Source organism: Grus americana, chromosome 1, assembly GCF_028858705.1.
Source record: "Grus americana isolate bGruAme1 chromosome 1, bGruAme1.mat, whole genome shotgun sequence".
NCBI classification, from domain to species: domain Eukaryota; kingdom Metazoa; phylum Chordata; class Aves; order Gruiformes; family Gruidae; genus Grus; species Grus americana.
Genome location: NC_072852.1, coordinates 200,075,904 through 200,206,107, shown reverse-complemented (window position 1 = coordinate 200,206,107; position 130,204 = coordinate 200,075,904). Strand labels below are relative to the sequence as shown.

Sequence of the window (130,204 nt, the reverse complement as noted above, 5' to 3'; positions counted from 1 at the left end):
TCTCCAATCAGTATCTGAGAAGTCCCAGAATATTTCTTTGATGTTCTAAAAAGAGCTGGTATGGCACACTGTCTGTCATATGCTGACCCCTTCTGATCACTCAGTGTGCACAGACTGCTACTGAGTAATTAGCCATTCCCAAAGGTGCAAGACAGTTTCTCTTGCATGCGTAGTGGTTGTCATTCTCCTTGACTTTATCATTTCTTTTGATTTGCGGAAGATACTACACTATGTCTGTAGCAATGGCTGTCATTTTTACCACTCCCAGTGGTAAGTTTCCCAGGAATAACTGCTCTGGTTCACACTTTCGTATATTCTAAACTGTAATTTTAAGCAAATAAAGATGAAATAAGTTGTTCACTTAAGGAAGTCCTTTTTCTCATTACAATATCATATACCACATATGTTAGCCACTACTAGCACACTTTTGGTTTCATGTTGTATCTTTTTGTTTCCACAGGATTCAGTTTGTGCCATACACAACAGATGAGCTGCTTCTAGTTGTGTATCTGGGTAGTCTCACCTGCCATCACTGATGGCAAATGTGACAAGTCCATTACTTTTCATCTTTGTATCTTTATCAGCAAGTGTCCAAAAACATTTGTTTCTCTAATTGGACATTTGCCATTCCAGGTATTCCTTTTTCCAATTACAAATCAGGGTAGGAGGTCCAAGTCACATCCCTCCTAGCTTCCCTCCCAGTCTCACATTAGCACCCCTGCTGAGGTGCACTCTTTCTATCATGTGGTGGATAAAATAGGACACCTAGATCCAGCTACCACTCAACATAGGAGCTGTCTCCAACCCTGAAAACTAAAATTTGTAGATGTTACCTGTAGGTGAAGTAACTTGCTTTCCATATCAATACTGGTGATATTTTTCCAGCTCTCAGAACTTATCAATGCAAACATGGTTGTGTTCTACAGAGGTAAGAGGTTTAGAGTTAAAAATGTAAAAGCTTTCAGTATCATCTTAAGACACTTAAAAATACTGCTTATCTTGTCTCCAGAGAAGGATGACAAGTTATATGCAAATATGTACTATGATATGAAAGATCATTTCAGATTACAAAAATTTAATGATAGCTGGAAACTTTGGTCTGCTGAGACCTACTCAATTTTTCTCTACTGTATAATGTTTCATTTAGCTGTTCTGTCCCAGTGTTAGGTAATGGAGCTGCTGCAATGACTAAAGCTCCCAGAAACAAACCTAAACAAGTATATACTCAAAATGTCTAAAGATAGCTTTTCATTGATGGAATTAATCTTTATCAGTGGCACTGCCACAGTCCACAGTGGAACTTCTACATTATTGGGTTTTTTTAAACCCTTTATTCTGTTCGCTCTAAGACCATACTCAGCTGCAAAATATATTTTGGAGCTGAGAGGTGGTGTTTCTCACTTGAGCGTCTGAGAAATCCAAGTAGCATCAACACGTTAAGGATTACATCCTGCTGTGTCCTGCAGTCAGATTGTGCTGGGAGTCGCTTTCTGGGCTAATAGCTCTGTAGCTGATCACAGCAAGTCTTGACAAGCGGACGAGCAAGAAGCTTTGCCCCCTGTATTTAAAGGAGATCTACCCCATACATTTCACATGCACTGGAATTCTTTGCTGTTCGTTGCATTTTGGTTGTAATCATGCTCCTGAGTTTTGCTCTTGAGTCCTTACTGGTATTTTTGAGATCTGCTTTCCGGTCCTGTGTTGTTTCCCCTCCCACTCCAGTAACGACACTTGTTTTTGACCAGATCGCCCCAGCCCCCTGCATACACTAGAGCTTTCCTGATCCTTTTTAGCTTCGTCAGTGGACATACTCTTGACTGACTACTTAATTTGGTAAATTCTTTGATGGTTCTGGCTTCCTGAGTTCAGCATCTTCTCCGTTTACAATGCAAACCTGTGGGTTTTGCTGTGGGTTTTTTTGCATGGCCTACTGCTTGTTGAGAAATAGTAGGTGCAAATACTCTCAGCTATTAATACATGTATGCTTTTAAGTGTTTTAATTTCAAAATGCTACTTATAATCACTTTCAGTATCCATTGGCTTGGGCTAGACTCATCTAGGAATAATGCTTGTCAACAGCTAATAAGAAAATACATACAGTATTTTAGGCAAAAAGTGTTGATCTCAAGACAGTATTATTAACCTTGCATATAAAATGAGAACTCTCCAAGTGCTTAACTTTTGTTTCTTTCTCTATAATGCAAAATATTCTGGATTAGCTTTGCTCTATATTCAAGCAATATTGCATTCCTGTGTTTAAAAGTCCTGTGCTATGCAGAAAAATTCATCATGATTTTTTCTAAAAGGTTAGCTAATTCTGTTTTTCTCTTGAGTCTTTTTTTAAATGATGAACATAGTGGAATATTCCTCAATCACTTACTATCAAGTAGTACATGATTCCTTCATTTCATAGCAAAGAAGCGTAATCATGGTCCCCTGGGCCAATGCCAAACGTACAAGACAACCACTACCTCAGCTGGTATATACCTGGGAATGTTCAATACACCAGCTTCTAAGTGACAACTAGAAAGTGAGAACGCTAAAACAGGAAAATGCTGCAGCATCTCTATATTTTTTTTATTTACATGATTCACATTTAGTCTGAAATTTAAAAGTCATCAATGCCCAGGAAACACCTGCTTTAGTGTTCCCTCTAGAACTGAGGGAATTGAGAGAGGTAGGAATTCTGTGAAGCTTCTGAACCCTCCTCTGAGTCAGTGAAAGAATGAAAATTAAAACACTTCTGACTTTTACTCCATATGCTGAGAAATGTTTGCTACAAAAGTGCACACCTTACAATATACAGATGAAGGTTTTGCTTCTAATTTCATTTGTGCCATCCAAATTCCTGTTTACCTCACTGCTTCTACTTCTAGTAAAATAGTTTCAATTTTAATTTTGAAAGCATCATATTGGATTTATACATTTGTTGTGATGATGATATTCCTGGCAGTGACAGACTTGATATAGAACTGCAACAAATTCTGAATGCACCCATTAATACACGCAAAAATGTTTGAATCAGATTATTTTCTCTAGCAAATATAGAAGTTGACAACAATGTAATTACTAATTTAAAATATCTATCCAAGTTTGCATCAAGGTAAATGTGAAGAAAATTAAGCCCCTTGCTGTTTGTTGCTCGAGGAAAATCAGAATTAAAAAATACAACACAATTCAGGAAAAATAATTGGTCAGCTATTATTAGCTGTTCTTTGTAAATAAACCACAATTTTTTCCCGTTATGCTTATCTTAGAATTTAATCACCCTTGAAAAGATCTGTTACCAAAATGAGTAATTGCTACAAACAACAGAAGCGACAACAAACAACAAAAAGCTGTTTAGCAGAAAATACAATACCTCTGTTTAGTTTCAGTGTCTTTCCCAACAACTTTGGATGTTGATTTGTTTCCTCCAGAAGAAAACCTGATAATAAAGTCAGTTATTTCTTGATACAATCCCACTTATTTCCAAAGAAATAAAAAGATATATAATCTGAGGAATATACAAACAATTTTATCTTTCTTCTGTAGCAGAAGAACAAGAAAGTGATGGTAACTCCTCTCTAGCAGTTCTACATTCTGAGTTCCTTTCTCTCCAGTTCCTTGATGTGCCATCTACTTATGTACAATCACATCTAAATAAACAGTAACATGAGACTCATCAGTCTTCTGACAAACTGATTAGACCGCATGTAGTTTAAGTGTCACAGGACATTTTTCCATTTTTCTTCCTAATTCTTGATTCTAGTTAAATCTAATCTTCCTAATTCTTGATTCGAGTTAAAGTTAAAATCTGGGCCCTATCCAGGTAGTTTATCCAGGATGGCTTCTCTGATCAGAATGCCCGGAAGGGCTGTTGTGTCCCCTCTCCTGACTGATTCTAGAATAGACCCTTGGCTGCCTAATCAATATAGAACAAAAGACTTTCTCAGAATTAATTCCCACGTGAGTTAGAATATAACTTTTAGGGAAAAAAAAAAAGTAACTGTGATTAAAACATTTGTAGTGATGAAGAATTCATACCAAAGCTTGGTAAGTAGTTCCAGTGCAGCCTGTGCCTTTTTTTTTTTTTTTACTATTATGTCTGACTTCAACATCTAGGCAATAAACAAGGAGCTCTAGTACTACCAAATATAAGTTTCCCATGGGAGATATCTTAAATAAAGTTAGCATTTGCACAAAGCTTAAGTCACCTGAGCTTCTCAGTGCAATGTTGTCTCTCACTACAGATTGGCTGTGCTCTCTTCAGACATCCAAAAGTTGGGCATCAAGACTACCCTAAACACTCAATGGTGAGACAAAAGTATGTGCAGAAATACCATTCCATCTACAGAGTAGTGCAGTTTTGTGAGACAAAAACCACATCATAAGTCCATTTTTTTTCACTTAGTTATTCTCCATAATTTTCTCATTTGTTTTGTCTATTTTTTCATGTTTTGGACCATCTGCTTCAGTACTGGTCCACAACTTCTCCAAGTACAGTTGTAATAGAACTTCCCTACAACCTCTTAATATTTTGTTCTTTATACATTTAAGGATTATAATGATCCTCTTGCCTACAATACAGTGCTGAAGGATCATTTTCATTGTGACCCAGTTAGCACTGGCCAGGTGTATTGGGTTTGCGTGGCAAGGTTTTGGTAGTGGGGGGGCTACAGGGATGGCTTCTGTGAGAAGCTGCTAGAAGCTTCCCCTGTGTCTGACAAAGCCAATGCCAGCTGGTGCCAAGATGGACCTGCCACTGGCCAAGGCCAAGCCCAGCAGCGACGGTGGTAGCACCTCTGGGGTAAAAGAGTTAAGAAGAAAAAAAAAAAATGTAGTGGCAGCTTTTCAGCCAGAGTGAGAAGATGTGAGAAACTCTGCAGACACCAAGGTCAGTGCAGAAGGAGGGGGAAGAGGTGCTCCAGGTGCCGGAGCAGAGATTTCCCCTGAAGCCTGTGGAGAAGACCATGGTGAGGCAGGCTGTCCCCCTGCAGCCCACAGAGGAAGGATGAGGGGGTGTAGAGATTCCACCTGCAGCCCATGGAGGACCCCACGCCAGAGCAGGTGGAGGCACCTGAAGGAGGCTGTGACCCCATGGGAAGCCCATGCTGGAGCAGGCTCCTGGCAGGACCTGTGGACCTGTGAAGAGGGGAGCCCACGCCAGAGCAGGTTTGCTGGCAGGACTTGTGACCCCATGGGGGACCCACGCTGGAGCGGTCTGTTCCTGAAGGTCTGCATCCCGTGGAAGGGACCTATGCTGGAGCACTTCGTGAAGGACTGTAGCCCATGGGAAGGACTCACGTTGGAGAAGTTTGTGGAGGACTGTCTCCCATGAGAGGGACCCCACGCTGGAGCAGAAGAGTGTGAGGAGTCCTGCCCCTGAGGAGGAAGGAGCAGCAGAGACACCGTGTGATGAACTGACCACAACCCCCATTCCCTGTCTCCCTGTGCTGCCGGGGGGAGGAGGGAGAGAATTTGGGAGTGCAGTTAAGCCCAGGAAGAAGGGAGGGGTGGGAGGAGGTGTTTTAAGGTTTGGTTTTATTTCTCATTGCTCTGCTCTGTTTTGCTTGATAATAAATTAGATGATTTTTTTTTTTAAGTTGAGTCTGTTTTGTCTGTGATGGTAATTGGTGAATAAGCTCTCCCTGTCCTTATCTCGAACCATGAGCCTTTCTTTATACTTTTTCTCCCCTGTACAGTTAAAGAGATGGACAGTGATAGAGCAGCTTTGGTGAGCACCTGGCCTCCAGCCAGGGTCAACCCACCACACCAGGACAGAGCACCTGGACTCTTAAAGATGGTAAAATTTTTTCCTAACTGATGAGCTTGCATGCAAAAATATTAAAATGCTTATTTCTTCCTTACACTCTCTTGCTAAATGATTATATCATAGAATCCTAGAATGGTTTGGGTTGGAAGGGACCCTAAAGACCATCTAGTTCCAACCCCCCTGCCATGGGCAGGGACACCCTCCACTAGACCAGGTTGCCCAAAGCCGCATCCAACCTGGCCTTGAACACTGCCAGGGAGGGGGCACCCACACCTTCTCTGGGCAATCCACCACTTCTCTTGGCAAAATCATTCTGAGTGATATGTCCTTACGGATTAACTGTATTCATGAACTGGATTATAGTCAGAAAACAAGGAAGACCCCCAATTACATTTTATAAATGTCTTACTGGATCACACTGTGTTATGTGCTGCTCCTGCATACAGTGGGAAATGACTTCTCATCTCTTACTTTTGGGTCCCTGCAGAAGTTAAAGCAAGAGTTTCTCTAAATTATGCCATCATAAGTTTTGCTGCTATTATCAGTGACCCATCAGGTATTGTGTAAGAAAGCTCTGATCCTCATTTCTTTCCCATTTACATGATTACATGAATTCCCACTGATTCCTTAGTCATCTGCTGATGGAGAGCTCTTCATAACGGGGATTTTCCACTAATTATCTCCAGCCATTTTAAACTGTGTGTTGAAAAGTGACTTTGCAGAGCAACATTTCCAGCCTAGGATCTTTCCTCACAGCTGTCTTCACAGTTTTACTTCTGTTCCATACTTTTACTTCTGTTTTACCAACATAACTAGAAGTAGAGTCAAATGCTCTATTTTTTTCAATCAGTAAAATGTATCTGTTGACACTTTCCCATTAAATTAAAGGTCTATAAACTGCGGAAAGTTAAAATTTATGGCATTTGGCTTTGTTGTAAAGGGATTTATAATAAAGTATATTTTAAGTTCAGATTAAGCTTGCTCCTGTAGGTTATTTGGTTGTAAGCTCCCTCTCTCACATGTTACATCAAAGGCCTACCTCTTCCTTGTCTAGCGGTTAACTGGTATCTCACTTCGTTATGAGTAGAGAAACAAGCTGCCTGCCTCAGTGGGTCATCTGTTCTCTAGCAGAACAATGACTTTGGGCTGGTTGGGATTGTTTTGATAATATCATCAATGTTAGCTATCTTGAAATCCTGAATCTTTAAAACATGACACATGGGTCACTACATTATCCAAAAGCCATGAGACAGAGCCCATAGAAATCCATAAATATCTCCTGTTCCAAAAGAAACCTCAAAACCTATGTATTTAACAACTATGATCCATGGTAACATATGCAACCTGTTGTCTCCCACCTCTCTCCTTCCTGATTTCTATCCACTAACCTACATTTGGAAAAGTTATAAGCTGGAGGCTGAGAGAATATTTGCTGTCTTCTGCTGTTCTCTAGACATCGACCATTGGCCACTGTGAGAGATGGGATCGTGGGCTAAACAGACCTTTGGTTTGACTGCTTTTATGTTTCTATGTTCCTGTAAGCCTGAAAATTCTCTGTTTGCACAAATTAGCTTGTGCTTGACAAATTCTTAGATTCCATCCATACTGTTACACTCCAGTCTGAGGTCCAAACTCTGTAATCGTTCCTGAACAGCTTGGTATAATGCCAAGAACTGAGAGCAGGGAAGCGGTGCTGGAATATGGAAATGTGAGAAGATATGCTTGAGGGGACTGAATGATTACTGAGATAAGGAAAGGATGGGAGTTGGAACAAGGTTTCAACAAGATAGGGGACTAGGACATAAGCCTCAGATGTGCCAGGATGTGCATCTTCAGACTGGAAGATAGGATGTATGTGAGAAAATGGAAGACAGGCATAGGCTGCAGGCAGGTAGTGATGGAGAAGAGAAGGGAATGCATGGTGTTTTTGAATGCAGTTTAGGACCCAGGATTCCTGAGTTAGCTGGTAAAGAGACAACATAAAATATTAGTTTATCTCCCCATAATGACTGAGCTGCACAGGATTCATAGATGATAGCTTTCTCCTGCTTTTATTTGCTATTAGTTCATGTCACCAGCATTTGTTCTATAAACTCCTGAGTTTTGAACTTTTTGAATGAGCCCCAGGGATGTAAATTTGCTTCAACAAGACAGAATTTCTGATGGTTGTTCTTCTAGATTACCTTTTAGGAAGTTACCTCCCAGAAGTAATTTGGCGAGTGTTAAGATTACAGAGACCAAAATATTCAAGAGCATTTGAACTCAAGCTGCTTGTGAAAACTTAATTCAAACTCCTGGAATATATGTACTATGATCCAGTCTTTTATTTATGAGATCACACACTTTTTTTACCACAGGCCAATCTGTTCCTTCAGTACAGAGGATACCTAGCGTTAAAAGTATGAAGTCATGAAGTAGCCTGTTGTTTGTATGACCCTTTCCTCATCTAGTACAAAAGCTACGCAGTGCAGTGACTGAGGCAGAAGGTTTCAAGAAAAAAGAATTAGTTGTGCGTTTTGGACAGAAGAGTATCTCCTGAACAAATGGATTCTCTCCTTGTCTCATTTCAATGAATCCCACGTGAAGCTGAAACTCATTTAATTCAGATTTGGGATAGGCAATGAGAGATACGTATTTGTCGATTCCTAGGTACCTGGCCTCATGTTCTGGAGACTTCTCAACTGCAAGCGAAGTTGATGTGATTGCCAAATGAAATGTAAAAATAAGTGCTATATCCTTGACAAACATAGCCATCCAAAACAGGCAAACAAAATAACACCTTTTTTTGACACTAATATAATTGTATCTTAGTTCTCTGTGTATAAGATGGGGATAAATGGACTAATGTTTGTGAAGCTGTCATCTGCCAGTGCTAGGTGTCAAAAGAATCATAGAATCATAGAATATCCTGAGTTGGAAGAGACCCACAATGATCATCGAGTTCAACTCCAGGGCAACCTAAAAGTTAAACTATGTATCTAAGAGTGTTCTCCAAACTCTTCTTGAACACGGACAGGCTTGGGGCCATAAGCATTTCTCTAGGGAGCTTGTTGCAGTGCTTGACCACCCTCTCAGTGAAGAACTCTTTCCTAATATCCAGTCTGAACTTACCCTGGCGCAGCTTTAAGCCATTCCCTTACATGCCATCACCAGACACCAGAGATCAGCACCTCCCTCTCCACTCCTCTCATGAGGAAGTTGTAGACAGCAATGAGGTCACCCTTCGGTCTCCTCTAAGCTAAACAAACATAGTATCCTCAGCTGCTCCTTACAGTCCTTTCACCATCTTCCTTGCCCTCCTTTGGACACATGCTAATGTTTGTATATCCTTCTTATGTTGTGGAGCCACACAGTGCTCAGGGTGAGGCCACACCAGTGTTGAGTATAGTGGGACAATCACTTCTTTGACCAGTTAGCTATACTGTGCCTAATGCACCCCAGGATACGGCTGGCTCTTTGGCTGCCAGGGCACAATTACAGACTCATATTGAGCTTACCATCCACCAAACCCCCCAGATCCCTCTCTGCAGGGCTGTGCTTGCGCTCCAGGCTCTTGTTCTCTAGTATATGCATGCATCCAGGATTATACTATCCCAAGGAAAATTATTCAGAGCATGGAATGCTGTTTCTTAAAAAAAGTATAAACTGAATACCCTAACATGGGGATAAAACAAAATGTTGAAGGGTATTCATGTCATTCACCTTGTATGCTGAATGAGACAGAGGTGATATGAAAAAGGAGTATTAGTGCAATTTGAGAGTATGACATAATGCATACACTTATCTGTGCATTGCCAATTAATAATTAGTTCAAGGGGTGGAATGCATAGGAGCAGGTCTGAAGGTGGGATCACAGGGTGGGAATTTTTGAGTCTGACTCAGCATAAGCTGACAGAATGGGAGGAGGAGCTGCCTGTTGAGCTGAACATTGGCAGCAAGACTCAAGGATAGGAGACAGCAGCTCCAGGGAGTGCAGAGTATGGGAGGCATTTCTCAAAAGCCATGTCATGAATTGGCTGTCATTTTCACAGTTGGCTTTTTAGAACTGAACAGAAGTTGCATGGGCATGTAGGGAATGTTGCATTTCCTAACCTGTACGCATTTGACTTTGAAAACTTAATATTGTTTCAATTACTTTTTCATGTATAACGTATTTATTTATAATGGAGAGCACAAGAATGGTTTAGAGCAAAATGAAGAAATGATAGTGAAAGAAAACGATAGTTGTAGAGTAAGAGCAAAAGATTGAAGGGAAGGTACCTTAAGAGACACTAGAAAGTTAAAAGGGAATGGTTGACCATTGGAGGACCACAGAAGTAAAGAGAAGACCACAATACATTCAGAATTGAGAGTGGGGATGCACCAGTGAGGGGACTGTGGATCAAGCACTGGTTAATGCAACAAAGAAGGAAGAAAAAAATTGAGTATGTGGAAAAGAGGCTGCAATAGAATGACATGTTTAAAGAACAAGAATTTTAGTTTTCTGGACACAAGTGAAACTCTCATTTTGCAGTCATTCTAAAAGAAGAAATTATAAGGTCAGTAAGGAGTCTTATGAGAGTCTCTTCACAGAATCTTGTCTTCGTGGAAAGTAGGGTTGGTTCTTTCCCATTTGCGAGGCTCTGTGTGGCGCATATTTTGAGCCTCATGGCAAGGGAGAGACTGTGCTGTTTAGCATACTCTCCCATCCACCTTATAGTTCAACAAAGCCCTAGTGGAAAGATCCAGCAGTAAATTTGACTGTGTCCTGCCCTAACTCATTTTTCTAAATGGCCTTTTAGCATGTAAACCAGCAATGCATTAATCCAATCTGAAGATGCTGATGACCATGGCACAGTCCGCATCCAACAGGAAAGGACAAGTTGCCTAAAAAGGCAACTTTGTTCACTGCTAGAACAGGCTGAGACACTTCGAATGAAACTGAAGAAAAATGGCTTTGCTTTGAAAATGAAAAGGTTTGCAAAAAATTACCCTTTTTCCCCAGTTTTTGTCTATGAAGTATGTGTCAAAATATTGTCAAAACTATCATCACAGTGATTTGCAGTAAGAGAATCTTATTATGATTTTTAATAATTTAATTTTTAAATTAAATTTCCTACAAGCAATTTCTTAAAGAATGTTTTAAAAACTGGACAATTTTAAGCCTTATGAAATAGAATTCACTTTGCAATTTCATATTTTGCAGGTTTTTTCTCTCAGCCAGCTCTAAACAATGCTAATAACAAATCAAAAACTACATTGTGGATCTTACTAAGATAAAGCAGAAGCCAGATCACCAGTCAAAAACTACTCATTCCTTTTCATATATGTAGCATCACCTGGACTTATGCAGGCTAGCAGTGCGGTGTCACAAGTGAGATATACATTGTTGTCCTGTTATCTGGCACTATCACTCATCTGATTGCATATACAGTGAGATCAACATGTTGGTCCAACTGAAAATTGTCCAGTTTTTAGCCACATGAATGCTCATGTCAGCATAGAAAGGTGACAGAAATGTATAGCCAGTCATTGAGGAGAGGACAGGACCGCTACTTTTGGCAGCAGCTTTACCGTGCAGCAACTTGCTGGCGGTGAAACCACACGCTAAACCTCACGGAGTCTGATCTTATTTGAGCTCCTCAAAAATAAAGGAATACCATATGCCAGATTTAATGGAAAGAGAGAGAGCTGAAGGTTCCTGTATACCAAAGCCCTTTCTTTCAATACTGTTCTTACAGACCCCACAGGAGGAGATCTTCAACCTGTAAGTAAACGATCTTGTTTAGGAGACTAGAAAAGGTTTGATTTACCAAATCCAGTACTTGATTAATATTTGTGATCAAATAGTTTTTGAGATATACTAATGAAAGCCTACAAAGAAATTGGATTTAGAAAGAATAAGGAATTTTCTATACATATATAAATATATCCATAGATGCCACTCCAAAGGTAGGTTATGGTAAGATGAGAAGCTGGATTCATGCAACAACTCCCTCCTGCTGAAATGGAGTAATTCCATTGTTCTTCAGGCTGCATGCTCTTCTGTGCTGTCTTTGTAGGGGCTCCAGTACCTGTATGATACATAAGTCACTTCAACTCACTAAGATGGCAAAAAGCTATTCACTTTTTTTTCCAACCCTTTAACTGGTTTAGTAGGTTGGAGAACAAATGTTATTAATGGTGGCAGGGCCCCAAATATAGCTGAATGTCATAGCTGACAGTGTTTCTCAGCAAAATGTCACTAAACCAACATGAAATGATGCTATTTTAGACTTGGACTTACAGTTTGAGGACAGTATGGAAAAGCTAGTTGTAGAAAATTATCCTGAAGTTGATTTGGTGTAAATTGCACAGAAAGAAAAAAAAAAGCAGGTCTGTATCTAAACCTCTTGATTTCATAAGGCACATTTTGGTAAACTAAGGGACCTAGTTAATCAAGTCAACTGAACTGAGAAGGTCAGGAGTTTGAAATGGAAATTATTTGCTGTTTCTTCAAGGGACAGGTGCTAACATAGTGCATAAAAAGGATAATTGAGAATAAGTAGAGCGCTTTCAGGGAAAGAGGGACTGACTAACAAAAAAGCTTTGCTACACATCAAGAAGCACAGAGATAAGATGGTATTTTCCAGAGCAGAATGAGGGAAATGGCAGCAGGTAGTACCAAAAAGGAGAGTGTCAAATTGGAGAGTATCTGCTAGTAGGTTTCTTCAGGAGTTATTCTTGGGATTGATCTTATTGTTTGGCAAAGAACAGAAAATAAGCTTATTGCATTGGCTAGTTTCACAAAACAAGGCAGCATCATCAACACAGCTGCAGTGGGATGTCATATGGAAAAACAAGGAATGACCTTGATGATTGAACTAATGGAAACAAAACAAATTGCTATAATACAAAATGCAAGGTCATGCACTTGGAAGCTAATAAAAATTTTGCTGTTAATGGAGAACTTTCCCAGCAAAGAAGTGGTGTAGAAAAGAACATAGGTACTACTAGAATAGATGGTGGTTATCTAATGTAGTTGTGCAAAAAGGCAACTGCACACCCAAGACTGCGGTATTTCATGGGGATATGGAAGTATTAATGTACTGTACAAGGTAGTAATTCAATTTAAAACGGAATATTATGGGAATTTGAACCCACATTCAAGACAGATGAGTTCAGACTGGGACAGGTGGCAATAAAGGCTAGTAGAATGACCAGTGGAATGAAGATCTGTTGAGCAAGAAGAGACTAAAAGATCTTTGTTTAGTCTAGCAAAAGGAAGGCTGAGAGGGAATATGATTACTGTCTATAAATACATCAGGGGTAAACACCAGGGAGGGAGAAGAGCTATTTAAGCCAAAGGACGAATACTGGCACAAAAGCAAATGGATTCTTGACTAAATTTATTTTGAAAATTAGAAGAAGGTTTCTAACCACCAAAACAATGAAGTTCTGGAACAGATTTGCAACAGGAGTAGGGGGTAAACATATCAAACTACCATTAAGATGGAGCTTGAAAAAGTTTCTGGAAGGGATTATATGACAGTTTCCTGTAATAGCAAGAAACTGGACTCAGTGACCTAGGGAGTCTCTTCCACTCTTAAGGTCCTATATTCTGTTTTGCATTGTCATTTCTTCTCCATAAAGACAAGAGATTTATCCAACTAAAACTCGCAAATGTTTAAAAACTAATGAAAAATTTGCAAGTAAAAATTATGTTGATTACTGTAAACTCACTGCAAGTGATTTCAGAATAACATTTTACTGGGTATTATATTGTTAGTCTTTACTGTATTGGAATGGTTGCCCAGTTTAGAACATAAGTTATTCTTTACTTTTTTAAAACTGAAATATGGGATGTGGCATGAGGTCATTTGAAGACATATTATATCATGCAATGAATAGTAATCTTATAGGATAGTGTATATTGTCTCATTTGACCTTTTAAAATATCACTTTTGGCTATATAAGCTGCAAATTAAACAGGTGAATGCAATTTATTTATAGATACATATTGATTTGTTTATAAATATTATGAAAAGTATATGTAGTTCAAGAACCATAATGAAAACCACAGGTAATGTTTTGTAGAAAGCAATTTTTAATTTTTTTTTTTATACTATGGGTTCTGTTATGTACAGTACAAATATATACACACATATGGTATCTTTTCATTAAGAGCTTTAGTCTACAAAGAAGAGCTGCAATGCCTAATGAAACTCAAAAATCAGAACACCAATTGAGGGAATATTATATAATAAAAACAAAATTATCAAAGTGTTACTAATCATAGGTGTTTTAAAATTCTACTTTTTTTGTTTGGTTTTGTTTTTTAAATCTTTTTCCTTCCACTACTATTTCTTGAAGTTGTGTTGGGCAACCAACTAGTAGACCAGAATTCCATTATGCCATGACCATGAAAACACGACAGGTTCCATCAACCAGTACAGTTTGTCCACGTCTTTCTTCTTTGTGATGGCCAAGGGGGATTGAGACTAAATAGACAAAGTGAGATTAAGGACAGAAAAAAGAAGTATCAGCAGAAATGGTAAGAGATGAAAGTAGAGAAAAGAGTAAGATCAAGAGGATAAATAGAACTGTGTAAGGCAGAGATTACGAGTCTGTGGGGTGGGGCAGTATAGAAACCAAAAATGACATGAAATAAATTTTGGGGTCACATACTTTACAAAGGATGACACTCCATTTTCACTTCCACAGGTTGTGGAAACACAACAGACGTTTCTATAAACATGTTTTATCTGCATTCCAGACACAATTTTTTTCGAAGCCAATCTTCAAATCAGTTGTAATAAACTGTGTTCTAAAGAGTTTCATGAACCTCTACTTTCCAAGTGTAACATATATAAAGTAGTGAAAGACATCTTGTTCAAGTATTTCCTCTTCACTCCTCAGAACTCTGTTCTAGACACTGGACAATTCGATTGATATAAACCTAAACAGTGTTCAGGCTGAAGAAGTCCTTCAGTCAAAGGAATATGTTTCCTTCTAATTCTGGAACAAATGCCACTGTTCTTTATCATAGACAAATATAGCAGGAGGTGGCTTTAAACTATGTTCATTCTGTTCCTACGATATACTGTGCATCACTTGAAGATTGGCTTGGTAGTGTTCTCAAGATTCCTGCTCAAACATAAACTCTTTAAATATACCAGATTACTCCTTCTCAGTTCAAATCCAGTTGACTGCTTTTTGAGACAATTCTACTCCATGACGGATAGAAGGATGTCACTTTTCTTGTAAGTCATTGAGCATACTGTTGGTTCAGCTTTGTTGAATTTATCTACTGCCAGCCAATATATTTGGCATTTTTTAGTGAAGTTGCTGACATCAGGCCTGTCCATGAAAGCAGTGGTGTGGAGCCTATAAATATATCCATTTCAGATCTCTGGTCTTCATGAAGATATTTTACTGCTTTGTGTTTGAGCTAATGCTAACTCTTTCAAACCATATAAATAATTACTCAATCATCTGGATTATTCTTAAAATTCTTCTTAAAAATAATCTGAATTATACATGGTTTTATAGATTAAGAGGAATTTACACAGGTGTCTGAACATTCTCCTCCTTTCTCCTGATGTCAGTTGAAAAAATAATGGAAAAATCATGGTGTAATTCATTATTTTTGTCTACATTTGAACGTACAAATTAAAAAACAGGGCTACATGTCTACAGGGTGACGAGGGTTCTCTGGAGTTATAGACTTTTATATATAAATACATTTCAGTACAGTTCCAAAATTACAAGCAAAACTATTAAAATTTCTGTTTGAAATGAAAACGATAATGAAAATGGTCTATTGCTACATTGCTGCATAAAAGTCCTAGGTAACACTGTTAGGTAATGTCTATTGCTAGGGCAGTGGTAAGAGGAAGGTGCTCTTTAGTTACTTTTTTAATGACAATTAAGACTGATAGGTTTCATGTAATGTGTTCTAAATTAGAAAACCACTAGTTTTCTACCATCCATCTCTAGATGCATCAAAGCTCTCAAAAACAGATGCCTAAATCCTCTTGAATTTCTTTCTGAGCTTCATAAGAACTTAAATGTTTACAGATAAGCACTGCTGCAGAACAAAAGTCTTCTTCCTGAGATGTGCAACTGGAAAGGTTGGAAAATATGTAGCGTAGAGGATGACTTAACGTGGTTTTGACTTTTACCAACTTAGAAGATAGTCAAGGCTAATAATGGAAATGATCAGGAGCCAGCTGACCTGATGGAGCATTAAGAGATTCAACACTGAAATTTCAACATCTGTCTGGTTACTATGAACATAATTAGCTGGATGGTGTGATGCTAGAGAACAAAGTTTATGAATTTACAGGGCAACTTTGAGGAGACCTTCAAAACAGGTGGTGATTCCTCTCCATGGCACTTTCTCCCTGGGCAGTTGAGCTGTTTGGCCATCAGCTCACCTCTTTCTTTCAGGCATGAGCAATGGTGGTGCAAACTGCCACCAGCCCTGAGGTAACTCTCTCCCCTCACACCAAGTAGCCCTTCCAAGCTTCATCTGATGGCTAGGATGGTGCGAAAAAAACCCACATTAATTCCCATCAACAACATACAGTGTTGGAGAAGCTTTTGGCTTGAGTTGTTGACTGAAGCCTGTGTCTCCGGGTGGGACCATTAGGAAGAAATTAGATGTATTGTTATGACAATAGAAGATAGAAAATTTCTGGTCTCTCTCACACATGAAAATTATTAACCAAACACATCGAGGGTGGTGGCGGAGGAAGGAGCCAGCCCTTAAGTGACTTCTGCCGCCCTAGAGCAAGGCTGCTCCGCGGGCTCCCCAGGCTGATCCCGCGGGAGGCGCCCAGCTCCGGGCTGGAAATGGCGCCAGCGGCTTGAACCCGGCTCCTTGCGCATGCAAGAGGCTCTCTCCAGGGGACACTGCTCCGCGTGGTTGACACGAATTGATACCGGCTAGAGGAGGCAGGGCGGCTATTTGCTCGCTCTCCCTCTTCTGGGCAGAGGAGGATGAGTAAATGGGGCAGAGCGGGACCAGCGCGCAAGACGAAAGGCTGAGCTCGCCAGGTCCTCGAAGGAGCGGACGTGAGTGCCATGGCCAGCGCGGGGGGAAGGAGCCGCGCAAGGGAAGTGCGCATCCTCCATTTTGGCGGAGGGCGGGCGGAGAGCTTGGCTCCTGGCGCCTGGCCGCCGTCGCCGCCCGGAGCACTCTTCCCCGCCCCGCGGCACTGCCGGGGGCACCCGGCTCCTCTTCCCGCAGGGAGACGGGCAGAGGCGCTTCAAATGGACACCCCGCTGCGCCTCACGTTGGTTCGAATTGGTTCCAAGCTCCCCGCAGCAGCTTCCGACAAAATGGAGGACGCCACCACTGCTACCACCACCACCACCACCAGCTCCTCCAGGAGCCATGTCGGCGGCTGACATGGCGCCCTCCCCCGCAGCGGGTGGGGACAGGAGGGTGTCCTATGGCGAGGGCGGCGAGGAGGCGCTGCTCCGCTGGGTAGGCTGTGGGGCTGTGGGCGAGGCGCCCTCCCTGGGATGCGTGCCTTCTCTCCCTTTCCCCTGTGGGAGCGCTTCCATTATCCACGCTCTGTCCCTCATGGAAATAGCCCCAGGTTCATGGCCCTGCTGAGGGAAGGAGCGGGGTGGGACCTCTGGGAGTGCCACGGCGGAGCCCTGCCAGCCCTGTCGCTCGGCGGTGGGGGGCGGAGAGGGAGAGGTGCGCCCGCTCCCCACGGCCGGGGCTGTGGCGCCCACAGGGACCGAACGCAAGGCTGGGATGGGCAGCGCAACCTCCCCGCCGGCGGAGCGCGGCCGGCCCGGCAGCAGCGCAAACTTCTGCAAGTTGCTGCTGTCAAAGAGCTGCGCGGGGACCGCGAGCGCAGCCCTCGGACGCGGGTAACGAGCCGGTGGGCAACGATCCGGGTTCCTCAAACCTGATGGATCAAAGTGGGAAGAACCCCAGGCATGGCCAGGAGGAAGATTGGCAGTTTATAGGGTCAACCGGCTGCGGGCGGCTCTGATGGATGGGCGGTCCACCCACTCCGCTAGCCCAGCGCGAGAGCCCGCCCTCTGGGGGAGCCAATGGCGGGGCAGGGAGGCGGATCTCCCGCGAGCTCGCTTGGCCCGGTTCCTCCTCCCCTTCGTTAGCAGCTGCGCTTCGCCCGGGACTGGACCGAGTTAGAGTTGAGACGCCGGAGGAGTAGCGCAGAGTGCGTGCGTCCCCCGCGGGGGGGGTCCGTGCCTGCGAGCGCTGGGGAGCCGGGTAAGGTGGGGGTGCGGTGTGCTGCGCCTCAGGGGTGGGCTGGCGGGCGGTTGGCGGCGTGGAACTGCCCCCAGGGCGGGGATGGGAGAGCAGCCGCCGTGCCTCCGAGCTACCCGGGCTAAGTACCCCACGGTGTCGTCGCTGCTGCGCCGCCAGCTCTCGCGGCGGCGGAGGGGGCGCGGGCAGCACCGGGGGCAGCCCCACGGGTAACCATCGCGGCCCGAAGGTGGGCGACGGGGGTAAATGGGGGGCGCCCGGGGGCATCCGTGAAGGGGGGCAGGGGCATTTGGGGGAAGGGCCGGGTCTGTTTTAGCGCCTCCTATTTTAACTCCCTCCCTTCCCCGCCGGGCCCTTGGCTGTTGTTCTGCCCCGGTGCCTCCCCCACCCACCTCCCTCGCCGCCCCCCCCCGCGGGTGCCTCCCTCCCCTGCCCGGCGCGGCGCGGATCCTGCCGCCGTCGCTGCTCCCCTCCCGTATTGTTTGGCTGGGTCTCTCTAATGGCGGACAGGAGGCGGCAGTGCTGCTGGCCGACTGCAGGGGGGCAAACCCGAGACCGGGGGCAACTGCCGCCGGAGCGTGCGGGGGGCCGAGGCGCTCGCCAGGCGCTGAGGCGCAGCCGCTGAGGGCCCTGCGACCCCCCGGGGCGCCGGTTCAGGGCTGCTTAGGCAAGTTAGCAGGTAATATTTGCTCCCCGGCGTGGGTGCCACCACTGCCTGCCCCCATGCACTCGTGCGGAGAAGCCCCCGGTGCAACTGAGCGCGGGGCTGGCCCCTTGCCTCCCCCGCCTTCAGCGGGGGCAGGTGGCGTGGAGGACTACCCCACCGCCCCCGGGGAGGGCAAATTTATTTATTTATTTATTTATTTATTTATTTATTTAAAGGGTTGGGATTAAAGGGAAGTGGTGGGTGATGCAGGCGGTACCTGCCCTGGCCAGGCAAAGGAAACGCTGCTTGGGGGCGCTGCCTGCTCTTGGCTGCCCCATGTTAACCCCATGTCTTTCCCTTAGGCTCCAGCCCAGTTTGGTGCAGCCTTGGCAGAGACCAACAAGGAGAGGGAGCTCCATTGTGAGTGCTATTTATGTTATCTATTTCTGCCTCTGCTAGACCTGCTTAGGGAGGGCTTGACCCACCCCCCCATATTCTCCGGGGGCAGGGGTAGAAGGAGGGGCCTCCAGGGTTGGGTGGGGAAATTCCTGGGTCCAGCAGCTGCTGCCCTGGGGCGAAGCCCCAGTAATGGCTGTGAGGCGGCTCCTCCTCGGGGTGGGCGCTGCTGCTGCAGACATCGCTCCTGCAATACCAACTCCGGCAAGCAGACGACGGGCTGCTGCCGCTGCTCACGTTACCCGGCTCAGGAGGGAGGGGGAGGGCATATTTCGGGTGCCCTCTAGAGTTTTAGAGCGTGTATTAAAACCCTTGAACAAGATACCTTTAGCCACCTTTAATTTTTTTTCCCCCTTTCTCCAATCCTGTGTCCTGTATATCTTGAAGCTAAGAAGAGGAATGAGAGGTTTAAAATAACCCAGCAATTTGCGGAGCATACTCCAGTGTCTCTCCTTTGTGCGTTCAGACTGGTTCTTTATGCCCGCAGATTTGCTTGGGTGATTTTGTTGGGCGCCTTTGGCAGTTTGTGTGCCTTGGCGGGGCTTTAAGCCGTCTGCTTTGCCCCTTCCCCAAAAAGCTGGAGGTCACTGGGAAAACCCACAGCTTCTTAATAGTGAGCGTTTTCGGTGTTTCATCTGTGTGGGATTTTCAAAGCAGATTTTGATCTGTTGGGTGTTAGGTCGGCTAAGGAGAGGCTGATTACCGATCTCTGTAGGATTGGGGTGTAATTTGACTCTGGTTTGCGCCCCTCTTCGTAATATTTTTTTTTTCCCCTGCACGGGAGATTCTGAAATCGCAAAGTAGTGTAGCAAAGGATAAAGTAAGGCGGTGTGCACATGGGGAGAGGTTTTAGAAGCTGTTGAGTTTGGCTGCGTCCGCCGTCCACGGGCTGTCGCCGGTAGAGGCCGCCGCGAAAAACGCAGCCGGCCCCGGCAGGTCTGGTGGGTAACGTGCAGCCAGAGAACAAAACAAAAAGGCAGCGCCTGTCTTGCGCTCTGGGTTCTTCACTTGGGTACAGCAGGGATTCAGGTGTTGTAGTCTTTCCCCACCACTTGTATTTTCAAATATTTTGTTTTCCTTTTTTTCCTCCCTTGCCATTCTATGTAGTAGATTTTCCAGATTTGCATAGCTTGCAACTTTCTTTGTCACTTTTTGGTGGCTTACATATACAAAGAATAAGTGATTCTCTGCAAAACCTCACTGCTTAGGAGGAGGGCATCAGATTTGGATTTATTCTGAGCTTCTAAAATTACCAACCTCATGAAAACTTGAGAGTTTGTATGGCCTGTTATCATTAATAAAGTGGTCTGTTCTAAACCTTGACTTACTACTGTAATTTTTAAATTTTAATTGTAATTTTTTAACTATTGCTGCATCTTGCATGTAAGGCTACCACCTAATTTTATTGCTGATTCATTATACATTCCAGTCTAACATCTATTCTGCTTTTTCTGATGCTTCATGTTTAAAAAAGTTACTTCTAAGAGTGATCAAGGCAAATAACGCTGTGGAAGGAGGGAGGCTGTTGTGTTGGAAGGGAGTGAAAAAGGATGTTGTGTACTGGAGCTGGTTTGAAAAAATTTTTGCAGCTTTGTGTGGCTGCTTATGAAAAGATGAGAATACTGCCAAGAACAGCTGTATAGCTAAGTATCAGTAAACCTCAATAAGCAGTTGCCAGCTGGTTTGTGAATTACACTAGCATCTTGCACAAAAGCATCCTACTAGATGGCACGTTGTTCTTCTCCAGCTGTGGTGGTGGTACAGCCTTTTCTCTAGCACGTGACTGGAGGTAAAAAGTGTATCTTATGGCACATGATAGGCCGTGCTGTTGTGTGAGGGAATGTGTTCGGTGCTTACTGCTGCAAGATCATCAGCTCTGGGAGCCAAACTCCTCAGCCACAATCTGTGAAATGGAGGTGATGATGGGACATTATTAGGTAGTTAAAATAAATAACTTGTTTTAATAGAAGACTGTCTGAATTAGAATATCTAATAAATTTGCTTTATATTGTTATTAATCCTCTTTGACCCCAAATACATGATTGCATTCTATTGTTACTTACCCTGGAATAATATGCTAAGAGTGATTTGCATCAGCAAGAATGTACAAAAGCCAGTGGAAAAAGTGAAAGGAAGTTTCTTTGTCTTCTGCAGAGCTCATTCAAGTGTATGGAGGGATGTGGGACCAAAACTGGTACAACCCCTTTCAAATTTTTGCTGGTTTTCTTCCCTTTTTGTCCAGCAGCATCACGAACAGTCTTGCATTGTTATAGTAGCTTTCATTTTGGTTTCGAGGACTAAATACAGAATAACTGAAGTTCTGTCCTCTTGTGTCAGAGTTTGCAACCAGTTGATATACTCTGCAACAAAAGCAGAATGAGGAATTCTGTGAAGAATTTATATCAAGTATTGTTACTAATGGAAAATCCACTGTTCATGGAGAACTCTTTTTTTCCAGAAGATGTGTACATCACAAATAACTAAGCTCAACATAGCTGTGGAAGGGGATTGAAATTTGAAGTTCAGAAGAGTTTAAAAGACTAGTAAGCTGTCCCTTCTGAGAAATGTGAGATAATACTTGCCTCATAAGGTTCTTAGAGCCCTGTATGCTACAGGACTTTTGTTGTCTGCTGAAATTGTTGAGTTTAACTCAACAGTTGAAAGCACTTTTGCAACTTCTTTTTAACTTTAACTTCATTTCAGTGATTTAATCTTACTAGGTGAATGTTCCAGGAGGATAACTGGGTTTCTGAGAGATTAGAGTTCAGGGGAAACTTCAGCTTTTCTTCCATACTTGTAGCCTGTGCTACATGCTGCTGGCAAATAAGGCTGGCAGTACGTGCTAACTCGGTATATGAATGATCTTCTCAATTTAGATACTAGTATTAAAATTCTTCATTTTGGACCAAGATTTGTAAGTTTGTCAGATGGTGTTTTGTATTTGTAAGAGAAATCTTAGGTAGAAGGGAGCAGTGTGAGACTTCTGGAATGCAGTTGTGTGGTATGTCCTCTTCAGTTAACATTTTGAGTAACTGATTTTATATCATAGTTTTCCAGCTGCACAATGGCTTCCAACTCCTGTTTGTTGCCCATACATTGGTGTAGATGCACTTCACTTGGGTTATTGATACTGCTACCTTTTTGGGGGGAGAAGCCCTAATTCTTATGTGACTGTTCTTAGCTGCTTCTGTGGTTTCTAATACATCAACAAGCCTTGTATCTTTGCTGTGTGGATCTCCAACTCTTACCCCCACCAAGATGGCTAAGGAGCATTCATTGCTGCTCTGGTTGGCTTGGCTGAATATGAGCCAGCAGTGTGCCCAGGTGGCCAAGAAGGCCAACAGCATCCTGGCTTGTATCAGAAATAGTGTGGCCAGCAGGACTAGGGAAGTGATTGTCCCTTTGTCCTTGGCACTGGTGAGGCTGCACCTCGAGTACTGTGTTCAGTTTTGGGCCCCTCACTACAAGAAAGACATTGAAGTGCTGGAGTGTGTCCAAAGAAGGGCAGTGAAGCTGGTGACATGTCTAGAGCACAAGTCTTATGAGGAGCGGCTGAGGGAACTGGGGTTGTTTCTTCTGTAGAAAAGGAGGCTGAGGGGAGACCTTATCGTGCTCTGCAACTACCTGAAAGGAGGTTGTAGTTGGGTGTTGGTCTCTTCTCCCAAGTAGCAAGCAATAGGACAAGAGGAAACAGCCTCAAATTGCACCAGAGGAGGTTTAGGTTGGATGTTAGGAAAACTTATTTCACTGAAAGGGTTGTCAAGCACTGGACCAGGCTGCCTAGGGAAGTGGTTGAGTCACCATCCCTGGAGGTATTTAAAAGGTGTGTAGATGTGGTGCTTAGGGACATGGTTTAGTGGTGGCCTTGGCAGTGCTAGATTTATGGTTGGACTTGATAATCTTAAAGGTCTTTTCCAACCTAAATGATTCTATGATTTCAACTCCACTTACTCATACAGAGATTGTTTTGGCAATTTAAGGCTTTTGTCTTCTGTCGCTTCCAGAAGTTATCCATTTTAAAGACAAAAACCATATTCATTCTATGAAACTCTTTGCCACTAGAGTTCAATAGGATTCACACACACAAAAAATATGATCACGTCTGTATGGATGAGAACAGCAGCAGTTGCATTAGATGAGATCAACAGCTGTCCTTTATGGACAGGTTAGATCGTTACTGTCTGCTGAGGGATTCTCATGCCTTCACCTGAAGTATCTCGTGGATTGGACATGTCAATAATGAAAGTTGTTTTCTTACTCCAGTTTGCTATCAGAACAACATTATTTCAATCCATGGTTATAATACGGAGGACAAATTCAGATTTTACTAGTCCAACATAATTAAAATTAACAGATAATTCAGTTTTGTGGTCAGTGGAGAATCTCCAGTGACATGATTGCTACCAGTGTATTTTTTGAACTGCTCTGTGTTCAGGGGGTATTTACACTTTGTAAGTTTGTTCTAATGCTTAAGCACTCCATCCTTCTCCTGTGCTTCCCAAGCTTTTTGGAGCTGCCTTCACCATTACTTCTTTCTCTGCCCTTTCCACCATCAGCCACCAGAGAATAATCTGATGGGGGGAGTGGCAGGGATTCATCACTGAGGCAGGGGCACAGAAGCAAGTGTTCAGTGCTCTGAACAGACTAGCTGCAGTAATGGTTTGAAATGTACTCGGGCATTACCAGTGCTGTCCCCAACCATACTGAGCGTCAGTAACACAAGAGGATTGTGGAGGGTTTTTTGTTTGCTTTAAGTTTGTCTGAGATGAGAGTATTTAATCATACATTGCTGTTGTACAGAAATGATAGTTTTAGATCTTTAAAATACTTAACACTTAATATGTTACTGCTTTACCTAAAATAAATGAATTAGGCACTCTGTACTTAACGGTACATTAAGGTTCATAAACCTTTTTCCTTAACTCTTACAGGACTATCAGAATCCTTCAGTTTGTATCACTGTAACTTCTAAAAGCCATAATACCTAAATTTGTCTACCTAGTCCATCAAGGCATAGTCCCTACTCACTAGTTTTAATAGTGACACATGATAAGATGATGTCATCTTGATTCAACCTTTTGCCCAGTTTAATAGATTGTGCAAAGTAGCAATGTACACTTGGTCACACACTCTGTTAACTGATAGGACAATGACTGCATAGATAGTTGCACCATAGATTACCAATCTAACTCTTGGAGGGCTAGCAAAGAAAGCAGATCATTAGGAGAGGACAGTGGTATTATGGAAGAGTTCATATTGGTTTCCACATGCAGTTTCCTCAATTCTTCTGTTGTGAAAGATGGCATTGGAAGAAGATGATAAAATCAGGCATAATCCATAGAATAACTATATGCGTAATTTTCTAATTTAGGCCTGTTATGGCTCATAGTCACTTTTAGAAACATGGACCTGTTTATTTTCCTTCTGCAGACTTTTGTTGGAAGCATGTGTGTTTCTTGTGTTCCTTGTGTTCCTCGTGATGCATCTTTTTTCTATTTTCTTTCTTTTCTCCTTGAAAGTTTAACCTTGGTGAAAACCTGACTTCTTTCTGGAGCTCCTGTTCTTTAGATCCCTGTAAGACCTCTCTAGTTTGGCATTTACCCCAATACTACATCAGATTTTTCTAAAAGTTATTTTGTTAATCTCATTCATAACCTCAGCTATCATCTCTGTATGGATGACCTTCAAGTCTCTCTCTCTTCTGGGCTTGCTGCCTTCTATACCAGCTAAATTTCAGCGTGTGCTTCTGACTTCTCTTTGTGGATGTCTGACCTTTAGCTCAGGCTACTATCGTAAAGGCAATCCTTCCTTCCCAAAATGAAAACTGTCATCACTTGTGAACAGCATTGTCATGAGATCTTTTTGGTTTAAGCCAGTGATCTAGCCCTTTTTTAGACACAGTACACAGTACTCTTCTAACAGACTGCAGATTTCCTTGTAGTAAGCTGTCTTAATTGTTAATAAACAATTAAGTGTTTGTTATTTAGTTGTGTTAATCACATGACTAAATCTCATACTTGCCTTTGATCTCTGTATCTTGTGGTAGCAGGGGTTTTTTTACGGTTGTGGTAAAAATGATCCTGCTCTGTTGATGTGGATTCAGAATCCTGAACAATAGTGCTTTCCTTGTCTTCTGCTTTGACTATCTGGTCTTTTTGCATCTTATATTTTCTGGTTGTAAAATTAACAGGTTACTTGCCTTAAATTTGAAGTTGGGGTTTAGCTGTGAAGGGTATTATGTATCTTTTGCTGTCGTTAATGAGATTTTAAGTGCTGTTTAGAAAGGGACATCATGGGCAGTTGTTCTCCTGTGATGCTCCTCTTGTTTGGAGAAGTTCCCTGTGTGTGCCCTTTTAAAGCAGTTGCAACCTGGTAATGCAAAAGAAGCTAACTTTAGGAAACGAAGCCTACTAAAAGCAAAACCACCACCTTTCCTGTCACCCTGGGACTCAAACAAACTATCCTTGGAACAAGAGCTAATTCTAACCGTTGTTTATGGTGGTGCTGTTTCCTTGTATTCTCCTTTTTGTGTCTCTCCATCTGTTGTCCCTTATGTTTAGGTTGTTTGCTCTTTGAACAGTCTTATTCTGTGTTTGTACAGTGGCTAGCATAATGTGGTCCGTCACTTTGGCTCCCAGGAGCGTGTAGTAAGAGTTGCAATATATGGGTGTGGTATCAGTGTCTTTTTTCCTTTTTTTTTTCTTTTTTTCCCTGTGTGTAGAAAGGGGAAGATGACCTAGTGTTCTGTTATAGCTGAAACAATTTCATCATTTTGTTTGAGCAAGAATTGATGATTAATATATCAACCTATATACGTTTAAGAATTCTTACTAAGCTGGAAGAATTTGCCAGGCATCTTTGGAATTAATAGCTAGTATTTCTGTGTGCATGGGTTTTGGGGGGGTTTTGTTTTGCTTGTGATGGTGGTTGTGTTATTTTTGAAAAATGTTCATTCAGAAGGTGAGATTTTGTTCTGGTAGATGATGCCTCATTAAAGAAGCCAAGTGGTATCTAGAAAGGCTGGGAAGAACTCTGTAATACATATAATAATTTAAAAAAAAAAAATTGCAATTTAGAAGTGACAGAAAATGGGAGAGCGCAAGAGAAGTTGGTTGTTTGGTTTTTACCAGGCAGAAATGTTGGATGTGTCTTGGAATTGTTGCCATTGTCACTGTGTTTGGCCATCATTATGTATACTTCTATCCAAAGAATTAACAAATAGAAATACTGAGATAGTCTGACTAATACTGTGTATAGTACAGCAATTATCATCTGAACTAAGTCCAGCATTTTTTAATAATTACAAAGAATTGGACAGTTTGGAGAAGACCTACAAGAATGATTTAAGAAGGCATGGAAAACATGCTTTCTATTAACAGACTTTAGAAACTCAGTCTATTCCTCAGTTAATAGATTAGGGTGTGACTTAGTTCTGGTCTAGGAGACACTATGTTTTTTCCACCCTCCCTGAATGTTAAAGGCTTAATTTCTGAGTGTTGATTATTGCCTAAGCAATAGAAATTCATGCAGGGAACAGTGTGTAGCCTTTCAGCAGGTAGGATAACGAAGAGTTGGGTTAACTAAGAGTTGGAATAACTTATTGAGGTGTCACTTTCTTCTTTTCAGGCAAAAGTTTAAAGAGGATTTGAAAAGCTCCCCACCAGCAAAGTTAAATAGAGTTGGTTTTGTTTGGGTTTTTTGGTGAGGTTTGTTTTTGTTGGTGGTTTGGTTTTGGGGTTTGTTTTTTTTTTTGTTTGGTTTTTTTTTTTTTTTAGGCTTGGAATAGACTTTGCCCTGCAGGTCTTTATTCTAGTTGCAGATTTGGACTTGAAAGACAAAATATTGGCTTAGAACAAATGCTATATAGTGTATTTTTCATGGGGTTATGTTCTAATAAGCATATATGATTGGTTGCGTGACTGTTTAAACCAGCCTAACTTAGGCTTGCTGTTGTTCTTTCTTCTTTGTACCAAGACTGGCTTTTTCTGTTTCTTTTGTTGGGAGTCAGTTTAGCTCCATGAATCATCACAATGAATTTTTTTGGGGGGGGGGGGGGGGGAAGCTGTGTAGGTGTTGGGTGTTTGCTCTATTTTTTGTATCTCAGCTTTCTACCACATTAGCTCCCATGGTGGACTGGCTGCTAGGACCCATAAACAGCTAGGGAGAAAGATTTGTGCTGGAGGAAGTGGGAGAGAAGAGAGAGAATTCAGAACCACAGTAGTCCCGTCCTAGACCGGGTGTGGTTTATTGTTATGGAACTGCAGCCTTAGCAAACACAATATGCATCTTGTTGTTTAAAAATAAAGCTACCTTTTGCTTTCTAAATCTAGTTCGATAAACTGGAGTCTTGATGGCATAGTGTAACTTGCAGCCAGCCAGCAGGTGCAGCTGTGAAAACCTATCATACTTGCCTCGCTGACTGCATTCATTCTTCTCTTGGATCTCGTTTCCCATCAACCTTACCTCGGCATAGAACTTGAACTATTTTGTGGTTATTTCTTCTTTTCTTCCCCTTCCTTTTTTATCTCATTTTGTTTATGATGGTAATATTTTCTTCCTTTGTTATACTGTAGCTTCATTGGCTGTTTACTTGGTCATACATAGACTATGTGGGCTTCCCTCCTATGTGTAGCATAGTATTAAATGTACCCTCTTAAATTCAGTTTTCATTATTCTGAATTACCAGATGCATTGAATGCTTATCACTGCAGGTAAATTGTGTTGAAGAAGCGTCCATACTGGGCCAAAAATACTAGGTTGTTTAGCTGATAGTCGAGTATTTCTCAGAAATGAAAAAATCTGGTTGAGACTACTAGCTGATGTTAGTTATTGTTAAAGACAAGGAAAATGGTCTATCTACAAACTTCCTGTTCATTTACGAACTATGGCATGGCAGTTTTTCTTCTTTCTAAGTACGTACAAAAGTAAAAAGAAAAATTTTAAAAGCATTAGTGAAAAAGATTTGTGAGCAGACACTGAGAAACTGGGTGTGCCATGAGGCATGGCAGTTACCAGTTATCCATGCTGGGTTACCTGTTTCAGGGGCTGTATTTATACAAATGTAGACTGCATGCTAGTTTAACATAAAAATTGAAAAAACCCCAAACAAACAAGAGGAAGCACTAATGAAGAATGACATTAAAAGTTCTTGTTGACAGGAAGTATTGGAATAGTACAGGCCGGATACTGATAGAACAGAAAGCAGCTTCAGGTAGTCCTGATAGACAGCAAGTTGAACATGAATAATGCTTATTTGCAGGGATGAATGCAAGCAGCATTCTGGGCTGAATTAAGCAAGACTGTGGCCAGCAGTTCCAGGGAACTGATTGTTTCCCACTGTTTGATACTTGGGAGATCGCATCTACAGTGTTCAGTCCATTTTTGGGTAGAGCCTGTTACAATAAAGATGCTGATGTACTGGAGTGATCCCAGTGGAGGGCCGCTAGCTTAGAGGGCTGGAGCATGTAACAAAGAAGGAAAGGTGAGAGGGGTGGATGTGTTTAGTCTAAAGAGAAGGCTGGAAGAACATGTTACTGCTGTCTTCAACTAATTAATGGGAAAGTATAGAGAAGATGAAGTCACGGTCTTGTCAGAGATCCACGTTGATAGATTGGCAGGTAATGGGCATAAGTTGCAACAAGGGAAATTCTGAATAGCTAAGATAAACACTGGAAGAGGGTGTCCAGAGAGGCTGGGAAATCTGTATCATTATAAATATTCAAAGCTCTGTTGGGTATGACCCTAACAACCTGACTTAACTTCAAAGATGGATCTCCTTTCTAATTTGTCACTGCTCTGAGCTGGGGTGGATTCGATAAGATGATATCCAGAGGTCCCTTCCAACACCAGCAGTTCTGTTAAACTTGCAGTGTTTAAGCTAAGTCTGATATCATTTAGTGACCAGGAAGATGCTCTCCATTGATGTCATATACACTGCTTTACTCTAAGTTAATGTCCTGGTTTTCGCAGGGATAGAGTTCAGCTTTTCATACTGGCCTGCCAAGGAGAAAGCAGGGGCGCCCAAGAAGCTGCAAGGGGACACAGCCAGGACAGCTGACCCAAACTGGCCAACAGGATATTGTATACTATATGATGTCATGCTCTGCATATAATTGGGGGTTGGCCAGAAGGCAGGGCAGCTGAAGAACTAGCTGAGCAACAGCTTCAGATGGTGAGAAATTGTGTTGTGCATCACTTGTATATTCTTTTATCATTCTTATTCTCTTCCTTTTCTGTCCTATTAAACTGTTTTATTTCAGCCCACGAGTTTGACCTTTTTTTTTTCTTTTTTTATCTTTCTTCCCCATCCCACTGGGAGAAGTGTATGAGTGAATGGCTGCGTGTTGGTTTTGGGTTTTTTTAGCTGCTGATCAGGTTAAACCATGACAGTTAATTTGAACACTTTTTTTTTTCCCTCCTGTAACACAAAAATAAGAATTTGTGCTGTTTGGGTAAAATTATCAATAAAATGTAAATGTATGAAATACTGTTTAAAAACTACCTTAAATGCACTGACTTTAAAAAGTGTATTTTACAGGGAAGGTTAACTTAACAGAATCAGCATTACTGTAGTTAGTAAATTGGTCTGTTTCTGAACATGTAGTTCTACAGGATGCGTTAGATCTAGTAGATCTCATCCTCTTGCACTTGAGATTTCTCTTCTTTCCTGTCTCTGGTTGTTTTCTCAGATTTGATAGGTTTATACATGATTGGCTGTACCCCCAATTTCATGTAACTTTACAAATTTGAAAGATTGCATGCTACTTGTGTTTTTTAGGTGTTTACAGATTAATATAGTCCCTATAATCATGATACAGTTGTATCAAAAGTATAGTCAATGCAACTATACCTCTTATGAAAGAGAGAGTATTTGCTTAGTTACAGAACCTTTTCTCATTATCTATATTAAATTTGTAGCACTTGCTGTAATACATCTGTTAACAGTGTACTTCCAACCCTGCTTCCTAGAACCTGTAATAATGAAATGTTGTTTTAAAGGGATTATACATTTTGTGTATTATTATCTCAATTTAATTTCTTGAATGCTAGCAAAAACTAGGGACTTCATAGATTTGAATTCTCAATTAGTCTTCATTGGTCCCTGTGGAGAAAGAGTAAGGCATGTTTTTGAAATGTGTGCTGTGACCCACTGACATTTATCAGTGGCCTGTATTCCATTGTCCAGTCCAGACTTGTAAATAATTTTACTATTCTCAGGTCTGTTTCTGATCTAGCCATTCAGTATGCATTTTTTTCCTACTAAGTGTTACATTTTTTGAAATTAAGATACATCAAATGACAACTTGGCCTCTCTGCATGCTGTACTAAGGCCACTTTCTACTAATTATTTTTAGTTTTCAGTAGTTTACTTGCCCTTTTCCTCTTTTCATATCTGTAGCATAGTGTTTGTCTGCTGTTACTGTACTGCTCCCTTTCCACTTAGGTCATCTTTCAAGTCTGTTGCTGTGGTCTAGTGTTACCTACTTTCCTGGAAATAGATATGCATTTGGTTATAAGTAATAGATAAGCATTTAGATATAACTTGTTCTGTGGGTGCTTTGGTTCTTTGCCTTGTTTCACCTTTCTATACCATTTATAATAAAGGATATCCTTAAGCAGCATCTTGCTGCTTTAGTAGTAGAGAGGTAGAATTTACTGTCTGCTGCATTACACATAATGGCTGTTAAGGCTAGAGGTGATGCTGTGTTCTTGCTGATCAGCACATTTTCATGATTAAACAGCCATGAAATACATTGAAAGTGTGTGTATAAGGGGAGGGGGATACATGTCATTATGCCTGCCCTAAAACTTACACATAGTTAGTCAACACTATGATTTCTATTTGCCATGAATTGCTCTGCCAAGTGCTGCTTATTCCCTATGAGTACTCTTGAAAATGATAGGGGCTTGGTGTGGATATGCTTGCATTCAAGATTGACCCTGAATTTTGATTCTGTTCATGTATACGGGGGAATAATTCTTAACACTAGTTGAGTAGGAATACCCAAGGAAGAGGCTGTGATAAGTAAAGTTACTCAGATGTTCCTGGAAACATCAGTTGAAAACCAGATGTCAGCATTCACATGTAATGCTGATGGTTGCAGTGCAGTTAAGATGCTCAGGAGATACAGAAGTTTGCATGTTTTCAGTAAGTTTTAGTTTGTGTGTAAATATTTTGTTTTTTGAATAAAACCAAAACTTACTGACTCAACTGCTTCAAATATTTCTTTCACTATCTACATCTTGCCTTTTTACTGTTCTTAGTCACTGTCTTTGCTGGATTACAGGTCTTTGTATGCATATGCTTTTCTCCTAAATTTCCTGAAATCTGTGTGACAAAGACATTTTGGGTGTAACATAATGACTTTTAGTAAGCTGATTTCTTTGATCCATACAACTGCTTTGAAAATCTGGGGAGAGAATGAAATTTGAAGCAGCTCCAAACTTATGGGAAAATAAATTCTGAGTAGTATTTCTAGGCTGAAGTAATGAGATCTCAGGCTTTTCTAATGGTGGTACTCAGACAATGGATAGATTAGATTTTGTGAACCTAAACTTAGTATCCTGTTCCTGAAAGATCTTACTTGTGTTCTGAAAAACAGCAATATGAATACATTGATGGGTTAATGTTAAATGTTATTCAGATTCTTGGTTAATATTTATAATTAACGTGTATAATATTTTAAGAAAGACCCTTGTTTTACTTTGTTGTGAATACTTGCACTTGAATTAAGCCTGAAGTATGCAAGTATTTGTTGAACTTACTAGCATGATTTGTGTGTGAAGCTGGTAGACTGATGAAATAGTTGTGTCATTATGGCCTTAATGTAGTATGTTAGGTTTGCTTAAAGTCTTAAAGTTTCAGATACCCTACTGATTGTGACCAGTGGATATACATGGGTTTTAATATTCAGTCTGTTGCTGCTTGCTCCGTTGTCAGTTAGCATGTGCATTTTGGAGTGTTTTATACAGTATTTGCTGTCAGGGTAGTGCACTTCAGTCTGTGGCTGTCGGCTTGTCACTACTATCCTATGTGCTAAAACGATCTCTACACTGAACTCTGAAGTTGTGGCACCAACTGTGTTGCGTTCAGGCACAGCTGTTAGTGTTGTTGCACAGAGATTTTTGTTTTGGGGAACTGATCTGGCTGGAAGAGACTCCAGCGGGAAAGTCTCTGTCAGCTGGATCAACTTTTGTCTGGTTTTGTGTGTGGTTGCAGAAATAGCTCTACCACATGATAGCATAACAAAATGAGTCTGTGGACCTAATAACTAGGTGGCCCTTCAGAAGTGTTAAAACTTTTGTTAAAGTTTTGTTAAACCATTTGAACTGGTTGCATTTCTGGCCTCTGTAGCCTTCTACAGCAGTGAATCTCACAAATAAGAGGAAAAGAAAATGTGTTCCTGCACAATAGATTATTAAAGCTACTTAATTCTTTCACTGGGCACCTTTTTGTTTGTGTGTTTTAAGACACTGGGCATAGCTCTCTATTTATCTTTGTTGTGGTTCACTCCTTCCTTCTGCACCCCCCTGGTGGGATGGGGAGGAGAATAGGAAGAAAAAGGTAAAACTCCTGGGTTGGGATAAGGACAGTGTACTGGGACAGCAAAGGAAGAGGAAAATAACGACAACAGTACTAATAAAAGAATATAGGAAGTGGGTGATACACAATATAATTTGCTCACCACCTGGACCCTGATGCCCAGTCCATCCCAGAGCATCTACCCCTCCTCCCTAGCCAGCCCCCTTTATATACTGAGCATGATGTCATATGGTATGGAATATTCCTTTGGCTTGTTTTGATTAACCATCCTGGCTGTGTCCCCTCCCAGTTTCTTGTGAAAATTAACTCTATCCCAGCCGAAAAACAGGACAAACTTCTATGTATTTTTTTTTTCTTGCAGATTTATCATCTTCCTTAAGTTGTCTTTCTCTTCCAACAAGAAGACTTTTCCTTTAATATAAATTATTCATGTAACTCATCTGGTTTTTCCTGTCTCTGAAAAGGGGCTGACCTGAACATCTTGTGATTAAAAAAAATGTAGTTCTTCAACATCTTGCTTATGTAGTGACAAATGTGTTCTGTATTGTTCTTGATTCTTCTTTTATATTGTTTTTCCTCTTTGGTCGTTGATGATCAAGTAGCTTTGATTTGAAAGAGTGAAAGAGTTGCAACTTGGATCTTAGAGTTCCACTTTAGAGGAATTGCTATGTACGTATTACTCTCTTCTACCTGTTCATTACCTCGCGTTTATTGCTAGTGATTTTGCCTACCGTACTGTCTGAGCATTCAGCACTGCGATATCCTTCTGTAGTTTTTTATAACCAGTTTCTGTTTTCAGCTGCTGTGAATGGTTTTGTATGATTAGGAGACCGTCACTTTGGTAGTCACTGTCTCTTAAGGTTGATTTGTGTGTTAACCTGTGTAACTTTATTTTGGAACACTTGTGGTAACTTCTCTTTATTGTGATAACAGCAAACAACACATGATATTTTTCTCTTTAAATAATTACAAATCCCTCAGAGAACGCTTTATCAAATCTTTATTATAGATAATTTCCACTGCAGTCTTCAGTGACGAATGTGTTTGAATGCCTTTTGGAAATCTTAAGTGCAGGGTTGGTCAACAAGTATGTGAACGCTTGAAAAGATCTCTCCGCTAGTCCTGTGAGGCATTACCCTTTCTTTGCAAAATCCGTGTTAATTTGCTCCCCATGTATTATTCTTTTATGTTTATTCAGCTGTAGTTTCTATCATTGTGTTTGGTGATGGAAATAGGACTATAGTCTGTAGTTATCTGCGTAATTGTTATCACCTTCTGCTTAAGTTACTGGTTTCAGGTACTGAAATATAAAATTGCTGGCTGTCTTTAGAAATCTTAAGTGAATGCCATTTGGCCCTAGTGATTTGTGCTAAAATCCTCTTCTATTAGCACTTTGATACAACATTTTTCCTCTGACTTGACCCCTAGAAAGACAGCTTAGATGTGGTCTTCCCTAATCTTTACTAAACATCAATGCAAAGAGTTTATGCTAGTTTCTGCTGTGGTTCAGGCTTCTTGGGTACTCTTTTTCTTTAGAAAAAATTTACTGTTTGTAGAATTGGCAAGAATTGGCATTTTAGACAAATCTTTGCTCTGACGTAGCTCAGTAGCCTGTCTTGAACCATGCCTAGCAAAAGGTAAAGAATAGGGCAAATGTATATGAAACTTCCCCCTAGTGCAATTCCAGCATCTTCGTAGCTCAGAGACTTCCTGATGGTAGTCTTTATGGGTTTTTTGGGGTCTTTTTAGATTGGTTGTATACTTAATATGGTGAGTTTTTAAATAGTCTTCATGTTCTCAAGAAGCTTTTTGTTCTAGCTGCTCCATTTAGTTTCCCTTTAACTGGGTTCCTCACACTTATGATTTTCTCCTTTTTCATGTCAAATATTGCAAATATTGCAAATAATGAATTTTTTAACTTTTTTTTTTATTCCCCTGAGAGTTTAGATATGCTTTTTCTGGAGTGCTGTCGATAATTACATCTTGAACTATGTTGCACGGCTCAGAATTAGATCAGGAGCTGTTTTTCCTTCTGTTAGTGTTCTAGTTGGTTGCAGTTGGCTATGTTGTAAGAATTTGTCTCCCTCATTCAGTGGCGCATTGTGGGTTTTTTGTGTGGTGGGTTTATTTTGTTTTGGTTTTTGTCTGCCCTCTTCCCCTAGTCTGCACATCAGTAGTTGAAGTTGTCAGTAATTACTTTGCAGAGTCTCTTGTTCCCCTTATCTCACACGTGCTGTCACTGTTGAGTGGAAGTGATTCATAGTATACCATTAATGCATTGTGTCTTCTAGTTTGGATATGGAATTTAAATGCAGCACAGTACCTGTTGAGGTAAATTATTTAGTTAGGGTATTGTGCTTTCCTAGCAGAAAGTAGTATTCCTTCACTGGGACAAATCAATCACTTTCTTCTTGTTCCTATGTTTGTACCATAGTATAATACTGTCTCCTGAATTTTGTTCATCCATTGACTTTGAAGATATCTCAGTTACATATTCTCTCAAAAGCAGTCTTTCAAGTTTTCCTTTTTTATTTTGTAGGCTTCTAGGCTTTATATGGAAGCACTTGCACAGGCTGGTCTAACTTCAGGTGTCTGTTTCAAGTGCCCTGTGTTGGTGGAACTGTAGTTTTGGCTGGGTTTCAGTGACTTCTTTTTGATTTTTATGACTTTGCTTCAAGTGTACTGTGACTGTGCTCTTCTGTCACCTTCATCCCAGGTGTTATTAATGACACTTAGTAATGGCTTTTAAATTCCAGTTTCTGCTTTTGTTAAAGTGTAGTTGATTATTTTTTTTTTTTTTGGTAGACACATACCCCACCTCGATTTCTTCAATTCATGATAAATTTACAATTCTATTTTATCATTCAACAATGGAGTTAAGACTTGGCCCATGGAGTGTTACCTAGCTGGCTGTAGTATTTTGCCATCCTTCAAGAGAAGGGCCTGCATTTTGCCTTTTATTTCTTCCAGCAATTAAGCCTTGAATGTAGCTATGGGATTGTAATTTATTTCAGCATGAATACTTTTACATGAGTGATGTACCCTAATTTAAAAGGAATACATAAAAAGCCTGGTTCAAGAAGGGCTGTTGGATATTGGTAGTGGCTCTGTTTCCATCCAGCTCTAATTTTGGTGCCTGTGCACTACCACAAAGCCTTGAGCTCATTCTGCAGCAGTATCGAACATATGTTTTCTGCAGACTAGGTCTCACCAGTTTGTGTTTTGTTGGGTTTGTTTAAAGTCTCAAGAATTCATCCAGTAATCAGCCTACTCAATCTTACAGGTTTCTAGCAATTGTATTGCTATTGTTAAGCATCTTTCACTGTTATCAGTTGTGAGGTGTGAGGTTTTTCCTAGTTTCCTGTTCTAAACATATTCTCTTCACTCTGTAGATAATTCATTTTTTGGTAGTTCATAATTTAGAAATACTGTCTGTGACATTGCCTATGTAGTTTTTGTGTTTCTCCTTGGTACTAGCATTTTTAGAAAACAAGCTACCTAATTTTGCAATTTCTAGGGCAGAAAAAAAATCTGATTTTTGAGGGTAGTTTTGTTGCTGAATCTTGCAGAGGTAGGAGCTGATACTTGTGAGGAAATATATGCAGATTTTGCTTATGACCATGCACTAACAGTTAATCACGTAAGTTTTTATTTTTGTCAGACTTAATAATACAGGTCATTAAAACCTTTTTAAGAGCCTTTGTGGAAAAAATAAATATATTTAGGCAAAAAGATAGATGTTTTGGGTCTTGCCTTTGCTACATATTATGTGCATGTACTGTAATACAGCCCAAGTCTGTCTTTCTACTAAGGATCTGTAAAAATAGGAATAGCAAGGGTTTGAGTCAGGCCTGAGGTATAGTCTTGGCATATTCTCATTTCTTCTTTACTCCCATCTGTTCAGGTATATTTAAAACTTTATTAAAAGCTTTATGTGCTTGTGATGCTTTTGTCCTTGTAGAGAAAGAACATACATGGAATAAACCTGGGAAACTTTAAGAATCAGTGAACTGAATTAATTCTTTTCAGCAAAAGCTGAGATGTAGGGGAATCTAACTTTGAATTATTCAGCCCTAGAGGAAAAAATAAGATAGGTAAAAGAGAATATTGGATTAAATTAATCTTCAGTGTAACTGACTGATTTCTAGGGAGGTACAAGCCAACTGCATTGATAATTTTTTGTTGTTGTAAGAAAACCTCTTTCATTCCAATTGAATGTTACCTTTATTGTGGTTCAAATGCTATTACGTAATGGCATTTGGCTGTAGGGCTAACATATGAAGGAATTGAAAGGTGGTCGCCTCTCTTCTAGGATTAATCTGGTTCACAGCTATGCTGTTTGGTCCCGCTTCCCTCCCCCTGATCCCACTCAGTTAATGGACAAGAGGGCTTGAATAATGTTGTAAATGTGTAGAAGAATATTTGAGCTTTATCCCTCTGGGCCTCTTTACTGTCTGGGGATTTTAAGGGCTGTCCTCAAACAGTAGATAACTACACAAGTTGATACTCTCTATTTTTAAAAATGCTGCCAAGTCTGGGAAACCTAACGACTGTTATAAAACCTGAAGAATAAATACAGGCTTGAACTTTGAACATTTTCAGTCTCCTGTGAATGATCACATGTGTTAATATAAGCTATGGATATCTGAACCTGTGCTAAGTATCACTTAAATGTATATTCATATATACAATTTGAAAATTATTAGCAATGTAAGGTTTATATTGTATTGTAAGACTGATTTATAATGTACATTACATAGTTTTCCTTTTGTTATATCTTAATTTTAACATAGTATATTCTGCTACAAGCATCAAGGTTGACATGATAAGCAAAGAAATATAACTGCTAAGGTTTCTTTTTGCACTAAGGTTTCTTTTCTCGAAAGCTCAGTTTACTTGAACCATTTAGTTCCTTAATATTCTATTACAGATATACTTCTTAATTCTAGTGTTTGATTACTTAATTGCAGTTATGTCTGTCTGTGTCTTACCAAACTTTGTATTTTTTCCATCTATCTATAAAGCGTCAAACAAGATTCTGGAAATGTGATGTGACAGAGTGGAAAATCTAGAAAAGTACTGTTGCTGCTTTACTCATGGCAATGATTGCATAGACTGACACTCTCTCTAACATTGTAGGATGATAGTGCTGAAAGTCAGGTTTGAATTTAAACTGCAAATTTAGAAGGAAGTCAATGGAATGAATATAGTTGGTAGAAGAGGTTTGAGATGAAGAAACTGTTCTGGGTATTTAATGTTTGGTTTAATCCTGTTTCAGAACACGCTGCTTTTGTGGAGGGCAGCAAGTTGATACAAGAAGAGCAGGTTCCCCACAGGAAAGAAAATAAAAGCTCTTGGAGCAACTTATTAAGGTAAACAGATTGCAGTGGATTTCTGGATGGGTAAGTATTGATGAGCAGGATATTTCTATTTCCTCTATTTACCTTCCTTTATAAAGGATTTATAAAAAAGCACAGAAAGCTACTTCTAGCCTTTCACAAAAGCTCAGTGATGTCACACATTAGTATATACTCTAAGAGATACCCAAAATATCATGTAATTCTGACTGTATTCTTGTGTATATCGAGATCGATTTAACTTACTGGGTTTTAGTGCAGGTGTTTTTTAGAGAGACCTTAGGTCCTTTAGCACTGATTATATACCAGTTTGGAATTACAGAGACAGAAATTGTATATCCAGGTTGCCTTTTATATTTTTTTTTTTTAATTCATGGTAGAACTGACAATTATAAACAACATATTCCCCAAACTGAGCAATTACTAAAAGCAAACAGAAACCCCCAGGCAAAGTAGCTTTTGGGAAGGTGCCTGGAGAAGCATCGCTTGCTGTTAAGAGATGAAGTTGTTGAAAGCTGCAGTGGCACGTGAGGTAGTTAAGTCAGGACCTCAAATGAGCTGCCTCTGGTAATGGCTAGAAGTAAGAGGTTGCTGTGCACCTTCCACTGCTCAATAATGTATCTGTTCTTGTCATCTGCAGCAGTTCCATATCTTGCTCGCTTGCTTGCTTCTGTGTTCCAGTTATATTGGGGCTGCCTAAGGAGCTTTGGCAATGTGGGGTTGGGGGAAAATCAGTCAAATTTTCAAAGTTGTTAAGCAAAATGATGTTGCTTTTTTTTTTGCGCGCTAGGCAGTTGGAGATGCGCTTCAGCCTTTTATGGTATAAATGTATTGATATAAAAGCTCTGTAACATTTCTAAGAGGAATGAAATTTAACAGGAATTCACATTTTCTTTCTGTGTGTCTAAGTTTTCATCTTGCTTTGCAGTCTAGCAAAAGCAGTGTTACAGGATCACTGTGTGCATACGTGGGTGGGAAAGGGACTGAGAAATCAGGATCATGTAATAAATACCATCAAAAATTCTGTTTTGTATGTATGGCTAAACATAATGATGTGTAGCTATTGTGTGGGAAATAGCAGTATTTTTTTGCTAGTATAGGATTAGAAAGTAAATGAATGTTAAAACGTTCAAAGAGTGGCATAGAGAAACTTTGTTTTTTCTTTACATGATCTCAGGAAGAAAAAGTAAAAGCTGGAACTATTAATTCTGTAGTTATTTTTAAGAACTCTTATCGGAAAGTTATATCTTACTCTGAAGTTGGGTGGTTTTTTTCTTGCTTTATGTTTTCCTTTAAACAGCAGATCTGGAATGGACACAAGTCCTCTGGGAGGATTAGAACTGTCTGAACATAGTCCTGGTCTACTCAGGAATACCACCATGGCAGCAGGTCTTGCAAACGTAGGAAATACGTTTGGAGGTCCACCAAGTTCTTTAGTTTCTAGACCTAATAAATTCCAAAACTCACCTATAGAAGATGATGATGACGTAGTTTTTATCGAACCTGTACAACCTCCACAAAATTCTACGTCACTGATAGCAGATCAAAGGAACACTGCATTTACATCATCAAAAAATGAAGATCTTCAAGGGAATGATTGCAAAATGCTTCCTCCTCCAAAAGACTTAAATTCTCAAAAGGGGAGTATAAGTGAAACTATTATTATTGATGATGAAGAAGACATTGAAACAAATCAAGGACAAGAGAAGAATGCTTCCAGTTTTAATGAACGAAGACTTCCAGAGTGTAAAAATAGAACCAACAATATGGAATTCTCAGCTTCCGGTTTTTCAAGAAGTAAGGTAAATTCAGGAATAGGTAATAGTTGTATAACCACAGAACCAGACTCTGAAATTCAGATTGCTAATGTTACTACATTAGAAACAGGTTCTATGAGCTCTGTGAGTGATGGTCATTTAGAAAATGCTGAAGGGCGTGACATGAACTTAATGATTACACATGTAACATCACTGCAGAATGCCAACTTGGGAGATGTATCTAATGGACTACAGTCAAGTAATTTTGGTGTTAATATGCAAACATACACCCCATCTTTGACTCAACAGACTAAGCCTGGTGTAGGACCTTTCAATCCTGGTAGAATGAGTGTGGCTGGAGATGTATTTCAAAATGGAGAATCTGTGACTCATCATAATCCTGGTAAGTTGCAATTCTGAACGCTTCCTTAAAAGCTGAAAATAAATAATAGAATGTTTGATTAAAATATTTTTGGCAGTGTCACTACTTAGTTTTTTAGTTCAATTTGTGTGGAAGATCTTGCTTCCCTTCATCCTCATCACAGCCTTATCTGTGACTCTAGAAGAAAATATGTTCAATGACATTAATGTGTTAGGTAGGTACACTACCCCAGTTTAGCAGTTGGTGATACCTTCAGATGTTCTGAGACACAAGTATTTGTATCTAAAGCAAAGCTTTTTTTATGAGTTAAGTGTACCTCTTTAATTGACACAAAGGTTAGGGTATCTATGTAACTTTGTACCTTTTTGTGGAGTTCTATGACTAATATAATGCAGCAAAGTTATTTAAGTATTATTTTACTGATCTGTTGTCTTGCCATCTGAATATAATTTGACATGCAAAAACCTGAATTTGAAAGTCTGATCTTAAGTTGTAAGTAGCTAGCTTTCATAATTCATTGCATATCGAGCAATTCTTGGTATTGACAATGCTTAACAAAATGGGGGCCAAGTTGTGGACTCACATATTCCTGCAGTAAGTTATACACACTTTAGAATTGCTGTTTAGTTGCCTGTGATAATACATATTTATGTAGTACGACACTTAATTTGTTTGAACTGGCTGGTTTTGTTCTATATTGCTGTGTAAATAGCAGTACATTGTCTCCTGATTTAGCAAGTAAACAGGTATTGCTAAAAGCCAAATGGAGCAGCCATGAATGGAATTGCTATTCTACAGAATTTAAGTTTTCACATAAGACATTTAAAATGTTCCAAGTTCAACATATACTGGTACTCTGCTGCTCTGTTAGGCTAGAAGTAGAAGAAAAAGTCAAATTACTACTTTTGCTGTAGGTTTAACTTCAGACAAGTTAGGGCCATTTCAAAAGGAAAATTTAAAACTGTTAGAATCTAGGTGCAGTAGACCCTTGTTGATGCGCTATTTCTTAACTTTCTCATATGCTGATTAAAACATGGATTTTTTTTAACCTATTTTTCAACAAACATTTAAATAGCACACTGCTTCAATTTGGTTGTATTACTACCAAATGTATTTTTGCACAAGTATTAATACCTTTCATATTGTATTATGGAAATGGCAATATGAAGCTTAGCTTCGTAAGTTGGATGTTAGGTTGTGGGGTTTTTGTGTTAATCATGAAACTGATTTCAAAATTTGACTTCTGAAGTTGAAAGCTGGGAAGTTTTTATAGTCTGGATGTCTCAATGAATAATTTAGAAATTCAGATACTAATCTTTTAAAACCAATATTCCCACTACTGCTAGTTGATCCCTTAACACAATAATCATATACCTTGTTTATCACAGATGGTCAAGTAGTTGTAGATGAGAACTTAAAGGTTTTCCTTAAAATAGTGCCTTCGTTTTTCTGGGGAAAGCACATCTTAAGAAAATCAGTATGTACTTTCCCTTAAACTACTGAACTTTTATTTTTTGGTGTGATTAGCAGACACACACCAGAATTTTGCTGGTATGAAGTCTGATAGGCTGAGATCATAGCAGCATTGAAATAGATTGAGTTCAGAGGAAGTTTACAGGTGGATGAGAGACACGTATTTCATCGTCGTGAGGATTTTTTTATGGCTGTGGTCTTTGTATGTGAAAAATAAAGAGCAGTAGGTTCAAAAGGAAGCAGAAAGGGCTGCCACAGGTAAAAGGCAAGGAGAAAAATACCAAATGAGAGGAATTAGAGAAATGACCAAGAACGTGAGAATAAGAAACAAGAGGAGGAAAGAGGGTAGACAGCTATAGTGGAAATGGCTTTTACACAAGAGAAAAACTGAAACACAATAGGTGCAGATCATTTACAGGTTACTGTACTTACAAAGATGTAAGGGAAAGATTTTCAAGATAGAAGTTTCAATTTTGTTCTTTTTCTCTGGAAGCTACCTCCTTTTCTTCTAGAAAATCTTGTTGGTAGAAGTTAACCCTGCCTGTTAGAAGCTTTGATAATATGACAGGAAGCATTTGTTCTTAAATGTTTAATGTATTCTACACAATTCCAGTCTAAGATTGCTAAGGATAGATTATTCTTTTCTGGATCAGTGGTGTTCCATCTGTTCTGATTTCCAGATTTCGAAAATATTTCCAATGGAGGTGGAGACTCCTGCTTAGTTAATTTAAGCATAGTGATGATAAGAATGCTTTGATTTATATAATTTGAAGATCATGGATGGAAAAGTGCTGCTTATTGTTCAGAAATAGGATGCAGGAAGTTGTATAGCAAACTTTGTTTTCAGATACCACAACTTTCTTTAGGGATATGCTAGCTAGCATTTGTTGAATGTCAAAACTTTGCTTAAGGACTTAGTACATCAACTTACAGAGCAGTTTTGCAAATTTTGGAACTAGTCCGTTACCTAAAGACATTCTAGCTTGCATCTTGGAAAAGATGTATTTTTCATATTTGCTTCTTATATAGAGGATTTGAAGCCTTGAAGATGGAAACACGTATTGTTTCCTGATGCTTCTTTTTTTTTCCTTAGTGACAAAAGAATCAGGATGTGTAACATCTATATGTTGTTAGAAAAACAGTAGATCAAAATTGTTGATAGCAAGGCTCTGGCAACTACATTATATGTATTTGTATCAGAAATAGTGTGGCCAGCAGGACTAGGGAAGTGATTGTGCCCCTGTACTCGGTACTGGTGAGGCTGCACCTCAAATACTGTGTTCAGTTTTGGGCCCCTCACTACAAGACTCAAGTTGCACCAGGGAGGTTTAGATGGATGTTAGGAAAACTTCCTTCACTGAAAGGATTGTCAAGGGTTGGCACAGGCTGCCCAGGGAAGTGGTTGAGTCACCATCCCTGGAGGTATTTAAAAGATATGTAGATGTGGTGCTTAGGGATGTGGCTTAGTGATGGACTTGGCAATGTTAGGTTTATTGTTGGACTTAATAATCTTAAAGGTCTTGTACAACCTAAATGATTCTTTGGAAGATTTCTGCTGGATCAGTATTAGTCTATCCTCCTTGGCTAAGTGCACCCACTATATGGGAAGCAGTAGGTGCATAACAGAGAAACTTCTGTCCAACACATTAATTCAGAACCTAATGTCCTCAGTAAGCATTGGCGTACATTTGATAGAATGGTTTGGGTTGGAAGGGACCTTTAAAGATCACCTAGTCCAAGCCCCCTGCTATGGGCAGGGACACCCTCCACTAGACCAGGTTGCCCAAAGCCCCATCCAGCCTGGCCTTGAACACTTCCAGGGGAGGGGGCATCCACAGCTTCTCTGGGCAACCTGTTCTAGTGCCTCACCACCTTCATTGTACGAAACCTTACTCCTTATGTCCAGTCTGAATCTAACCTCAGGTGGGGTGTCACCAGAATGGAGTGGAGGAAGAGAATCACCTTCCTTGACCTGCTCACCACGCTTCTTTTAATGAAGCCCAGGATACAGTTGGCTTTCTGGGCTTCAAGCACACATTGCCAGCTCATGCCCAATTTTTCATCTACCAATATCCCCAAGTCCTTCTCCTCAGGGCTGCTCTCAATCCATTCATCCCCCAGTTTGTATTGATATTCAGGATTGCCCTCACCTGGGTGGAAGACCTTGCACTTGGCCTTGTTGAGCTTCATGAGGGTCACGTGGGCCCATTCCTGAAGCCTATCAAGGTCCTGCTGGATGGCATTGCTTCCCTCTAGCTTATCAACTGCACCACTCATCCTGGTGTTATCTGTAAACTTGCTGAGGGTGCACTTAATCCCACTGTTGCTGGTGAAGATACTGAAGAGTATCAGTCCCAGTACAGTCCCTTTAGGGACACGGCTTGTTACTGGTTTCCACTTGGACATTGAGCCATTAACTGTAATCCTTTGGACGCAACCATCTAGCCAATTCCTTATCCATCAAATCCATGTCTCCAATTAAGCAGCAAGAATGTTGTGGGGGACCATATCAAAGGTCTTTGAGAAGTCCAGGTAGATGAGCTTCAGGTGCTTTTGGACTGGAACTTAGATTTTGTTTCTCTGAATGGAATCTAGTTTTTGTGCATCAAATCTGCTCTAAAAACAGAACCAACACCTAGTAAATTGACAGTGCAGTTCAGAATGGCCTGATGTGAACCAGGTCACTAGTGCAGATGTAGCTGAATATGTTTCAAGAGCTGTATACTTCTGTAAAACTTTATTACTGTCTTCCTCTTCACCTCTGCCCCAAGTTGTGATACACCTTCTCAGTTCAAGGATGTGAAAAAGAGATTTTGCAGATCCTTTGTAGAGAATATAAAGTGAAAGAGGTAATGTGGTTAAAAAGATGTGAAGAAAAGTCACAATATAAAAATTAATGTCTATGAAGGCATGATGTGGAAGGAGTGAAAGCAAAAAAAGGCAAAAAGATCTTTAGATGTTCTTATGCTATGTTTGTGGAAGGAGAAATGCAATGAAATGTCAATTAAGGGAGGCTGTCTGAAGCCTTAAGATACTAAAGAAATACTGAAATAATCTTAATGAGGTACTAGGCAGTCATGGCAAAAGTTTCAAACCCAAATAAGCCTAGCAAACTCAAGTTTTCCTGAGGTGGCAGTTGAGCACTACTGCAATTACAAGCATGTGTAACTACTGCACGTGCTATGTATTCCTGGTAAGAGATACAATGTGCTCCCACTTGAAACCTATGAGAAAAGAGGAGAATTATCAAAATATTTTGAGATGTTAAGGTGCTACCAGAGTATAAATATATCTGAGGTAGTAGACATAATAGTATAGAAAAGTTTTGAAGAGGGCACTTGAGTGAATTTGAACTTCAAGCACTGTGGTAATATCTTAGTTTGTCAGTATGGATAATCATGCCTTCAAAGGTAAACCTCTTCAATGGTTTAGAGAGGAATGTGTTTTGTTCTGCTTCCTTTCCCTCTTCCCCTCACACCTCTGTTCCAACTCTTCTGTTTACCCTCAAGCATTGCAATGGGCAAATTTCCAACTTCTCTTATATGCCTGAGAAATAGGACATCCTTGATGGTTATAAAGTCACACTGGAAAAATGGTCTTCTACTTGCTAAGGAGTGTACATTGTTTGTTGCTGTAATAAGGGTTCTTGGAACTTTGTCCCTAAAATTATTTTTAAAACTGTGCAGCAGAATATGTTAATAAAACCCTCTTGGGGCAAGATAAGACGTAGGAAAATAGTATGAGGAAAGGGTGCCTTCTATGTAATGAATGGTTATGGACCAAGATAATGTTCCGTACGAATAAGGTATGGGCAGTTGCTGAAGTCTATAGGTTAAGTTTTTTGTTATCTGAAGTTACAGAATTTAAAATCATCTCCAGGAATACACTGAGTTACTGCAGTAAGACATACAAGGCTTTAGCATTCTTATTTAGTTACAGTCAATGCTGTGTTTACTCTTTGCTTAAAAGTAGTAGTACAAGTACTGCCAACTACAGTAATATTTATGCAGGTGTTTACTATTCAGTAGGTAACAGTGAAGTACTATTCTAGATACTGGGAATAAAAAGCTTGGAAGGTAAGTCCCAAGTGCTGTGACACTATTTGAAATAGCTGACACACACTATTGAAAATGTGTATAAATGTTTTTTATAATGGAAAGAAGTTTCTATTCAGGTTTTAATTCATGCTTAAGTAATGTATCATTCTTGGCATTCTTCAGAAGCTCAACGTTCCTAAATTCTGGTGGTAATTATTTAAAATGAAAGCTTAAAATTCCAGAGAAAAGCCTAGAAATTGTGTTTTATTGGGGGATTTTTTTTTCCCCCCAGAACTGTATATTCTGCTCCAAACCAACATACCCAGCGTGTAATTTAACAGAAGTATGTGATCTTTCTAGATGTATTTCTGTTAGAGAAAAAGTTTTACTTAAATTCTTGTTATGCAAGTTACTCTGTGGCATGTTATTCTACAAAAGATTGGGAAAAGATGACTTAGTTCAATAGTAGTTTGTTGTCCAAAACTACAGATGGAGTTCTAGTGGAGTCTGGAACACGGGGACATGGATTTGTGTACTGCCAGAACGTAACGAAATATTATTTTCTAGGTTCATTGATTTCTACTGAGGAAGACTTGGAACTCTCATGACTTTGCCAGTTTGCACATTAAGTGGTATTCATTGTATTGAAAAGGTTATTGAGAAAACCAGGAATTCTTTCAGAAGTCAATGACACAGATGCAAATCCCAGCTGTGGACACACTGTGCTTTGCTTTAACTGCAGTATAGTTCTCTGGCTGCAGGCTAGTCTAGGAAATCGGTATGGGGAACCCCAGCTCTAGGGTTTATCAATGAGGCCGGACATGTGAACTTTTACAGATGCTTGTTAAAGTTTTACAACAAAATAACTAATGAAAATGTGAGATTTCATGTTCTTTCAGATTTGCAGATTTTATATCTCAAACCTTAGTTTAGAAATTCCATGTTCTCTGTTGGTTTGGTGTTTTTTATTGCAGTTGGTAATTGCAGTTTTGTTTCTCTGAAGATAAAATTGCCAGTTTGCAAACCCAGTGCAAGTGAATTAAGGTCTGCAAAACTTGTCACTAGCCGTAGGATGGGACCATCCTGAAATTTGTTCATGTTTTGAAGCTTTCTAATAATGGAGAGTGGTACCATCAAACAACATTTTACTTTCAACCTGAATTTCTAAAATAGGATCTATCTTCTGTTAATTGTCAGTTCCAACAGAAAAAATATTTTTATGATCATATGCCTGTGAATATTACTCTGTGTAGATGTACATGTCTGTTCACTTGGGTTTATATTTCGTTTTGTTTTTTTTTTTTTTTTTTTTTTTGTCTTGAAGATTCTTGGATATCCCAGTCAGCTTCCTTCCCTAGGAATCAGAAGCAATCAGGTGTGGATTCCTTGTCACCTGTAGCATCGCTTCCTAAACAGATTTTCCAGCCTTCTGCCCAGCAGCAGCCTTCTAAACAGGTTAAAGTCACATGTGCAAACTGCAAAAAGCCTTTACAAAAGGGACAGACTGCATATCAGCGAAAAGGATCAGCTCACCTTTTTTGTTCTACTACCTGCCTCTCATCGTTCTCACACAAACCCACTCCAAAGAAACTTTGTGTTATGTGCAGAAAGTAAGGGATTTTTAAATTTTGTTTCATATTAGCAGCTAAATCCAGTAGCACTTGAGATTCTTATGCATGTATGAGAATTGCTCCATTAATGATATAAAATCTGATTATAAACCAGTACTTTATATAGTGTCTTTAATGTTGTTTGGAAATGTTGAACTCACTGTGTCTGCTATAGCAAAATAAAAAGCCTACCAGCTTTTGAATTCAGAGTATGGTAGATTGTTTCTATGGAAGCCAATACATTAAAAATTACTAATTTTTTTAAAGACAAGGTGTTAGAGTTACAGTGTTATGTCCTGTACAAGATACATTCTTTATAGCTAAAGACCTTTATGAAAAAACTGGACCTTATATTGTACAGAAAGCATTCCTTTTGATAGATGAAGATATAAAATCTAGAGGCTTTAGAAGGGAAGAGAAACTGATATTTGCAAGAAATAGGGGAGAGAAGCCTTAGACTTTCCCCATAGTTAGGGGCAACTATGGCAACTTTTGAAGTTGAAGATGCGGTAAGTGGGCAGTACAGGGAGTGACAAGCATACCTAGAAGTGGCTTATTCTAAATTATTGCTTAGGTTTGACTTGTAATTTTCATTATTTCCCAAACTTAAAATTACCAAAGAGAAATCTTCTGTAATTGTACTATTGTAGTATTAGGTGTACGAAATAGCTGTACTATCTTTTTCTCTCAGTGTACTGATTACTGAGATACTTGCACTTCTTCATATTTTTTTCCGGTAAAGTCTCAATCCAGTGCATCCTGGAGCAACACTAGTTAAATAATGAATTCTTGCTGAACTAAAGACGACTTGCAGTAAAGACTGCCTTTGTTATTGTATGTTTTGGAGAGGGTGATCTTTGCTCAATCACAGTTTTAAACTACTGAAAAAGTTATATTCAGTATGCAGTGTAGTGGATTAATGTATTCAGATGTAAGCTACTGATCTGAATCTTTTTTTTTTCCTTCAGACTCAGTAAAACTATGTAGAAAATATTGATATCCTGTGTGTATTGGTACCTTGGTACACTGAAAACCTCGCAGATTTAACATATTTTAGCTTTTTAAAAAATTCTCTCAACCTTCGTCTCTACAGAGTTAGGTAAAAGCACTCTGTACTCTTTCTGTTGACTTGTACATGTTTATACACTTTTTTAGAAGTAATCTGGTTACTACCATATTCAGCTAGCTGTATTATATATAAAGATGCAGATTAGACTAATCTTTTTATTTCTGACTGAAATCTTGAAAACTCATGGCTAATTCTGTGCTCACTTGCAACTTTGGAGATACTTACCTGTGTATTGTAAGAGGCTGCACACAAAACTGCCCTAAATGAAAAAGCTTTATTTTTGAATGATGAGAAAAATACATTATTTCCAGCTTTTGCGATTATTTAAAATAGTTTGTTTAGTGTATTTGATTTCCAGAGAACCTCTGTGAAGTCACCTTTGACAGTTTTTGAGGTGAAGTTTGTCTTTGCTCTTCCACTAGTATGCAGTTGCTTACACAATCACAGTTAAATAGTAGGCAGTATATGCATGAAACTGTTCCTCTGTAGCATGGCTTTGCTGTGAAGCCCAATCTTTTCCAGCCTTTTTTTTGCCTCATTGCCAAATTTTTGGTATGTGGTCGTAGCAAGGTACTCTTTGCTCTGTACTTGCTTCAGTGTTCTTTTCCTCCTAAAGCAGACTGTTGTCAGATTGCAGTTCAGTAAAAGGATAAGGAAACTCTGTCAAAATCACAAAGATGTTGTATGTAAGTTGGATAGATGATAATAGTTGATATGTTATCGGTCGGACTTTCAGAGGTAATGCTTAGATTTATCTTTAAATGTGTGGATTACTTTAAGTGGAAAAAGTGAAGCCTACAATAACCTTTTAAAAAAAAATTGTATAACTGCATCTGAAGAGTCAGAATTCTTACGAATTTTTATCATAAACCACTTTTCTAGCACTCTTCTGAACCTCTATAACTACATAAATAGCATAGGAATTATTATAAGAAGGAAAGTATAGGAAATATCTGATATTCTCCTTAGTTAATTTTTATTGACTTGTGTTACACTTTTTTGACTTCACACTTGGTTCCTTTGATACAAGTTAATAGTGTGTGTAAGTCCTGGTGGAATCCAGCCAGAAACTGTAAGCTACTCAGGGCAGGAGCTCTGGTTTTGTTTTGCAGAACAGAAGTGATAACGCTCCCCAACACAAGTCCCTACTAGCTTGCGAAAGGGTAAGCCAAAATCTGCTGACTTTCCTTTGATGGAAGAAGGCAGGCTTGCAAGTGTTAATATCCAGGGGCAATACAAGTTTATTGTCAAGGGAGTCTGTCTAGGGAAGCATACAGCATTTTTCCAACGTTTTCCACTCACCTTAGTTTCAGGGCTCCTAGGTATGAGTGTCTGGGGCATGTCTTTTCCAGCTGGTGATCCATCATGGTGTCAGTGGAGATCCAGATGTGCCCAGTCAGCTTTTTTATTTATTCTGACCAATAGTATGTCCTGTATGTCAGTAATTGTTTGTTGGGTTTGGGTTTTTTTTTTTTTTTTTTGCCTAGAGGACAGAAGGGAAGGCTTTTATTTCTTCTCCTTTCTGCTTCCAATTTATGGTATGTGATAGTATGGGATTAACAGTGAAACTACCTAAGTAATTACCTTAGAATTTTGGGAGACCTGATTACAAAGGTGCACTGACAAGCATGGTGTTAGTGACTTTGCTAGGTTTGCAGATGTGCACAGCATACAGTCGAAGGTCACAGAAGTCTAGAATTTCAGTGAAAAACAATGTAAGTCAGTTTGTTTAGAAGAAGGCTTGCTCTATTTCAAATTAATTTTATAGATGATTGCTTGTCTGGTTTAGTGCATTAAATTGGTGCGGTTTCATGGGCAACTGCATGAACTGTTCAGGTGCTTTGGAACTTTAATGAAGGAATTAACTTTTTTTTAAATGATAAAACTAGGCAAGTTTGTGGTAGAGTTTTAAGCTTTTTTTGTTATATTTGTAAGTGTGAGAAAACAACCTTCTCTCCTCCCCTCATTCTATCTGGAGATTAATTCCAGAAATGGTGGAGTTACATACAAATAAAGACCATTTCTTGTCTTTTACTATCAATCTGAATTTTTCATATGAAACTTCAGTGTAGTTTTTGTGTAAAGTTGCAGAAGAGCTAGTTTAAATTTGCTGTGTTCATTTTTTGTATGAGATTGAGTTTTCCACAGCTGGTACCTAATGATGTGTTAATGTCACTTAGTTCTAGAATAATGTAATGGGGGAAAAAATAAACCCAATACAAACAAAAAGGTGTTTTTACACAGGAAAGACATTGTACTTGCAGTACTTAGAGTAGTTGTAAAAATATTATTAAACTTCTTAATGTTTGACATGTGACTAACTGTACACCCACAAAACAGGTTTGAAATGTAAGCATTGAAAGGAAGAATCAATCTTATAAGATGTAAAATGTTCTTGTTTAAATACATGTATGTACATATACACAAGCACACTAGAGGGGTTTTTTTGTCTTTCAGAGATATAACAACAATGAAAGGTACCATTGTTGCTCAAGTTGATTCAAGTGAGTCTTTCCAGGAGTTTTGCAGTACATCATGTTTAGCCTTCTATGAAGATAAACAGAATCCCTCGAAAGGAGTTTTGAATAAATCAAGATGCACTATTTGTGGTAAACTAACTGAGGTCTGGTTGACTGTTTTTTCTCTTATCTTTCTCAGTAATGACAATATTAATAACTTATATTCTGAAATAAGATAACTGAAAATAAGGAGATTTAAAATATGATTCAGTATTTTCATATGCAATGAGATATTGAGATATGCAGGCTTAACATTCATGAAGAGCGACTGAAGGAAGAAAGAATTCAAAGAGGTTAATATTTGATTTTTGCTTCAGAAACTTGAAGTGCCTTTTGCTGATATCTTGTAGCTACTGTCAACAATTTGATTAGGCGTAGAATCTTGTAATTATAACCTAGATCTCCCATGCAGAAGAACTGCTGTTGAAAAAAGTCAAGATTTACTGTATTATTTATTTTTACTGTATATTTTGAAAGATTATGCAAATGTTTTTGGAAATATGTACAAGATATGTAATTTTAAATTCTCATTAATGTATTAATTTATTCTTGATGGCATTACTGGGCTCACCATAGTTCAGGCTACTACTTCACACACCATGTGTGTCTGGCCAGTCTTCATATGCCATGTTGTTAGCCTGCAAATTGAGTATTTTATAAAATTGCATAAACTGACCTTCTGCTCTGATACGCAATTATTACATCCTTCTCTGTGATCTTCACTTCTAGACTACAAGAACAAATGTAGAACAATATTTTATTTTATTTTTTTTTTTTTTAGAACTTTGGAGACAACAGAAACACCAATTTCTGTTTCTGTATTTCATGGTCATTTCAAGCATCTCTGTTCTTGGATAGTTAGCTAGTATAATCTGGTTTTAGTTATTGTACTTGAATGTAAAACTTTTGGCTTGTCTAGTTGTTTCAGGCAACTTTGTGCTTGTGTGGTGATAGAATACTTTTTTATTTTTATTTTTTAGATTCGTCATGAAGTTAGCTTTAAAAATATGACTCATAAGCTGTGCAGTGATCATTGCTTCAATAGATACAGGATGGCAAATGGTTTAATAATGAATTGCTGTGAGCATTGTGGGGAGTATTTGCCCAGTAAAGGAGCTGGAAACAATATTCTTACTGTTGATGGTCAGCAGAAAAGATTCTGCTGTCAGAACTGCGTTGGTGAATACAAGCAGGTAATTACTTCTTTACCTATAACTTAAAATTAAATAAACAATAACACTCCTTAAATTTATCCTGTTATTCATAACATGTTTTTACTTCTTGTTAGAAGTCTTAAATAGCATACTTCTAAAAATGATATAATGTCAGTGAGGGCAAACTAGCCAGAATGGACCTTTACTACTAGCTTTTTTTGATGTTGCTGTAATAGCAGTACCTATTTGTTATTCATGAAAATAACATTGAAATTAAACTTTCGGTTAATAATTTCTGTTTTTTTCTAATGCGTGTATCACAAGTATATTAATAGCAAGCCTGACACACAAGCTTAAATGATGTTCTCTTTTAGATACAAAAGCTTGTTTGTATGCAATAGAAACATTCAAAAATGTGGAGAGCATACAGATTGGACATTGCTGTGAGAATGCTTTGAGTGATTATACGTTGGCTGTGTACGTGTGCTATGGCTAACCTCCTTCACTGTACAGCATAGACTTCAAAATTTATTGTTACTTTCACCCTTCCACATGTTAAATTTTGTGCTTTCATTTTCTTTACTTGGTTTGATTGTTATTTATTCTTAAGACTGTCAAGAAATAATAATTGTTGTGGTTAAAAATAATTCCAAATCAAGAAATCTGAAATTGATGTCTCTTAAATATTACAGAGCCAGCTTAGCTCTGAACCATTGCTAATGCTGGCTGGAAGGTTTAAATGTTAATCATGGTATTTATGGTATAATAGGATAGCTCTGAAATTTTAAATATTTTGGGGCAGGATATGCAATTTGGGGATTTTTTTTTTCTTTGGGTTTTTTTGCTTGGTACATTCTGCCCTGAGTGTATAGGGATAGTGTTATGAAATATGAAAGTACTATTTTACTAGCAAGAAATTTCTTCATCTGATTTTGAAGTTCACGCTTGAATATGTGAGCGGCCCCAGCGCTGCACATTGCTTTGGGTTCTTTCTTCATCTCTTTCCATTTTTAAGAAACCAATGGTCCAAGAGAAAAGGGAGTGCAGTGCTGAATGTTTTTCTTCAATGTTGCATCATGTATGTTTGTATTTTCTCTTTGGACATTCAGTTTTGATACTTTTGGGGATGGCTGTTCTTGTGTATATGCAATGTGCAAACAGCAAATCTGGAAACATGCATTTGTAAACAGCGTAACTGAAAACATAACATAAGCGTTATTCTTTTGTCACAGCTATACCAAAAGGGACAGGATAGGTTTCCAAGATACTAAAAACATAGGCATGCCCAGAAGCCATGGAAAGACTTGAAGAAACGTTGAATACTGTCTCTCGAAGAAACAAAAAGGCATGACATTAACTTTGAACTTGAGACATTCCCACACAACCAGTATAACATGCACTGCACATGGAATTATGAAATGAACGTGGAATTTTGAGAGGTCAAATGATAAATCTGTACTTAACTCATTATAGACTGTACTCTTATTTGTTCAGATATTGTTGTATTTTGTGTTTAGATATGTATTTGAGAATGAGAAGGATATGGGTAGCAAGTTGTATGTTCCAGTTTGATTTGGGGAGGAGGAGCAGTTTGCAGTACCAGGAACCTTCACAAGTAGCGTTGGGTACTGTGCATTATTGTGAGGATCCTTAAGAGAACCTTTAAAATTGAGACGCGTTTTTTTGGTGCATTCAGTTCTGACAGCAGACTGTATTCAAGCAAGTTCTTAATTCTTTTGTGGAAATATTTTGTACTGGGGAACTGTAATAGGCTGTGAGAAGCTTAATTCTAGTGCTTATGTGCACCTGGTTTGGAGTGGTGATGAAGTGTAAATCTTAACTGGTAGGTTTCAAATGTTCCTGGAGTGTGGGGGTTTTGGGGTATTTCTGATATAAAGAAAAACTCAAACTATAAAATTAGCAGGTTTTTTTTAGTGTATGTTGTTGTAGGTATCAAAGTTGCTCAGGACACAATTATTTGAGAATATTTAGTTGTCTAGCAGGATTTATTTAGGTTTGACCTTCCATTTGCATTAAGATTTTTTTGAAATGAATGTATTCACAGAATTCTGTTTTATATAAGGAATTTAGACTTTGGAAGATGTCACTGACAGCTCATTGGGCCACAATTGGTAAACCGTAGGTTGCTTTATTCAGTCATAATGTTTTCTTGGAAATTTCTTGTTAGATCTTGCTTTTAAAGGAGAACCCGTGAAGGAGAGAAATGGGAGAGTTGCTATTACATACTGAAATAAACTCAATGGAATCAATAATATAGGAGAAGTTGATGTATCATTTGATTACAGCGTTGTGTTGTACAACTGATTATCATGTGTCACATAACAGTTTTAGCAAATGTTTTCTTACAAACAGTTGTAAAATACATAGGTCTTATTGGTATGAGCTTTGTATTAAGCAGTTTATATTGTTAATGTTATACACCTATCAATATGCTATATATTTGTAGTAGTAATAAATGAAAACTGATTCTTATTACTTGTACCTATCTATATACTTCACCCCTATTTTTTTTAATAAATATTACACTGATTTCAACAAATAATTTTCAATAACTTATCATGGCCATTTTTTCTTCCTGGAATGAAAAAATTAAAATTTTGGGTAATAAAAATTATTGTGGCTCTCAGAATGGCCACTGAGTTCAAATAGTCCATCGGCTACAAAGGGGTTCTTTCCTCTGCTTTAGACTGTTGGTGGGAGTAAGAAACAATGTTATTCTGGGGATGGGGAGTAGTTTTTTTCTGAAGTGCCTAAGTCACCTTTTAAGGTGGTGGCTGCGCATAATTTTGTACGTACCAGTTTCAAAACCTGCTTTAAAACTGAGGCACAAATAATCTTGAATATTGCATTCTGTGTTTTGCTTTTCTGAGAGGTGATGGCTGTTCTTTCTTGCCTAAAACTGAAGTACTTACAGAGCTTAAGTTTCTTTCATATTAAAAAAGCTATGAAAAATAAATAGATTAATAAATTGTGTAAGAATTTGTAAAAAAATAATAAAATAAATAGACATAGCCTAACTAATGCTCATTGTGGTTGTATGCAAGAGCATGTTAATTTCCTGCTGGCACAACAGCGGTTCATGAAGATGGCTAAGTGCAAGTCAAGCTTTTTTAAAAAAAGAGAAAACAACAATAAAATCCTTCCACCGGAAATTAAATCACTGTGACAATTTAGATAAAATGTCAAAACCCATATTGGAAGTGGTTATATTTTTAAACCTGAAGATCACTACTACTTCTAGATCATAAATTCTTTACCTGTTGCACTGAGGTTGAAACTCTTCACATGTTGAGGGGCAAGAGGGACCTAAAGAATGATGCTAAACAAAATGAATAAAGCAAAAAAAACACTAGAAGAGAATGAGATCGTATCTGGCAAGGAGGTGGATAAATTGTCTATGTAATTGTGCAAATGCCGAAATATTTTCTTTCTTTGAGTAGACATTTCATATAATTAAAATGAGAATTTAACCATTTTAAAAATTACTTTAGTGATTAATTTAAAAATTAGTATCTATGCAACAAATTGAAACAGACCCCAAATATGCCTGCCATGAAGACATGTTGTTTCAGTGTTTCTTATACTACCACGTATTTTCTGTCTCTACAAAATTAGTCGACTGCCTCTTCAAGGCAGTTGCAATGTTGTTTGTGCTCTGGTTTGCTGGATTTGGGTACAGGCTTGATAACTTTGTTCTAAGGAACAAGTGAATTCTGTGACTTGGCTTGTGCAGCCAACCATACCTTTTTAATTTTCAGCTGTTCAACTAAGAAAAAACTGAGTCTGTGTCTACTTTTAAAAATACAGTCTTTAACTGCTTTGCTTACTGGCCTTATCAGTCCACAGTGCTCTTGATTCTGCCATGAAAGCATTCAATGCTTTAAGTTTCAAATGTTCCTTTACTTTTTTGCTTTGTTTCCTTAATTAAAATTCTTCTTGTTAGAAATGACTTGGGATTCGCTTGCTTTGGGTGCTTCTTAAAAGTGATGGTCTTCATATGCTGTCAAAAAAGGGGGGAAGGAGCTCTAGCGATTTCTTCATAGACTTCTTAATAGCTCTGGCATGAAGTGAGTGTGGGGTGAATGCAACCCAAATAAGTATTTTCCTAGTTGGAGACAATGCTTGCAGTCTTTTCATCTAATGAAAATTTTCCTTCAGTACTGAATAAAAGTGCATTTGATTGACTGACTTGATTAGATGAAGTCTTACTGCAGAATGTGCTTCCAGACTAACCACCCTGTGCCATGCCTATAAGCTATTCGCTTACAAGCAATAGAAAAAACCCAACCTAGGCAGGTGCACTACCTTGTTTTGAATTATGCTCCTTGCCAAACAACTGCTTTTGTGAAACTTATTAAAACTCATTTAATCTGCTATATCTGCGTGCTGGGGTTTAGGAGCCTTCACTGTATGCAATAATGAGCATATCAGTTCTGCAACTTTAAGATTCATTGCTTACGTGGAGTTTGCATTTAGTTTCACAAATTTATTATTTACTGTTTTAAATCTCACTGAACGCTATGCTAGAATGTCTTGTCACATAGTACTCAGTGGAAGTACCTAGGGTTTTCAACTTTGTCTTGTCCCGTGCAGCATCTGTTCTTTTTCTGTGCTTTTTTGCTATTAAAATAGATCTGTCCTCCTTTCTAGGACTGCTGCTTCCTGCTGTTGTCACTGCTTTGTAAACTCTTGTTTCCAACTGTCTGTTTCACAGTAAATACTGTTGACAAAACCAGTGATCATGAGAGTTGAACAGTCCCTTTAAATTGAAACATTAGAAATACTATTTTTGAATACTTTTTTTTTTTTTTTTAAATTTCTGGTCACTTCTGTGGTTTCAGCCAGTTCAAGCTGTGGTTTAATAGTGGCGTCTCTTCCTCATGTGGTAAACCACTTCTGTCTCACTTCAGGTAATAGCTTGTTATTAAGTAATCTCTCATAATCCTGACATCTGATACTGTGTACGCTTCTACAAATGGAGATGGCCTGATGCTTTTTACCCCATCTACTGTGGTTAAACAACAGAAATCTTTTATCAATCAAGAAACAGTCAATTCCTCTTTCTTCCTGCTTAGTGGTGTGGGGTTTTCTTGAGGCCTCTTGGCAATTATGCTTCCAGTTTCTTGCGTCTCTAATGCAAATCAAGTGTTTCTAGAAACCATCCTGTTTTTCTACCTTTTTTCCCCTACCTTTTTATTTACTTCTGTTTTCCAGAACCAGCTATTTTGCCATTTCTGCTTCGAATGTCTGTCTTCAACTGTAGAATTTGCTGCTCTTCAATAAAAACTATATAATCAGTTGCCTTAGGCACCTTAATATCAGTCATAGTAAGTGTTCAGGGTGTTATTTTGTTGATATTTTAGAAGACAAAGTGAGATGGATACATCAGTGATGTTAAAACAGCTTTGTAGTTCTGAAGTACTTACAGCAGTCAAAATTGTGAGATGGGATCTGGGTGGGAGCACGGGAAATTCTTGGGAAGAGGAAGCAAGGAAGTGGTATGAGCAGGCATCAGAGTTAGAATGGATATAACCACATCTGTGCACTGCTGTACCTGGAATAATTAGGCAGGGTTGAGGGGAAGAGGAAGAAAAAGCAAAACAGAAACAGCTGAAACATTTGGTTAATATAGAAGTAACTTGCTTTTTGAGGTAGGGGAAGAAGGGGTTTTCAGCTCTGCTTTTTGTGAAGGCAAGTGTGTTGAGTGGGAACAAACCTGGCAAAAAGAGGGAGTGCTGGCAGTTGGAGATGCCAAAGAAAAGTTACCGGACAAATTATTGATTTGGCTGTTTGCAGAGTTCAGCTGATGGAATGTAAACAAATCGCTTGGTGTTCAAGGGCCACAAAAGCAATTGCTTCAGCTTTTGCTCTTAAGACTTGGGTGTTACTCTTGAGTTTTAACTAATCTTAATCTCTTTTGTTGGAGCAGGGAAGGGTTTACAGTTGTTATACTTGGGGGAAAGATGATTGGGGTGCAGTATTTCAAAAGACTGAATAATACGGTTTCTTCTTTCTTTGCTGTTACAGATTCTGGTGGCATCTGCTTCTTTTCTTAGATGTGCATGTTGCTTCTAGATCCATCTGGACCATCCTTCTTTCAAATAAATCTGAAGTAGTTTAGCTGCTATATTCTTGATTGCTTTACTAATGGATCTCTGTTACCACAGAATACCATGTAGTGAATATCTCTGTTTTTCTACTTACAGAAATTTTCTATCTTCTTTCTCCTTTACCTTTCTATTCAAACACGGGTTGACTCTGTTTCTGTCCCAGAATATTCTTTTCTAGAAGCTTCCCCGGTATTCATCTTATTTCTAATCTGAAACTGTTAGTCTGTAGAGCTACCAGAGAGAAGTTTGCCTGGATTGAGAAGTATGTACTGATCTGTTTTACCATGGACAATATGAGTTTTAACTGCAAAGCATTTCCTTCCACTGGAAACAAATCTTTGGGCTGCTACATAGAATTGTAGCAATCAGCTGGTATTCTGGTGTTCTGAATTGACTGGCCCTTGCATGGGAGGAGTTGTAGCAAGAATACTGTCTTACACTGCAGGCATGTTCTTCATCCTGCTCTCTAGCCTTCTGAAGGCACATGAAGCAGATCATACTGCTTTTTTCAGTCAACAGTAAAAGTCTGTAGCGCAGCTCCCTAGATGCAAGGTACTAATAGCTTTATTGAACTACTCTTGCAGCCAGAAAGTTCAAGAATAGACACTTTCATTAGCTTCAGTTGCAAACAGAAGTGAGGTTTACTTCTAAAATACCATGAAATTACGGTATTGGTCTGATTTTTATTTTAGGACTTGATCTTTCTTCTTAGGATGTATGCAAGAAGAGCTCTAGACTTCAGCTTTCATGATGCTTTCAGTGAGATGTAAAGGAAGATTAAGACTCCTTCTAAAATGATTGTTGCAGATAATCGGAAGAAGAAAAATTCCTTGGAAACTCTCCAAGTGAATTATCTTATTTCCAGGAATTTGGATTTATGTTGCAACAATGCTTGTATTTCTGGAATATATCCCATTCATCTGTTTTGTCTTGCATCTTGATAGCCACTTTTGTAGTTGCCAGTTTAACACTGTCCTAGTGGACAGAATGAAGATTTTCAATGTGTAACTAGCAAGAATTTTCAAATCACATGAAGAGCTTTATAATACACCTTTTCTCAGTTACCTGTCATGATAATACCTACCATGAAGTAGATCTGATTTCTGTGAGTAAGTCTCTAATAGGGTGTACAAACAAGTCATGAAAGAGTGAGTGGGTTTAGAATCAAATATAATAACAGAAGAATATTCAGGATTCTACATTTACCTTAGACTTTATGCTTTGAAAGAGGTCAGATACGCAATGGGATCTAGCTAAAGTTAGGTCATCTCAATGCAGAATCTAGGTGGAGTAGGGCGGGAGAGGTGTAGTCAGACTACTGTGCATCAGACTTCCCCTCGCAGGGCACCGGGTCTAGAAATTTTGCCTCTGGATTAACTCTTTTTTTTTTTTTTACTTAGTAATCTAATTGATGCAATTTTCTTTCCTAATTTGATAGCAGTGTTTTTACTCAATAGTTTCCTTAAACTTGCAGTCCTTAAACTTGCAAATATTTTCATAGGGCACTGTAGATTTGAGTTCACCAGAAGCGGTGCATGGAAGGAAGATGCTTGGTAATCATGAATTGGTTTTGAGTTAATTCCATCTTTGAAGGAAACTTGAAACCAAGACTAGTTTGAATGTGCAGGTTTTTGTCTATAATCAGTTTTGCCTACCATTGAAGTATCACGAGGAGTGCGAGATGAAGCCAGTACTTCATCTGGATTGGAAGATAACTGCCAAGAAAGCAACTTTGCAGAAAAAGACTTGGATATCTTGGTGGATGACAAGTTGAACAGGAATTAGCGGTGTGCATTTGCAGCAAAGATGGCCAACTGCATCCTGGGTTGTATCACAGAATGCTTGAGGTTGGAAGAGACCTCTGGAGGTCATCTTGTCCACCCTGCTGCTCAAGCAGGATCACCTGGAGCAGGTTGTTCAGGACTGTGTACATGTGAGTTTTGAATATTTCCAAGGATGGGGACTCTGCAGCCTCTCTGGGAAACCTATTGCTGTATTAGCAAAAGTGTAGCCAGCCAGTCAAGGGAAGTGATTTCTGCCCCTCCCCACCACCAACCCTTCTGCACTTCTTCTAAGACTGCATTTGGAGCACTGAGTCCAGTTTTGGATTCCACAAGATGAAAGATGTTGACATAATGATGGAAGTTCAGTGGAGAGCTACCAGGATGTTAGAGGGCTGGAGCACATGACATAAGAGGACAGGCTTGGGAGGTCTTAGTCTGTTCAACCTTCAGAAGGCTAAAGGAGATCAGTCATCTAGTGGGAGGGTATAGACAGGACAAAGTTCGAATCTTTTAACTGCACAGTGGAAAGACGAGAGGCAACACACACAACTTGAAAACAAGGGGAAACTTGATATAGATAGAAGGAAAAGCTTTTTTTCTGTGAGGGTGATAAAATCCTCTAGAAGGGTTTTGGAATACTCATCCTTGGAGATGCTCAGATTTGACTGGGCAGGGTCTTAGGCAACCAGCTCTGGACCTGATTTGAGCAGGAGGTTGCACTTGACCTCTGGAGACATTCTGCGATCTACATGATTCTGTCATTCTCTACTTCTGAAACAAAGAATGAGGCAGTCATTTTCAAAATAAGAGGAAGTTTAGGTTTGGGTGTTTTTGTTTGTTCCCTCTTTACTTAATAGTGGAGATTTTGGTTGTCTTTGTTCTATTTTTGCTCTACCGGTGAAGTTCTTTCTTTTGTCTCCTGAGCATGAAATACCAACAACATTGATACATCTTTACATTTTTTACATTAATTTCTTTTCTGAACACCCAGTTTTCCTTGAGGATTGTTAAAATATTCAATTAAAAAGAAAAATGTTCTGTAGTAAGAACATGAGAACAGTTATTCTGGTTCCAATCAGGGATTGAGACTCCTGCGGGGTATGTAAGTGGGCATGCAGGAAGAGTAAGAACAGGACAGGTACTTAAGCTATTTTCCCCTGAGCATTCTCAACTTCTAACTCTGTAGAAGTCAGGGGATCTCTTGAAATTTATGCAATGTTTCTGTCTTTAGCGAATCTCTTTAATTAGTGCTTGACTAGTCTCCTTGTGAATGCATGTAAGCAGTTTTTCCATCCATGACAGTCTTTGGTAAGAAGTTCTGCTGAGCTGCTGTTTGTTAGGTGAGGAGCTACTTCTGTTGTTTGTTTTGAAACTACTTCTGTTGATATTCATGTGATTTCCCGTAGTTGTTAATATTAGAAAAGACAATGAACAGTTGATCCATAGTTCCCCACATTATACCTTTTTTGGTTCTGTCATTATCCTCTTAAGTTACCTTGTTTCCAAAAATCCTTACCTCATAAGAATGCTCTTTGACCCGAAGTATTACTGTAGTTCTCCGTAGTTTAATTGAATCTTCTCTTTGTTTATTGCAACTGGAAGGGTACTTCTGGGTAAGGATTCTCAAATGTTACTTTTTCTACAGAATGAAATTAATACTGCAGATTCTTAGAGATGAAAGATAACATGTTGTGATGGATGTGAGAGTAGAACTGTAAGTTACCCGAGAACCTTGAGAAGAGGGTGCCTCATCTGGAAATCTGACACTTAAGAACAAGAGAAAATTCTTGGTTTGCATTATGGCTGTCTAAAAACATTTGGGATCGTACAGTACGAGGTTCTCTGATGTCAATGGAGGAAGCCTTTGAGTTAGACTATTAAAAAATAAATGTTTGAGACACCTGTATAATGCTGATTGATTAATACTTTCAGGTATGCTTTAATCTTTTTTTATAATAGTGTTGAACTCCTTGGGTTTTGAATGGGTTTAATATTCAAACAAGTTTGGGGAGTGCTGGCAAGAGTAATAAAAATGCAGGAAAAAGTTCAAGTTGAAGGAGATGATTGTGAGATTTTGAGAGCAATAAATTTAAAGCAATTTTGGGTCTTTTATTTATTTTTTCTTCACTGGTGTCCTTTCTTCTTCACTTGTGTAACAACATGTTTAAACTTCTAATAATGCAGAAATATTCAAACCCTCTTCTTAGTTGCCATGACAAGAATAAAGTGAGAGCTTTGCTGTTATGCTTCTGTTTCTGCCCGCAGAATCTTCTGCATCCTTGGTATGTTCTTGGGAAATTCCTGTTCTTTGTAGTCTTGATAATTTAGCTCTAGGTTTGCTGTATTATTACTGGATAGTAATAAAGATTCTTCTCATTGCTTTTAAGTCTGAAAGATCTAGGGTGAAATCAGTAAACAAATCCAGTGTTATAAGGATGTTTGAAATTCAGAAGTGATGGATGTGCTGCTGCACTGTACTTTGTATGTATGATCCTTTCTTGACATCAGTTAAATAGCAAGATATTTGGGACACTGGTTAGGAAAAGCTACTTCTACTTTCAAGAGATTCTTGTTGAAACATGAAGGCTATTGACACAATGAATCCTTTCCAATTATTTTCTGATCAGCGTACTATAAATTCATTTATTATAACCCATATTTTCATCTTGCTGTCTCTTCAAGTCATCATGGCCTCAGCTTGATTTTTTTTTTTTTTTTTTCTTTTGGACCTAGAACTTGTGAAAGTTTCACTTACCTATGCATTGTTTTCTGATAATACTCCTGAAGGCTCTTTGTTAAGCTGTTTGCCATATTTGCATCAGTGCTTTTAGATTTACATTTTGGTTTACTCTAGAGGTATCAAGACTATTTGCACATGCAGATTTTCTGATGGTTGTTGTCCGTTAAGCTTGTTCCAAGTCAAGTCCTTTGTAAATTGTGACCTCCTGTATTCTCACTGATAATATAACTTGGAGTATTCTTGATGCCTTGCTTTTGTCTATTAGCCTGTCAGAGGAGATGAACATGTATTGGCAGAATAGCTCCAACTCATAGAACAGTATAATTGCTGCATTTTGGTTTTGGTACTTGGTGTGAATTTTGTGAATATTGTGGCTGATAAGGAGGATTGTTCGGTGCTGGGTAAAACTTTTAATGGCAAACAGAAAAATGAAGAAAGATGGGAAGGAAGGATGCTGGAGTCGTATAAAATATCCTCCTCTGGGTAGGAGCTTGATATCTTGGCACATTCTTGTTTGGAAGAAATCTACAGCAAAGATTTCATCAAAGCAGCATGTGGAGATTGTGAAGTTGTGTGGCACTTTGAAATTGTGCTGGTCTCTGCAAGGTGCTACACCCAATGGTGACAGAGGCGTATGTATTTGTACGTTCTTATGTACGTATTTTTAATAGAGGAAAGATGATACACGTTATAAACCCCTAAGTTTCTTCTCTGGCTGGCTGTAAGACTGGATTTGGCTAGTTGTCAAATGTAGGTAGATAAGGATGGGAAGAGCAAAGATAGCCACCGAGCTTTCTGTTACTCTGAACAAAGTGAAGCACCTATGAAACACACTTTGCCTTTCCTTCCTCCTTTAGTCCTTGAGGGAAAGAGAGCAAGGTAGTGCCACGGTCATTCCTCAACAGAAGGGAAGAAATCTTAAGTGCCTAAGAGTCAATAGAGTATTTCCTAATACTCAGTAAGGACAGAACCTGTGTGATAGGAGACTCATTGCTGTTCAAATGAGGAATTCTCCGTGATCACTGTCAAAACCATGATGATATTTCTATGGGCAGGGAAAGTGTCTAGACATTTTTTTTTCCTGAAACTTGCTTTATGGTGCTTGAGGTATTTTTCTAACACTGAAGTATGTAATACATGTAGTAGATCAGAACTATTTTGTGTGTTGACTGTCATTGGTATTTCTGCTTAGTGTGACTTTTTGTGCTTTTTTTAGAACATTTGTCCTTTCTGTGGAAAACTGTTGATTGACTGACTGCTGTGTTGAGAGATGTCAAAATTGAGTCTGTTAGCAGGTTCATGGAGTCACAGTTCCTCATTGAATCTAATGAGGAGCATAGGAACTCTGCAGCGTGTTTCTTCTGTCTGGAAGACTGGAACTAGGAGAGTTGAGAAGTTAGAGGTTCACCCAACAGTGCTGTTACCAAGAAACTGGTGTGCCCAACTCATACTTGATAATATTGAGGATGTTACCATTTGGAGAGTACAAATTTTTTCAGAGTTTAGCACCATTATTTATCCTTAATCTTTGTCATGCCAGACTCCTGTTTCTTTTCTTATTGCCACATCAACAAGGAGAGAGGAACAGAGTTGTTTCAAACTCTCCAACTCGGCATAACTTGCTGTATACTTTTACCACAGCTCACAGATGGTGAGATTTGGGATGTTTTTTTGGTTGTTTGTTGGTTGGGTTTTCTTTTTGGTTTTTTTGGGGGTTGCTTGGGGTTTTTTGAGGGGTATGTATTTGGTTTTTGCCTTTACACAGAAGTTTAGTTTTAGCCACTCTCTTCCAAGGCGTAAGACAGCCAACCGTAGCGCTGAATGCTCTTGAGAGGATGCTCATGAGAGCTAGTTAATATAGGAAGGTTCTAATGGGGGACCAAATCGCAGAAGTAAATAAGTTTTCTTCTGTGTTTGTTATACCATAATTTAAAACGAAAAGCCAAACATAGTTTTAACTAATGCATTGTTTTGCTTTGTTTTATATTTTAGAAATATGCCAAATTAACATCTTGTACTGGCTGCAGAGCTCAGTGCAGGTTTTTTGACATGACTCAGTGCATAGGACCTAACGGATATATGGAGCCATACTGCTCAACTGCATGCATGAACACACACAAATCAAAATATGCAAAATCACAAAGTAAGTGAAAAGGATGATGGATTTTCATCACTGATAAGAGTAGACTTTTTTTTTTTGAAGTTTGAACAGTGGGGGTGGGTTGTTTTGTTTAAGAAGTAATCTATGCACCTTTAGAGGTTTCTAAACTTAAGAATAAAAGATCATCTTCTGCTCAAAAGTAGTAAATGGACCTATGCGGGATCATTTTCTCCACTGGCCTTTTTGCTTGAATTCAAGAGTTTTCAACTGTCTTAAGGCTTCCAGGGAAAAAGTGTTGAGACCTAATGTGCTCTGATATGTCACAGAATGATAGTGCAATTTTCATGCATATGAATTAATATTCCCTTGTTTGTGATCCAACCCCATTTTATCTCCTTGAGCAACAATTGGAGAAGGATAGAGGTAGTTATAATGTATATGGATATTTTCTAGGTAAAATTTTTAATCTGGGTGAAAGGAATTGGTAAATAACTCAAAATGTGTGTTCTTCAATAGGCAAAGCAGGCATAGATCTCAGTTCAGCGAACTCAAAGTTGAAAATGCTCTAGTGAATTTTATGGAAAAAGATGTTATTTCATATTTAATGCAGATCTTTAATGGAAGAATTCCACAAAACCTCTGTAATTTCTTTTATGTGACTTGTAGAAGCTGACTGGAAAACAGACTAATCTTAGCTTTTTACATTTAAATGGTGGGAAGAGCTGACCTGTAATCCAGTAATTTTTTTTTTTGCGCTACTATTTTGTGTTTATTTTGTTTGTAAACTACGTTTTTCTTTTAGGTATGGAAATTATTTGCCACTTTTGTAAACGAAACTCTTTACCTCAGTATCAAGCCACAATGCCTGATGGAAAACTGTACAACTTTTGCAGTTCCAGTTGTGTAGCTAAATTTCAGGTTAGCTGTTGTGTTAAGTCTTTTCCTCCCTAAATAATTGTGTACCTGTATTTGTGTTAAGTATTTGCATATTAAACTAACTTGCTTCTATATACATGTCTATGAGCTATAATTAACATAGATGCTTTTGGCTCATAACTATTTGATCAAAGTACTGTTTCATAATGATAACACTAGTTGCTATCTTCAACTTATAAAATTGGGTAATAACAACTCATTTCTCCTTAATACCATAAGAAAATGCAAAGCAATAGTACTGCTCATCTTATTTTTACCACCCCAGCCTCTTTATGGAGATGAGCCTTACTGTTTTGTGTTGAAGATCAACAAATTTCATCTCTTATGCTAAATACAGTAACAAATTTCTCACGTAGAATATTGTACTAACAAAGATGTGTCATGGGGAATAGTGACTGTCTCTGAAATTAAAGGTTTGAGCCTAAGTTATTAGAATGTTTATGGGTGAAACTAGCTGTTTAAATTATGTCCAGAAACCAGAGAGACTTAATGATAGGCACGCTGGAAGAGGCTGCTATGCTTGTTGAAAATGTCATCTTTTTAGTATGACTTAAGGTTAAAACATATGTAAAATGTGTTGTAGTGATTAAGGTCTAGATGATCAAAGAACATTTTTAAAGAAAATATTTCAATTTTTTTCTATGTAAAAACAGTTTTCCCAGATGTGCACTGTATAATTGATAATTCCCTTCTCATGTGTCGTTGAACAGTTACACCCATACAGGGTTTTCCCATTTGTCATAAAACTTGGCTGTTTTCTGTCAACTGGAAAGCAAATCAATATCTTAATTGCCTCCTTAATATACCCTGGATAGGACCTCCATCGTGTAGCCCTGTCCTGCGCTTCCATCCTAACCAAGTTAGTAGATGTCTGTCAGTGGAACTGATTAGCAAAATAGATGCAGATTGTTAGTACGTAATGACAAATCTGTAATACTTCTTACAAATTCATTCGACATCTATTTTGTTCTACGTGGTCTTACAATTGATTGCAGCCCCAAAAGCTCTTAGAACAAAACCTTTCTGCTACTTGAGAAAAATAAAGCTAGTGAATGACAAATACAGCTTAGGCCTTCTTGGATTTGCAGATAGGTCAACATTATTGAATATAACTGCCGGATCAGTTGATGTTGGTTGTGGGTTTCTGATCTTACCTGAGACCTTGCTGATGCTTCTGTTGCAGTTTCTGTGCTACATGTAGATCTGTCTCTTTAATGTTGTAGTGGACTTTAGAGTAGCCACAGAGTCTGTGAATTCTCAGTAAAGATCAAAAATGGGTAGGTGGTCACTTTCTTACAGTTTGTTTGCTCAGACATCTCTGTTGGATTCTAACTTTTGACAGTTTTCATACATTCACTGTCCAGAAGAATAAAATATATTCACCGTTAGATAAGAGTCAATTGTATAGAATCACAGAATGGTTTGGGTTGGAAGGGACCTCAAACATCATCTACTTCCAACCCCCTGCCATGGGCAGGGACACCCTCCACTAGACCAGGTTGCCCAAAGCCTGTATGAGAACAGCTTCTTTGTTCTGTTCATTTTGTATTTAGGTGGAAAGGATGGTGTACCACAGTGTGAGCACTGGACTGCAAGTGTTCCCTTGAGGCTTTTCCATACTGAAGTGACGCATAAGGGATTGAACTAAACTGAAAAATGGTTTAATCCATTCAGGCAATTGCAATGTTTTCTCCAGTGATCTATTGAAAAAATGGCTGATTTGCTATGGTGCTCCATATTTTTCACTGTTTATTGATGTGGATAACTCATGTTCTAATCTTCTGGCATTATGTTAATCCCTTTTTCTTCCTGTACCTGTTCTTCCTATATGTTTTTCTTTGTAGGGGTTACCCTTCTCAGAACAGAATAACTGCTGTTTCAGGTCTGTGTCTCCCTTCTGCAAAAATTTTCATCATTTTGGTTTACAAATGGGTTGGAATATTTCAATTCCCAATTTGCTTACAGTACTTTAGGGTTGATTGTCATTTTATCTTATGTATAACCTTTTGTTTCTAGCTAACTGTTTTAATGTATTAAAATATTTGAAAGATTCAGTTGAGCTGCTTGTTGTGCAACTTATGTCCATATCTATATTCTTCGTTGTGTGGACAGCTTGCAAGAGCATCCCCCCTTGTAAGAAAGGGGGTAAAAGAGAGAGAATAGCCTGCTTGATGTGATTTTTTTTTTTTTTTCTTCCTTTGGCAATTGGTGGTAGAATAGCATGACTGTATCTTGTCTTCTTTCATGGTCTGTCTTGGGGATGTTATTGCAGAGTTAAGGACAGAACTTTTCCAAAGTTTTGTTGTTTTAAGCCAGTTTTGCTATTGGTATCTTTACTGGGTCAGTTGAAGATCTTGCTCTGAACTTGTCTCTTAAGGATAAATAAATTGCTAATTTATTTATTGCGATGGAGGCTGTAGTACAAGTGTCTTCCCAAAGTTAGCAATTGTGTAAGTGTCTTAAAGTACAAGCTATCTTGCAAAATATGAGTCTCTGCAAAATTTTCAGAAAATTTGTGCTAAAGCTTTGATTTTTATTTATTTTTTTTTTTAATTTATGGATTTATCTGGAGAGTTGTAGGACCAGTATGTGTAAGAAAAAGTACAATATTTTTTTAGCAGGTTGCTCACTCTGGTTATTCACTAATATTGTGTTCTCTTTCACTGTCATTATGGTGTCTGTAAATGTTCTTTGTTACATACCTTGCTTCGCTTTCTCACACACGCACACACATATATTTAAAAGAAGTAGTATGTTGCATGGAGGAAACTTGGCATGTTTGTCACAGAAATACTTTTCCAAATTTGATCATCATAAACATGATTGAAGCTAGAAGGTTTGTGTGTGCATGAATGTAAGGGCGAGTATTTGATGCCTTCACTGTTTAATTTAGTGCCCTTGATTTTGCTTGTGGAGCAGTCCTAGTGGATGATCATCTGTAAAAAATTCTTCATAAGTATTTTCTTCTCTTTTTCACGTTAAGAACAACTTGATTCTTTCAAAGTTATTTTTTTCTCAACTAGGAAAAAAACTACCACAGTCTGGCTGCCTACCTGCCCTTCCACATATACATTTATATACAGAGATGTTTCCACCGTTTGATTTTGTGTTGCTGTGAGCAAGCATAACCCCTCTATGGTTATGCTGCGGTGGCAGGGGCAGACCAGAAGCTGTGCTACTAGGCAGGTCTTCTGAGAAGAGTCCGAGGCTGTGTCTGCCTACCGTTCGTTAGTAATTTGGCAACATAGAGCACTTTGAGGTGGTTGCATTGAAGCCTGAAAAGGGCTTTGCAATGATTTTTTCACTTTGCTTGGCACTTCCCATACTCCTGTTGTTCAGGGCAGGCTCAAGAAAAGTCAGACTGAACATAACTATTCTTGATTGAATTTAAGATATTCAAAAGGACGTATGTATGTGTGTATATACATTATTTCAAAAATATCTTTGATAAAGCACAGCATCATAAAACCTTGTGTTCAGGGGGGTGACCTGTGAAAGATTTTAAGGAATACGTGATCTTTTTGCTGTATTGTTCTTTGTGTGTAATAATGCTCCCAAATAACTCCTAAAGATATTCTCTATTCCAAGCATATTCTAAGTTAGAGGCAAAGCAAGATGATGAAGATACTATGTGCATGTTATCTCGACTCATTAAAACACTATACAGAAGCAGTCCTTACTTGTAAGCAGGATAATACAAACTTTGAAGCATACAAAATCATGTTGTTTTACAACCATCTTGTGCTTGGTTTAGAGCTTTCAGGAATATGAATTCAGTTCTTTACTGATCTCTGTGGGAAAATATTTAGGAGTTTATGATAAAAAACATTAGTTTTGTATTAGAAGCAGTAATGCTTCATTTTTTTTTATCTACGGTTAGATGTAAATATTGTTTAAAACAAGTTTTAAACAGTCTCAAACTCCGTTGTTCTCACATCTCTAGCTTTTGTTAATGTTCACTTACCAGCTCCTTAGACTATGTAGGGCCTGAATTTCTGCCAGAGCAAACAGTTGGGAAAAGAAAGAAAAGAAGCTAACAGTGCCATATGTGAGAAAACAACAGACATGTTTTAACTTGTAGCCCTCACAGTAGAGTGTTTTGGTCCTCTATTTAAGGGTAATTGCAGACATCAAAAAATGCAGTTGTCTTTCATTTGATGAGCAGTTAATATATTTCGTTTTCATTCCTCCCTCTGTCTTCAGTGTTTCTGTACAAGTTGTCACATCTGCTAGTTCTTTAACATTTCCTTCATTCCTGAACTGGAGGTGGTGGGTATACACGCTTCTTGATTTCTTTTTATTTTCAACCAGAACTTCTGGGACTTTCATTGTGCTTACATGACCCATATGGCAGCACGTGTTGAGTGTGGTGTTTGCTTTGGGAGGAAACTTGCAAGTGCAGGAATGCTCAGATTGGACCTTGAACTTAACATGCCTTTGTGGCTTCCATGCTAGTACAAGTCTTCAGCTACTTATTTAGAGTAGCCAAAGTCTAGCAAACCTCCCTCAACCACAGGGACCTTTGCTGGATATAGTGGGAAAAATATGAGAATACTGTATGTGGGCATCAGACTGTGTTAAAGTTTTTATGGGACAGTGGACCGTCAGGATAAAGGTGGCATCTTTTCTCTTGTATATGGCATTTTGTTCTCAGCTCCTGTCCGTGATTGGGAAATGTGCACGACTACATGCACAGAATTACTGCATCTGCATAAAACGATACTGATACTGGCTAGCACTCTGCAGTACTGGTCCATTTAGGAATATCAGTAATCAGTCTCATAATATTTTTTAATTTTTTTTTTTTAGTGTAGGTGAATGTTTAGTAACATGACAGTCTGAAGCAAAGTATCCTGCAATAGAAATGTTTTATATTTTCACTGTTATGAGGTGGAGAGGTGGTAATAAATCTATCTGAAGAGAACTTGTTGTCTTTAAATATATTTTTCTTGTTGCAAAGGGTGTGGGAAAATTTGTTGAGAAGACGAATGTAAGAAATCTGTCCTCTGCTTTCTTGAAGTGTCTGTAATCACTACTGATTCAAATTTTGTCTTGGACGTCAGAAGTGTAATAAACCAACAGTTGTTGCTTGATCTAGAGAACATGAAAAAGACTGTGTTCTGTAGGCATATAAGAACTACTGGAAGACTACAGATACTGTAAAATTGGGTTTTCTGTCTACTGATTGCCTCAGAAATGCATCAAGCAAATTATTCAGTTACAGAATTAAATTCTCATACCTACACATGCAATCTGTAGTATTTTGCTCAATCTGAAAACCCTTAATTGATTAGGGGCTGGCTGTTGAATGATTGCATCTTCCTGCCATAGTGATCGAGGCCAGACAGGACTATTGGCTAGTTTTCTCTTAATCTTGAGTATATGCGGGGTTTCTCACTGAAGGCTGTTTACTTCAGTACTTGTATTTTCGAGTGGCATGTTTAGGTAAGGTGTTGATAATCTGCCTTGGTGAGGTTTGAATTTGAAAATATTTGTTTGTAGGTCTTTGTCTGAACTTCTGTGACCAAAGCTGCGAAATGTATTTATCTGAAAATACATGTTTTGTGATTAACAGGTGTTCGCTTTTGGGAGACTATTTTTTTGGCATTTATAATGACCCTTAAATAACAGTCATTAGAAAGGTAAGGTAAAAGAAATATGACCTAAAGTAATTACGGTGGAAGCAAGGGTAAAGATTCAAGATTGGAAAACCTAACATGACAAGGGAAAAGGAATTAAGGGAAAAGACTAACCTGCTATGCTTTTGCCAGAAATGCTCCTGAGTTTGTTTATAAACTCCCAAATTCTCAAACATTTAATTGAAAAAAAAAAAAAAACAAACCCCACATTTAAAAACTAACTTTCTTTTTTAGTGATGTGTGTATATATGTGTTTATGTTTTTCAGACTCTTAGTGTGCAATCTTCAACAAATGGTCAGTTTGTCTCTCCCAGTGATATTCAACTGAAATGTAATTATTGCAAAAGTTCTTTTTGTTCAAAGCCAGAAGTACTGGAATGGGAGGTAAGGGAGCTTTTGGTGTTCTTTTCAGAATGAAATGTTTAAAAGTTTAAACCTGTAACTCAATACAGTTTTTCTAGATAGCTATTTTATAAGGTATTGAAGCTTAAAAAATAAAGTTGTTAAAATCTACCTGATTCTGTAGAATGTCATTAAACGTCAGTATGGATAAAAGCAGAAGTCTTTGTTCAAAGTAACAAATAAAAAAGCATCTGTGGAATTTAAAGAAAAATGCAATTTCTCAGATCAGCTGTAAGCTTGAAATCTGCTTTCATCTTCAGTTATTGCACGACTATAGATATGATAGATCATTGTTACACTTCTCTACGAACTGAGAGAAGTATCTGAAGAGGATATGCTAAGATCAATTGGCATATTTTCTGTTTAGTATTTTCATATGAAATAATGACTATTTGTAGCACTCACTGTCAGCCTGAGTGGGAGTTGTTAATTTTTAGCATTGGAAGTCATACCCTAACTGTGTGTTTGCACTTTTGCTTACTTTGCATGTTAAAATTGTGTCTTAATAGCAAACTATTATTTAAAGTTGCACTCTCCAGATCTTAAGAATTTATCCATTAACCCTATTTATGATGCTTTGCAACTTTGCATTTAGAACAAAGTGTATCAGTTCTGCAGCAGAGCATGTTCAGATGATTATAAGAAATTGCACTGCATAGTTACATACTGTGAATACTGTCAAGAGGAGAAAACGCTGCATGAGACAGTGAATTTCTCTGGCATCAAAAGACCATTTTGTAGTGAAGGTATGTATGTATTTGGTCTTTCTTAAGGTATTGGTCATTGTAGTTTTACTGCAGTTGACTTACTATGGTAATATTTAATGTTAAAATTTAAGGTAACAACTCATTCTGTTGTACTTGAGGCTGAAACAGAAGTTTCTTCATTATTATTAATGAAGTTCATGTACCTGTTAATTTGTCTGGGCTGCTTTTATGGTCTTTTGTTGAGTTTTTTGCCACTTAAACCAGATTAAGGAAGAGTGGGCAGTACTCTGTATGTATAAATACATAGACATCTGTATGCAGATACATATATACATATGCACAAAAAATTATACATAAATTCTTTTTTTGAAATTTATGCAGCAGAGCCTATACCAACACTGACTGCATTGACGATTACCAAGTTTTCACTTTGATTAGTATTTTCAAAACTTAATATGACAGTGGGAATTCTTTCTACATTGGCTTAGAATGTTTTCTTTTTGAAAATCCAAATCATTAGTCAGGAAAATTATAATGACAGTAATCAACATACATCAACAGGCGAGTTACTGCTTGAATAACCAAACTAAAAAGGAGGCATATAGGCATAGGATTCTTTTAAGTTGCATTAAAATATTGATATAGAAATAGCAAAATACAGTCTTAATAAGAGCATATCCTTTTCACTGCTAGTGAACTGTCCTTTGATACTGCTGTTTAATCTTGATCTTAGAAGTTGAACTACAAGTTTGGATGACCTATTTCTGGAGGATATAATGAATATCTTTTTTTTCTTTAGTTATAACACTTTCAGTATCATTTGATAAACCTTGCTGAAGATTCTCTGCTTTCAAGCAGATTAAACAGCAGATGTGCGAATTTACTTGTAGCAGGATAGTGTTAACCTGGAGAGGGGTGGAACGTGGGGCTGGAGGCAGCCTTCCCTCCACACCCTTCCCTTATAGCTCTGGACTCTGCAATCTTTTGTTTCGGATGAATGGAGTGTGGTGGCTTAAGTTTCTTTGCCATCATTACTTTTTTGTGTTCTGGACTGCAAAGTGATAGCTGGAGAGGGAAGAAGGACAAAGCAAGGCTCAGTTTTACAGTGTATCATTGCAGTGCTGAATAACATTTCTGTGAATAAACAATTCCACAGAATATATTCAAAGACAAGAACAAACTTTTTTTGCCCTGCAGATTACAGTATATGCTGGTATTACTGTGAATACTTGTGACTCCCTCTTTTTAGAGCTTGGTGGCTGTCACAACAAAATCAGTAAGATTCATAATGTGAGCGATGCCATTATTACTACTTCTATAGATATATTTCTGTATGAGGAGGCTTGAAATAAGTGAGGACTTACATTTCCTATTGGAAAATTTGAGGAAGGAAAGAAAGAAAAAACCTCTGTCCTGCATGAATACAGTTACTGAATGGGTGGAATCCATTGTGGGACATCTTAGTGTGGGTCCTGAGTTTGCATGTGTTGGACTGCCAGCTTGAGAGCAAAGATAACCTTTATGAGGATGAATATGCCAAATGTTACCATTAAAATGAGATTTATTGGCTTACTCAGTGGTTCAGATCATCACAGTAATAGAGAGGAGATACTCAAAAGCACCATGAAGTAGAATGTAACTTGAATAAATATGGCACACATCTGTTAGCTGTAGCTAAGGTCTGCTTTGTGATGCATATGAAAAAAGCTATCTCTGTTACCTGATGAAAGTACACTGCTGACCTGGACAGAAGCTCTGTAGAAACAACCCAGACCTTGTATTTTAAAGGATAACCAGTGATTGTCATTGCTGCAGAAATAGTGGAACCCAAGAATTAACAGTGTTTAGATCTGACACGGGGAGGAGAGGGCCAGATCTTTAGATGGACTGAGTGGATGTCAACAAATCAAAGTTCCCTCATCAGAGGTGATAGATTTCCCCCTTTTCCAGACACCCAAATGCCACCAGTTTTTCCTTGATGTTAGAATCTTTTCCCAGAAATATGTCCAACTGTTTGTAAAGTAGAAAAACTAGTAGATGAACCAAATAAACTTGTTGGATGTGGAGGCCATGCTGGTTTTTATATTGCAAACGGTTCAAGAAACTTCACCAACATAGATTTTGTTGAGCATGCAATTATTCTTCACCAGAAGACAATGTGTTATGATTTGAGAAGAAATAACCTAAGGTGTTCAGTCACAAAAGTTATTGGCATTTTTGGAAGAAATTGAACTCTCAAGGGAAAATACTGGAAAACTTCAGGTGTGTATTTATAAAAGAAGGCTCCTACATAAAATCAACAGAAGTTAAACAAGTACTAAAATTTCTGCAAGAGTGCTTATTTGTTCATCTTCAAGCAAACCGATGGGAAGCATATATATATATATGATCAACCACAAATACTCCTTGACTGCTTATGCCTGCCTAGCCAGAGTACTGAAGATGTCATCATTTCTCTGCTCACATACTTCATACCTGAGTTGGTTTTGTTTTGGTTTTGGTTTAGTTTTTTTTTTTTTACACATGCACATACATAAATATTTACACACAACGCTGGCACCCACATTAAAGTCTCTGGGATCAGTATTTTTTTTGCAGTTTCATTCCAACTCTGTTTCTTTATATGTTTCTCTTGAGATATTTAAAAATATATGCAGTGACCAGCTGAAACTTCCATTGCTATAAAGTATAATTAGAACTGACCTATCATTTGTGCTAAAGACGGTTATTAATTCCCTCGTGGAGTACAGTATGTTTTTTCTGTTTCTATCCAAAACTTGGATGCTACATGGAGGATGAACAACCTGAACGGACTAGTTGAAAGAGTTTAATCTGTTCCCCTGGTGCTGAGATTTTGGACGTTAAATTGTCCTGGTGTTTTGCTACTAGAATGCCTCATTCCAAAATACCAGTATCTAAATTAAATAAGATGTATATTGTATATGCTAAAGAAAGAAAATCAAAGTTGCTTGTGGATTTTTGTGTATGTGTAGTTGCATGAGTGACAACTGAGGATAGGCTGTTTTTAATCCTGAGGAAATCCTCAAGTTACCTAGTTTTGGGGTTTTTAATATATAGCCCTTCTGAGGGTCTAGGAGAACAAATCAATCTTTAGCAATCCAGCAATGGAACTATTTTATGATGAGCATCACCATAACTTCTTTTACTTGTAGACTTATTTTGCATTTAATTCATCTTTTCAATAGAACGAAGTGTTACGATTTAAATAGCAGAGGCTTTGTAATAATTTTATAATGTGAATTTTAATAACATTGATTCATATCCAGTAGTCTGCTTCTTGGAAGGAGAAGGTCAGTAAGCTGTGGAGTAGCTCAGTTATCTGATGCTTGGGAGTTGCTTTCAAATGGATAATACAGATAAAGGACAGCTATGACACTAGCAACTGTACTATCATCTTGATAGTATGTTAATAAGTTTCTGGGAATTCTGGATTCTGCAAATTAAACTCAGTGTGAACAATTATGATGTTTCATCTAAGTAGAGATAACCCCTTTTGAAATACTGTAGAGCTGACAAGTGGAAAAAGAAATTTAGGAAACTAAGTGATTTCAGAACTGAGTACATCTAGGAAAGATGTCTATTTAGTTAAAACATTGTAGATTTTAGAGTGACATTTTTCTAACCACTGCTGCGTGGTGGATTGTTCAGTAAAGTATACTATTAAATATTGATTAATTTTTAGATTTATATGAAAACATTACAGATACTGGGAGTAGCCTAAACATGAATGTGTTGAACTTTATACAGGTACTTAAATATGAATGTTTGTTGTGTCTTAACTGGGCAGACACCTAAAACAACCACACAGCCCTTTGCTCAGTCTCCCCCCACTCCCGGTGGGATGGGGGAGAGAATGGAAAAAAACCCCAAACTCGTGGGTTGAGATACAAACAGTTTAATAGGACAGAAAAGGAAGATAATAGTAATAAAACAAGTGATGCATGACACAACTGTTCCCCACCCACTGATCAATAACCAGCTAGTTCCCGAGCTGCAGTGCTCCCCAGCCAACTTACTTTCAGTATATAAGCTGGGGAGATGCCATATGGTATGGAATATCCCTTTGGCTAGTTTGGGTCAGCTGTCCTGGCTGTGTCCCCTCCCAGCTTCTTGTGCACCTCCTGTAGAAGGCTCGTGCCTCCATGCTGGCAGGGCCTGGGAAGCTGAAAAGTCATAGAATCCTAGAATGGTTTGGGTTGGAAAACACAGCACTATACCAGCTACTAGGAAGAAAATTAACTTTATCCCAGCCGAAACCAGGACAATATTCCACAACCAAGGAAGGTATTACATGAAATTCACAGCAATTTGTGTTGTTACTAGAAACATTAACAAACCAGTTTGTTAAAGAGTTGTTTGATACTAAGTGTTGCTAAGAGTTATAGTTGCTGGGCTTCTCTGGTAGGTGGAAAACTGCACTGAGGAGGCTTGGTACACTGGCCCTGCTGAGCTGAGCTGTTGTGTTCCCCTAGGTGAAGGGGGTTGCCATCAAGCCTGCTTGAGCCCCTTCATTCCTGATGTTTGGTTTTGTTATTGTTAAACATGAGAGCTACAGAAACTCTTTAAACACAGCTAGTTTTATAGTTTATGTTATCAACTATTTTTAGAGACACCGATACACCTTTTAAAAATAAAATGTACAGAATTTGGGCTAGCGTACAAAAATTTTTGAAGACAGTAGTTAAGCACCTATTTTTATGAAAAATGTTATGTCAGAATTTACAGCTTCCCAACTGCATGCTACTTTGCAATGGGACCTCATGAAGCTATCAAGGTTTGGGAAGTAGTATAGGATGTAGTTACAGAAAAAAAAAATTGATGTTTAGTACATTTAAAATTTCTTATCACATTTAACTGTTTTGCATAATAAAAATCTTCTGTTACAAGCTCTCAGGTTATCTCCCGAGCTGTTATCTCTCTCTCTGCAGCTCTGAGTGGCCTACTATGTTAAAATAACTTGTGCTTGCTATGGTCCCTTTTCAAGTTTAGCCTACCATGTTAGTTTGATTTTTCTTCTGGCCACATCCTTTGGCAGTGACCCCCTAAGAGAAATTCTAACTTGAAATACCAGTTTCCTTGTGGCTTTCTTTTTAAGGTTTATTTAGTGATGAGTTAGAATATCCTGGCAAAAGGGGACAAATGAAGAGGAAAACATGTCTTAAATACTGTAAAGTCTATGATCTATAAAAATGCCCTTTCACAATTGCAAGAGTCATGTTGTTACTGAGGGAAGGTATTCCTTTGTCAGCAGCTCGGGTTAGTAGAAAAGTAGAAGTCAACTTTGGAGGGATTTTGAGGTGCCTGAGTTATTCTGAGAGAACACAGTCTGCTTTGACTGTTGTGGACAAAAGTTACAATGGGATGTCCCTGTCATCAGTTTGAGCCATGGCAGCTTTTGTTGGAGGACTCTGATTGGCACAGCGCAGTTGTTTGGGCCATGTCGTCTTATTTAGTAGTCTAGTATTAAATCTTTGAGCTGCAGATGACTATTCCAAACAAATTTTGTTACTGTAAAAGCTCAAAGATACTTTTCTGCTGATAAAAATGAGTTAGGGTAAAAAAAAAAAGACAGCACATTCAAATCAGAAAATCCCTTATGAAATACTTAACAGGCTCCCTTGCTGCAGAAGCACCAAATGAAGGCTCTTGGCTATGCTGGAGGAAAGCACAGATCCATGCATTCCAGACAAATGCACATGGAAGAGCTGGAGAGTTGGCTTCTGTGGTATTCCACAAGTGGGAGAGTCTGATTATATAGATGTAGTTTCTGACTAGTGCTTGTTGGATGCATATCTTCTTCAATGACTTGAAAATTTTAACTTGTTAACCTGGATTTTGATACTTCTGGCAGTGCTCTTGTAGTTGAAAAAGTCGAAATACAGAACTATGCTGAGGAAGAGATTATGTGTTTTTCTTCCCTCTGTCTATAGAAGGAGAACATTGATACTATTAAAGTAATATCATTTAAATTTTGAGTTGTGCTGAATCTTGAGATTTTTCATTTATGGAGACCTAATTTCTAACATGGTAAAGAATATCAAGTGAAAACCTGTGCATTGTTTAACTACAGTGGTCCTGGTTAAATTGGCGTTCTTCAGTGTTACTTCCACTGTCGTGTCTTTGGAGAGGTTTGAGACAGGTCTTTAAGCGAAGACAGCATTGGCTGTTGCAGATAAGGGGTCCTGACAATTCAGGGCGCTGACATTATGAGCACAAGAAGAAGAAAGCTTATAAAGATGCTTCTTACTAACCTGAAAGAATAATCAACTTGATAAGAATAAGCAGAAACTGAGTAACTGGATGGGAGTAAAAGGGAGGAGAATGGAAGGAGCTAGGATCTAATATCAGAAAATATCAGGATAAACTGAGGATGTATAAAAGTTGAGTTAAATAATAAAGCAATAAAAGGTTCTTAAGCAAAAGGTAAGGAAGGAATTGGGATGCACAGCCTCTCTGTTACTCAGAGAGGATGGGGTCTATTTTAATGGTAATCCAAGCAGGACACAAAATTGGATGCATTGCATTGTTTTCCTAAGGATAGTGATGTTTATTGTGAAGCCAGAGACAGGGGATGTAGGAATGTGGGTATGGAAGAGGTGGCTATTGCATTCAAATGAATACAGGGGGAGGCAACAGAAGGCAGCAGAAAGAGGTGGATGGAACATAGCTCCAGAAATCTTCAAGACCCAGCTTGTCATGCTACAGACTTCTTGATACCACAGGCTTGTGATGTGATAGGCCTGCTGTTGTTCTTCTCTAGATGAAGTTGTTAAAGGATAACAGTTGAGGTTATTACAGGATGAGACAACAGCAAGTGTTGTGTGTAGCTTGGAGGAGGAGGAAGGTATTCTAGTAAGTACAGCCTTTCAGAGGTAAAAAACTAGTTGCTTTTAGGATGGAACAATTGCATTCTATAAAATATGTTATTCTCTGTGGTAAAAAGATACTGGTGTTGAGAACTTGGGAACTGTTTCTAGTTCAGCATTCCTTTTTCACAGCTGCTCGATGTGTCAATGTCCTGAACTTCCTGAAATTCAAGTAGGTGCTGCTGGTGGAATAGGACAAGGTTCTTAGCTTGCTTGCACTGGGCCTGCAGACAGCCAAGTGAAGAATGTTTCCTACCGGGGATAGCTCTGCAGGGCTGGACCTGGCAGTTCTTGGGACTGCCAAGAGAAAGGAAGCTCTCTTGACCTGGAACATGCCTGAAGTAAAGGTTTGGAGGAACTGCTTATGTCAGTAAACCTGTTTCATTTGTTCAGATGCTTATCCTCTCTCTGCGGTTTATCTGGGAAATGAAAATTCAGGGCTGTTGGAAGAGATAGGTTTTGTGTTGGATTTTGCCTGGAAGCCAGAATTCTAATAGTGTAATTAAGGATATGTTACCTTCATTTAGCAGATACTCGGCTACTTCTTTTTCTGCCTGGTTCAAATTTTGAGTTGGAGATGCTTTGCCTGAAAATGCTCCTTAATGGTATCTCTGAGACAGTTGACTTGCGGGGTGGTCTTCTATTAGAACTTTGCTGAAGAATATAATTGATGACCTGTGTAGCTGGCTAAACTGTCAGGATTTTAGTGTTGATATTGGAAAGATCAAACAACCAGTGCTTTTTGTGTTACTCATCCACAGTGTGCTGTCAGTTAAAACCCACTTCTTGGTCACATCTACAAAGCCATCATGGATGCTGCTGCTCAGTTGATTCAGTATTTACATTGTGAACACCAAGTTGTTTGAGCTCAGAATCTTTTTACTAGATTTCCATACTTCAAGGAAAGTCTTACCATTCCAATCAAAACCATAGCATTATAATAAAAAGTTATATCCTAGATACGTACGGAGTACCAAGGACTTATTTAAAACACATCCTATAAAAAGAAAGGCTTTTTGTTTTCTCTTTGTCTGAAGTGACAAGATCTTGAAGCAACCAAATGTTCCCTGGTCAAGTGGATTAAGTTACATATTACAAAGACATAAAGTATCAGACAAATCTGAAGAATTTTGCTCATGATATGCGGACAGTAAAGCCCGTACTTCTGTTATAGAAGTCTTCAGGGTTGTACCAATCTTGTTTCAACATCTGAAGTTTTATAAAGATGGATTTTCTATCTTCTGTAGAGGCCTCCTTCAGCAAGAAGCCCTGCAGTCTGTGATCTATTAAAAAAAAAAAAAAACAAAACACCATGGTTTTCAGGCATTTGGTCTTAAGGGCTGGAATTTTGGACCTTTTTATCCCCTTACTTAATGTTCACTATTCATTATTTTCCATGAATCACAGAGATGTGGGAGATGTTTGACTGTAGAATGGAAAATTCCTTACCCGATAACTTTTTTTAATCTAACAGCAGTATCTTCAATTTTACTCCCTATAGTTTAGCAGCCAAGAAGAATGTCAACTTTGTCCGTTCCTTTTTATGGACTACTTAGCCAGGTGCACATAGCTTACCTGATTGGTAGTAGAGTACTGTTTCTAATCTATAGTGTTGAAAGGCTGATGCAGCATTGAATGGCTCTTCTAAGGCACAGCTGGAGAGGAGGATACATTGTGGTGCTGAGCTATCTCTGAAATTGTAAAGAAGCAGGAAGAATCTGATGCCCCATACAACAATGAGAGGTACAGCCAGCAGGAAAAAAATACTGGCAAGAAATTTTCAGTGCTTTAATGGGTACTTTTAACTAATAGCTTGCACACGCTACTATCTTCAGGATTATTATTTCCTTCAGAGCAGTGTATTTAACATTCAAATTAGTTGCATTGTAACAATGATTGCTTGATTTGGTGCTTCCTTCTGCACTGCCTGTTTTGTGTGTTAGTAATTTTCTTTATTCTGTTGTTAAAGAATCACACACACAACTGAAAAACCCACAGTTTAAAACTCAGTTATTACCTACAGTATCTTATTTGTACGATATTCTGTAGTTGTCTTGTTTTGACATGGCTAGCAAATCTAATTTGTTAGCAAAGCTTGTAGCATTGCAAGTTAAAACTCTTGCTTTTGGAAGATGCTATCTGCTGCAGCGTCCACTTGCATTCTTGTGCTTTCAGTGATTATTTTAAAATAGTATCTCAGTTTCACGCATACAAAATTCTACCCTAATGGACAACAGCACAAGTCACTTAATTGAAATTACTGAATACATTATAATTAGAGTATTTTTATATTCTGTATGCCAGAGGAAGTACAGCATGTATGTTACATACTGAGTTCCATAACTTACCAGAAGTACAGAAGTCTGTCTGTGTTAGACTGTATGCCCTAGCAGATTGGGCACTCGGAAGGCTTGAGTTCTGGTCTTGGTGGTACTGTGATATTTGGGAGATCATAAAACCAGGTGCAGTACCTTAGATTAAAGGTCTGCGTAGATGTTATCTTGTCCCTCCCTAATATAGACAGTTACTTCATCTTCTCATACTGTACTCTTCTGTAAAATTAGCACAATTACAGAGATATATGGTATATGATTTAGGCATCAGCTGAATAGACACTAGATTTGAGGTAGTTTAAATACATTATATTCTCAAAATAGCCTATGTAATAGCTACGGTATTCATCTTTTAATGCATTTAATAGGTTAGAATGGCTTTTCTAATTTGCTTCAGAGAGGATCAGATTATTGAAGAATATAGCTCTCATGGCAACCTTGAAATTGTGACTGCAGAGCAAATGCAACTGCAAAAAAACCCAACATACCTGATGTAAAAAGAAAAAATAAAAGATTTGTTGCATACAAATCTTATACAAATTTCATACGTAAACTCCTATCATTGCATAATTATTCTCAGTACTGATCATTGCTTACTTTATAGTTATATTTTTTAAGAAACTCCTGAGTTCTTAGATCATCTTGTACTTATTAGTGTTCTTAAATATTAAAGAGTTGTCTTAAGTTGTTTGTTGTATTAATATGAATGAAAGTAGTAATAGAAATAAGTTGATCCTTGAAGATAGGTATTGTTTTAGTGGCTAGTGTTGTCTAGTTTAACATTTCTGCTTGGCATTGCCTGGATAGCTAGCATTCTGAGGATATATAACTGAGCTATGTAATTCCAAGTCAATGCTTTTGCATGGGTTTATATGAAAAGAAAATTATGTAATTTTTCTGACTGTTTATTCAGGGATTTGATAAGCACAGATTCAAGCGTAGTGTTTTGAAAAGGTTGCAGCCATCACATGAAACCACAGAGTTGTGCAGGAAAAGTATTCAGGTAAAAATGTCTTGAAATATAGTCTATTATGCAACCTGAATTTGTCTGAAGCCCCAATTGTTAGCTGTTGTTGTATTCATTTAATTTTCAATATTTAACTCTTAACTGTGATATCTCTCTGTAAAAATTACTTTGTTCCTAATGTTTAAAATCTGTTTCCAGGCTGCAAGCTGCTATATAAACAAGACTTTGCAAGACGGTTAGGACTGAGATGTGTTACTTGTAATTACTGCTCACAGCTGTGCAAAAAGGGAGCAACTAAGGAACTTGATGGTGTAGTGAGAGATTTCTGCAGTGAAGAGTGCTGTAAAAAATTTCAGGACTGGTACTACAAGGCAAGTAACTCAGAATTTTTGACGAGAGCTCCACAGTTAAAAAAACCAAAAATGCACATGTGAGGATATCTCAAGGACTGTGCGGCAAATATGGCTTACTTCAGCAAAGCATTTGCTACACAATAAGCAAATGTATTAATTTCATCATTTGAGTTTTCTTAGATCTTAGAGCAGCATTTTTACCATCTGATTTTATTAATTCATTTGGCAAGGAATTGTTGAGTTACAGAAAAACAAGAAACTCCTATTGTGTATTTGTTACTTTACAATTCCAATTTTTCTCCTCAATTGATACCATAGTTTTCTTGTCAAAACTTCTTAAATGTGTATTCAGAATGTTGAAAACACTGTTAATAGCAACTGGATGATACCTTGAGTTGACTGACAATGAACTAGGTTAGCAGAGTTTTTCTTGTTCCTGTTTTGCCTCCTTTTTTGCCTTTTCCCTTCTCCCACAGTTTGAACTGCAGAGGCTTTGATTGTTCAGTATTTCCCAGTGGAAAGGATGCCAAAGGGAAAAGCAAGACCAAATGGATCTCTAATAAAAGTTTAAATCAAACAGATGGCATCTGTTTCTAAATCTCTGGAAGCTTAACTACCTTGTGAAGCACAACCAACAAAGAGTTCACGTTAAGAGGTTTTTTGGTTTCATTTTTTGAAAGGAAGGTGAAATTGGACTGGGTTTAACCTGCGATTAGTACCATGGATAAAATATGGTGCGAACATCCTGGAAAGCTGCACTGATAATATCAAAACAAGAACTACACTTGTGGATGCAATTGCAAAAAAGACAGTACAAAATTCATCACTTACCAAAACTCTCTACGCAGCCTGGAAGGCAATAAAAAGCTTGAAATGTTAGAGAGCTAGATACAAGTCCTGTAATTCAAGATGATCTACCTACCATAAAAGAACTGAATCTGAAGACATATCTGATATTTTGGAATGGCTAGTTCCAGAAATGTTACAGCCAAACATTGTAAAATCTTTATTTTGCATAATGTATGTAGGGTCCTGTTAGACATTCCTGAAAGAAAACTACTGAAGACTAGAATGTGTTTCTTTTGTCTCATGTGAAAATAGGGTGACAAAGCTTCACTGCAAAGTTCTTAAACTTACTAAAATGTTAACTTCATAGAGTAATACTTAATCTATATGCCTTAAAACTTGGGGTATGGGGTGAAATCAATCCCTGCATATAAAGTGCCTTCTCATAGAGTACCTAATAAAGCTTTGGTGTTCTTTAGAAATCTCTTGTTGATTCAAGAAAGAATATAGTTGGGGGGGGCGTGTACCAAACTAGTTCCATATACATAAACTTCTATGGAAGCTTGTACTTGATTCAGGTTTGAGAACCACTTAAAATCTTGATTTCAGGTTATCTTTCTGATCTGTGGGATAAGGCAATAACTTAATTGATCCATTAAGTCTGCTTAAGAAATGCTGTTGGAACTGTGGTACAGGAAAGTTAGACATGATGCCATGAAAAGGCAATTTAAACAGACTTGCTGGTAACTAGTGACTTTCGATACTTTTGATGATACTGAAGTGTTAGATATTTTTACTTTTTGAATCTTATGCTTGCTAGTGGAACTAGTGTTACATGATGTTGAATTGTTGATTGTCTTTTTTTTTTCTTCCCTCTCCCCCCCATGCTTCTTAGAGCCTTTGCCTAATTCAGTTCTGGTTATAAAAGTTTGGGATTTATTACATGGGGAAGACATGTAATAGGTTTTGGGAAGTTATGTGTTTTGCTAAAATTGGGGGGGGTTTTGTTTGGTTTTTTTGTTGTTTGGTTGGGGTTTTTTACATCCTTGCTGGTAACTTCTCCCTCTTATAAAAGTCACTTCAGATATTTTAGATTTGGTAGTGCATTGTTCTTACCTAGCCATAAATAGATAATGATCAAAATATAGGAAGACAGAATAGATACGGACCCCTCCCCAAATTTGTACTTCATTTGCTGTTTTGTCTGTTAGCTTCTTAAAAGAATAGTTACGTATGTATGAGCTTTGTCTCATTTATGCAATGTCCAGTGTTATTTTGGAGTTCCAATGAATGTATACGTGAAGAGAAATAAGTAATAATAACCTAGTAATGTTTTAACACCAGCATTGTGTTCATTAAACAAGTGTTTGTCTCCATCTTCTTTGTCTACTTTTTTTTATGGACACATATTTCTCATGTAGTATTATATGGAAAACATCTTGACTTTTAAAAATAAATAAGGATTATGGGAGAGCTTCCCTGAATGCCTAAATTCTCTTCTCAAAAAGCCAGAAGAAGGTAGCAATGGTAGAAGCACAACAGACTGTTATCTAGAAGTATTAGAAGCACATCAGACTTATCTAGAATTGTTCTTCATAATTAATATGAGGAATTGAAATGTAGAAGAGTAGTTCAGTCCTAATCATCTGTTGGGTGACAGCTACAGTTACCAGTTGGTGCCGAGTTCTGAGGAAATTTCTACTATATGGTGTCCATGCGACCTCTAAGATGAGAGGTAAAATTTTTGGTGTCTTCAGGTTAGCTCCCAAAGTTATTAGAGTTCCTCCTGTAAACTTCAATTGCATGTCATGATTTGGATGTTGATCTGAAAAATGCCTGGGAAATTTCAATATAAATACTTTAGTAGCAGTGATGTTTGATGACAATTTCAATCATTTGATGCTATTTATGTTAGAGCATTGAAAGTACCTTGAAAAAGAGTATACAGTTCTGAGAAAGGCACAGAAATCTGTTTCTTTAACTATACATTGTGAAACATTGCTGAAAATACTACAGCTGAAGTGCGCTTACAGGTCATTCAAGACTATGGTGGAGTATTGATTAGACTGAGTATGTACGGTGATGACTGTGTATTCAGTGGAGGTCAGGTATCTTCAGCAAAGACTAAGTAGGAAGTGGGCAACTACAGTCTGAGGCATAGAAAAATTATTGTGGCTGGTGAGCTCAGATAGCAACGTCAGCAGTGCTAAAACTTGAAACAACAGAGCCAGCATTAATCTAAATGGTAAAGGCAGCAAGACAACTTTGTGGAATTTCTCTTGTTGGAATTTAGCCATTGTACAGTTAGGCATCTCAATTTCAAGTAGGTACTGTTCCAGAGCAGTTGATCTCCTTTCTCTTATGATCGCTCACGCTCTGGAAACATCTCTTGCTTCCTACTTACTGTGGATTGAACTCAGAATAGACAGCTAAGATTAGGTCAAATTAATACTGGTCCAAATCATTGGAGAACATTAGGAACAGGTCATTGGAGGATTAAAAATGTGAATAAAAGCCCCACATGTGAAAACTTTGTTTTTAAACCAAGTTTGGGGCAAACATTAGTGATTCATACAAGTCACTATGCCCATTTAAACATGTTAAAGTTGGACTTGGGAAAAGAATTGGACCAAAAAGCAATCATGAGTGGCAAAGGAGTTAATGTGCAATTGGAGCACAGAGTTACAGATGGACATTTTGGAAACAGAGATAGAGCAGACTTGAAGGCAGGCATTTTGGAGAATCAATTAATGTATAGTGCCAGTGTCCCAAATGAAAAAAAAAGTGGAAAGGGGAAGGAAGTAAAGAGCAGAAAATCATGAATTCATACTTTTGCTTTGCATTAATTTAACAGTCAGCGAAGTGGGGAGAGCAAGCTGGTGGTAGGAAACTTCAGTGCATGGAAGGGTGTATAATATTGACTGCAAGCATTATTATGGAAATGGTAGAATTATGGTGTAGCAAATAGAATCTTGGGTTGGAAAAGACCTTTAAGATCATCAAGTCCAACTGTTAACCTAGCACTACCAAGTCCACACATGTAGGGATGAGAAGTGAACCTTCCTTATAAAGGAATCTTGGGCTTGCTAAGGAATAGTAATTTCCATGTGGAAGCAAACCAAAATTTTTTCATCTGAATACCTTAGTAGCAGCCCAGGAAAGACAGTAATATGCTTATTCAAAGGCCTAAATGAAAGAGCAGAACCAGGAGAGGGAGAAAACAGTTGCAGGAAGGCTGTAGCAGTTGTATTTGACAAGATTTATCACCTTTTTCTTTCTTTGAAGGAGAGAGAAAATTGAGCAGAAAGTGATGCTTTGATAGTCAAGCAGTGTGCTAGCAGGTCAGAAGAGGTGGGCTTTTCTGTACATGGGTCAGCTGTCATTCTTAATAGTGTTAGGTGGGCTTGAGATTTAAAATTAGAGTGAATTACACTTTTTTTTTTTTCTCTTTTCCTACTGGTAATTCAGCCTTTTGGTGGCTTTGGAAGATGCATTTGCATTAAAGGTGTGAATTCACAGTTTCTCTGAACCGATAAATCTCGGCTCTTTTGGCAACACTCCACACTTCTTCATCTTCCCCACTCTTTTCCAAGAACAAAACTTACTCTTTTGTCCCAGTGAGAACATCTCTGCTGCAAAATGAACTGTGGATCAGCATCAGCAGAAAGTCAAAGTGACAAATGTAACAAAAATTGAGGGAGGATGGGGGTAATGCAGTGCTGTAAGGTCTCTGACCTCATGTACGCTGCAGGTGCATGAGCGCTGCTGCTGAGGAGTACCTGCCCTGCCAGGGGCACCTGGCTCCTGCTGTCACGTGAGCCTGAAGCCACGGCTTTAATCACGCCCAGACACGCTAACACATTTAAAGGGAATATTTAAAAATAATATTTTTTAAAGCTGGTTATACTGTTAGAATCAAGTCTTTCTATCATCTTAAATATTTGAAAATTACAACTGAGAGCTGAATTTCCTACATTGCCAGAGGATGGTGCCGGACTGTTCAAGTACAGAGAAGGAACTCAACGTTTAATTACTTTTTAAATTTGTACTAATTGGCCTTTTGATTTTTTTTTTAGTTGAATGAACTACAATTGGTCCATTATTTATTTATTTATTTTTAGCCATCAGAGCCTTGTGCATAACTGCAATGTTGTGTATGGTTTTACGTATTAATGTTTTATGTTGCATATTATCATAACTTCCCTCTTCCTCTCCTGGCCGTATTACTAGGTTGACTTATTTTGGATTCCTGAGCATCCATAAAGCTTTCATTTTTTTTTAAGGACTGCTTTAGGATGGAGATTGCAAGCAATATCAAGGGGAGCAGTAGCACAAACAATTCTTTGCTTGAAAATCTGAAACTGGGGCTTCCACTGTGCAGATAATAATTTATTGCATGGCTGATTAAATTCAGTGGAATCTATTCTGAAGAAAAACAATGTCTGTCTTAGTGATGTCTCATGAAATTATTATGTAGGCCAGTAACAGATACATTACTTACTAAATGTTTAGCTAGGGGTATGGAAGAACAAAGTTTTGAGTTTTAAGTTACGTGCTAACTAGATTTTGTGGAAACCTCTTTAACTTCAGAGTATTGTTGTTTATAAACCATAGAAGAACTTTGGTTAGCTAAATAATTGGAATCTAAAATTATTGTCAAACTACTAAAATAATGAAAATATAAAAGTTATTTACATTAAAGGGTTCTGATTTGATATATGGAGAAGTGATTCTGTTTGTGACTTCAAACAAAAAAACTACCAAACTTTTTTGGGGAAAAAAACCTCAGCTTGTCCTCGATTCAAGAGAGTCATTAAGGAGTCTCAGTTGCTTTCTGCTCTTGTTTTGCAGAATGCTTCAGTGGAATTAATTAAAATTGATGCCATAAATTTCTTTTTTTTTGCTGACTGTCTAGAAATGAGCAATTTTTAAAGACTTAGTGAAACAAAGCAGATTTGTTCTGGGTATTAACCCCCAGCAAACAATTGAAAATAGCGTAACTATCAGAGAGCCTACATGAGCGAGACGTAACTGTAGTGGTAGTGATTCTTCAGTACTCTTAAAAACATAAGCTTCTAAAATGTAGAAATACTTTTTTTTTTCCCAAGGCTTGTTTAAAAATGTCATAATCTTCCTTTGCATTAAGGCTGCACGATGTGACTGTTGTAAGTCTCAAGGAACTCTCAAAGAGAAAGTGCAGTGGCGTGGCGAAATGAAGCACTTTTGTGACCAGCACTGTTTGCTCCGTTTCTACTGTCAACAAAACGAACCAAATCTGGCAACCCAAAAAGGACCCGAGAACTTACACTATGGTATGTCCTGCTTTATGGCTGCTAAACAGCAAACAAGATGCTTCCTTTAAATGAAAAATGTAAAGCTGCATGAATTATTGATTTGTTGTAATAAACCCTGCTAGAGATTACCCTTTTTTATTTTATCATCAGAGGCATCATTGAGCTGCTTGCTGTTTTTTATCTTAGCTCGCTATTTTATTACTTTTTTGAGAGCTGAAACATTGTCAGGTAATCAAACAGTTTTGTAATCACTTTTAAAAAAACAAATCTTTTTAGGTTAAGCATAATTTTAGTGTTGCATCTTCATGGGGACAGAAAATGTTTTTCGTTGTGCTCTGGTTCGTCATTACTTGCTCTGTGGAAACACTTCTTTTCAAAATGGGTTTTGGTCACAGATAGCAGATAAATGCCCTAGCAATGCAAAAAGAAATTAAATGGAATTAAAAGGAAATAAATGAAATGGAAACTAAATGAGAATGGAATGCAAGTATCTAGATAAGAGGAATATATTGTGGGGTTTTTGTCGTTGGCAATAGGTACCGTGTAAATTTGCTGTTGGGGCTGAATGCATGTTTACATGGGTTAAATGGCAAGTCAGGCAAAGTTTAAATAAATCATCTTTTTAAGTAATTACAGCAACACAGCTTCTCTGCATGGCCATTTTCATATTTGAACATTCTGGTATTTATTTTTCTGAGAGGCTATATTCACATTTGGATGGAGCATTGATTTAGTGTTTGCCTTTGTGTAAGGTCCGATGCCAGAGTAGCAAGGTGCCCATGAAAGAGAAGTCTTGTGTGCAGTTCTCAGCTGCGATACAGCAGTAATAGGTGCTGTTAATTTAATGTTATCCTGATGATAGATGTTGTCTGACTTGCTTATTGAAATTTGCTTTGATTCTGAAAAGGGGGAAAAGTTTTCTAAAAATATTTTCTTATATTTTTAGATCAGGGCTGTCAAACCCCCCGAACAAAAATAACGGTAAGTACATATATTTAACATATCTGTAACTAATTAGATGTATTTAAAATGCGAGATCCTGGTGGCTTAAAGGGATGGTATTAAAAAACCCAAAAAATCAGTATCTTTGAATGATGCTAAGCTAAATTTATGGAGTTTTTTTAGATTTTTCACATTAGTAGTTGAAATTAAATTGTAAAATATTTGTATTTTGTCTTTTCAATGTCTTCTGGGAAAACAAATCATCAGCCATCTATTTTACATCTATAGTGCATGAAAGCCTTGCTTAAAAGTTAATCCACAACCTGTGTGTACCTTATTCACGTGTTTAGACTGATTAGGTGGATTTATTGAGTGTAGAAAGGGAAGAGAATTTCATTGGTCAGTTAGAATATTACGATTGTGTCTCAGCTTTGAAAGGCTGAAAATAAAGCTTCAGATCTTCAGTTGTAATTCCCAAGAGTAGAATACTTGGTGCTCAAGGTCTGGTTGACTTCGCTGCAGGTGATGGAATAGGGAAATGTAACCCTTTGTGGGATTGCTGCCTGGGAGTGCTGGGATCACGAGCAGAGCAGCAGCCTTCGTTTTGAGTTTCAGTTTTTGTCAGCTTGTCAAAAGCATTATTATTAATAATTTTTTCGGTTGGCTTAGTGTATTTTCTTTGAAACTTAGTTTTGTTTTGATTTGTTTGTCGCATGGAAGAACTCAAAGTGCTTATTTTTCCATGAAAAAATTGACTCGCCTTTTTAATGCAAATAGACTTCTGTAAGGTAAATCTTGGATTTAAGTGAAAGTATTTTGATGGCACTATAAAACATATTAATGAAAAAGGAAATAAGATTTTTCAGGTAACTAGAGACATCAGACAAGCTAAACTGTCATGTTAGAAACATCTAGTATTTTATATTTAATAGTTTCCAATGATGTTAATTCAGCCCATACATTTTTAAAGATCATATAAAAGCTGTTTGTGATACAATTTTTTTAATATATTTTAGAAAACATAGGCCTGTTAAGTAGTCTACTGCTGTTCTTAGGACTTGACTATTTTCATATTTAAAAGGAAATGTTGAGCTAGTCTGACTACATGTGACCAAAGAAAAGTGACAGTCTGTTTCTTAAATCAAGTTCTAAAACAGGTGTTAGGGGACAGAAAAAATAATGTCTGGAACAAGAGGGGTTTTACCTGGTGACTGTAAGGATGCAGTTTGAGCGTTCCGTGATGTTCCCAGGTATTTGTTGTCAGCATTGTGGAGCCAGCAGGGGGAGCTCGAAGTTCATACTTTTCATACTTGAGGTATTAAAAAATTGTTGAGAGATAGTATTTTATTTAGAAATACTTTTTTTTTTTTTTAAATGTGATCTTTGGATTGCCGCATAGTTCAAGAAAGTTAGACCTTGAGCCAAAAATTTGTTATGCTACTTGTAGTGAATTCTTTTTACAGCTAAATTATTTTAAAGCAATAAAATAGCTTAAATTGTACTTTCATTTAAACAAGAAAGATAAAAAAGAATACCTTGAGAGTATCTTCAAATAAAAAAAAAAAAAGCAAAATGAGCCAGAAGTTGTTAATGAAAGTGCTAGCCCTGACTGAGCAAAATACAACTGTTACATTCCTGGCAGCAGCAGCTCATTACTAGAAATGTAGGGATAGCTTGCAATTAAAGAATAATAGTTGTTGGTGTTGTGTTGTTGTGAGCTTCCTCTTCAGGATCTCATATATGGAAAGTATCAACTGATACATTAATTCAAGAGCTTTGTGTTGAAATCAGTGTGGTGTAACAGCACTTTCTCTTTTATTTGCTTGTCTGTAGGGCTCAGCACCACCACCTTCTCCAACACCTAACAGAGAAATGAAGAACAAGGCAGTTCTTTGCAAGCCTTTGACAATGACGAAAGCCACATACTGTAAACCTCATATGCAGACAAAGTCATGTCAGACAGGTAACTCTTGAACTGTACTGGAACTACTCATTTCTTCAATGCAGATTTTTTTTAACTGTTACTGTCTTGGAACATATTGCAAATATTCTGATTTTTTTTCCCTAAACTGCAGGTGTAAAATATATTTAAGTACCTGGCAGTGTTTGCCTTTTTCTTTTTTCTTTTAATAGAAGATGATTGGAAAAAAGAGTATGTCCCAGTGCCTATTCCTGTACCCGTCTATGTTCCGGTGCCTATGAACATGTATAGTCAAAATGTTCCTGTTCCTACAACGGTTCCTGTTCCTGTAAGTGAGACTTCAGCTTCATTTTTAAATTGGCATCCATTCACATGCCTGTGTGGGACCACTTTGTGTTGTTGACTGTTCTCATTCTGGTCTATCTAAAGGATTGCAGGATGCTGTAGCACTATTTATTGAAAAAGCATTCGAAATCTGACAGTGGCGCTTAATTCCCTGATTGTTCCTTAGGTCCTATCTGCCAGCTTTCAGTGTGAAAATCTTGTGCTGCTGAACTTTTTAGGAATAGTTCTGAGTGATAGTTTTGAGTTTGCTGAATAAGCGTTAAACAGCGAGATTTTTTCTGGTAGTGGGGAAACTGAAAGGTGGGGTTGGGGAGGGATGGCAGTGTGGGATAAACAGGAGGAAGAAAAGCAAAAAAACAAACCTTGTGCAAGCAAAAGAAAATAACTTTAAGTTAAATTTGTTATCACTTATGTACCAAATCTCATCCAAATGGTGGAAAAAAATGGAATTCCTAAAATTCCATGTCACAAGCAAACCACTAAAACAGGATGCTGACTTGTCCAAACTGTTAGTCTGAAGTTCTAGTCAGACAGGTTAGAAGCTCCAAAGTCCCTTCTGTTCTTACTTTGACCCACTAGATTTTGTCATATTTAGGGTTTTTTTCTGTATCCTTTCCTGCTTTTTCCATCTGTTCTGAATCATTTATATTGAGTTTTTAACCTGTCAACATTTTTTTTTGTTAGCCCACACCGAAGTTATATGTTTCTATTTTGTATTAACTCTTTTAGAAGAGGAGTGTAGTTTGTTTCTGTTTGACTGCTGTAGATACTTTGTTGCAGCATTTTTTTTTTTCTTTCTTAATTACTTTCCCTCCCTGTCTGCATAGGTGCCAGTTCCAGTTTTCCTGCCCACCACTCTGGATAGCAGTGAGAAAATCCTTACAGCAGTAGAAGAGCTGAGGGGAAAAGTGCCCTCAAATCCTCTAGAAACCGAGCTACTGAACTTGTCAGGGATGGTACCTGAACATGGTGGAAAAGATGAAGCTTCTGATGTGGCCAGTGAGTTTCCTACTGAGTTTTTGACTCTTTGGAGTGCTGGGGTGGATATGTGGATGTGTGTGAATCAAGAGAAGGGTCGGGTTTGGGGTTTTTTTCCTCTTAGGGAAAGATTCTTTGAGTACAACAGTGCTATTATTGAGTTCTTCTATTAAGTTGAAATATTAATTATTTAAATATTTTTTAAAAAATCATTTTAGCATATTTGAAATGCAGAAAATTTTCTGAAGTCTGTTGTGTGACTTTGGTGTGCTGTACCAGATCTTTGTCTTTAAAAGCACAGGCATTCCCTTTGCTTCCTCCAGCTCCTTGGCTGATGGCAAGCGGTCATCCAAGATTGCACACGTGTGTTTTCTTCTCAGCGTAACTCAAAACAAGCCCAAACCAATCCATTCTTCCTCCTAGAAAAACTCAAGTCAAAAGTTTAGCAGAAGTGATGTCTGTAGCTGTGTCTCACAGGTGCGAACACAACTTTCTCTGAACAAGGTGGAATGTGACGGGGATCTGATTTCTTTGTAGTAACACTTTAGGCACATTTTACGTTGGGTGTGGGGAAGCAGGGACTATTAAAACTAAGAGAAACATACATTTCACAAGTGGAACTGAGGTCAACAAAACCAGGTGACTTAATGATGCTTTCGCTCTTGATTGATCCTGACCTGCAAGTATCATTTCTTTGAAGATAGTAACGCATCAGCTGATAGATCATTGGGGTTGTGATGCTGAAATGGCTTGTCATCCCACCAGCTCACCTTAAAGGAGAGAACTGTCTGGGACAACTTTTACAGCTGATGATCGAAAAATCCCGTATATCCTGTGATGGTATTTTCACAGCGCACGTATCTCTTTGCCCCTCTTTTCTGGCTCTGCCTGCCAAAATCCTCAAGTCCCTTCTGTATCTTCCTAGGAGAATTTGCTTTCTCTTCCAAAAACTAGATTTTAAGGTTTAAACTAGATTTTAAGGTTTTTCCATGACTCGGTGAAATTTTGGTTTTAAGACATCAACAGATGTCTTAAAGGATGTTGATAAATGACATGAACTTCTGCTTTGTGCCTGGTATATAGGAGGCCAATGGTGCTGCAGTCCCAGAAGGCTTACTGTTTTCCAAACTGCTGCCATTCCCCCACAAAAGCTGGACATTTCTGGTAGTCCTGCAGCATTGTCATTTGCTGTTCCTTGCTCCCTTCTGCTAAGTACAGGTAGCTGAATGAGTAGATGTATGGAATCCAAGCTTGCTCGTTTGCAGAGAACTGCATTTGTAGAAATCTGTCTTTGCCAGAAGTTGGAAAGAGGTCAAGCTTTTGTTTCTGTCTGCCTGCCTTGTTTGCTTTAGGGGATCCCTTTCACAGACTTGAAAGTCTGTTCTGTTGTGGGCAGAATCTTCTAGAAAAATGGTAGTTAGGTCTGTCAAGCTTGTTTGAGTTCTGTGAGTGATTGATATGATCCTGATTTCCCAGTATTTGATTTATTATTTTTTTTATACTAGTGTTTTGCTGATTCATCTTAATGAAGGAGGACAGATGGGCTAGTTAAGTATCCCTTCTGTTTGAAGGAAATCAGATTGGAGAAGTACATCTGAGATCCCAAGAACAACAAAACCTAGGATGGTGATAAGCAGAGCAAGCAGTTTTAGAGCCACTCAGCTTCTAATGTTCTAAATCTGCCCTGTTTTGACTAATCCGTGTGTTGGTTAAAATATGAGGGATTTTCCTTTTTTAAAATGTTATTTATTTTTATTTACAGATGTGATAGTTGAGTCAAGTCTACCAAGCTCGGAAACAGAGGCACGAACAAGCTTGCCCGATGTTCCGTATGAACCAGACCTTGATATTGAAGTAGACTTTCCAAGAGGTATTTTTTCTGTCATTTTAATATATATTGTGAAATAGACATTGTGGGCAGCCATTGCATTTTTGATAGCAAGATTCAGTTGACTGACTCTGTTAGGTAAAACTTAGCCATGCCTTTGCAAGATGGGGGCTTCTGAATTAGTTACTCCATCTTTCTAGATATGGTATTTGAAACAGAATGCAAAGAAAAGGGGGAATTAACCTTTCACAAACAAAATTGGCTGCATCACTTGGTTTTGGATGTGGATTTGGGAAAACTATTTTGAAAGCTCAAAGACTCAGATGGCAAATGTCATGGAAAACAATAATGAATACATTCTTCAGTCACCAGATATTTCCATGGAAAGTAGTGGTTTAGAGCAGAAATGACAAAAGGGCAAATTTCCCACTCAAGTTTGTTAGAAAATTGCAAGCTGGTATGCTGCACATCACTTGTGTTACCTTTTAGTGTCTTGTTAATGTCCATACCTGTATTTGAAAAAGGTAGCATTATTTGAATTAGCAGGAAAATCACTGCTTTGAGACCTTTCTTGAAGGAAAGTCTTGGGTTTATGTATTACAGTTTCTACCACGCTACAGAATGCAGGCAACAGTGTTTGTTTCCTTGTACATTGTCCTAATCAGTCCAAGATAGCTCCTGGCTGTAGTTAGTCTCTCCCTTGACGTAGTGTCTCTTGGACGTGTAACTCATACCTCCTCTGGATAGCTTTTATATCTGATGTTGAAAGTCCCCTTTTGCCTTGTGTCGTAGATATCCGCACTGGATGCCCAGACTGGGTTTCTCAGTTTTCTGTACATCTAATTTAAAGGTCAAGTCTAGGGGTTAGTCTGACCTTAGTCTTAAGAAGTTTATTAGCCAGATGCATACTAGATTTTTAACCCTCTTTATAAGTGAGGCTTGGTGCATGAGAAAGACAAACCATGGAAGAAGAAAATAATCAAAGCAGAATAGTAAACAGTAGTTTGTAATAGGTATTGATTACACTGAAGTTCTTCTGAGATGAGATTCTTTGTGGTAACAGGAGAAGGACTGGTGTTTAGTCTGGGGCAGAGTTCTTAAACCCTTGTATGTGAGTGCTATTAAATCTGGACCAGTTTGAATGGTGTCTTGAATAGTAAGGTACTGAAATCAGACTATCAGAAGAGCATTCAGTTTTGAATGAAGACACTGTTTGATGGCTAAATGAGGGATGAACCATCTTCAGTAAAGTAAATAAAGGTGTAACTTGCAACATTAAATCCATTCATATGTTGTCTCATTCCACTGTGTTGCCTTCAATCCTACCCCTGAAATGTTAAATAAGTAGTATTTTAACATATTACCATATATCCGTCATGAGCTAGACCTCCACCACTTGTGTATATATATAGACTAAAATCAGGGGGGTTTATCTGAAAGAGTTTGCGTTCTGATGCTTAATATTTTTAACCAAGTATAATGTGCTATATAAAATATAAAACATAAATAGAAGTGACAAAAATATGTGAACAAAAGTGCATGTAGTAAGTTAATTTGTATTTTTTTCCACTCATAGCTGCTCATTCTCATTATAACTTAAGCTTCTTAATAACAAAGACTGCCTGGGCACAAAAAATTGTGTAAGAGTCTGTAGTAAGAAATCTCACCTTAGTGACTTGGTCTAGTGGAGGCAGGTTGGAACTAGATGATCTTTAAGGTCCCTTCCAACCCAAACCATTCTAGGATTTTATGATTCTATGACCTGAGATGGTGCTTGTAAATGTTGAGCATTGTATCCTTTACAATTTATTTAGAAATAAACATTTTGATAGCTTTGCCTTACTATCCAAATAAGAATAGTTTTATTTCCTCTTACTGAAATGAAAGCTGGAGAGGGACTGTTTACAAGGGCATGTAGTGATAGGACAAGGGGTAATGGCTTTAAACTGAAAAAGGGTGGATTTAGATTAGGTATTAGGAAGAAATTCTTCACTGTGAGGGTGGTGAGGCACTGGAACAGGTTGCCAAGAGAAGTTGTGGAGGCAACCTGGTTGCTTTGGGCAACCTGGTCTAGTGGAGGGTGTCCCTGCCCATGGCAGGGGGGTTGGAACTAGATGATCTTTAAGGTCCCTTCCAACCCAAACCATTCTGTGATAAATCCAGTCTTTGGTAATGTTTATGTGTGTGCTTTTGTGGACCCCTTATGTTAATGCACACTGTTCATTGGGGGGTTTTATACCAATATTATCCAAAAGATGTTTAGAAATAAGCTTCTGTTAATGTATTTTCAGCAACTGAAGAGCTTGATACAGAAAATGAGTTTTTATTACCTCCTGTGTTCGGGGAAGAATATGAGGAACAGCCAAGGCCTCGGTCCAAAAAGAAGGTAATTTTGTCATGCTATTAAAAAAACCCAAACCATGACATTTAAGTGGGCAAAAATATGCCAGTTTGGGGGTTATTTTTAGTTCTCATACTGCTCTAAAACACGCTACTGCCTGTTCATACCTAATATCCTATTTTTATGATGTAAATTGATATACTTCAAATAATAAAATTATTTCAGTCCTATGTTTGTTGGAGTTAACTGTTGGATTTAATAGGAATGTGATTTCTAAATTCTGATCCTATTTTTGCTTCACATTGGTAGAAGTGTTGATGTAACGTGCTAGTGTACTCTTAGTAATGCTTTCCTACCTTCTACTTTGAACAAAACTCTCTTAGTTTTATTTGATAGTAAAACAGAAGAATGTTGGCATTACCATGGCTTATAATGGGAGCTATACCATCTCCTATGCAAAATGGTTTAAAAAAATATTATTTGTTTGGAATTTTCCCAAATTTAATTTTCAGTCAAAAATCTTAGTTTAGGCATTGCAAATAAATTAGCCAGATTATTATATTTAGAAGGAAACTAACAGAAAATAGAGTTTCTGGTGCCTGGCACAAAGCTGAAATGGTTTTGTTGCAGTAACAGCAGTAGATATTGCAGCTTTAAAAAAAAAAAACCAGCCAACTTCCAATAAAACTTTCTAAGAATGAGTGTCTTTCTAGTTTTAAATTTGGAATCTAAACTTTGTCAGTATTGTCCGCTGGATGTTATCCGTATATATCCAGTGCTTGACATGCTTTAATTTGGGACCAATTCTGGCTTTTCCATTGATGGGTTCAGTTGAGCTTAAAAGTTGACCTTCTGACATAGGTTTGTAGGATTTTTAACTTCCTGCACATTAACACAATGAAATCCTATAAACACACTGAATTATTTGGTGCATCATGTGTTTGTTGCTTAATACGATGTAACGAATGCAGCAACTCCATTATCAAAAGTTATTCTGTCTGTGTTAGGAACCAGTTTGAAAGAGGAATTAGAAACATGCGTCAGCTTAAGTAAATACCGTCCTTAGAAGTATGTTCAACACAGAAACTATCTACTGAAAGAAGCATGTGTTTCTTTACACTGAACCTTCAGTTTGTAATTTGGCCTGCAGCTTTGCTTATTCTGCCCAGTTATTGCCGTCAGCGTCTGTCAGCGGTGTTAACCACTGTGTTTCAATGGCAGGGGGTGAAGAGGAAAGCGGTGTCAGAATACCAGTCTCACGATGACAGCTCTGAAAACTCAGAGTGTAGTTTTCCATTCAAATACGCGTATGGTGTAAATGCATGGAAGCACTGGGTAAAGTCTCGGCATTTAGATGAAGAGCTTCCGGAACTAGAGGAACTGAAATCAAGTAAGTATTTCCAAAAATCTGGCATCCAGATGTTTATTTGGTTGGGAGAATTGCTGTACTCGTCTGGTTATCAGCTGGAATTTTTAATAGAAGTTTTCACATGTTGCTAATGTTCCCACAATGACTGTGATTATTTTACCAGAGTTGCCAAACTTCTTTTTTTTTTTTTTTTTTTTTTTTTTTTTCCTTCCCACACCCGTTCCCCCTGTTCAAGCAGTTTTCCCTGCTTGGTTCAAAATGCACTTCTCGTGCGAGCCAGGACAGCACCTTCCTGGATTTTCTGACTTCTTGTGACCTTTTTTTAAAAAAAAAAAAAAAATCCTGGTTTTTCCTTGTATTCTAACTCGCCTTGGAGTTCACAACTTTTCTGGCCACCTTCTAAATTGCAAGGGAGGGGCATCCTACTCTTTGTCCTGGAAAGGGGATCTTCATCTGAGGCTGGCATTACCTGGCTGTGGAGCTCTGACATGAGGTGGCCTTCACTCCCATGGAGTCTTGCTGCTCTTTCTGCAGCACTCCTCTGTGTCTACATTTGTACTGTGAGGGAAAAGGAGGATTGCTGCCACTCCTGCCCTTCTTCAGCTCCCACGTGCGTCTTGGCACCATTGCATTATGCTGTTGGATCTTTGGAAACTGCCGTTTCCCCGAAGGTCTCCCTCTACAGCACTGTGTTCACTTCAGCATCTTGGGCCACTTCTGTGTCATCCTCAGCTGTGCATGACAGTACCTTTGTCAGCAGGTGATACTGCGTTTGGTTAATTAGACTTTACTCTGGTGGCCTTGTTTATTTTAATAGAGACCTAACATTTGAACTACTTAGTACATTTAGACTCATTCATTGGTTAGTGGAGAAGACATCAAGCCAGTTTGCCTGCTCTCCAGTCCAAAAATACCCCATCCCACCCTCACCATGTAATAATACTGTATAATGTAGCTTTTTTTTTCTTTACAGCAAAGTCTGTGAAATTAAAGGAAGATTTATTATCACATACTTCAGCTGAGTTAAACTATGGGTTGACACATTTTGTCAACGAAATTCGAAGGCCAAATGGAGAGAACTATGCACCTGACAGCATCTATTATCTGTGTCTTGGGATTCAGGAGGTTAGTAGAAGTTGTAGAGATGGGAAGCAGAGCTGCTGAGTTGACAATAACCCATTTTGGTGGAAGAATGGAGATAATGTGGATTTATTGGCTAGAAGCTCTTTTTAATATAACGGCTATGATCTGGGACACAGAGAGGCTGCTGTCTAAATCACATTGTAGAAAACTGTCTGTACAGAAAATGAGTTTGCAGACCCATCCTGAAAACTGAAATGTAAACTGGTAAATTGTAATAATTTTCAGCTTCTTGTTGGGTTAAAGCAAGGAATTTGCCATCTAAAATGACACAGTTTTTCCAAATGCTGTGCTTCATTTTATTTGCTAAAGATGGCTTAATGTAAAAGCGGGATGAAACAAGGAATAATCTATAAAGGTTTTATTAATTCAGTTACTTAGCATATAGTGGAAACAAGCTATTTGAAGTGTCTTTTTGGGAGAATCTCATTTACTGAATATTGCAAACTGTGGGCAGTCAGGCTTTTTTGCAGAGTGCAGGAAACACTGCTATATTTACTGTCCTACGCGCACACACTCCTGCCCCAAATTGTGATTACATCGTATTTCAAAGCAAAAGGGAGTCAGTTTAGATGTATTGTATGCGAAGGCAATAACATATCACTAGATAATTAGAAAAGCTATTCTACAGCTTCTTTTAAGCAGAGGATGTCTTAATTTTTGGTACACGAGGCAAATCATAGATAAAATAAGCCATGTTCAGAGCTGAGAACACAAAAAAAATTTCATTCAATTTAAAAGGCAACCAAAAAATGCATATGATGTGGAAAGCAAGCTGTTCACAGGCTTTGCAATCCTCCTTAAACTTTTTTTATAGTTAAAGTGGACTTGAATCAAGTAACAAATCTTTTAATCAAAATCTGAAAATAAATAGTACTCCACTAATTTTTCTGCATTGAGAGTAGGCAGAATTAAGGAATCAGTTGATATCTTTCCCCCATGGTTAAAATTTGAGAAGCAAGCATTCATTGTTTGGCATTTTTTTCAATATTGCTACAAAGCACATTTCAAATGCAGCTAGCTTTCTGCCGCTGCACTTGCACGATCTGCTGTCTCTCTGTATCTTTCTGTTGAATCGAAAATACTCGTATTAAGCTGATAAAAATAAATAGAGTGAGCTATGTGTTTATAAAGTGGAACTTGAATAATATCTTTTTTCTTTTCATCTTTCTCTTTGTGCCTTTGACATTGTCTATCTTGTCTACTGTGAAAACTAGTTATGTGTAAAACGTTATTTTTTTTAGCTCATCAGAACCAAGGTTTGTGTTGCACAACACAACTATAATAAGCCCTAATATACACAACGCTGGAACATTAGAGGAACAACTTGTGGTCATGTTACTGTAATTACTGCTTATATTTAGTGTCCAGTATTTAATTCAGGTGACGTTAACAGCCCCATTTCTTTGGCCCAATTGTGCCACCGCTATACAGATTGGTAGGAAGATGCACCTTGTCCTGAAGAGTTTGCATTTCACCAAGGCAGGCAGCAAGTGTGGGACAGAAACACGGAAACATGTGAGCTGTCTGTGTGGTAATGGCAAATTGTATGTACATGAGTTCGTGTTACCTTTCTGAAGAAACGGGTTGAAACAAGTCAGTGGTACGCTAAATGCAACACAGTTGTCGCAATGTGCAACAGAACTCCATTGGCTTCTGGTATTTTCTTAGTCATTCTTCCCATTTGACAACCCTGATGTGTGTACTCTTCAAAGAGAATAAATTGCTTTGCTGCTGCATAACAGATACTGGCTCTGTTTAACTCAGAAGGGACTCAGAGGAAATGAAATTATGCCATTTAAGGATAAAGTTGTGCCAAAGATCAGCGATGCTTTGCTAACTTGGAGTAAGCTTCTCTTCAAAGGAAGAGAATGTAGAAGCTGTAGGTTAGAAAAAGAGCGCTTTCCCCCTCCACCAGAATTACTGCACTTGCTGTGGCGATGTATAGGCTCAGATCAGAGCTTTTCCTCCTGGATATAATGTGGTTTGAGCACAGGAGAAGCGCAAGGGAAGCGCTCAGGAATCTTCAAGTCTTAAGGGGTTTTTTTGACTCTGTAAAATAACTATTTTTCTTAAAGGAAACACTTGGAAAATCTGTTCCAGCAAACTAGTCCCAGAGTCAAACGAGTGCCTTTTCTCAGTTCAGGTTCATTTGCAGCTGAAATTGTCCTGCTTCCAGCCAGAAATGGTTCAATAATGGTTTTGATAACTCTGAAGTACTGGTCCTGAAAAATATCACACTGAAAAGTAAAGGTCGTTGCATGGCCAGGCGGGCATCTAGTAGAAAGAGAGGATTCACCTAGAAGGCGGCGTTAGCCTACCTCGCTGCCCTGCTGCATTGTGCCCTTCATTCTTTGTCCCAGCCCCTTTGGGGGTTTTTGGTCTGTTTTGGTTTTTGCACATGTAATAGTGGAGTGGTTTGGGCAAAATTCAGGCTGATGGAGCTTGGCAGATGTTTGAAGGTGCTGTGGGCGGTGATTCAGCCTGTTCTCCACTGTGGGACTCTGAGGTATGTCGGGTTCCTTCCCGTTCTCTGTGGTTTTGGTAGAGCTCGTCTCAGGCGGAAACTGGTTATGCTAATCCTCTAGAGTTTGTAGAGTAGTAGAGCAGTGTAATGCTGTGGAAATGGCGGTTTGCGGATGCGTGCTGGTTATTGTATAGCAGGGGAGGCTGCACCATGACAGCATTCTGCTGTAGACCCTGCAGTGCTAATGGTCCGGGGTGCTTCCCAGGTTTCTACTGGAGAGGTCAGAGTTTAGCCAAACACTTACTCTGAACCAGGAAACAGAAATAACTTTTAATTGCGTTCTCACAGGCTTGTATGGGAATTGGTTTTGAACCAGTTTTCAGTTTGATTTCAGTTTTGCTGCCAGCGTTCAGTCTGAGTGTTTAATGCAAACCAGAGCAAAAGAAAATTCATGGAGGAAAAATGTGCCAGGGAACGGAGGGGCAAATGCTGTGAAGCTTATAGTAAGCTGTGCTGTCTGGTTTAGAATTCCTTTATAAAATCTGATATATGTAGAAACAAGCACATTTTGAGGAATGTTGTGCTTTGAAGAATTAGTTAAATGTATCATATAAAACAGTTATCTAAATGAAGATGTTGTGTTGGAGACTTCTAGGAAGTGTATTCATTCATTTTTCCTTATAAAACTGAGTGCAAAGATAAGGAAGTCAAGATATGCTGAGCCGCCTAGTATGAATGAGTGCTATGTTTAATATTATTTCAAGTATGTGTACAGAAATAGATGCCATTTCCAGAAGTGAGTACATTTTTTGTGTCTGTCACTTTTATTGTATTCACTAACAACAGGCTTGGTCACGCAAAGATAACACTGAAGTGGAAAATTTAAGAAGCCAATCCTCTGTTTCTTAGAAATGCCTCCAGAGAGGATAATGTCAAATACTAGTATAGCCCTCAACCGCTAATTTTTGGTAAAGGTTCAAAAGAGTTTCTGTCTGTAAGGTCAAGAGGGTTAAGATAATTAGATTGCAAAATAGGCAGGCGCCTTGCACCATCCTGTCCTTTTTTTTTTTTTTGCATTGTTGCGTATCATTACCACAAATATATAGGGGTTTCTTTGCTCCGACTTCTGTGTTGAAGATGCTTTTGTCAGTGTCCAGATTTCACATTTAAAATCGCAGGTTCTTGCTAAACATTTTTTTCTTCGAAGACCTAGATGGAGGAAAAGATAAATTAATTGGTTTTTTTAAGGGACTCCCCCCATTCACTGATTACAATGTTGCACGCAGGAACATTTTAGAGAAAAATGTTAGAGTTGTAATTAATCTATGATTCACATCCAGTTAGAAATTTACCACAGACATTGTATTGGAGATAATTTTTAACTGCTAAATATCAGAAAAGTGTCATTGCTTTTTTTTTTTTAGATACTGGTTTTTTTATGGAAGTGCAAGCATTGTACTGAAAAAGAACCCTATAGCACAGGATTTGTTCTAATCTGGAATTGTAAATATTGTCTGTCCTTCTCTTCCCTGTAGTATTTATATGGAAGTAATCGAAAAGACAACATATTTATTGATCCAATCTACCAGATGTTTGAACAGGAATTAAATAAAATCCTTAGGAGTTGGCAACCAAGCATACTTCCAGATGGTAATTTTCTTTTTGGTCATGTATGTTTTTCATCTCTTAATAGTTCTGTGTTCTTAAGCATGTAGATACATACAAACATGTTAGGCATTGCAATAGTAATTGATTAAAAATCATAAAGATCTCATCTAAGAGTTCAGTTAAGACTGTAGCTGTTCTTATTGTCTTGTTTCTTGGTAATCCATGCTGCAAGAGTTGATTTTTGCCACCGCCTGTTATCTTAAATTGACTATCCATTTTCAGGAGAGAAAGTTACAATAAGCAGTTGCTCTTCAACCCGTACGTGAGTTCTCAGATGGGAAGTAGACAGGCACTGGGCTATGTGGGTAGGGCTGATGAGCCCTGTATTTAGTCTTTCCCAGCTGGATTGGGAGGGCTCTCTGCTATGAGCCTTCTGCTCAGGAGGATCGTCAGTTCATGGAGAAAAATGGAATTTTCCCCAGCAGATCGATGTTGCTGCTGAGCTGTGGAATCTACTGTTCTTCCATCTCTCTCGCAATCCTCTCGAGTGAAGGCTCATCCTTACCAACCCCTTTCCTCTCTCTTCTTGATGCTGTCTTTTCTCTCTGTAGCCTTGGAAGGTCTCTACACATGACCCTCCCTATATACCCTGATATAGCCTAGGATGAGTGCTTTCCAAGTGAGCTATCCATTAGCCATAAGAAAGAAGAAGTTATAGCTATTTGGAGGCCTTGTCTGAGCAGAATAAAACACACTCAAAAATATGCTTTTTATGAAGGGATTACAATTAGCCCCTTGAACATTTGTTTTCATGTAATAACACGAGGGAGCCACACGTAAGCGGTGCTGTTCAAGTAATTAAACAGACATGTGCTCTGTCTGAAATGGCCTATACTGATATTTCCCATCGACTGTCTCCTCCTGAAAGTGTCTGTGTCTTTATGAGGTGGTTTTGGGGGTGTGGACATATAATTAAATACGCTTATTAGAGGCTTCTCTCATGAGCATTTTGTTAAATTTTGTAGCAAACAGAAACTTGATTCTTTTACACTTGGGTAGTTTGTGGGCAAATCCATTGATTTTCTATAATACTCTTTTTTTGAAGGATCAATATTCTCTCGAGTTGAAGAAGATTACCTTTGGAGGATTAAACAGCTAGGATCACATTCACCGGTTGCTCTTCTGAATACTCTGTTCTACTTTAACACTAAATATTTTGGCCTGAAAACAGTGGAGCAGCACTTAAGACTTTCTTTTGGCACTGTTTTTAGACAGTGGAAAAAAAATCCTCTAACAATGGAAAGTAAAGCCTGTCTTCGATATCAAGTGTCTTCCCTGTGTCGAGCTGATAATGAAGGTACTATGGCAGTTCCAAAATAAGTATTGCAGGAGCATCCACACTGCGCTCCTCTGCGGGACGTCTGGGCACCTTGCCAGGAGCCAGAGGTCTGCTTTAACATAAAGTTTAGCAGCTCTCGGCTCCCGGATCTTTAATCGGAGTGTGTGGTCCGTGGAGACCCCAGGGTCTCTGCGTTAAATGATCCCTTTGAGCCCACTGGTCTCTGTGCTTAAACGCTGCGACTTTGTTGTGGCTGTGGGTTGCGTTTCCAGATTGCAGATATGCATAGTTGTGGTGACCACGTTGTGGTGCTTGGTGGGCTGCACCCTCTGGGAAGTTTACTGAAAAAGGTAAAATAACTTCAAGTTATGGCTTAGATGTTGTTGATTTTCTTCTTAAAGATAAAATTACTACTGGAAAAAGGAAACATGAAGATGATGAACCAGTATTTGAACAAATTGAAAACACGTCTGATCCAGCTAGATGCCCTGTGAAAATGTTTGAGTGCTATCTGTCTAAAAGGTAAGTATGATATGGGGTAATACAGGAGTGGTCTAGAGTCAACCAGGTACAAAAGGGAAATGTTTGGATGCAACATGAAATATACTCAAGCACAGGGAATGGATTGAGATCTTCTGAAAAATACCTAAATGAAGGCATTGAAATTTCCAGTTCTGTATCTGGACAAGACGTGCAGGAAGTGTGGGAGCAGCAGAGTACTTCAGTGTTAATTGTCAAGGACTCCGTCTGGGAATGACAGTATGATTCAATTTTCTTACTTGGAAACACCAAGTATCTCTGCAGAGAATTACCAACAAGGGATCTGGTAGGTTTTGCTACTGAGGGTTGTGAGGTCCCTGTCTCTTCAGTAAGAATTGAACTGAGACAATGGATTTGCTTAATGTTAAGTTATCAGGAGTTTGAACTGTAGATGCTTTTGAAATATCTAGTGTGAAAGCATGTTTAAAATATCTTGTAGTTGAAAAAAATATTACTGACAGTAACCCAGCATTTAGAAATAGTTTGTTTCCTTCCAATCTGCACATAAATTAATACATTAAGAAGAAAAGCTTAGGCAACTTAAAAAAAAAAAAAAAAGTAGCAGCTAAGTGTTTCGGAAGTGTTTGAAAACAGGATTTCATGGGAAATACTTTTCTTTAAATGGAACAGCCATTCAAGTGACTGAATTTAATGTAGGTTTTATGTAACTCGAGGTGAAATATAGGCAAGTGATACCGAAGAAATAAAATCACATTGTATATACAATACAATAAATCAAATGAAGTGTGAGACCCAACATGTGTTAGGAAATAGCGTCTTATTCTTAAAAGTGAAGAAAGAGCTTACGGGCGATGCAGGCAGAAGAGCAAGCATGTGAAGTTATAGAGAGAAACCTGTAAAGATAACTCGTGTTCTGTTAATGCAAGCACCTGTTTTTCATAAACTCAGTTAATTCTGATTGTTGCAGGGGTTTTTGTTGGTTTTTTTCCCTTCACACTGTCCACTGCCATGGTTTGGAGAAGTTATATTGATAAAAGTTGAAGCTGGATTTTTGAACTGAGTTACACAGCCAGTAGCAGGGAGAGAACAAATAATTTCTTTTTCTTTAGAAACATCTCAACTTTGGGGAAAAGAATGCACTTAAACCCATTTAGATCATTATGTATGGTGTGGTTTCAGGTCCTGCTGTCTTACAGATAGTCGTCACCATTGCTGAGTAGAGCAGCAGACTGCTTCTCCTGGTTCCACTTCCAATAACATATACCTTGCGTCTTTGATGAAATAATTTTAATAAAATATTTAGCACTTTCAAAGCTATTGTAAAATTTCTGGTAATGTTGTAATTTAAGGTAATATTGTAAAACTATTGTAAAATTTAAGATAACGCTAGCAGTTTGAAATATACTTGGCAATCAGTGGACAGTGGCAGTAAAATTTCCGGATCCTCTCATTCACAGCACTATATTATTGCTTGTTCCTATAAAAATACTGGTTTGACAAAAAATTAGGAAGGGGGTTACAATATTTCAACTATTAGACTATTTTAAACTATCACATTTTGGCTTCTTATCTGACTCTTAATCTGACTTACGTGAGAGCAGAACAACCCAGTATTCACCCCAGCAACACCTGAAACTTTATCAGCTAGTTTGGGAAGACAAGCTGGTAAAAATTCTTATTTTTACCAAACAAACATGAAATACAGTTGACCTCTGAAGTCTGCAGTGTTTGTGAAGGAGAGAGCATGAGTGAGCAGTTGTACATGCAGAATTGAAAATTATTTTCTGAGACTTGCCTAAATGGACAAAATGCTAGAATTTCCTTGAGAGGTCTTCTCTAATGGCTTGGAGGATACGTGTGAGCTGGATCAAGGACGTATACGAACTCCAAAGTATAGCAGGTCAGGAATGAAAGGATTTTAAGACTTATAGTGACCAACCCTTTAAGTAAAATAAGAGGAGGAGAAATTTTAGCTTGATGTAGTTCTGTGAACCTCTCAAAACTACTGTCCTGGACTTTCAAGGGGACCTCAGGCTCTATGTTCAGAGACTGCCGCATCAGGCAGTGGTGCAGGCAAGTACTGATGTCAGTGCTGGGCATCTTTGTAAATCTGTTGATCAGGGGTCCTAAATAGACAGAAAGCACTTTCTGGTTTAGCAAGTCCAGGAGTTGCAAAATTTTGAAAGCTGGAACAGTCTGTTGTCTGCAGTATGCTTGCTCAGTCCCAGGCTTTTGGCTGCTCTGAGGACGTAGGAGTGGCTGGGCTCAGGCCAGATTCATCACGGCTCCTTCTATGAACAAGACTGCATTTCTCCCCATTAATCTTCTTTTTGTAACTTGCCTAAGTACAATTAGAGTTTTGTTTGCGGAGGATGTCAGAAGTGCTAACGTACTGTTTTATCCTGTGAAGCTGTTTTTCTAACCCCTCTTGTTTTCCCCCCCTGTAGCCCACAGAATCTGAATCAGAGGACGGACATGTTCTATCTGCAACCAGAGTGCTCTGTCTCTGCCGAGAGTCCCATCTGGTACACTGCCACTTCACTGGACCGCAACACTTTGGAAAATATGCTCGTACGGGTTCTTTTAGTAAAAGATATTTATGATAAAGACAATTATGAACTGGATGAAGACATAGATTGAAACAAACTTCCAAAAACCGTCAAGAAAACAAACAGCATTAGATATAGTCATGCTGCTAGACCTTTACTATGGAAAACATTTCAAGTTTACCCTTTGTTTTATGAGTTTTGTAGCAGTGTGTACCCTCACCCGGGTATTACCATGTAAATAGTCTGTGAGTGAAAGTTTCCATTATTCTGCGTAGTGGTTTTAGGATACCTAACAAACACATTTCAGATTCTTTTTTTATTATTTATTTGATTAGGTATGTTTGTAACTTTTTACATTGCAAAATATGAATGAGAATGTGCCATGTGTAATTTTTTTTCCCCCCCCTTGTAGTAAGAGACATCCATATTGCACAACTCTGCTGTTGGAAGCTCCCTTGAAAGGAGGCTCTTTTAATGGGTTCTTAAACCGGATGGTTGTGTATGGGTAGCAGTACTAAAGTTTAGAACTTGCTGTGTCTTTCAGAATTTTTAAATAAATTGTAAACTAATAGGTTTTTTACTTTTTAGTTACTGAAGCCTTATAAGGTTATGTAGAGAGATTCCATCTTATGTACCAAAAATAGACAAAAGAGAATGCTGTCAATATTGGTGTACTGTAATGTGAATCTATTCTGGTGAAAACATTTTTTTCGTTGCCCTTATTAAAACCTTAGTGTCCTTTCCTTATTTGTGACTCTCTCTCAATTGCCCCTACAAATAATATATATATATAAAAAAAATAAATGAATATAAGCTTAAAGCATGTGGTCATCAAGACATGTATTTTGTAAAAAACAAACCCAAAATCCCCTCAAAAAAAAACAAAAGGAAAAAAGAGAAAAGAAGTGTCTGATGACAATGCTATATAATTCTTTTCCGTCTTTACTTTTCTGACCATAAATGCTGGTACCTCACATTACTGTAAATCTGTCCTTTGTAGCCTTAGGAAAAGGGATTTTAATGCTCTATTACATAAAGTAATATGGTATGCTAAATTTTTAACTTTCCTTTCTCCTTGCATTCCTGTATTTAAATACAGTCAATACTTGACTCTGGGTGGGAAAATTCTTTTAACTAATGCTTCCATTCAAAAGCCATATGAGACGTGAAGTTGCAGAAAGTTGAAAGATAATTTCTTTTGAAGAAAAGTCCTTTCATTTGTTCTATATCCTTTCATTGTGTTTACTTTGCATAAGGAGTCTGATTGCCAGATATACGTTTAGCTGCTTAAGTTTTGTTACTTGCTCTTGTTTAACTGAGCAATATGGCGATTCATGCAATGGTTTTGCTATTGTACTGAAAAAACTGTAGTAGAATATTCTACTATAAAGTAGTCATAAGTTTGGGTCTCCTAAATGACATTAAGCATCTGTTGAGAAGAATCAACTACTAAAGGAGAAACTTTCTATGTATCTATATTACCACCTTAGGATTTATTTCTTGCAAGGGCTGCATGGCTTTTTCATTTTCCTTAGCTTAAAAGAATGCACATAGGGATGCCTCTTTCTATATAGAGAAATAAAGCTTCAGTTGCTTTGTTTTGTTAAGCAAGTTTATTTAAATTTCTGCTATCCTTGTGTGTTCGTGAGTCTGTATTAACTTTAGATATACCACTATTTCAAAAGTAGATGGAGATGTACATGTTTAATTTTTCTTTTTTTTTCTGGTGGCTCTACCCTTCCTGTGAAATCAAGAAATGCTACGCAGCAACAGTCAATAGATCACTAAGAGCTTCAGTGCTCTTTTCCCTTTGTGAGTGAGTACGTAAGAACTTAGTTCATTAACGCTTCTTTTTTTCAAACAACAGCCATTGTTCATGATACATAAAAGTGATAAAATCAGAAACCATAATCATGGTTTTGGTCTGGCCTTTCCAGTTGAACACCTGACTTGACTGTAAGTTACATTTTATGTATGGGAATCATCGTTACTAATTACCTGCCTAAAATGCATTATGTGCTTAATTTGAAATACTTCATTTAAACATACATTTCAGTTTTTTGATAAATAGCAATAAGGATCACTTGTAGCCCCTTCTCTGTAGTTCAGGCTTCAAGTACTTCAGCAGGGGCTTTAATCACTCTGTTTAGGACAGTGTTTAACTACAAACACATTTTTGTAAAACTGCAAACTTTTAACGTGAAGCTTAAAGTACCCTAAACCAGGACTAAAGTTACGTATGTGTGTGTCGAGTGTTTTGTCTTAAACAGAGTTTAAATTCTTGTTCTCAAAATGAGATTACAGCTATTTCTTAAATAACGTCAGTTTTTAATATGGCATGCTGTACAACAGACATGCGTTTTCAGTGTCATGAGAAAATAATGAATGCTCCCTGAAGTTTATCAGGAATCACATTATTATCTTAAATTCCTCCCATTTTCTATCCAAGATTCACCTTCCATAAAAGTAAAAATACTCATTAGGTTTTGAAATAGAAATTGTTACACATAGATCCATGTTGGAAATATAAAGATGGTAGTCAAGAAAACAACTTTTATTCCAGAAGATGGAGCTATTCCATCATCAGCAATAATGTTTTTCAAGTGTTTAGTGTGTTTAGATTGAATGTTGTGAACTGCTGAGATTTACTGCTGTAAATTGCAGTCCAGAATGCATCATGGCTCAACATATGTGTTTTATTCCTACATTTGAATGGTGATACAAAATGCAGTAAAAGGCCTTAGTTCTGAAGGAAATAACAACATGCAATTTTAGAATAATTAGAAGTTCAGGGCAAATAAGTATTCCTTTTCTTTGTAAGAACTGTCAGCAGCTGAACTAGATCAGGTTGGTGTGATTGAGTTACCTGCAGGTTGCTGTGCAGGAAAACGTATGATGCCATGTTCTACACAGAGCTTCCAAGTCACTGATACGTATCAGGAACCTGCCCTCGCTTTCCACCTCAGGAGGATGTGAGGTGGCAGCCTGGCTGTTCCGGCCATCCCTGTGAGCTCTGGCACGGCTCACCTGAGAAATCCAGCCTGGGGACTATACTGCCCTGCTGCACGGAGCCCTGCCGATGGCACGGGCAATGCCGTCCAGACGGGATTTTCCTAACTTCTCAAATCGTGTCAGCACGTGCTCCGCATCTCTGCAGTTTGAGATCTAGTTATGAACAATGCACAAGTGACGTAGGAGCCTCAAGATCTTAAGAAAATTAGGTGGCAAGTTAGATACAAAATATAGTTCAGTGTGAGAAATAGTGAAAAATTAATGCAATTTTCTGAAAAGAAATTTTTGCTAGTCATCTTTTTTTTCCCTATAAATAATTGTGTGCAGTCATTGAGGAAAATGCAACTTCTTGTAATTACTGAACTAAGCATAAATTATGGCAGTTAATTTTTACTGAACAGAAGGTTATGGCTGTGGATTAATTTCAATGTGTGCAATATTAATTATCTTTAAAATCTCATAGTGTGACTATAATGCAGCAAAATTTGTTTTCTTAGTACCGATGACTGTCCCGTGAGAGGCTTTGTGAACAGGTGGGGAAAACAGGAGAGGTGACACATAAACTTTGCAGTCCCTAGAGGAGTAGGTGTGTGGGATGGAGGAGAAAAGGCATGAGTGGTGGTAGGCGCTCGCCCCATTTCCACTTTCACTGACCTTTTTTTATTCTATAGAAGGGGGTTTTTTTCTGTTACACTTTCCTGGTTTTGTCTGTTACTGTTAGGAATGGTAGTTAAATATTTCAATTTCCATTTTTGTACACATTCACTTTTCAGTTCGTTACACTTACGTTGTGCATTATGTGATACGTGTTACGTGTAGGACCGAGTATGATGCAGAGTAAGTGGAGTGGGAGCTTTTCGATTCCACTTGCACCAAGGACTGCGGGGACTCTCAATGAAACTGAAACCAAGAAGTTACCAAGATTTAACAGGGTGTTTGATCATCATATGTGAAACAAGTCTCGGGGTTATCACAGCAAATGCCACCAATGTTTTGGAAGCATAGAAGTTTGAGTTACCCAGAGCAAAGCCATAGGGTTTGTGCGCATCTCCCAAGAGCTGAGGCTGTGGTCGCCGCGCAGGACACGCAGTCCCCAGGGGTTTGGTTAAGTATGGCAATTTCCACTTTCTCAAGTGAGAAATAAATCTTTCCTCTGGCAGCTTTTGAATTTGAAATGTTGAAACCTGAAAGCCTCAACACATGAGCCACGGCACGGATGCTTGAAACCAGCATGTAATGGGGCACGTGCTTCAAAACTTAGGCTGGTGTTGGTGTCTGTAACAGTAATTAATTAGCCATTTGTGTGCCCATGAGCACAGCAGGCATCTCACGATGCACAAAGATGACGTGGGGATTAGTGCCTGCTCGTTGTGCCTCTCGGGTCGGAGCTGGCAGCCTCGGGCACGCGGCTCTGCCTGGCAGGGCCCCAGCTGGCTGCAGGCGCTAACGGGCAGCGCTCCCCCTCTCCTGCCCGCAGGCAGGGCAGGACCTGCACCCCGTGTCAGAGTGTCTCTCATGCTCTTTCCATGGTGATCAGGGAGCTCCCGGTCACTTCAGAGTTTCTTGCTGGTGGTCTATGATGGAAAATGTGTGTCTGCAACATGAGCCGAGTTCACGATTGGGTGCAAAATAAGTCTTGGGCAGGGAAGGAGCGGAAATGATAATTTCATCTCATAATTGCATAATTGCACCTTAATGTTACCTTTACAAAAGCCTCTCTCCCCCCAACCCAGTTCCCCCAGACAAAATACCAGAAAGGATTTGAGTGAGACGCCAGTGTGGTAAAGAGCTTCGGGAGGGAGTGAGCGATTTATGTGATGGTGACTAGGCACGCTGCTGGGCAAGGGGAGTGAGCAAATACACAAGGAGAAGGGACAGAAAAAAATTGCTTGTATCCGTTTTGAACAACTAACAGGGTTTAGGAGTGCAGACTCTGATGATCCTTTTCGAGCTTCTGTCACCTGTTCCAACTTCCCGGATAGCCTGGCTCAAAGGATCTCACCCAGCGACTGCTGTGTGCTGTCAGTGGACACGGAAGTGAGGTCCGTATTTAAAAGGGCTTAGTCCGGCTAGTTGTATTTTCAGGATATTGGTGTGTTGGTGAATATCTCCTCACCCAAGAATTAGTTGTCTTTATGGAATAAAGCTACTGATACAGCAGTCGTGGAACATTTACAAGTGCATAATTTGAGTTGGGAAGGGTGCAGTTAAATCACTGTATCGTGTCCCAGGTGCTGGTGAGGTATCACAGCATTTCGATTAATTCTTTAATCAAATCTTTTTCTATCTCCAGTGTCCTTTTGGTTTTTTGTGAAATGAAAGGAGAAAATCTCTGAAGATAGCAGAGTCCTTGGAAAAATCCTTCAAGGACACCATCGGTTGTTTCCTCTGTTGCTGGCAGGAGGACATGGGAGCTGGCCATGGGCAAGGAGCCACAGGGTAACCCTCTTGTTTGTCATAGCTGGGAAAAGCTGCCCAGACTCTCTTGCTCCCCTCATGAAGAGTGGTTTTACCCAGGCACTGGTGGCAGTCCTGGAAACACGTCTGAGCAGATGGTCACAAAAAGCAAGTAGAGAAAGAAAAGGAGAAGATCAAGCTCAACTTTGATTTCTTGTTCAAGTAATTTTTCAAACTCCAGGGATGTGAATACGAATGGGACTTGAACGTGATCTGAGTTTTGCTTTCTCTGCGATGTGGCGTTTCTCGGAGAAGTGGCATGTGGCCCTTGGTGAGGGCCGTTTCTGGCTGCCACCCTGCCTTGGGTCAAAGCAGCAGCAAAGCTGATTTTGCTTCCTGACATGAGTGCTGAAAGCTTCCCAGTATTGTTCCCCAAGTTTACATCTTTATTTTATTGGTTTTACCTGCCTTGACCCAAAATGGTGTTTGGCAGGAGGGCAGATACCGAAAACACGAGTCCCTCTGTCACCCGGTGCTTACAGCTGTGCAGGAGGTGAAAGCTTTGGAAAGCAAGGCCTGCTGGTGCCAAGCAGGGAGCCGGCAGTTTGGACCTGAGAGGTCTGGAAAGAACAAAACCTGGTATTAAACCAGCTCCTCCTTCGAGCTGTGGCTGTTTCCTGAGTTTGAGTTTGTACACTTTAAAAAAATAATAATAAAAAAATTCTTCAATGGCTGGTTCTTCCCAATCACAAACAGTCTGGTTTGGTTTCTCTCAGAACTCCTCAAGGATGGGTCTTCTCCTCAGTACAATGAGACTTAGGGTTTTTAGCATCTTCTTCCTTTATTTATGGATTGATTGATTGATTTAAATAATTGTTCCTGGTTCACAGTCACAGGGGAGGGAAGTGTTCAAGGCATTAGTGGGTTGTCATGTACAAGGTGCCTAAATACTTGTAAGTCCTCTATTTTGTTTTTACACTAACATTCTGGTTCATAAAACATGAAACCTTATGTCCTTTCTGGGAAATGAACAGGAACATCCTTGTCATCTGTGTAATTTAAACTGCTGACATTTCATGTGTGCCGAACCACTAAAAGTGTTTTACTGGTTTAAAATATGAAATAATATTTTAGTTCTTAGTATGTTTGCTGTGTTAGCAGTATGCTTCCTCCAGTCATTGGAGATACTTTCTGCTTTGAGCGTGCATTATGCAAGGCAATATAAATGTCCTATTTGCATTTCTAGTCTTTAATGTTTTTGTAAATACTCTACTTGAAAGTGAAGAGGAAGCTTTTCAGCTCAGGATAAAGCTGGGTTACTAAGGGAAAGGAAGGGGCCCGCCATCATTGCAAAATCATCAGCCTTGGTACCTCTGGAAAAAAATAATCCCAGAAGTCTCCCCTCCTCATTACATCTAAAAACATTCTCTATTTGTCTTTTTTCTAGCCCCAGACATGACATCTACATTAGTACGTAACAACTCTGTGGTGGCAGTCAAAAGAAAAAATATTGAAAGATTTACAGTCTGATTGCCATTAACTTAAGAAGTAAAGCTTTTTTCTCCCCCCCCCCCCCCCCCCCCCCCCCCCCCCCCCCCGATGAGTTCTGGCTGTATCAGTGGCCTCATTGGGATTAAAGGTGAACATTTTAAAAAATAATTTAAAATGACAAGTTTTGAAAGAGAACAGGAGGAAGAGCAGTCTTTGATAGGCTTAATGTCAGCTGAGGGAACTGAAAAGGAAATAATTTGAATTCTCTACCAGTGTGTCCATTCGGTTCAGGTTGGTTGGAGGGATAGGAGCCCAGGTGTCTTTTGCAATATCCAGGCTTGTTCATATACCTGTTCTTGTATCTTGGACAGCTCCTATAGCCAATGTACTTTGTGTTTCTGTAGATTGCACTGTGTGCTTCTGTACGTATGACTGTTCATCCAGATTGATGACCACATTACAATGAAGCAGTCATCTCTGACCTTCAGGCAAAAAGTATTTCTTATAATAAAATCGCACCTCATCCCCAGAGGTGGTGTCCAATGTCTGTTTTCACCCCTGAGGGAGAACATTCTTGTCTGTCATTGGTGTCTCATCACGAAATATAATGTGATTTCTCCTCCAGCATCAACTGGAGAATCTCACAAAGGAAGAGAGGAGAAGGTTCAGAGCAGCAAGTAACTCCTCACGTCAACTAGATCCCCAGAACCACAGGCGATAGCTTGGGTGAGTTAAGTATAAGTGCATTGCCAGAAGAAGAGAGAATCTTACAAAATTCCTTGGCAGCTCTGCAGTCAGTTTAATAAGGGACCAGCATTTGTGCTGTAATTATTGATTGTATTTATAAGGATCGGAGCCTAGCAAAGTTGTGAAAAGGCTTTTCTGGGAGAAAGACTGAACAATTTGGACTGTTTAAGCTCAGTAGGGAAGAAGTGAATAACAAGGAATGTTACTATGAACTGTCAAGCAAAAGACTGGAAAATTAACAAGAAAAGAGCAACGCCCCCTCACAGTGTGGTTTGTTACTCTGCAGAAACCCACTGGCACGTGATCTCGGGAGGGAGCAGTGCTAAGTCTCTTCTAGGTATGGGTGGATGTGTTTTTCACATCAGGAGAGCAATCACGGAAACAATGTATAGTTTTGGGTTTTTGTGTGTGTGTTGTTTTGGGGGGTTTTTTAATGCAAGAAAGTGAAACCTCTCCTGTTTTTTTTTAAGCAAATATCCCAGTTCCTTCTACTCCTCTAGCAGCACCCTGGGACATATTTCTGCAGTGCAGGGAGAAACAGATGAGCAAAAGGTCCTCAGAGAAATAAGACCATTTATGAGTTTTGTGCTCTGCCTTCCCAAAGGCACAGCTGTTCCCAGCACAGGAAGGAGGTTCCTCAGTCAAGGGGAAGCTGTCTTGTGCTGCTGTCTTCTAAGATGAGAGTTACCAGGAGGAAAAAGATTTCTTGATGCCACTGGCATCCTCACTGCCACCATGGGCTAGAGGTGCACCAGCGGGGGCTGCATTTGGTCTGGTGGAGGAAGCTGGGAGCGAGGCACTGTTCTCCTGGAGGTCTTCAGGTGCCTGTCCTGGGAAATGCTTTCTAGCCCACACTCGTGTTCTCTCTTGTGTTTGTCTGCTCCTGTCTGTTAGTTCCTTCTCACTAATGGAGTAATTCCGGCTGGCAAAAGTCCCTGCTGGCAAGGGGTGAAGCAGTGGCAGCTCCAACCTGGTGCTGCCAGGTGACCACTGTACCCTGCCTGCAGAGTTCCTGTGGTGGAAGCAACCACCAGGAGACTCACCCCATCCCAGATCTTGCAGGGCTTGTGGTGGGAATCACAGGGCTGGGAGGGTGAGTGGTGTGAGACCTTCTTCCAAAATCCCTGGGGGTACATTTGGACACTAGTCCAGATTTATGTCAACGTGCCCCAGATGTTAATGGATCATTCAGGTTGGGAGCTGAAAGCAGTGAGCTAGATGTGTTGCTGTCCTATATGTATCGATTGCAGAAGGTGATCTGCCTTAACTTTGCAGTCCTGAAGCATGTTGGCCCTGGCAGGATTCTGATGTTTTATGACAGCAGAGCCTGAGGTATATCCATCCAGAACCTGCTGTGATTTCTCACACACATTGTGGTGCATGTTAGAGTTGTATCCTAATGTTAAAAGAGCAAAATAATAAAAGCAAAATGTTTTTATGAATGTCTCCTGCAGTGGGTAGCCACACACACCAGCCATGCCTGAGAACTCCTCTTCTGGTCTTTACATCTCCAGTGGAAGCCTGTCAGCTCCCCTAACTGTGGTGTTCCTGGCAGACCCTATGAGTGCATGCGAGGGATAGGGAATTTAACGTAAGCTGGCTCATCTGAATGCAGCTCTGGAAGCTCTGCTGGAACCCACTTTTGTGTGATTCTCAGCTTCAGGGCTGGATTCTCAAATCAGCATTCAACTTCCCAGACTGTATCCTACAGAAAATACAGGTACCAAGGAGAGTGCCAGGAATCCTTTAAGAGCTTGGGCTGCTTTTAATTTGAAAAGATTTTTAAGATGAGTATTTGTAGCCCATCATTTCTAGTTCATGACAATCACTTTGCTGAACTGCTGCTAGAGGAATCAATAGATCCAAACTTGTTTCAGGAAGGTAACTAACACAGTAACGAAGACCTTCGAATCAGCTTTACTGGCTTTGCAAATTAAGATCATGACTATAACAAGACAAGGTTTGGACTCCATAAAAGGTCTGTTTCTCTGTGGTTAAGATAAGCAATACACTCATTTTCAGCTCATGAGCAACTGGGTTTGGTCATACAGAGACCCTGACTGAAAGCTGATTTCCTACGGACATTGTAAGCGCATGTCTCACCCAATGGCAGACACACATGCGTGTGCATTTGCTATCAGTCTCACTAAGATTGATTTCCTCAGAAGGAAACTCCCCACCTCCTCTTCAATAGAAACATCAGAGGTGCTGCTGTCTTGCAGCAATTGATCTTAAACTTTACCTCTAGCAGGCTTAAGAGGCAGCAGATTTCTTTAGCTGATACATGGCATTAGTTAAAAAATAATCATGTTTATGATGTTTTTAGAAGGCAGCCCTTTAGGCTCATCCCAGACTGGGGTATGTCTTATGTGAATGGGATAAAGGGAATGCTGATCTTGAAAGAGGAACTCTTTTTTTCCCTGCAGATAATTTGTGACATCATAGGGGAAAAAAGGAAATTCTACGTCAGCTGCTTGATGTTTGATGCATGGAGCTCAGAGGGAAGTACAAGTGCATCCTTCAAGTGAGGAATCTCATTTTAGAGTTGTTTCCATGGCAGTTTAAGTCTATATGTGTACATCACTCCATGGAACTGCGCAGGTCAGAAGTAGCATCTGTGAGAAGGCATCTACGTGACTTTTCAGTGGTGTGAACCCAATAGCCAACAAACCAAAGAATTCTATAAACTTTTCTAAATTGTTACACAACTGATTTAAGGCTTATGGAATTTGTATGTGAAACCATTACTGAATATAACACATAAGTGGTGGCCACGATAGGGAAGAAAGCACAGTTTTCCCCTCCTTTACGTTAGTGCTTTGACCCCCAGTTGTGCTCATTTTACACTTTCTCTACCTGTCCTAGAGACTCTTCGCATGTTCTATGCCAAAACATTACAGCTTTGGCAGATTTTGAGTGGAGCCCAATCTGCTGCAGAAGGTCCATCCTTGCAGCAGACCCATGCAGCCTGAAAGCGAATTCAGTGGCTGGTGACTACCACCCGAACTGAGGTGCACCTGGGTGCGCCCTTTAGGACTAGACCAGTTGCTGACTGGTGCATCGGGGATTTTTGCCACCAACTTTACTGCATGGCATAACCCTGGGAGGCCAAAGTGGAAAGGAGGTAGGACAGAAACACTCAGCGCCTTTTCCAGGCTAAGGTCACTGCCACAGAGCAGGGATTTGAGGTTGTTTTTCTCAACTCCAAGACTTCACCCTGAGCTCATGGAAAAAAGGGATCTATGAAGCAGTTGCTAGCCAAAACTATTTTGCCAAATAGTCTCCCCTTTTGTGACTGCCTGGCAGTTTGCAGGGTTGCTCTGCTTTCTTTGCACATGTTCTTCCAGACATACAAAATTCCTCTAAACCTGCCCAGACCAACGTACCAAACCCACCCACCAAATCACAAGCCTTTCTGCACCAAGTCAGTGATTTTGGGAGCTGCCATGTTACTCTCAGCATGTTGCTATAAGCATCGACCACCAAACAGCTTCTCCTGGGGGCCAAACCCCATGTCACCCACCTCCCAGCTTCATCACTGTGGGTTTGCAAGGGCTAACTCTCATCTCTGCTAGTGTGAATACTGCAAGAGACAATCCTCCTTTGGCCCTGATGATAAGACCCATGAACACTGGGAATGTGAAACAGGTCCCTTCCTTCTGCTAGTTACCAAATGCATGATACAAGCACTGGAAACCTGGCAAAAAAACCCATTTCACAGGGGAGAAGCAGGGAGCTTTTACTTGAACTGCAGTACAAAATCCTCAAATTGCTTCTCTGGGAAGCTGGGAAATATTTCCAAGCCAGGGGAAATACAGGTCTGTTTCTGCCACAGTACTGCTCGTTTGCTGGTTACAAGAGAACCTTGTGGTGACTGTACACGTGAACCCAGCAAAAGGCACAATGGGAAACTGCCATGCAAGGAAAGCAAGAGACCAGCATGGCTGAGTTGAGACCTGCTGGTCAAACCAAAGGGCAAGAAGGAGATGCACAGGCAGCATAGGCAGGGACAGGTATCCTGGGAAAAGTATAGGGATGCTGTCTGGTTGTGTAGGGATGGAGTCAGGAAGGCCAAGGCGCAGCTGGAGCTGAACTTGGCAAGGGATGCAAAGAATAGTAAGAGGGGCTTCTATGGGTATGTCAGCCAGAAAAGGAAGGTCAAAGAAAACGTACCTGCCCTGATGAGCAAGACTCACAAACTGATAACAGATGAGGAGAAGATGAGGTATTCAACGACTTTTTTGCCTCAGTCTTCGCTGGCAACCTTTCTTCCCACACTTCTTGAGTGGATGGACTGCAAGACAGGGACTGGGAAAGCAAAGTCCTTCCCACTGTAAAAGAAGATCAGGTTCATGACCACCTGAGGAACCCAAACATACATAAGCCTATGGGACCTAATGAGATGCATCCTAGAATCTTGAGGGAGTTGGCTGATGTAGTTGCCAAGCCACTCTCCATGTTATTTGAAAAGTCATGGCAGTCAGATGAAGTCCCTGGTGACTGGAAAAAGGGAAACATTGCACCCATTTTTTTAAAAGGGTAGAAAAGAGAACCCTGGGAACTACCAGCCTGTCAGCCTCACCTCTGTGCCTGGGAAGATCATGGAACAGATCCTCCTAGAAGTTATGCTAAGGCACATGGAGGACAGGGAGGTGATTCAAGACAACCAGCATGGCTTTGCCAAAGGCAAGTCCTGCCTGACCAAACTAGTGAGTGGCCTTCTACAATGGAGTGACTACATCAGTAGACAAGGGTAGAGCTGCGGATGTCTATCTGGACTTCTGTAAGACTTTTAACATGGTCCCCCATAACATCCTTCTCTCTAAATTGGAGACATATGGATTTGATGGGTGGACCGTTAGGTGGATGAGGATTGGTTGGATGGTTACATCCAGAGGGTAGTGGTCAATGGCTCAATGTCCAGACAGAGATCAGCGAGAAGTGGTGTCCCTCAGGGGTCCATACTAGGACCAGTACTGTTTAATATCTTCATCAGTGACATAGTGGGATCAACTGCACCCTCAGCAAGTTCACACCAAGATGACACCAAGCTGAATGGTGTGGTTGACACACCTGAGGGATGGCATGCCATCCAGAGGGACCTGGACAAGCTCAAGAAGTGGGCCCATGTATACCTCATGAGGTTCAACAAGGTCCTGCACCTGGGTTGGGGCAATGCCTCCAGTATCAATACAGGCTGGGGATGAAGGAATTGAGAGCAGCCCTGAGGAGAAGGACTTGGGGTACTGGTGGATGACACAGTGGACATGAGCCAGCAGCGTGTGCTTGCAGCCCAGAAAGTCAATGGTATCCTGGGCCGCATCAAAAGAAGCGTGACCAGCAGGTCGAGAGAGGAGATTCTGCCCCTCTACTCTACTCTGGTGAGACCCCACCTGGAGTACTGTGTCCAGCTCTGGGGGTCCCAGGACAAGAAAGACATGGAGCTGTTGGAGCGAGTCCAGAGGAGGGCCACGAAGCTGATCAGAGGGCTGGAGCACCTCTCCTGTGAAGACAGGCTGAGAGAGTTGGGGTTGTTCAGCCTGAAGAAGAGAAGACTCCAGGGAGACCTAGTGCAGCCTTTCAGTACTTAAAGGGAGCTTATAAGAAAGATGGAGACAAACTTTTTAACAGGGCCTGCAGCAATAGGACAAGGGGTAATGGTTTTAAACTAAAACAAGGTAGATTTAGACTAGATATAAGGAAGAAAATTTTTGCAATGAGGGTGGTGAGGCACTGGAACAGGTTGCCCAGAGATGTGGTAGATGCCTCATCTCCTAGAAATATTCAAGGTCAGGGTGGACGGGGCTCTGAGCAACCTGATCTAGTGAAAGATGTCCCTGCTCATTGCAGGGGGGGTTGGACTAGATGATCTTTAAACAGCATCAAACAGTATTTCTTTAATACAGAAATGCTACCTGTCTTTTAACTTTTGTAAGAAGCTCATCTCTGAGCAGCTGTATCACCTGCCACCAGGAGGTCCTGATCCAGTGGTGGCTGCAGGAAAGGAAAGCAGTGACGTTGGTTTCTCTGAGCTTTGGACATAGCGCAATGGACATATTATGGTGATTATGTTTCTCAGTTACAGTAAGACTTAAATCAGATTTTTTCAGTAAATGGGAACATTAACTCTGTCTACTATATATCGCTGTAGTCTCTGCCAGATTTGACTTCCACCTGTCTTGGTCAGAAGAAGTTCAACAGTCATCTTCACGGAAGAAACAGTATGTGTCAGTAGGCAAGTACTTATATATAATGCTACTCCATACTTCGTACTCATTTTCAACATAATTTTCAGCTGTTCAATCTTCCAAGTGTTGTAAAAGATATTCTGGCTAAACATGAATGTCACTGGCAGTACCAGGCAAAATAGCTGGTGATACATGAGGGAAGGCAGAGCACAGCGCAGCCATTACGCATCTCTCAGCGAGGCAAAACAGCATGAGCAAGAACAGATTGGGAAAATTTCAGAATTACACAAGTCCCCGGCAATTGGTGATAAATCTATTTTAAAGTAAAAATTTAGGCGATCAGAATCAGTTCCTTAAATAATATGTGATGCTGTCAGCACCTAAATTAATATTGTATCAATTGCATTAAAAGATAAATGATACATCAGAGCTATCTACCAAAATATATGCTCTTGCAACATAAGACAATTGTTGGAAATCTTTTTCTTTCTTTTTCGATAAATTTGGTCTTGCTGACAAGACGAGAGCCTTTTTATGCCGTTGTGTGAGGTGTCTGAGATGGTCACGTGGGCGCGTGCGCAGCCAGTGCCTAACAAAGCCCTCAGCACATAACTGACACCACATACAATGAAAGTTTGATGTAACCGCATTTTTGTTAACTCTGTGAAAACTCAGGAACATGAACAATGCAGGTCTCAGAGAGTTTCATATTAAAGTGAAATGAGATACGTTAATTACATAATACTGTTAACAAGCAAAAGATTTCAAAGAAATCAATTTTATTCAAGAATGAGGGGGAAAACGGTAATCTAATTTCAACTCTCTTCTTTTCTGAACTTGGATTTCAGTGCTGCTGGTTTCCAGACATACAGATGTGCTACAATAAAGCAGGACAAGACAGAGCCAATGTTAACCAGACAAATTCAAACAAAAATATATGATTAAAAAGCAGTCAGGAAGGAGGGGAGGAATTTTATACTGCACATTTTTCTTTCCTGTTTGACAGACCAGAGAGAAATGAAGCAAGGCCGCAGAGCACTGCAGGAGACCCGCAGCTGCCCAGCCATGGGGCGTGTGGGTACCTGGCCTGGAGGATGACTGACCTGGGCAGCCATGATTTGACAGCTGCCTCCCTCAGCATGGAAGGAGAGGTGTTGGGAGAAGCACCAAGTCCTGGTGGCCTGGGAGAGGCGGCTGGGTCTGAGATGGGAAAGGTTGCAGCCTAACAGGAGTGCTCTGCCACCTCCTGTGACAGTTACTGCAATTTTCCTGACACCTCCTCGGCACGGGAGCCGAGCTCTCTTCATGTGCAGAGGCACAGGAGCACCACGCTGAGGACCATGTGCCATGTACACAGGAGCACCACGCTGAGGACCATATGCCACATTGCAGGATCAACATGATAAGGACAATGGACCGATTAAACAAGAGCACCACGCTGCGGACCACACACCGTGTACATGGGAGCAACATGGACATAGGAGTCTATATGAGAGTACCACACTGTGAACAGGTTTGGATGGCGATCGCTGTATTTCTTTGCAGCAGTTTTGGGAAATGTTCAGGGGTGAGTTGGTATGACCTGTACACAGCATCACCACTTTCCCCCTTGTACACAAAGCAATTGTACTCTTGCAAAGAGAAATTACTGGCCATGCCCACCACCCTGGAGCCCAGAGCAGGTGAAGTCTGCAGGCCAGAGGAAGCCTTAGCCACATTTCCTTCTATGTTTTATGGAGAGCATATCTTGGCTGGGAATGCTTTTCATCAGGAAAGAGGAGCTTTATCGCAATAAAAAGAAGGTGCACACTGCTGGGATCACTCTTGGATCTGTGTGGTGGTTGTGGCCTTCAATTGTCTCTGCTCAAGCCCCACAGACACCCAGCACAACTGAGGAACAGGGTCTTTCAGGCAAAAGTGTAAGGGAAGAGGTTATGATGGAGTCCCTAACTCCAAACTGAAGATGAAAGCCCTGGGTGACCCACAGCAGCAAGGAGCAGTGTGGTCTGGGACCACCCAAACCACTGACTGGGGAAAAAGGACGTGGGGGAGGCTGGGGAGGGAGTGGGGTCTCCGACTGGAGGCAGGACTGGGGGTGTCTACCCAGTACTCGTGGCACTGGTGACCATAACATCAAAAGCTGAAGAAACAAATATAGAGCAAAGCATTCCAAAGAAATTAAGAAATTACTCTAAAAGCTGGTGCTCTGCTGCCTGCTGGCAGCCACCCCATGGGTTCAGCCTCAGCTGCTCCAGGCTTCCTGTGGGCTCAGATGAGGGATACTTGGATAACAGATACCTTTTGTGACTTGAAGATGCACAGAAAAACCATTGCAGCTTTTCAGACCAGAACGCAGCTCTGGTGGCTCCTGGAGTGAGAGAAGTTGAGCATCACTCACTGTTTTATATCACCAGCACATCAGTAGCTGCTCCACTAACAGAGCAGGAATTAAGGGCTGTGAGGAGGGAAGTCCCCTCCTGTGATGCTGGGGTCTCCATCACAGCTCACCCCCTCGGCTCCCTCCAAATTCAGTAAGAGAATAGGCAGTTTTGGGGCACAGCTCTCTGTCATGTGAATCCCAGTGCGCATATCTGAAGCAAATCAGATGAATCACACTGCAGAAGTGCCTGTCTCACCGTGGACTCTAAAGGAACCCAGATTTACTCCCATCTAAACTTAGATCAATTGAGTCCCATCCCAAATGTGTTTAAATGATCCAAATAACTCTCAAGATCTCTATTTCTTTTACCTCATCTACTTCTTTTTCTAGATGTAATAGGTGTAAACATGCACTATCCTGACCTGTCAAAATCAAGATGCTATCATAGAGGGGTGTTAGAGGAATATTTCTGTGTTAACAGCCACATCACATCTGGGTTTTTTCATAATCTATGTGAACATGGGCTGCACTGTGGCTTTCCTGTATGGCTGTGGGCAAACAAAAAAAACTCCAAACCTGGAAAACCAAAGTAACAAACCAAAGTAAATTTCCCTTCCTTGCCTGACAAATTTTCCCTTCCTTGCCTGGGTGCTACAGAGTATGAGGAGGTTGGATGCTGCAATAACTACCACCACATAAGTACTTAAATACTGCTTGAAATTATCATTTAACTATTACTTTTGCTGAATAAATGCTAATTCAATGGTAAAATAACACCAGTGGAGAATGGATTCTAGAAGAAATGGAACATTTCTGTGGTAGCCAGCAGAGGATCTGGTTTTGGTGGGCAGGAGATGAGAAAGGGCTCCCTTCCTGTGGGGAGGGAGCCCCAAAAGCTGTGGGAATGGTCACGCTGATTCCCACACTGGACCCTATCCATGCGTTAGAGCTCTGTGGTGTAAGTGCAAGCAAAAAGGGGCAGCAGCTGACTGATGCCCAAGGGGCTGGGCCCAGGTGGGAGGAGAGCCGAGATGCAACAGGACCATGAAAGCTATGGAAAGGCAGGATATCACCAGCCACGCTGGAAGAATAAAAGAGATCCAGTGTAAGACAGCCCCAAAACCCGGACTTTAGAAGATATAATGAAAAATATGTTAAATAATGTGAAAAAAGTCCCAGCCAGGATAACCAGCCTCTGCAAAATAAGCAGGGAAGATTTTGTTTAATTTTGAAAACCTGAGCAAAATCCCTCAGGGGAGATGTAAAATACTTTGGACTGTGGGATATGTATCATTTTTTTGAAGGCTATGAGAGATTTGGGGAAAACCTGAGTCTAGCTTGATTTTGCCAAGCAAAAAAGAGGCCAGTGGAACAGACTGTCTCTTTGTTGCAGAAGAAAATGTGAGCAATTGAGAGAAGAGCAATAAGCACTGTGGAGTAGGGTTTTAAAATGAAGAAACTGAGGTGTTGTGATTCAGATTGATTGGGATTTTTTTCCTCAGGAAGGAGAACTGCTGTTCTGTTGGGTGGACACCAGCCACCATTGAGCACCAGGATTTCAGCAAAGCTGGAGAAGATTTGGTACAGAAGATGAGTTAAATTGGCTCAGCCAGAAGTGTAGCTCAGAAATGTGCAGGTGGCCGCACCTGGGGTCCAGGAGCAGGGTTAGGAGGACAGAGGGACTTTTACTGCCTCACCCCAACCACACCATGCACCCACCCAACAGCTTTCATTCAGACCTGCTGCTCTCGAAGGCTATTCTAAAACTGCTAAATAAAAGAAAGTCCAGACCAAATCCCCAGCCCTGAGGCACCAGGAAGACAGCGCCCACAGTGCTCCGAGCCAGCCCTGTCCCGAGCAGGTTTGATGTGGAGAGGTGGGTGGCAGAGCCCGTAACGAGGCAGTGTGGACATCAGGCGTGCGTTATCATAGTTGAACCATGAAGGTGCGCTTTTGCTTTATTATAGCTTGATTTCTTCCCTAAGCAATACGTCAATGCTGCGTTACCTATTACAAATCTAAACAGAAAGATCTAATCAGTAGCCTTCAACTTTTTGATATTTATTCTCATCATATGTTGCCAATGTGCCAAGAAAGAAAATAAACACCGCTAAACAGTGGTAGTGCATAAAGTAGGAAGCTGATACCATGTTACATCAGGTTGTCTTGAGTGGTGTCCTATATTTCTGTGAAAGAAGGTTCTTGCTCACTGGTTTAGTTGTTCAGTTTATTTTAAACACATCAGGACTTTTTTTTTGGAAGATGGAGATTTCTATCGGGCGGTGTTGGCCAGACTCCAGATTTCTTCTATTCATCTAGAGCTATAACAGTACTGAACACATAGCTATGAGTGTGAAAGCAATGTTCACCCCTGCATTTTTGTTTCTGTTCAGTCCTCTTGTCCTTTTAGACAGCATAATAGAAGTGCTGCAGTAAGCAGGGTCAAGTAGGATATGCCAGTGAGAAATGTTAAAATGAGACTATAGGCTGCGATTATGGGCTCTAATGTGTGATGAATCCTTTTTAATCACATGATATGAACTAATGTCACCATTTATTATAAAACAACAAAGTGTTCAGCTACAGGAGGAATAGAATGGATGACAACTGCATTTTTAAATGTTTTGTTTAAGCAAGTACAGTGTGATCTTTTTGGATAACTAGGAAAAACTGAAGTTAAAATAAGTGCAAGTATTTCCAGCTCATTTAGGTTAGAACAAGTGTCTTTTCAGGGCATGAAGATTCATCCCCTGAAAAGGGGATGTGCATTCAGTATCCACCTCCATCTCTGAGCTCAAGTGAAAAATAAACTTATTATACTAAAAAAAAAATTGCAAAATTTTAAATAGTGAATTCAAGATGTGTTATTGAATAAAAAATATAAAAAGTTCAACTCCAATTCTGTTTGAAAATTATTTCTAGTGGTTATTTAATTTTAATTTTCTTAAGCTATAGACTTTTTTTTATGCCAAGATGTAGGAGGAAAAGCCTGAAAATACTGTAAATTTTGACACATCTTCACCTCTCTGGTCAATCTTCTAGTTACATATATCGCAAAATATTTCTAGTGTTCGAGACAGACGAAAAGTATTGTACCTGAAGGGGAGGTATGTGGTGAGACATTCCAGTGCCATATCATCCCTCAGAAATTGTGGTTATAACACTGTCACCAATGTGGGGGCCAGTCTGCCCAGCCACTCCCATTGCTCCAGATCGTAGAGTTGACTTGTTGAACATATTCTGCCTTACATGACTAATTTAGTTCATTTCTTATTTAGTTTAATTCACAGGACTAGGAAAGAGCAGTAACTCCTGGCAGGGTGAGTGAGAATATCAGTGGGAAGCACTCAATTCAAGTTGCCAACAACCAGGTAAACTTGTCTGATAATAAAATTTGGAACACAACCTCTCTGGGTGGCCTTTTAAACTGTTTGGAAGTCCTGCTTGGAAGCACAAAGGAATTGCCATCATTTCCACTGCCTTCTGCCACCCCAAACCAGACCGTCATGCCTCCCCTCCACACTGCACAACTGCCTGATTCCTCAGCTTCCTGGAGCAGGAGGCTGCACTGCTCATCTCGTCACCCGGCCCCCTAATCATCAAATTTTAGCTGAACATTACTATAAAGCCATATGTCACTATGTCCTGGAGACTGGCTGTAAACCACTCTCCAGGGCCCTGTGTATCATTGGAACCTCAGCAACAGGACATTATTGGTTTCATGGGGTTTAAATGCATTGATTGAGATGAAAAGTGGCAAAAATTCTTCATGACTTGGGTTGTAAAATAGTTTTGTAAGTATATGAAAGTATATGAACTAGGAAATGTAAATTTGGAAGAGGTATACCATGGCAGAATGCCTTATGGAGAACAAGAGTGCAGTGACAGAGTGTAACAATTTTTCCATTTCCAGAACTGCAGGCTCATGAATAAGAGCACATCACCATTCCTGCACAGGGCCTTTCTTAGCATTGGACCACATTTTTAGTTTTTGAAGGAAAGCTCTGCTTACAGTTGTCTGGCTTTGTTGTTACACGTTCTTTGCTGATAGATGATATAAGCATTGCCAGAGTTTGCTTTGTCTCATAGTCTTTCCCAGAGCCACAGAAGGGTTGAGGTTGGAAGGGACCTCCAGAGGTCAGCCGGTTCAACCCCCTCCTCAAGCAGGGCCACCTAGAGCCGGTTGCCCAAAACCATGCCCAAAGGACTTTTGAGTATCTCCAGTGACGGAGAGCTCATAACCTCTCTGGGCAACCTGTGTCAAAAGAAAAGGAAAAGGAAAAGGGAAAGGAAAGCATTAATTCTGCACATTTGGTTGGACAGGAAGTCTGCAGCAAAGGTGGAGCCTAAACTCGTGCCTTAGTCTTTCTCTAGTTCCTCAACCATAACAATCATTCTTACGCTCTTTACATACGGAAAATCTCCCCTAAGTTCTTGATGCAGGATGTCTCTTATGCTGACTACAATCGAATTGTTTTAAGCATATGTTTACAAAGTTTGCAACTCATTAACATTCACATGTGTGCCAGAATTCCCAGAGGAAATCATTACATCATGTTAGCATATGAAATCTCTGAAATCCAAGGTAAATACTGTCTTCCTGGGACACAGGGAAGTGCTGACATCCATGGTGAAACAGGAGTTACTGGAGAAGATGGACATGGACCTGGCTACATGGCAGAAAATAATTTTCTGTAGCCCTGAGAGTCAGGTGACTGCAGCTAGGAAATATGATTCATGTCGGCCATGTATCACTTGCCTTTTTCATACAGACTTTTTTTTTGATGTGACCCCCCTTTCCACCATTATTTCAGTCTCTGAATACCTGGCAAGAGCAAGACGCAATGTTTTGCACTTGAGGGACAAGGCTGCAAAAAGCATAGGTGAAATGAAGGATGCGGCTGCTGATTGCTGTGCCCACAGTACTTCCTCTGCTTGATTGGTTTCTGTCTCCCTTATAGTGATGACGCAGCACGAGTTCAAAATGTGGCCTTTGGATCAGACACATTTTCACACAGCTCTGCTGGAAGGAAAGGAAAATTAAGGTCACTACTGTGTGTTATCAGAAATTATGTCCATGGTTTCCTGTATCCTGGAGCTGCATGATTGACTGCTGAACTAAAGACAATACTGCTAGAACATTGCAATACTGTGCCCATCTAAATGATCAACATGGAATTTGTTTTATGTTTACAAGTATGAAGTTGAAATGGACTAAAGGAACTAAGGAGAAAATCAGTTGAGGAAAAGCATGCTGGAAAGACTTTAGGCTGGGACTGCAGCACAGCATTAGAAGGACAAACAGTCAGCAACAGAAAAAAATCCCTGAGCAACTCAAAGTTCATTCAGAGTACAACAGTTTGTTCTTCACTGGGTAATCAGCGTACGACATTGTCTTCCTTCAAAGCTCCCAGGAGAATTAATGTTCAAGGCAAGGTGTTGTCCTCTGAAGTTGGAGGAAGAGGAATGTCAGAGGACACCTGGCTATTTATCCTTGTTACCTCCTCAAGAGCAAGAATTATGTTTTTCATGTGAGTAGGAGTTTACAAACCCAGATGCTCCCTGGGAAAACAGAAAGGCCTGGCTTGATTATTCAGCATTGGCATCTTCTTGCATCAGCATACACTTC

The 130,204-nt window shown here is 39.3% G+C and overlaps 1 protein-coding gene across 11 annotated transcripts; it reads left to right on the top strand.

The window, feature by feature from the left end:
• Positions 1-16,514: 16,514 nt before the first annotated feature.
• On the top strand, positions 16,515-109,102 carry ZMYM2 (zinc finger MYM-type containing 2). 11 transcript variants are annotated; one of them, XM_054815991.1, is made up of 26 exons: positions 16,515-16,792; positions 18,978-19,035; positions 29,041-29,242; positions 37,893-38,016; positions 39,272-40,131; positions 46,945-47,230; positions 50,757-50,922; positions 51,799-52,011; positions 64,620-64,770; positions 65,531-65,646; positions 71,571-71,687; positions 72,301-72,451; positions 82,798-82,970; positions 88,885-89,050; positions 89,979-90,013; positions 91,808-91,937; positions 92,108-92,223; positions 93,068-93,239; positions 94,981-95,088; positions 97,338-97,432; positions 98,609-98,777; positions 99,730-99,881; positions 103,899-104,013; positions 105,077-105,328; positions 105,712-105,832; positions 108,259-109,102. In XM_054815991.1, the coding sequence occupies exons 5-26, from the start codon at positions 39,282-39,284 to the stop codon at positions 108,449-108,451; spliced, it is 4,047 nt and encodes a 1,348-aa protein (XP_054671966.1). In that variant the 5' UTR covers positions 16,515-16,792; positions 18,978-19,035; positions 29,041-29,242; positions 37,893-38,016; positions 39,272-39,281; the 3' UTR covers positions 108,452-109,102. The 11 variants fall into 11 exon arrangements, with proteins under 11 accessions (XP_054671966.1, XP_054671938.1, XP_054671984.1 ...); XM_054816009.1 differs by lacking the exons at positions 16,515-16,792; positions 29,041-29,242 and adding an exon at positions 17,230-17,972 and having other exon boundaries at positions 39,272-39,773; positions 40,038-40,131; XM_054815935.1 differs by lacking the exon at positions 16,515-16,792 and adding an exon at positions 17,231-17,972.
• Positions 109,103-130,204: the final 21,102 nt, after the last annotated feature.

What these genes read in the sequence shown, in the direction of transcription:
- ZMYM2 (XM_054815963.1), top strand. Translation starts at nt 39,282, where the DNA reads ATGGACACAAGTCCTCTGGGAGGATTAGAACTGTCTGAACATAGTCCT. An exon ending in TGTGACTCATCATAATCCTG is followed by an intron (nt 40,132 to 46,944) that starts GTAAGTTGCAAT and finishes TTTGTCTTGAAG; the next exon opens with ATTCTTGGATATCCCAGTCA. An exon ending in GGCCTCGGTCCAAAAAGAAG is followed by an intron (nt 97,433 to 98,608) that starts GTAATTTTGTCA and finishes TTTCAATGGCAG; the next exon opens with GGGGTGAAGAGGAAAGCGGT.